Genomic DNA, 144,179 nt, shown 5'->3' on the forward strand with positions numbered 1-144,179 from the left:
GGATAATGACTCTTTTACAGGACAGAAAGAAGGGGGACATGATCAGGGAAGAGTACACCAAGGACTTCAACTGTATTGGTAATATTCCATTTCTTACGGTGTGTTGTAGGTACAGCATTCTGGATTATCTTTCATTTGCCTCCTCTGGATCCATTTTCCACCCTTCTCTACCTGCTCCCCTTCTCTGGGAGAATGACTTGTATGGTCTATTGTAGATCAATTTGTGCCTTTTCCTTCCTACTTGTAGAAGATTGGAAGGATGGAAGAAAATGTGGTCCCAGATTCCTGATTTTAGAGTGGCCTTGGACTGGGTAGGTTTCTTAACCAAAGGTCGCAACTCCAATTAGGTAGCTCTCTCCACCTAGCTTGCTTTGGGTTTTGGTATTTGTCTGGTCTCACTTTTCCTTCAGGCCTAGGAATGGAAATATTGCCCCATTGTTAACTCTCAGTTGTTGCATTATTCCTTTGTTTTACCAAGATACTGCCCATGCCTTAGTATATAGTCCCTTTATTAAACTCTTCACTCTTCTCAAATTACCCTGCTTGAGTCATCTGCTTCTTGCTGGGTTCTGACTGATAGAATGTCAATGTCTCTCTCTCTCTTTCTCTCTCTCTCTTTCTCTCTCTCTCTCTCCATGCACACACATTTTTTTGTATGTTTGAGATAATTCATATTTACAAAAAACTTAAGAAGAAAAATGCTTTATTGAGCATTTATTATATGTCAAGCATTGTGATAAGGATAAAAGTTGTGAATATAGAGAAAAATGAGACATAAACCTTCTTGTCACAAGGAAGTCACAGCCCAGTAGGAAATAAATTAAAGGCATTAAGAACAGTGGTAAAGCGGCAGGCGGAAAACTTGGAAAGAAAAGAGCAGTGATCCCTTCCACCGAGAAGGTACTTTTTTCCAAGGGACCGCAGTTGTGTGGGTGCGGGTAGACATTTTACATGAGGACGAGTTCTTCCAGCATTTTTACCTGCATGTTCCGAGACAGTCAGGTGCATCGGTCCTTTCAGCAGAACCTGCCTTAGGCACTTAACCTTTCGTGGCTCAGGCACCCCAAGACAAAAAAAAATGGCCCAGATGAAAGAACAGATCAAAGCTCCAGAAAAAATATAACTAAGCAACAAAGAGATAGCCAACCTATCAGATGCACAGTTCAAAACACTGGTAATCAGGATACTCACAGAATTGGTTGAATTTGGTTGCAAATTAGATGAAAAAATGAAGACTATGCTGAGTGAAATAAAGGAAAATGTACAGGAAACCAACAGTGACGGGAAGGAAACTGGGACTTAAATCAAGGGTGTGGACCAGAAAGAAGAAAGAAACATTCAACCAGAAAAGAATTCAAGCAAGAAACAAGAATTAATTAGGGAAGAAACAAGAATTCAAAAAAATGAGAAGAGGCTTAGGAACCTCCAGGAAATCTTTAAACATTCCAGCATCCTAATCATAGGGGTACCAGAAGGAGAAAAGGAAGAGCAACAAATTGAAAACGTATTTGAACAAATAACGAAGGAGAACTTTCCCAATCTGGCAAAGGAAATAGACTTCCAGGAAGTCCAGGAAGCTCAGAGAGTCCCAGAAGCTGGACCCAAGGAGGAACACACCAAGGCACATCATAATTACATTATCCAAGATGAAACAGAAGGAGAGAATCTTAGAAGCAGCAAGAGAAAAGAAGACAGTTACCTACAAAAGAGTTCCCATAAGACTGTCAGCTGCTTTCTCAAAAGAGACCTTGCAGGCAAGAAGTGGCTGGAAAGAAGCATTCCAAGTCATGAAAGGCAAGGAGCTGCATCCAAGATTGCTTATCCAGCAAAGCTATCATTCAGAATGGAAGGGCACATAAAGTGCTTTCCAGATAAGGTCAAGTTAAAGGAGTTCATCATCACCAAGCCCTTATTATATGAAATGTTGAAGGGATTTATCTAAGAAAAAGATGATCAAAAATATGAACAATAAAAATGACAGCAAACTCACAGTTATTAACAACCACACCTAAAACAAAAACAAAAGCAAACTAAGCAAACAACTAGAACAGGAAAGAATCACAGAAATGGAGATCACATGGAGGGTTATCAACAGGGGAGTGGGAGGGAGAGAGTGGGGGAAAGGTACAGAGAATAAGTAGCATAAATGGTAGGTAGAAAATAGACAGGGGGAGGGTAAGAATGGTATAGGAAATGTAGAAGCCAAAGAACTTATCTGTATGACCCATGGACATGAACTAAAGGGGGGAATGTGGGTGGGTGGCGGTGTGCAGGGCAGAGGGGAATAGAGGGGGGGAAACGGGACAACTAATAGCATAATCAATAAAATATATTTTTAAAAAAAGAACAGTGGTAAAGAGCATGGGTTTTGTAGTCAGACATGCTTGAGCTCAAGCACAGGCTCAGCCACCTACTGGTTATGTGAACATGGGCTAGAGAGATAAAGAATGGTATTAGTACTAGTACCTTCCTAATATAACTCTTGTGAGGATTAAAAGTAAACCCACTAGCATCTATATGTACTTATACATTAGCATATGGTAAGTCCTTAATAAATGTTCCCTAAAATTATTAACTGCAAAAAATTGCACTTTGTAGCTGGTTTAGAGGTAGCACAGAGGAGGCACTGGTTAGCTGGAGCTGAGGAAGTCAGCAAAAGTTTAATGGGTGACGTGATCCTGAGCTGGATTTTGAAGAGTGATTTAATCAAGGGGTCAAATGAGACAGGTAGGCCAGGTGAAAAGAACAACATGTATAAAAACATGCAAAAATGAAATAGTATTATGTTTCAGGGAACCATGAGCAGTTTGCTATTGCTGGCAAATCTAGGCCAAAGCATGAAGAATAGTGAGAGATAAGGCTAATGAGTTAAGCAAGGCATACATGTAGACAAAGCCTGGTTTGGACTTGATCCTGCAGGTAATGAGCACATAGGAAAGGTTTCTAAAACCTTTTACTTTGGAAAAATGTCTAACTTACAGAAATGTTGCAAGAATTGTAAAAAGAACCCTCCTCTACCCAGGTTTCCCAATTATTAACATTCTACTACACTTGTCTCATAATTTATTTTCTCTCTCATATATTTTGAACCAATGATATACATACAGTATAACTGCCACAATCAGGTAATTCGTAAGGATATAATACAACCTAATTTCCTTTAGAGAAAAAAATACTTTTTTCTTTTGGTGCAAAGTCCAACCCAGGATCAAGTGTTGCTTTAGTTGTCATACCTCTTCAATCTCTTTTGATCTAGGAGAGTTATATTATATATTATATAGGGCAATTATATTGTAGATTATCTTCAGTTTGGATTTGCCTGGTATTTCCTCAGGATTAGAATCAGTAATGCATTTCTGGCAGGAGCACCATGGATATACTGTGTTCTCAGTGTTTCCTATCAGGAGGTACACAAAGTTGATTTGTACCACTACTGGTGACTTTAACTTTGATAACATATTAAGAGAGTCCCTGCAAGGTTTCTCCACTGTGAAGTTACTATTGATATTTTGCCTTTTTAATGATAAATATTTTACAGGGAGTTACACTGAAACTACGTAAATGCCCTGTTTCTTAACAAATTTTTACCCAATTGTTTTAGCAACCATTGATTCTTGCCTGAATAAATTACTGTAACAGTTGTCAAATGGTAATTTTCTAACTCAATCATTCCTTTATTAGTTGATATTCTATTGTAAGAAGAGCTTACTTTTGTCACTCTTTTGTTTATTTACATAATTTTATTAGTATAGGCTCATAAATTACTATGTATTTCAATGGGTTATAATTTGCTATTATTTATTTTGATGTGCAAATTCTCTCCTGTTTGGTCATTGGGAGTCCCTTTTTTGGTTGTTGTTAAATATTTTATTGTTTTTGCTATTAGTTACCCCAATTTTTCCCCTCTGGCCCCCTTCACCCAGCCCGTCCCACTCCATAGTCAATCCCCACACCGTTGTCCATGTCCATAGATCAAATATATATGTTCTTTGGCTAATTCCTTCACCTTCTATCAATGAGTTCCCACCTACATTCCCCCCTCTTACAGCTGTCAGTCTACTCCATGTTTCTGTGTCTCTGGTTCTATTTTGCTCATTAGTTTATTTTTTCATTAGTTTCCACTTGTAAGTGAGATCATTTTTTCTTGCTTTTGCTTAGCATTATAGTCTCCAGTTTCATCCATGCTGTCACAAAAGGTAAGAATTCCTTCTTTTTTACTGGTATGTACTGTTCCATTGTGTAAATGTCCCATATTTGTTTTATCCACTCATCTACTGATGGACACTTGGGCTGCTTCCATATCTTGGCAATGGTATACTAAATATGCTGCAATGAAATTAGGCGTGCTGATGTTCTTTCAAATTAGTATTTTCAGTTCCTTCAGATATATTCCCAGAAGTGGGATGATTAGGTCAAAAGACAGATCCATTTTTAACTTTTTGAGGTAACTCACACTACTTTCCACAGTGGCTGCACCTGTCTGCATTCCCACCAGCAGTGCAGATGGGTTCCCCTTTCTCCACATCCTTGCCAGTACTTGTTGTTTGTTGATTTATTGATGATAGCCATTATGACAGGTGTGAGATGATATCATTGTGGGTTAATTTGCATTTGTATGATGATTAGTGATGTTGAACATCTTTTTGTATGTCGTTGGCCATACATATACCCTCTTTGGAGAAGTGTCTCTTCAGGTCCTTTGATCATTTTTTAAATTGGGGGATTTTTGGTGATGAGTTGAAGTACTTTATACATTTTGGATATTAAACCCTTTACCAGATGTATCAGTGAATATGTTCTCCCATTGTGGGGGCGGTTTTCTTATTTTGTTGCTGTTTTCCTTTGCTGTGCAAAAACTTTTTAGTTTGATGTAGTCCCATTTGTTTATTCTTTCTTTTGCTTCCCTTGACTGGGGAGATATATCTGATAAAATATTGCTACAAGCAATGTCTGAGATTTTGCTGTCTATATTTTCTTCTAGAATTTTTATGGTTTCAGGTCAACCATTTAAGTCTTTAATCCATTTGGAAATTATTCTCATGTACAGTGTAAGAAAGTGGTCTTGTTTCATTTTCTGCACATATCTGTCCAACTTCCCCAACACCATTTATTGAATAAACTATCTTTAGCCCATTGTATAGGCTTGCTTCCTCTGTCAAATATTACTTGATTATAAAGGTGTGAGTTTGTTTCTGGGCTCTCTATTCTGTTTCATTGATCTATGTGTCTGTTTTTATGCCAGTACCACGCTGTTTTGATTACCCTGGCCTTATAATATAGTTTGATATTAGGTAGTGTGTTTCCTCCAACTTTGTTCTTCTTTTTCATGATCATTGTTGCTAAGTGGAGTCTTTTGTGGTTCCATATAAATTTTTGAAATATTTGTTCTAGTTCTGTGAATACATCATTTGAACCTTGTTATTAATTGTGTAGAATCTATAGATTGCTTTGGGTAGTATGGACATTTACATGATGTTAATTCTTCCTATCTATGAACACAGTATGTGCTTCAACTTATTTGTATCTTATTCAATTTCTGTTTTCAGTGTCTTATAATTTTCCCAGTACAGGTCTTTTATATCCATGGTAGATTTATTCCTAGGTATTTTATTCTTTTTGAAGGAATTGTGAATGGGATTGTAGTCTTAATTTCCCTTTCTGTTAGTTTATTACTGGCACATAAAAATGCATCTGATTTCTCAATATTCATTTTGCATCTTCCTCCTGTCCTGAATTCACTTATCAATTCTAGTAGATTTTTGGTGGAATCTTTGGGGTTCTGAATGTCCAATATCATGTCATCTGCAAATAAAATCAGTTTCACTTCTTCCTTTACAACTTGAATGCCTTTTATTTCTTCTTCCTGTCTGATTGCTCTGGCTAGGACTTCTAGTACTTTGTTGAATAAGAGAGGTGAAAGCAGCCATCCCAGTCTTCTTCTTGATCTTAAGGTGAATGCTTTTAGATTTTGCCCATTGAGTATGATGCTGGCAGTGGATTTGTTATATATGGTCTTTATTATGGTTAGGTATGTTCCCTCTAATCCAGCTTTGCTGAGAGTTTTTGTCATAAATAGTCACTGGATTTTATCAAATGCTTTTTCTCTGCATCTATTGATATGGTCATGTGGTTTTTTATTCTTCATTGTTTCTGCGTTGTACCACACTCATTGATTTGCAAATGTTGTACCAACCTTGCATTTCTGGAATAAATCCCACTTGATCATGGTGTATGATCTTTTAGATGCATTGCTGTATTTGGTTTGCTAATACTTTGTTGAGGATTATGTTCATCAGGGATATTGGCCTATAATTTTCTTTTTTTGTAGTGCCTTTATCTGGTTTTAGAAATACAATAATGCTGGCCTCATAAAATGAGCTTGGGTGCCTTCCATTCTCTTGAAATTTTTGAAATAACTTTAGAAGGAGAGGTATTAGTTCTTGGAATGTTTGGCAAAATTAACCTGTGAAGCCATTCAGTCAAGGGCTTTTATTTGTTAGGAGCTTTTAATTTACTGCTTCAATTTCACTAGGTATAATATGTCTATTCAGATTCTGAGATTCTCCCAGATTTAATTTTGGAAGATTGTATGTTTCTAGGAATGTATCCATTTCATCCAGTTTGTTGGCATATAGTTATTCACCTTTTCTTATAATCCTTTGTATTTCTTTGGTGCCAGTTGTTGTTTCTCATTTCATTTCTGATTTTAGTTATTGGGTCCTCACTCTTTTTTTCTTGATGAGTCTGGTTAAAATTTTTTCAATTTTGTGTATTTTTTCCAAAGAACCAGCTCTTAGATTCATTGATTTTTTATCTTTTCTCAGAATCTATTTCATTTATTTTGTTCTGATCTTTATTATTTCCTTCCTTATACTTACTTTGGGTTTTGTTTGTTGTTCTTTTTCAGTTCATTTAAGTGTCAAGTTAGATTTTTTTATGCAGGGTTTTCTGTTTTGTTTCTTTTGTGTGTGTGTGTGTGAGAGAGAGTGAGAGAGAGAGAGAGAGAGAGAGGCCTGTAAATCTATAAATCTCACTACTAGGATTGCTTTCCCTGTGTTCTACAGATTTAGATTCTTGGGTTCTCATTTTTATTTTTCTCAAGGTATCTTTTGACTTTTTTTCTTGATCTTGTTGTTGATCCATTCATTGTTTAATAATATGTTATTTAGCTTCCAAGTCTGTGTGTGTTTTTCAGTATTCTTCTTGTGATTCATTTCTAGTTTCATAGCATTGTGGTCAGAGAAGATGCCTGATATGATTTCAATCTTTTTAAATTTACTGAGACTTGTTTTGTGTCCTAACATGTGCTTTATCCTAGAAGTCATTCCATGTGCACTTGAAAAGTATGTATATTCTGCTGCTTTGGGGTGAAATGCTCTGAGGATATCAATTAAATCCATTTGATCCAGTGTGTCATTTAAGGCCACTGCCTCCTTGTTGCTTTTCTCTCTGGAAGATCTATCCATTGAAGTCAATGGCATGTTAAAATCTCCAAATGTGACTGTATTTCTAACTCCCCCTTTATGTCCATCAAGATATGCTTCACATATTTAGGTGCTCCTTTTTGGGTGTGTAAATGTTTACTAGGGTTATATCCTCTTATTGGATTGTTCCCTTTATCATTATGTAGGCTCCTTTGTCTCTTACTATAGCCTTGGTTTTAAAGTCTATTTTGTCATATATAAGTACTGTTACCCCAGCTTTTTTTCCCTTTCCATTTGCCTGAAATATCTTTTTCCATCCCCTTACTTTTAGTCTGTGTGTGTAGCTTCCACTTACTCCTCTGCCATCTTGGGTCTCTCTAATTTTCTTTCTTTGTTGTGTCTTTACCAGGTTTGGGAATTAGGATAATACTGGTGTTGTAAAAAGAGTTTGGAAGTCTTTCTTCTTCTTGTTTTTTTTGGAATAGTTTGAGAAGGGTATGTGTTAGTTCTTCTTTGAATGACAGGTAAAATTCTCCTGGGAAGCCATTTGGTCCAAGATTTTTGTTTGATGGGACTTTTTGATTACTGCTTCAATTTCACTAGTTGTTATCAGTCTATTCACATTTTCTGCTTCTTCCTGGCTCAGTTTTGGGAGACTGTATGTTTCTAGAAATTTATCCATTTCACCCATGTTGCCCTATTTCTTGGCACATAGTTGTTCATTGTAATTTCTTACAATTCTTTGCATTTCTGTGGTATCAGTTGTTACCTCTCCTCTTTCATTTCTGATTTTATTTATTTGGGTCCTGTCGCTTTTTTGTTTTGGTGAGTCTCATTAAAGATTCATTAATTTTATTTTCAATGAACCAGCTCCTGGAGTTATTGATGTTTTGACTTTATATTTTAGTGTCTGTGTCATTTAATTCTGTTGTGATGTTATTTCCTTCCTTCCACTCACTTTTGGACTTATTTTACTAGTTCTTTTAGGTGTAGGGTTAGGTTGTTTATTTGAGATTTTTCTGCCTTCTTTAGGTAGGCCTGTAATGCTATGAACTTCCATCTCAGGACTTCTTTGCTGTGTTCCATAGGTTTTGGGTTGTTGTGTGTTCATTTTCATTTGTTTCCAGGCACTTTTTGATTTCTTCCTTGACCTCATTGTTAACCCATTCATTATTTAATAACATGTTATTTAGCCTCCATGCATTTCAATGCTTTTAAGGGTTCTTTTTTCTTCTTTTTTTTCTTGAGGTTGATTTCTAGTTTCAAGTTATTGTGATCTGAGAAAATACTTGATATGATTTTAATTTTCTTGAATTTGTTAAGACTTATTTAGTCTCCTACCATGTGGTCTATCTTTGAGTATGACCCATGTACACTTGAGAAGAATGTGTATTCTGTTGTTTTGGGATGAAACATTCTGTAATGTCCATTAAATTCATTTGATTTAGTGTGTCTTTACAGGCAGCTGTTTCCTTTTTGATTTTTTTGTGGAAGATCTGTACATTGGCAACAGTGTTAAAATCCCCTACAGTGACTGTATTGCTGTTGATTTCTTCCTTATATTCCTCCAAGATTTTCTTTATATATGTAGGTGCATATATATTGGGTGCATATATGTTTACAAGGGTAATATCCTCTTGTTAGATTGATCCCTTAATACCATGTAGTGATCTTATTTGTCCCTTTTTATGGCCCTTTTTGAAGTCTATTTTAGAAGTATTCCTACCCCAGCTTTTTTTCTTCTCCATTTATATGGACTATTTTTTTCCCAACCCTTCACTTTCAGTCTGTGTAAGTCTTTTGTTCTGAGGTGGGTCTATTATAGACAACATATATACAGTTATGTTTTCTTATCCATTCAGCTACTCTGTCTTTTGATTGGAGTATTTAATCCATATACATTGAAGGTTATTATTGACAGGTACTATTCATTGCCATTTTTTCCTTTGTACCTGTGTTTCTTGCTCTCCCTATTTCTTCTTTTAAAGCATTCCCTTTAGCATCTCTTAGAGTGCTGGTTTTGTGGAAATGTATTCCATTAACCTTTTTTTTATGGTCTGGGAAGCCCTTTATTTCACCTTCCATTTTAAATGAAAGGCATATTGGATAGAGTAGTCTTATTTGCAGATCCTTGCTTTACATTGCTTGAAATACTTTATGCCAATCCCTTCTGGCCTATAGTGTTTCTGTTGAGAAATCTGCTGACAGCCTTATTGTAGCTCCCTTGTAGGCATATAACTGTTTCTGTCTTGCTGCCTTTAAGATTCTGTCTCTGTCTTTGAGTTTTGCCATTTTAATTGTGATATGTCTTGGTGTGGGTCTCCTTGGGTTCTTCTTGATTGTGACTCTCTGCGCCTCTTGAACTTATGTGACTTTTTTCCTATACTGGGTTAGGGAAGTTTTCTGTTCTTATTTCTTTGAACAGGTTTTCCATCCCTTGCTCCCTTTCTTTTCCTTCTGGTATCTCTACAATGAAATGTTGTTTCATGTTGTCCCAAAGCTCCCTTAAACTACCCTCATTCTTTTTCAGTCTTTTTTCATGTTGTTGCTCTGTGTGTTTTTTTTTCATATCTTGACTTCCAAATCACTGATTCAATCTTTTGCTTCATCTAGCGTGTTTTTAATTCTATTATTATTCATTTCAGATATTGCATTCTTTATTTCCACCTAGTTCTTATTCACATTTTTATGTTCTTTTTCATGCTCATGTAGTTCTCATTAAGTTCCTTGAGCATCCTTATAACTATTACTTTGAACTCTATGTCTGATAGAGTTCAAATTTCATTTAGCTCTTTTTCTGGGGATTCCTCCTTTATTTTGTCTGTCTCACCATTTTAGCTGACTCTTTTTGTTTGTTTCTATGTGTTAGATAGATCTGCTTTGATTCCCTGTCTTTGTGGGGTTGCCTTATGTGGTAGGAGTCCTGTGGGACCCCACTGGTGCAGTCTCCTTGATCTCCTGAGCTGGATGCTCTAGGAATGTCCTTTGTGTCTTTGTGTGGGTTATCTGGACTCTCTGTTATATTTGGGTCCTGATAGCTGTTGGCCTGTTTGTCAGTGGGACCTCCCCTCCAGTTGGCTGACTAAGAGGCTCAATCCCCCACTATGTCTTGTGTGCTGTTGTACAAGGTGCTGACAGCACAAATCAAAACAACACAAAAAGAAAACCAAGACAAGCAAAAAAAACCTCCCAACAACAACAGCAAAATCAATGACCAAAGAAAAAGAAAAATGGAATAGGAGAGATGGGGGAAAAAGAAAAGAAAAGGAAAAAGAATAAGAGAAAACCAAAGGAAAGAAAAGTTATTATGAGAGGAGAAAAGAGAGAAATAATAGAGTAATGAATAGAAAGAGGAAAATGAGAAAAACAAAGAGAAAAAAATAACAAAAGAAAAGGAAAGAAGGGAACAATGGAGTAATCAAAGATAAGAGTAAAATAAGGGATATGAAAGAAAAAATAGAGCATCAAAAATAAAAAATTAATAAAAAGTCTATGAAAAAGAAAAAAATAACAAAAAATGAAAAAGAACAAAGTGGAATTCCTTTCGGCAGAGTTTATTGCTTATCTTCTGAGTTTTCCCTTTGGATATGGCTCTGATGCTGTCTGAGGCTAGTGTAAGCCAATGTCAGGTGCTGTCCACATGTAGCCCTCAGCAGCCTGTTTGAAGCTACAAGTGATCCACAGTTTGTAGCTGATTTCTCTATCCTTGGCTGTGCCCAGGATGGGCCAAGCTGCTCTGGAAAGCTGGCTTTTATCTGCACTGGGTCCAGAGGTGGGTCAGCAAACATCCCAAGGCACCTCTTCCTGTCTCTGCCTGCCGGCCTGCTGTCAGTCTTAGACTGGTTGCAGACCTGACTGTTTCTAAGAGGGCTTCTGGTGGAATTGCGGGGGATAGGACTCCTGGATCTCCAGGGGAAGTGCCTTTAAGACTTCAGGGAAGATGTGGGTGTGCTCCCCTGCCCTTGAGCTGCCAGTCTGAATCTGTCTTGGATTATTTCCCTGAATTTGACAGGGTAGGGTCCCTAGTAGACTAGTGGGTGGGGACTTTAGAACCTAGATTTTGGGTCTATGGGAAGCCAGGATGGTGTTTCTTTGGCTTTCTCTTAAGGGGAAAGCACCAGTCTGGTTCCTGGGAAAGTGCATGGAATGGCTGCATATTGCAGCCAGTCTCTGACACCCCGTGAGTCTCCATGTATTGCTGTCTCCTCAGCAGGGTAAGTTAAGATGCAGGATGGGAGAAAAGGAAGAAGAAAAAAAAATCCAACAAACAAAACAAACAAACAACGACAAAAATATGTAGGGTGGGACAGGTGAGATTCCAGAGGTGGGGTGAGCAGTATCCCACAGGGTAAGGTAATTGCTTTTCCCCTGGGAGGAGTTTGCTCTTCTCAAGGAAGATGGATGCTGCAGTGTCCAGGTATCCCAGCTCTGGAATCCCCACAGTCACTCCCCCACATCTTGCCCCAGTGCCTCCCAATCCATACTCTTCTGTGCAACTCCAGTCCATGCTGCCTTCCCTTCTCTGGAGCCTAAGGTGAGTGGCTACAAACACAAAACCTGTGCTTTGGCCCCTTTAAGAAAAAAGGAAAATAAATAGGGGCTTTGTCTCCAGAGTTCAGTCTTTCTCCAGCAGACAAAAAATCCTGGGCCTTTCACTGCTGGATTCTACGTGGTCAGCTGATCCCAGAACTGGCCCTCTGTGCTTGAGAGTCCTGTCTGTGCACCTGGCTTCTCTTCTCTCAGGGGTAAGCTCCCACAGCCGTGCTGCAGCCTCAGCCCACTGCCTGTATGAATGGGGCTGGCCCTTTTCACATCCCTGCCCTTCCTACTGGTCTCCAGGTGGTTTTTGCCCATCCTTGGTTAAAAGTCTCTTTTTCAGGTAGTCAGTTAATTTTGGACAATTGCTCTCCTCTTTAATTTCCAGTTTGGTTCTGGGAAGAGGTGCATGAAATATTCTCCTACTCTGCCACCATCTTGCAACTCTCATTCTACTGTGTCCTTTCTATGGTCTCCATCATTTTTGAGCTGTATCTTATGCTCTGGTACAGTGAAATTCTCCAGACATATCTTGCACTTTTCCTTCTAAGGCAGTGGAATGAGTCAATCCTCCAAGGAGCTCTGATTCTTTTTAGTGGAGAATGGTATTTAGAAACCAAGATCTGGAGATTAGGTGTGCTCATTGCCATTAGGCCCTCTTAGTAGTCAGAGCTTTACACACACACACACACACACCTCTATACTACCTATTTATCTACCTAAACTTTGAGTTCACATCAATACTTCAAATTCCAATAAAATTCTACATAATTAATTCCAGCCTTCATCCTTTCCATACTTGTAACTTCCTTCTCATAAAGAGAAAAACTTGGTTTTCATTATTCTTAATATAGGTACTTATTTGTTCATTTCCCCTTTATGTACCATGCCTATGATCTTTTTAACTTTTTCTTTAGTTTTGGCCCTATAGTCTCACAGATCCTCTTAACCCTGACTAATAACTTAAGTCTGATTGTTTACTTTTTTCCAACTGCTAGGCTCTGGCCATCTCTTTGTTCCTGACTCCATCTATGCAGGCCCCACATTAGTGAAGGGTTTTAAGCAGGGAAAGTCATGATCAGATTTGTCTCTTAGAAAATCAGCTTGATGTCAGAGTAGATTCAATGGATTAGAAGCAGTTAAGTGGCTACAGTAATAGTCCAAGCAAGGCTTAAAATGGCCTAAACTAAAGCTGCAGCCATATGAAAAGAAAGAACACATAAAAAATATTTAGAAGATCAGATCTATAGGACTGATCAATTTGCTGGGGGGCAATAAGGAAGAGGTAAGAGATTAATTTTTAACTAGGGAAACAAGAGTAGACAGCAGGTGTCACTAAGAAAGACAGGAAATTCAGGAGAAAAAGCAGATTTAAAGGGGGTGGAAAAAGTTAGTGAATACAAGATTATTGTTTCTTTTTGGTCATTTTGAATTTGAACTAGTCAATGGGCAGTAGCAGTATAGTAGGTAGTTGTATAGATAGCTCTGGGTATGTGCTTACACACTATCTCCAAAGTGTTTTTCCTTATGAAAAAAGTCCAGGGAGACAAGTACCTTCAGGTCAAAGGTCTCTTTAGAAACTCCAAATTCTCATCTGAGACATTGAAGTCCATTCTTCCTCCTGGAAGTGGGTTGGCTGAACTTTGCCCACAGGAGTGAAAATAGTGACTAGATGTCCACTGGGGATTTTGACTTAAAATCTCAGGAGAATAAAACAGGAACTATTATCTAATTTATAAAAATCCCTTATGTTCTGTCACTTTCTTATGCTTAGACAAAAAAGATCTGGGTGATTATCTTAACAGCCAAAAAGGTAGTTTTAGGAAGTTTATCTTACTCATCAGTGTGTGGTGTGGGAGTGAAGAGGACAAAGGAAGGAGGAACTGATGGCAAGGCTAACTAATAATATCACTTACTGAGTATTAAGCACTACACAAATTCTATCCAATTTAAGTACAACAAAACTCTATGAGGTAGGTACTCTAATCTGTATTTTTCAGATAAGGAAAATGAGGTTAAAGAATTTGCCCATGGAAACATGACTAAGGGAGCAGGGCTGAAAGCAGAGAGGTTTGCCTATTTTCATGCAACACCTGTGCTCTTAACTGCCCCAGAGCACCACTTTCCTAAAGATGTGAGGAAGAGCAGCCCCAAGAGGCAGATTGCCAGTAGGGGCAGGACCATCTCCAGTCTCCTTGTGCCCAAGAAGAACCCTTAGGGTCTTTTGGTCCAGAGTTTTTGACATGGATTGCAAGGGATCTAAATGTGCTAGCCCTGGCCGGTGTGGCTCAGTTGACTGGAATGTCATCCAGTACAACAAAAGGTCGCATTCTGTCAGGCCACATACCTAGATTGTGGGTTTGGTCTTTAGTTGGGGTGCACATGGGAGGCAACCAATTGATATTTCTTTCTCACATTGATGTTTTTATTTCCTCTCTCTCTAAAAGTCAGTAAGTTTTTAAAAATCATAAAACATGCTATATAATACAAGTGGATGTGGTAAGAACTGACACATCATAAGGTATGATAGTTAAATCTCAAATACATAAAGAGCTACCGTATAGAAAAGGAATAGGATTTATTACTTCTAAATCTAAGAATAATCCATGGTATAATGTTATATGAATATATACAATAAAAATTTTGATCAATAACTACAAAAATGTAAACATTGAATATGCCTGTGGTCAAGGACTAAAAGTAACAAGGGTGAATGAAATGCTGATGTATTTAGTTGATGGAACTGTGGCCAATTTGTCTTAGCTTTTATTTTTTTATAGTATTTTTCTGCAAAAAAAGAAATTTTAATAAATAAAAGCAAACACATAAAAGAAGAAATACAGCCTTGGCCAGTGTGGCTCAGTTAGTTGGATCACTACCATGTAACCAAATGGTTGTGGGTTCAATTCCCAGTCAAGGCACATACCTAGGCTGCAGTTAGATCCCTTGGTCAGGTGTGGATGGGAGGCTTCTCTCTCTCCCTTCCTCTCTAAGAGCAACGAAAAAAATGTCCTCAGGTAAGGATTAAAAAAAATACAAATGCTAATAATAAAAGAAAAATGTAGTTTTGTTATAATTTAATAAAAAAACAAAACACCATTTTCATTAATCAGAATTACGAACATTAAAAATAGTAACTGGCACTAGTATTCTCAGGAAATAAGATCTCTAGTGCAGTTCTGACCAGAGTGTAACTATGAACACACTTTCTGAAGAAAATTTTGACAACCTGTATAAAAAAAATAAACAGTGACAGCCCTTTGATACATCAATTCCACTCTCAATATATCTCAATAATATATCCTAAGTAAATAAGGATGTATGCAGCTCTCTTTGGTCTTGGTCACAGAAGCCAGATGGCAATGGAACATCTTTGGCAAGTGCTGCAACATGATGTACGTGCTGAGCCCAACACTCTGAGCTATGCTGTTGCTCCAGGGCCTGCCACCTTCAGAAGTCCACCTGCAGAAAGTGTGGCTACCTGGCCAAGCACAATTGGAAGTGTAACTGGGGGAGTGCCAAGGCTAAACGATAAAACATCACCAAAACGTCACTGGGACTGGTCTCATGAGGCACCTAAAAGTTGTATACTGTGGATTCAGGCATGGATTCTGTGAAGGAACAATACCTAAACCCCAGAGGGCAGCTGTTACAGCATCCAGTTCATCTTAAGGATTTCAATGGTTAATCACGCAATAAATATTCTGGTTTTAAAATAAATAAGTAAATACATAAGTAAATAAGGATGTACGCAAAGTTCTAGCTGAAAGGGTATCCACTGAAGCTTTATTTGTAATATATAACAATTAAAAATAACCTAAATGTCTATTAGTGAGTTTGGTTCAGTCAATTATTATTGTAATAGAATGTTATGTACACAGCAAAATCATGTGGTGAAAGTATATTTAATGACAAGAAAAGAAGTTCACAATATTAACTGAAGAAAGTAGTTTACTAAATACTCTGCATGGTATGTTTTCCTGTTTTTGTTAAAAAATATTTTGTGGAGGGGGGAACCAAGATGGCGGTGTAGGTAGACACACTGCGCCTCCTCGTACAACCAGAACTGACAGAGAATCGAACAGCAAGAGGGACTGACACCAAGGAAATATAAAATAATCATTCATCCAGACTGGTAGGAGGGGTGGAGAGGACTCACGAGGCTGTGGCGGGACTGAGACTGGCGGAGTGTTGGACAAATGGTGCAGGCAGTCCGAGCACTAGCAGACACTGTGGCCCCACATTTGCACAGATAAACCCAGAAGGCAGGACTCAGAGTGGCGGAGAGTGGGGCAGGCAGAGTGGCGGATAGCACATTGCGGCACCACATTCGCCCACAGATAAACCGGACGAACGGCGGGCAGAGAAGCAGACCGCTGCGCAACCCAGGGCTCCAGCTCGGGGAAATAAAGCCTCAAACCTCTGATTGAAAGCGCCCCTGGGGGTTGGGGCGGCAGGAGAGACTCCCAGCCTCACAGGGGAGGTTGTTGGAGAGACCCACAGGGGCCTAGAGTGTGCACAGGCCCACTTACTCGGGAACCAGCACCAGAGTGGCCCAGTTTGATTGTGGGTATCGGAGTGAAAGATTGAAATCCGGAGGAGAGTGAGGCGGTCGCCATTGCTCCCACTCGGCCCCTCCCCCACGTACAGCATCACAGCGCAGCGACCAGCATTACCCCGCCCAGGTGAACACCTAAGGCTCCGCCCCTTAAAGTAACAGACGCACCAAGACAAACAAACAAACAAACAGAAAATGGCCCAAATGACAGAACACTTCAAAGCTCCAGAAAAAATACAACTAAGCGACGAAGAGATAGCCAACCTATCGGATGCACAATTCAAAGCACTGGTTATCAATATGCTCACAGACTTGGTTGAATCTGTTCGAAAAACAGATGAAAAAATGAAGCCTATGCTAAGAGAAACAAAGGAAAATGTACAGGGAACCAATAGTGATGAGAAGGAAACTGGGACTCAAATCAATGGTATGGACCAGAAGGAAGAAAGGAACATCCAACCAGAAAAGAATGAAGAAACAAGAACTTGGAAAAATGAGGAGAGGCTTAGCAACCTCCAGGACACCTTGAAACGTTCCAACATCCGAATTATAGGGGTGCCAGAAGGAGAAGAGGAAGAACAAAAAATATTGAAAACTTATTTGAACAAATAATGGAGAACTTCCCTAATCTGGCAAAGGAAATAGATTTCTGGGAAGTCCAGGAAGCTCAGAGAGTCCCAAAGAAGCTGGACCCAAGGAGGAACACACCAAGGCACATCATAATTACATTACCCAAGATTAAATGCAAGGACCTACATCCAAGATTACTGTATCCAGCAAAGCTATCATTTAGAATGGAAGGGAAGATAAAGTGCTTCTCAGATAAGGTCAAGTTAAAGAAGCTCATCATCACCAAGCCCTTATTATATGAAATGTTAAAGGGAGTTACCTAAGAAAAAGAAGATCAAAAATAGGAACAGTAAAAATGACAGCAGAAAAAAAAAACCAACAGTAAAAATGACAGCAAACTCACAGTTATTAACGACCACACATAAAACAAAAACGAGAGCAAACTAGGCAAACAACTAGAACATGAGGGTTGTCAATAAGGGAGTGGGAGGGGGAGAGGGGGGAAAGGTACAGAGAATAAGTAGCATAGATGATAGGTGGAAAATAGACAGGGGGAGGGTAAAAATAGTGTAGGAAATGTAGAAGCCAAAGAACTTATAAGTATGACCCATGGACATGAACTATGGGGGGGGAATGTGGGAGGGAGGGGGGTGGGCAGGATGGAGTGGAGTGGGGGGGGAAATGGGACAACTGTAATAGCATAATCAATAAATATATTTTAAAAAATATATTTTGTGGACATATATTCACATGTAAATTACATATATATAAAACACATATTTGGTGGTTGATGTCCTTTTGCTTATGTGTATAACATTTAAAATTTTATTACATTATTTGTATTGCCTATATTGCATAACAAAGTTATTTAAGATAAAAGTCAGGTGAGTTGTTAATATGAATTTTTAAAAAATGGGTTAGATAACACCAAGTTCACAGTACTTAGTTGACCAATAAATTTTAGTTCCTCTCTCTTCCCTAGTAACAAGAGGTATTCAAGCACACGTCAGAAGTAAATGGCAGATCTGGTATATAGCTGAAAGGATTTAGGCAACAGATTTGCATCAGATGACCTCTAATGCTCCTTCCAACTCTATTTCATGATGAATACAATTCTTCCCTATTCACGTCTTAAATTACCCGGGATAATACAAAAATATTATATATAGAATATAACTAAACTTTGTTCTTAATATTTAGTAGCTGCTATCTTACTACTACTAGCACTGTAGATTGTGAATGGAGGGGGTTGGTGTGGAAAAACATCAGGCGCGAAGGAGGGCGGATGCAAATCCCAGCCCACCTCTTCATAGACAATGGTCTGGCTTGCTTTTTTGTGTGTGTGTGAATGAGCGATGGTTGTTCGCTCTCAGAGAAGTCTGCAAGAAACAGAACTTTAAGAAAGTGCATTATTTTCCTCTTCTAAGGAGCTACCGGATGGGCTATCGCATAGGAGTGGAGCGCGCTTTCCAACCGCCTGGGAGCGTGGGGGACATTCAGGACCTTGGGATTCAGTCCATAAGGGACGAGTGGGAATGTGTCTGGCCAAGTAGAGAGCGCGAGACACGTGGGCCTATTCTCTTGGGGCTCACCTGGCCTCCGCTCCAAGGCGCTAGGAGGTCACGCTCCCAGAGGGCGGACAGCGGGGTTGTCCCCTCGGCCGAGGAAGGTTTCAGCCGCTGTCTTCGGCGTCTCCCACGTGCGCGCCGGCGGCCCAGGGGGCGGGGCGAAGGCGGTGGGCCGGCCGCCAGCTGCGCGCGCGGGGAAGGGGTGGGGCGCGCAGCGTTGTCGGGGCCGACCCGGCGCTCGTCTTCCTTCCGTCCCAAGGCCCAGCGGGCCCAGCTCCGCCTCTGGCTCGGCCTCTCTCTCCTCCCCGGCCCTCCCTCCGCCCAGCCGTCCCTCCCTCCCTCCTCCTTCTTTTCCTCGGTGAGGCGCTCTTCCAGCAGCCAGGCAGCATGGCGGCCGTGGAGACACGGGTGTGCGAGACGGACGGCTGCAGCAGTGAGGCCAAGCTCCAATGTCCCACCTGCATCAAGCTCGGCATCCAGGGCTCGTACTTCTGCTCGCAGGTAGATGCGGGCTCCACCGCAGGGCCCCTGGCGGCGGCGGACCCTCTCCCCTTCCCTCTTTGCCAGCCCTTGCGGCGGGTCAGGACGCGCTCCTCCTCTTCCCCGGGCGGGCGCGCTTGCGGCTCTTCCTCCTCCCCCCGTTTCGCAGCGCCGGCTCCCACTCCGGTCGCCCGCGATCGTGGGCCCTGCGGGACTGGGGGCTCATGCCCGGGCGGGGGCGCGGTCAGTCGCGGCCATGTGGGGTGGAAGCGGAAGCGGACTTGCCCCGGGTCGCCGGGCCGCCCTGGGGACCTGCGTTTAGGGATCGGTTTCTGCCACGCGTATTCTGCCGGGGCAGGGGCTCCCAGGTGTGCGGGCTACCAGACAGGTGGGGACGCTTCGGGAAGGGGTCAGCCCTAGCCGAGCGAGTTCCCGCTGCCGCAGCTCCGGGCAGGACTCCTGTGTTGGGTCGCCTGGGGCTCCGGGGCCGGTAGTCACTCTGGTCACGGCGGGATAGGGGTCGGAATAGACCCGCTGGGCTCTGGGAGTGGGTTGCCCGAGGATGGTGGCAGTTGCCGGGAGGAGGACTGCTGGCTCCAGCCCCCCTCCGTCCTCGTGTTTAACTATCTCGCTTTGACACTTAAGCAACTTTGGGGGTGATGATGGAGAGAGGTCTGTGTAATTCATTATTTTCCTTTGGCATCCTAAGTTATTAATTTAGAAAACCATAAGTTAACTGTATGAGTCACCTTTGCATTCATTGAACTTCCCACTGAAAAATACAGTGCTGTTAAGGGTTATACTTTAAGGCTGTAGTGTATTTTAATAAGTTTTGTGCAGTGGAGCAAACCCAGAATTGAATAGGGTCCTGACTAAAACGTGTGCTCGTGTTTATGTTTACTGAAAAGTACTAGTGTTCCGGCTGCATTTCGGCACTCGGGATTTTGGCAGAGCCGCAGTGGCGTGGCTTTTAGTTATAGTCCAGGTTTGTTGAAGAGAGACACATGAATATTCAAGTATTAAATTGGTAGTGTCCTGGGGAGAGAAGAGCATGAACGGAGAGTCTGAAGACCAGGTCAGGACCCTGTCCTTGCCAATTACTGTGTGATCTTGAACTAGTCCAGTTACCTAACCTTTTAGAGCTCCAATTTCACCATTGTACAGATGGGAAAATATTTTACTTACATATTTGATAAGGTAGTTCTGAGCCCCAAATTATCCAGTGAATATGAAATGCTGGTAAAATCTAAGGCATATTTTTAAAGGTTGTTAGAATGACTACCATATGCAAAAATATCAGTGAATGGAATGAAAACAAATACTTAAGAACAATAAATACAAATAGTATAAATATTTTAAATATATGTGCATAAAGATGCGTGCAAAATAAACATATAAGTAAAATTCATAAGTCAAAACACTTGTAGGTAAGCCGTCGTAGGAGACCCTAGCTATCTGTGTTGTATAGGTCATGTTTTTAGATAGGATATGATCCTTGACCTTGTTAGTTATCGTTTAGAAAAAGTTGAGAAGTGTTGTTCATTCTAAAAATAGCAGTGGGACTACTCAACATACTAAACCTGGTATGAGTCCTTTTGTTTCTTTAAAATAATTTTCAAATTCTCTTTTGTTGAGGCCTATATGGGACCTGGATTTAAAACAAGAAAACCCCAGTTTCCTTTTGAAAATTGTGTACCACTTGAATAGAATGATGTGGTTTATGTTATGTCTGAATAGAATAATGTGGTGGGAATTGTAATGCTAAATGAAATAATATGTACAGACATTACCTGTTGATTTTAATAAGATACTATGAAACCATATTCATCAAGCACAGGTGATATTCTCTTAGGCATGGTAGTATTCAGTACAAAGAACACTGGCTCATGGGGGGTTGTTGAAAAATTCCAGTCATTTGTGAAAACCATGCAGGGTTTGTTTATTCAGTATTGTAGGATTGGAGTTATGTTGGATTCTGCAGGTATATTTCTGGTACCATTGCTACACCTGTAGTCAAACATATCCCAAGTTGCTGTTATACTGTCTCTCTTTCTTCTTATTACCTCCTAGGGTCAGTTTTTAAAATTTTTCACCAAGTCAGTTGTAGTGGTCTCTTAATGTGTTTCCCTACTCTAGTTCCCCACTGTGCAGACGCACAACCACCAAACCAAACCTTTTCTACAGGAGTTACTTTTCCCTAGCATATCGCAGTCTGATTATGCTTACCATTCACCCTTAAAGATAGTGCTTACCATTGGTTGTAGGATGGTAGCCCCATAATCAGGGCACCTCTTCTGAGTCCAGCTTTATTCTCTTGCTGGACTTAATGTTCTTTCCTTCACCCCAACGGTAACCTGTGTTCTGAAATCATAGCTATTCTTTCATGCCCAGCTTGAGACCTTGGTCAAATCACAAACTTTTTCTAAGCCAGTTTCCACAACAGTGATGAAACTAGGGCTTCTCCTTGCCACTTTTCTGATCATCTTCGCTAGGAGTGGTCTGTCTTCCCTCTACTCCTTGATCCTTTGGTCCCCAGCCTGGCTGCCTAGCCAGCTGGTTTTTGGGAACAAACCGGGAACAAAACTGCAAAACACCATCATGGAAGAGAGCCTTTCCCAGTTCCTCTGTCACACCTCCTTGTTTATTTCCTTTAGAATTTATACAATCTAATTATCTTATTTGTTTTCTTCTCTGTTTTTCAACTTCTGACTGAGGTGAGCTTCATGAATAAAGTTTTCTTGTTCACTGCCCTATTTTCATTTTTCAACACAATGTTTTGTATGCAGTAGGTAGTCAGTAAATTTTTTCAGTGTGTGTTAATAGGTACATCTGTTGAAAACAACTGAAGACTATGTATCAAAAACATTATCAATGTCACCATTTTGACTTAGGAATTTAAATTCCAGCAAAATAAAGAAAATCTCAGAGGTGAGCAGACTCACTGCCATAAGACTGATACACCTTCTGTAGAATGCCTGACAAGTTGACAGGTTGATCTTTTCATGATGTCACGAAGTGACACAGCGTAACTGAGTCTGGAAATGCTGGCTGAAGGCCAGTTCACATTACTGCTGACATGGGATCTTTCCTTAGTTTCTTTTCTTTTTCTTTAAAAGAAACCACGATAGTGAAATTTGTATTTTGGTAAAAATTTTGAAAGCTGATTTTTCTTTAAGGTAAACGAAGTTTTTTTTCTGCTGTGTAGTATTCCATTGTGTAAATCTACAATAGTTTTTTTTAAAATTCTTATTGTTATTGAATTACAGTTGTATGCCTTTTCTCCCCATCCCTCCACCCCACCCCAGAGGAACCCCCCTCCCTCCCCCACCTCCACCCTCCCCCTTGATTTTGTCCATGTGTCCTTTATAGTAGTTCCTGTAATCCCCTTTCCCCATGTCCCCTCGCCACTCCCCCCTGGCTATTGTTAGATTGTTCTTAACTTCAATATCTCTGGTTATATTCTGTTTGCTTTTTTCTTCTGTTGATTATGTTCCAGTTAAAGACGAGATCATATGGTATTTGTCCCTCATGCCTGGCTTATTTCACTTAGCATAATGCTCTCCAATTCCATCCATGCTGTTGCAAAGGGTATAAGCTCCTTCTTTCTCTCTGCTGCATAGAATTCCATTCTGTAAACATACCATAGTTTTTGGATCCACTCATTTGCTGATGGGCACTTAGGTTGCTTCCAGTACTTGGCTGTTGTAAATTGTGCTGCTATGAACATTGGGGTGCATAGGTTCTTTTGGATTGTTGTTTCAGGGTTCTTAGGGTATAATCCCAGCAGCGGAATTGCTGGGTCAAAGGGTAATTCCACTTTTAGTTTTCTGAGGAAATTCATACTGTTTTCCACAGTGGCCTCACCAGTCTGCCTTCCCACCAACAGTGCACTAGGGTTCCCTTTTCTCCGCATCCTCTCCAACATTTGTTTGTGGATTTGTTTATGTTGGCTACTCTGACTGGTGAGAGATGGTACCTCATTGTGGTTTTAATTTGCATCTCTCTGATGGCTAGTGATGCTGAGCATCCTTTCATATGTCTCTGGGCCCTCTGTATGTCTTTCTTGGAGAAGTGTCTGTTCAAGTCCTTTGCCCATTTTTTAATTGGGTTGTTTGTCTTCCTGGAGTGGAGTCATGTGAGTTCTTTATATATTTTGGAGATCAGGCCCTTGTCTGAGGTATCATTGGCAAATATGTTTTCCCATACTGTTGGTTCTCTTTTTATTTTAATGCTGTTTTCTTTAGCCATGCAGAAGCTTTTTATTTTGATGAGGTCCCATTTGTTTATTCTTTCCTTTATGTCCCTTGCTTTAGGGAATGTGTCTGTGAGGATGTTACTGCATGGAATGTCTGAGATTTTCCTGCCAATGTTTTCCTCAAGGACTTTTATGGTGTTACGGCTTATATTTAAGTCTTTTATCCATCTTGAATTTATTTTTGTGTATGGAGTAAGTTGGTGATCGAGTTTCATTTTTTTGCATGTAGCTGTCCAGATCTCCCAACACCATTTGTTGAAGAGGCTGTTTTTGCTCCATTTTATGCTCCTGTCCCCTTTGTCAAATATTAATTGACCGTAAAGACTTGGGTTTATTTCTGGGCTCTCTGTTCTGTTCCACTGGTCTATGTTCCTGTTTTTATGCCAGTACTAAGCTGTTTCGATTACAGTGGCCTTGTAATACAGTTTGATATCAGGTATTGTGATCCCTCCTGCTTTGTTCTTCTTTCTCAAAATTGCTGCAGCTATTCGGGGTCGTTTGTGGTTCCATATGAATTTCTGAAATAAGGTAAACAAATTTTTAATTAATAGTTTTAGTATTTGGTTTACAGTAAAACTGAGAGGAAGCTACAGAAATTTCTCATATTCTTTGCCCCCAAATGTGCATAACCTCTTCCATTATTAATATCACTTACCACATTGGTACACTTTTTACCAAGGATGAACCTACATTGATACATCATAATCACTCCAAATCTCTAGTATGCCAGAGTTTATTCCTTTTTTTTTTTAATTTTTATTTATTGACTGGAGTGAGAGACAGAGGAAGGGAGAGAGGAACATTGAGTTGTTGCCCCACTTATTACATGTATTCATTGGTTGATTCTTGTATGTGCCCTGACTGGGGATCAAACCCACAACCTTAGTGTATTAGGACAATGTTCCAACCAATGAATCACCTGGCCAGGGTTAGGGTTCATTTTTTTTCTTTCTTTGTTTGTTTGTTTTTTAATAAAGATTGGATTTATTTTTAGACGGAAGGGAAGGGAGGGAGAGAGGGAGAGAAACATCAATATGTGGTAGCCTACTAGGGACCTGGCCCACAATCCACACATGTGTCCTGACTGGGAATCGAACCAGTGACCCTTTGGTTTGCAGGCAGGCACTCAATCCACTGAGCCACACCAACCAGGGCTAGTGTTCATTCTTAATACTATATAATATGAAGGCTTGGACACATGAATAATGACATATATCCATTATTATAATACCATACATAGTATTTCCAGTGCCCTAAAAATCCTCTGGGCTCTGCTGGTTCACTCTTTAACTCTCCCATCCCTACCAACCCCTGGCAACTACTGATTTTTTTATAGTCTCTATAGTTTTGATTTTCCAGAATGTCTTATAGTTGGAATTACAGAGTATATAGCCTCCTTAGATTGCTTTTATTCACTTAGCAATATGCATTTAAGATTCCTCCATGACTTTTCATGGCTTGATAGCTCATTTCTTTTAAGAGCTAAATAATATTCCACTGTCTGGATATATCACAGTTTATTTATCCATTCACCTACTGTAGGACATCTTAGTTGCTACCAAGTTTTGGGAATTATGATAAAGCTGCTATAAACATCCATGTGCTGCTTTTTGTGTGAACATACAGTTTTCAACTCCTTTGGGTAAATACCAAGTAGCACGAATGCTGAATTGTATTATAAGAGTATATTTGGTTCTATAAGAAAACACACTGTAACATTTTATATTCCCATGGCAACGAATGGGAGTATCAGTTGCTCCACATCCTTACCTGAATTTGGTCTTATTAGTGTTCCAGATTTTGGCCATTGTTTCAGGTGTGTAGGGGTATCTCATTGTTTTAATTTGCATTTCCCTGCTGACGAATGACATGGGGCATCTTTTCTATGCTTATTTGCCATCCATATATCTTGTTTGGTGAGATCTTTATTAAGTTCCTTGACACATTTTTTTAAAAATTGAGAATAAGTGCTTGGATGAATGAATAAATGTATCAAAATAGAGAAGTAGACTGCTACATTTGAGTCATGACTCCATCATTTAATACCTTGTGGGCAAATAAATTAACCTCTCTGTTTTCCATTACATGTGATTAAAATGGGGCCATTAATAGTACTTACCTCTGGGTTTTGGTGAAGACTAAATATTAAGTATATGTAAAACACTTAGTACATCAGTAAATTTAATCAATATTAGCCCTTTTTATTGTTTTACTGTGTTTTATGTTTAAGAGTAGAAATATTTCTAAGATGCTTAATCTTAAGAAAAGTTTGGTCCTTTAAATGAGTAAAACCCATTTTACTTGAAAGTTTAGCTTTTTAGGGGTTTCTGAATATTTCATGATTTTTTTTAATGGAAGTGTTTATCCTTATTTAATAGTAGTTTACTAGTTTTAATAGTAGTTTAGGAGTTTACTCCTAGTCTCTAGGAGTTTATAATAATTTTTTGAGGTTGGAGGCTGTGCTTTACTTATTTTTGTATTTCTCTAAGTGCCTTGCACACACCAGACAAGGCGCTTGTTCATGAAATGAAAGAAAAGAAGTCGATGAGCCTGAGAAGGAAATGCTGGAGCATTAATACAGAATAAAACCTTTAGTTTACAGCCCAGGGCAGATGCTATGGTGTATTGAGTTAAAGGATCAGCTGGGAAGAACCTGAGTAATAAGGCCTGAGAACTTAAAGGGTATTAGTATAGTGTGAGAAGGAGACTGGGTTTGGAGTCCGACCTGAGTTTAAATCTTTGCTTCCATGTCCATGGGTAATTCGTGTCCTAATTTTGTGAGAGAGGGCTAATGGTGCACTCTCTTCATGGAGTTGAGAGGAAAGTGAGTAAGAGAGAGCTTGCAAAGTACCTAGCACAGAGTTCAGTAAATGGTTTTTAATGCATATGGCTTCATGTCTGATGCTATTACAGTTAGTTATAAGGAAGGTTTAAAGGTGTTTAAGAAGTTTCGTTTATTATGAACATTTTGAACAAATTCTTGCAATAGGCTCTCTCAAAGAAGCAGTGGCATGGTAAGATGATTAATTAGGTGTGCAGGAAGAAAGTGAATGGCTGGGCATCTTGTAGGAGGAATTGCCCTTCTAATATGTAGCATCTTTGAAATGCAACCCAACCTGTGAAACTTTAAAAAAAATATTTTTATTTTTATTTTTAATTTAATTTTAGAGAGAGAGGAAGAAAGAGAGGTAGAGAAACATTGATGTGAGAGAGAAGCATTGATCAGTTGCCTTTTGCATGCACCGCAGCCAGGGACCAAACCTACAACTCAGGCATGTGCCCTGACTGGGAATTGAACAGGTGACCTTTTGGTTTGTGGGACAATGCCCAACCAACTGAGCCACACCGGTCAGGGCTGAAACTCTTTTTTTCCTTCAGTAACAAAGTTTCTGACAATGAAGAGTGTTTCTGAAACTCATCTTTATCATCCTTGGAGATATTAACCATGTTATGCTTTTTTATTATGGGGACTTTCTTTAAATTTCTCACATTATGCACCATCCTTAGATATTGCTGTAAGTTAAATAATTGGGTACAACTGTTGTAGCTTCTTTAAGCAAAAGGTAGAATGAAGGTATAGAAGTGATTTTTAAACAAAAATAACTCTACTATGTTTATTGTAGAAAAATTAGAAAATACAGGTGAAAAGTTACTCAGTGATAATTTCTGTGAAATTTTTGAAGTACATTTTTACAAACATTTATATATTTTATATACATTGATGTGCATATACTTGTATATATTTTAACAAAAATGGCACCATAAAGTACATAATCCTAGGGTATTTGCTCACCCGTGTCTTAACCAACATATTAAGAGTGTCTGTTATAGCTACATTTACATTATTCTTTGTAATTGCTGAATGGTAAACTGTGCTATATATGTAATCCTTTATTTAATTACCTGTGGATGAATTTAGTTTATTTTCACTTTTTTCCCTGCTCTTTAACTGCTCTTCAATAAGTGTGTAAAGTTTAAAGCATTTTGATTTACTCAGGGACAGAATAATGGTAGGACTGGTACATGAACCCGGGATTGAACCATCCCAAGCTGCTAGTAGTTCTCACAGTGTAGTCATTGGATTTTTGTTGGTTTGAGGACCTCTGGTGGTCAATGGAGAGCTCCTTTTATTGACATGCTTATAATGTAAATACTTACAGTGGGGTTTTCTGAATGAAATATACTTACATTGCACTTGAACTTGTAAAAAGCAAGAAGCCTCTTTTGGTTGGCAGGTAATTAAAAGTTGAACAAGTCTTTAACTGAGTTACTTTTTTAGACATTGAAGGGCCATTGGAAGTAGTTACGATCTGATGTGGTTCATAAACTTTGTGGATAGAAGTTTTAGTCCCCCCTTTTTTTGGTAAGCTCTTTTCAGGTTTGGCATACTTGCAGAAATTTTAGTTTTATCTTGGTAAATTTGGTGGGGGTGACACATGTGACGCAGGTAGATTTAGGAAGGAGAAGCAGTAGCATGGTTAACTCCTGTGTTAATGAGGAATTGTCTTTGGTATTAATAGGAAACTTATTTAGTAGATATATATAGGGTGGTACTTTACACGGCAACCATTGGTATTCTCTCCATATTAAATTTTTAATGAAATAAAAATATAATTATATTCTTTCTCCCTACCTCACAATTTTAACATGATGCACTTGCTTATTCATGTTTGGGCAGGTAGTGCTTCCAGTTCAACAGTTATGTGTCTTTTTATTTTGATTTCTTTGATGGTATCAGTCTGGTGTCTGGCTTTGAATAAAGAACAGTTCAACACAACCCTGCCAGTTGGGCCTGCTTTATTCAACATGTGTGTGGGCAGCTGTAGTTGAACCCAGGAGAAGGACTTTGGGAAACTTTCCCCAAATTACACATTGCAAGTAAGTTCTCTCCTCACCCCACTGTTCACAGTATCTGAGTTTTGGAAACAACCTAAGTGCCTGTGGACAGTTGAATGGATAAACTAAATGTGGTATAAAGTTCCAATAATACTACTCAGCCTTTAAAAAGGAAATTCTGCAGTATAACACAACATGGATGAAACTTGAGGACATTATCCTAGTGAAACAAGCTAGTCACAGAAAACAAATACTTCATGATTCCAGTACATAAAGTATCTAAAATGGTCAAATTTATAGACCAGAGAGGGGAATGGTGGTTGCCTGGTGCTGAGGAAGGGGAACTGGGGAGTTACTGATCAATAGCATGAGGTTTCAGTCATGCGAGGTGAATAATCTCTAGATGTCTGCTGTTCAGTATTGTACCAAGAACAATGGAAATTGTATTGACACTTAAATTTGTTAAGAAGTTACATCTCATGTTGAAGTGTTCTTTTCATTAAGAAAAGGTCTCAAGACGGAGGTGTAGACAAATACGGCTCACCTCCTTACATAACCACACCAAAATTAAAACTAAACTATAGAACAGCCATCACTCAGAACCATCAGAAATCAAGGTGATTGGAAGTCTGACAACTACGGAATTGAAGAAACCACATCCATTCAGGCTGGTAGGAAGAGAGGAAACATGGAGACGCAGAACAGGCTGATTCCACACCCATGTGTGGTGGATAAAAATTTGGGAGGGACATCGCAGGAGTGAGGAATACCGGGCCACCCAGCTGGGGGTTCCAGTGCCAGAAAGATAAATCCCCATAACTTCTGTCTGCAAAAAACCAGCAGGGATTGAGTCAGTGGAAGAAACTTCAGTAGACCCAAGCAGTTCCTTTTCAAGAACCCACACATGGACTTACTCAGTCTCACTCCCTCTGAGCTCCAGCACTGGGGTAGCTGCCTGAAAGGCACCAGCAGCATACGGGGAGGAACTGAAGTGTCTGGCATCAAGGCAAGAGCTAGGGGAAAGATTTCTCCCAGACAGAAAGATGGGCAGAGGCCATGGTTCCTTTTCTGAACTGTGCCCCAACAGAGCCACAGAGCCAGCAGGCAGGTGCTATATCTGAGACTTTATCAACCTGGCTAACACTGTTTGCCCCACCCTGGAGATCCCCTGAAGCTCTTCCCCACCCAACTTACAAGCCCACTCAGGCTGTTGACAGTGGCTTTTCCATATGAAGGGCTGGTCGTTCTTGGCTCATGCTTCACAATGTCCTAAATTCTCTCAAACAGCAGGCCTCAGCCAGTCTCCAGCCCCCATACCACTTGCTAAGTGGCCCAGGCCGGGCACTAGCAGCAGCCAGCCTAGGTTCACAACTTAGCTTCACCTGGGAACTTCCAAGCCCAGTATAAGTAGCAGCCATCAGCAGATTGCTTTGTAGCTCAAGCAGGCTGGCCCTGGGCAGAACACAGGTTGGGGCTAACCTTGGCCTGCACAAACCAGGAAACCCCAGAGCCTGCACACCCCCAGTAGGCAGCTATAGACCACTTTGGAGCACCACCGCCCTGTCCCCCACAGCTGATCCTCCATGGAGGGTAGAGCTTGGTGGTCAGTGTTCACAACCAGTCCCTGCAGCTGATTGGCCTGCTTGTGACCTGGGTAAATCCCTCCCACTGATCTGCCAACAGCAATCAAGGCTCAACTACAAGAGGAGCCTGGACTCAGTCCACAAGGAGGGAGTACCTTGAATACCAAGCTTGGGCAAAGGGGAGGCTGTGCCACTGGACCCTACAGGGCACCTAGTACGTTAGGCCACAAAGACAGAGTCATAGCAGTTCTACCTAATACATAGAAACACACACAGGCAGGCTGCCAAAATGAGGAGACAAAGAAACATGGCCCAAATGAAAAGGATCAAAACTCCAGGAAAAGAACTAAACAGATGGAGATAAGCAATCTATCAGGTGCAGTTCAAAATGCTGGTTATAAGGATGTCAAGGAACTTAGTGAGGACCTCAACAGCATAAAAAAGATCCAGTCAGAAATGAAGGGTACACTAATTGAAAAAAAGAACAATTTATAGGAAAACAACAGTAGAGTGGATGAAGCTGAGAAACAAATCAGCATTTGGAATATAAGGAAACAAAAAACAACCAATCAGAGCAACCAGTCATTTTTTACACTATCCAAAAAATGAGGATAGTGTAAGCAGCCTCGGGACAACTTCAATTGTTCCAACATTCACCTCATAGGGGTTCCAGAAGAAGATAAAGAGAAAGAAATTGGAAACATATTTGAAAAAATAATGAAAGAAAACTGCCCTAATTTAGTGAAAGAAATATACATGCAAGTCCAGGAAGCACAGAGTCCCAAACAAGATGGATGAAAAGAGGACCACACAAGATAATTAAAATGCCAATGGTTAAAGAGAGAATCTTAAAAGCAACAGGAGAAAAGCAGTTAGTTACCTACAGGGGATTTCCTATAAGATTGTCAGCTGATTTCTCAAAAGAAACTGCTGGCTAGAAGGGATTGGCAAGACTTACTCAAAGTCATGAAAAGCAGGGACCTACAGCTAAGATTGCTCTCCCTAGCAAAGCTATCATTTAGAATCAGAGGGCAGGTAAAGAGCTTTCCAGACAAGAAAAAGCTAAAGGAGTTCATTATCACCAAACCATTATTATATGGAATGTGACAGGGACTTATTTAAGAAAAAGAAAATCAAAACTATGAATAATAAAATGGTAATAAATACATATTTATCAACAATTGAATGTAAAAAAAACAAACTAAGCAAACAAGAACAGAGACAGAATCATGGATACAGAGAGCGTTTTGATGGTTGCCTAATGGGAGGGGTGTGGGGGGGGAATGTTGAAGAGGTGAGATTAAGAAGTACAAATAGGTAGTTACAGAATAGCAATGAGGATGTAAAATACAGTATAGGAAGTGGAGTAGCCAGAGAACTTAAACACATAACCCATGGACATGAATGATGGTGGGGGGATTGCTGGAGGGAGCTGGGGTTGCTAGGTGGAGGTGGCAATGGAGGAAAAATTGGGGCAACTGTAATAGTATAATCAATAAAATATAGTTTTAAACAAAGTTCTCTCCCCTTTTTGTCTCCAGAAATGTATTCTTTTGTTGCAAAGTTCAGTAGGGACTTCTCCAAAATATACCAGAGCTGTGCCAATCCTGTTGGATAGCATTTCTAAGAACCCTGTCAGGTGGGGTGTGCTAGTGTGTGGCATTTTCCTGGGTCATAAGCTCATGTTTTTGAAGAGTGGGTAGGGTATAGATGATAAGTGAAATTACAACTTTAGCAGTTTCCTTATCATCTAAAGTGGGAGGCAACAGATTTCTCCATATTGTGAAACTGAATTTAATACTGACAGAATCATTAAATTGGAGAAATTTTCACCTTTGATAAAGGTGCAAAAGGGCAACCCTTTGCATCAGATTTTGAAGATTAAGCCTATCTTATTCATCAAGTTATGAGCACAAATCATTCAGTAAAATAGATAAATACAAGGTTTTCAACATGGCAGAGTTTTTTTTTTCCATTGAATATTGTGTGACTTTTTTTCCACATGGAATGTATCTTATTCCTGATTATTTCACTAATTGATGTTACTGATGGGTTTGACTGTTTCAATACTGAATTGAGGTGTTAAGTACCTTAAAGTCAGGATTTATATGTAATTTTTTTACTAAATTGTTTTTATTAAATATTAATAAAAAACTAGTAATATATCACCCATAATGATACAGTAGACACATAATACAGTAAATGTCTGTACTTACCGCTCAACTTATTAAAAATAATATGACTAGCAAAACAGTAAAACCAGAAGGCCCCATGTGTCCCTCACCCTGAGGTACTCCCTTATTGTGAATTTTGTGTTTGTCATACATTTGTTTTTCCATAGGTTTAGTTTCCTAGATAGTACATGGTTTAGTCTTGATGTTTCTGAAATATTTATACATGAAATCACTGGAAGTATTCTTCAGCAACTTTTCTTTGTTTAACTTTATATTCTTGAGATTCATCCACATTACACATAGCTCTAGTTTATTCATTTTCATTGCCGTATGGTATTCCAATGAATTTATCCATCCCTTTGTTACTGTAAATTTGGGTTGTTTCAGGCTTTTGCTATTATAAACAATGCTGCCCTCAATGTTATCATGCCTAACTCCTGGTGTGTCTGCGTGCAAGTGTTTCTCTTGGGTATACTCCTAGGAGAAAAATTTTAGTTCATAGGATATATACGTATCCAGCTTTATTTTGGTGATGCCACATTGTTTTCCAGTGTGATTATACTTATACTCCCATCATCAGAAACTTTTTATTCTTCCATATCCCAAATTAGCAGAAATACTGATTTTGACAACCTGGTCTTCTGTGTTACTTTTGAATAACATTCATTGGACTATTTTCCTATCTGTGAACTTACAAAAATGTAACTGTTCTCAAGGGGCTTATGGTTAATTGTACTGACAGGAAGTATTTTAAAAAGATAAATGACAAGGAGATGATAAGTTAAAGTTATAGACAAGGCGGTTTTCCCTTTGATTATTTTACAACTTTATTGAGTTTCCCTAGATGTTTATTGTGAAAATTTTTAAACAGAAAAGTTTAAAGAAGACTATTACACCTAATCACAGTATACCCATTACCTAAATTAACATTGCTCCATTTGGTTTATTTATATGTGCTTGTGTATATTGCATTTGTGTATGTATTTATTGAAACATTTGAGAATAAGTCACAGTCAGCATGATAACCACAGCTCTTAAATATTCAGCATGCACCTTTTAATGAAAAAGACATTCTTCTTAACTACATATAATACCATGATTACATTTAAGAAAATCTAATGGCCCTATTCAACTTTTATCTTTTTTAAATATATTTTATTGATTATGCTATTACAGTTGTCCCATTTCCCCCACTTCACTCCACTCCATCCTGCACACCCCCTCCCTCCCACATTCCCCCCCCTATAATTCATGCCCATGGGTCATACATATAAGTTCTTTGACTTCTTCATTTCCTATATTATTTCCTCCCCCTCTACATTTCCTCCCCCTGTTTATTTTCTACCTACCATTTATGCTACTTACTCTCTGTACCTTTCCCCCCTCTCTCCCTCTCCCACTCCCCTGTTGATAACCCCCCATGTGATCTCCATTTCTGTGGTTCTGTTCCTGTTCTAGTTGTTTGCTTAGTATGCTTTTATTTTTGTTTTAGGTGTGGTTGTTAATAACTGAGTTTGCTGTCATTTTTACTGTTCATAATTTTTATCTTCTTAGATGAATCCCTTTAAAATTTCATATGACACGGGCTTGGTGATGATGAACTCCTTTAACATGACCTGATACGAGAAGCACTTTATCTTCCCTTCCATTCTAAATGATAGTTTTGCTGGTTAGAGCAATCTTGGATGTAGGTTCTTGCCTTTCATGCCTTGGAATACTTCTTGCCAGCCCCTTCTTGCCTATAAGGTCTCTTTTGAGAAATCAGCTGACAGTCTTATGGGAAGTCCTTTTTGTAGGTAACTGTCTCCTTTTCTCTTGTTGCTTCTCAGATTCTCTCCTTCTGTTTAATCTTGGCTAATGGAATTATGATGTGCTTTGGTGTGTTCCTCCTTGGGTCCAGCTTCTTTGGGACTCTCTGAGCTTCCTGGACTTCTAGAAGTCTATTTCTTTTGCCAGATTAGGGAAGTTCTCCTTCATTATGTGTTCAAATAAGTTTTCGATTTTTTGCTCATCCTCTTCTTCTTCTTGCACCCCTATAATTCGGATGTTGGAACATTTAAAGATGTCCTGGAGGTTCCTAAGCCTCTCCTCATTTTTTTTTTTTGAATTCATGTTTCTTAATTCCTTTCCAGTTGGATGTTTCTTCCTTCCGTCTGCTCCAAACCCTTGATTTGAGTTCTGGTGTCCTTCCTGTAACTGTTGGTTCCCTGAATATTTTGCTTTATTTCATTTTGGGTATATTTTATTTGTTTTTTCATTTTTTGACCAAGCTCAGTCAGATCTGTGAGCATTTTGATTACCAGGGCTTTAAATTCTCCATCAGATAGGTTGGCTATCTCCTCATCGCTTAGTTCTCTTTCTGAGGTTTTGCCCTCTTCATTCATTTGGGCCATATTTCTTTGTCTTGGCGCTCCTGATAAGTTGTAAGGGAGTGGGGCCTTAGGTATTCACCCAGGCAGGGCAACCCTCCTTGCTGGGCTGTGGTGCTGCCTGTGGGGGTAGCACCGGAGAGAAAAAAGTGCAACTTGCCTGCTGGTCTCTAGCACACTTTCCAACAGACTGTCCTCTGAAACCTGGAGTTTCTTCCACTGTGGCATCCGCCCTAGTTCACAGTCAGCTCTGAGTCTCAGTTTCTCCTTATGTCAGCCCCACCTGCCAGGTCCACCACCTTATCGGTTTGATTGTTCTGGTTGGTTTTTCTTTGATTCCGTGGTTGTCAGAGTTCCGTGCAGTTTGAGTTTCTGGCACTTCTGGTTGTTTGTTGATTTTAGATTGGTCGTTATCCTCCTTTTGGTTGTGTGAGGGAGTGAAGGGTTTCTGCCTATGCCTCCATCTTTGCCAGAACCCTGTAACTTATATTTTTTTTAAAAGGTATGTATATTTTCGTATTGTTGTAAAAAAAACACTTGTAAACTTTACTATCTTAACTAATTTTAAGTGTATACCTCAACAGTGTTTGTTGTGGAATAGTTCTCCAGGACTTTTTCATCCTGCAGAACTGGAACTCTGTACTCATTAAACAACACTCATTTGCTCCTTCCTGCCAGCCCTGCAGACTGTCGTCACTATTCCACTTTGTGTATCTACGAATTTGACTATTGGAGATATGTCACAGAAGTGGAATCACAGTAGTTCTTTTGTGACTGACTTATTTCACTTAATGTCCTCAAGGTTCATCCATGTTGTAGTGTTTGACCGGATTTCCTTCATTTTTAGGGCTGAAGATTATTCCATAGTATATATATACCACATTTTATTTTATCTGCTCATCCTTTGATTTACTCTTGACTTGCTTCCACCTCTTGGCTACTTGGCTATTGTGAACAAGGCTGCTGTGAACATGCCTGTGCCAATATCTCTTTGCCCTTGCTTTTACTTTTGGATAAATATCCAGAAGTGGAATTGCTGGGCCATTTAGTAGTTATATTTTTAATTTTTTGAGGAACCATTATACTGTTTTTTTATGGCATTGCTCCAGTCAGTATGGTTTACATGATGGTTTACAATCCCACCAACAGTGCACAAGGGTTACAGCTTCTCCCAATCCCCGCCAATACTTGTTATTCTCAGAGTAGTTTTTTGTAGTAGACATCTTAGTGGGTGTGATATGATATCTCATTGTGGTTTTGATTTGTATTTCTCTGATGATTAGTGTTGAGTACCTTTCATACGCTTGTTGGCCATTTGTATGTCGTTTTGGAGAAATGTCTGTTCAATTCCTTTGCCCGTATTTTAATCAGGTTATTTGATTTTTTTTTTCTCAATCAGTTATAGGAGCCTTTGTATGTGCTGGATATTGATCCCTTGTCAGATATATGATTTGCAAATTTTTTTCCATTCCATAGGTTGCTACTTCCCTGTTGATTGTGTCCTTTGATAAACAAAAGTCTTAAAGTTTGATGTGGTACCACCTACCTACTTATGCATTTGTTCCCTGTTCATTTGGTGTCATATGCTAGAAATCATTGCCATATCCAATGTCATGAAGCTTTTCCCCTATGTTTTCTTCTAGGAGTTACATACTTTTGGGCCTGACATTTAGGTCTTTAATTCATTTTGAGTTAATTTTTTTAATATATTTATTGATTATGCTATTACAGTTGTCCCATTCCTCCCCCCACTCCACTCCATCCTGCCCACCCCCTCCCTCCCACATTCCCCCCCCCTATAGTTCATGTCCATGAGTCATACTTATAAGTTCTTTGGCTTCTACATTTCCTACACTATTCTTACCCTCCCCCTGTCTATTTTCCACCTATCATCTATGCTACTTATTCTCTGTACCTTTCCCCCCCTCTCCCCCTCCCACTCCCCTATTGACAACCCTCCATGTGATCTCCATCTCTATGGTTCTGTTCCTGTTCTAGTTGTTTGCCTAGTTTGCTCTTGTTTTTGTTTTAGGTGTGGTTGTTAATAACTGTGAGTTTGCTGTCATTTTTACTGTTCCTATTTTTGATCTTCTTTTTCTTAGGTAACTCCCTTTAACATTTCATATAATAAGGGCTTGGTGATGATGAACTTCTTTAACTTGACCTGATCTGAGAAGCACTTTATCTTCCCTTCCATTCTCAATGAAACTTTGCTGGATAGAGGAATCTTGAAATGTAGGTCCTTGCCTTTCATGACTTGGAATACTTCTTGCCAGCCCCTTCTTGCCTGTAAGGTCTCTTTTGAGAAATCAGCTGACAGTCTTATGGGAACTCCTTTGTAGGTAACTGTCTCCTTTTCTCTTGCTGCTTTTAAGATTCTCTCCTTCTGTTTAATCTTGGCTAATGGAATTATGATGTGCCTTGGTGTGTTCCTCCTTGGGTCCAGCTTCTTTGGGACTCTCTGAGCTTCCTGGAGTTCCTGGAAGTCTATTTCCTTTGCCAGATGAGGGAAGTTCTCCTTCATTATTTGTTCAAATAAGTTTTCAATTTTTTGTTTTTCCTCTTTTGAGTTAATTTTTTTGTAAGATAAGGGTCTAATGTTGTTTTTTCACTGTGGATATTAGTTTTTGGAGCACTGTTTGTTGAAGACACTGTCCTTTCCTCATTGAGTAGTCTTGACACCCTTATCAAAGATCATTTGAATATACATGAGGGTTTATGTCTGGACTCCATTCTATTCCATTATTCTATATATATCTTTATGGCAGCACCACACTGTTTTGATTATTGTAGTTTTGTGATATGTTTTGAAATCAAGAAGTGTCAGTCTTCCCACTTTGTTATTTTTCAAAATTGTTTTGGTGGTTTGGAGTCCCTTAAGATTCCATATGATTTTTTTTTCAATGTCTGCAAAAAAAATGTCTTTAGGATTTTGTTAGGGATTGTGTTGAGTCTGTAGGTTGCTTTAAGTAGTATTGACAGCTTCATAATTAGTCTTTCAATCCATAAACATGGGACATCTTTCCATTTATTTATGCCTTTAATTTCTTTGAGGAATGTTTTGTAATTTTAAGTGTACAAGTCTCACCTCCTTTGTTAGATTTATTTCTAGATATTTTATTCTTGATTCTATTGTTAATAGAATTGTTTTCTTAATTTCCTTTTCCATTGTTTATGTACAGAAAAAACAATCCATTTTTGTGTGTTGATTTTGTGTCCTGTAACTTTACTGATTTTGTTGATTCTAACAGATTTTTACTTTAGAATCTTTAGAAGTTTTCTACATATAAAAGATCATGTCATCTGTGAACCAGGATAATTTTACTTTTCCTTTTATTTATTTTTTCTTGCCTAATTGCTCTGGCTAAGACTTCCGATGACATGTTGACTAGAAGTGATGAGAGCAGGCATGCTTTCCTAGTTCCTGGTCTTAAAAGGGAAAGCTTTCACTCTTTTAGCATTGACTGTAGTGTTAGCTGTCAGCTTTCCATATGTGGCTTTTATTATATTGAGGTAGTTTCTTCTATTTCAACTTTGCTCAGTGTTATCATCACTAAAGAGTGCTAGTTTTAGATTTAGTTTTTTATTTTTCTATGTCCTTGAGGTATAACGTTAGGTTTTTAATTTGAGATCTTTTTTAATGTAGGTGTTTATAGCTATAAACTTCCCTCTAGCGTTCTTTTTGCTGCATTCCATTAATTTTGGTATTTGTGTAGTATGTTTCGTATTTTGTTTTCATTTGTCTCTATGTCTTCTCTAATTTCCATTGTGTCTTTGTCTTTGACCCCATTGGCTATGTTTTAGAGTGCGTTAATTTCTGTTATTTAGATTTTTCAGTTTTCCTCTTAATTTGCTTTTCTAAAACCTAAACCATTGTAGGTTTTGTAGGTCCATATGTAAGGTTAATTCCATTACTTTTAATGGCTATAAAATTCACCTACGTGGTTGAATCATAATTTATCTAACCCATTTTATATTGATGGATATCTAAATTCTCTTTAATTTTTCACAATTCTAAGTACTGCAGTGAGCATTAAATTTGCATACATCTTTGTTCATTTGTCAGATTATTCCTTTGGTTAAATTTCTGGAAGTGGAGTTACTGGGTCAAAGTATGTTTTTGAGTGAGTATACAGGGTAGGGCAAGAGGTTTACAGTTGTGAGTATGCAAAACACAGTTTACTCTTGTATTAATATTAATTAATTATTGTATTATTCATGAACAACTGTAAACCTACTTTTGTCACACCTGGTATATGTTTTTATGTATTAAGTATTTACATGCATGCTATTTTTGATAACCTGTAACCTTTTCAGTACCAGTTGACCATTCAGCATACTCACTAACATTGTATGTTGTGCCCATTTCCTCATACCCTCATCGACATAAATTTGTTTTAGTTTTGAGGTGGTGGAAAAGGGAAAATAATAGGTTCTTAAGGGGATAGAAGTGGGTAGGTGGTCACATTATGAAAACCATTTAATGTTAATTCTAGTAACTACTTGTAGGATGGTTGGAATAAGAAAAGATTAGGGAGAGAAGAGGATGGAGGTAAGGAAACCCGTTGGGAAGCTGTGTTGGTAGTTGGGCAAGTCAGTAGGGCCTAAAACAGAGTGGGAAATGACTTGTTCTGGTGGTGAAATGAAAATACAGATCGCTTAACTCTGGAGATACTTTTTCACTCTCCAGTAATTCACAGTCCTGAAAATAAATAAGAATCACCTACATAGCTTATCCTCAAAAATTTGAACTTAATTTGAGGAAGGAATCGCATGTGTATTTTTAAAGAAAAGCTTTCCAGGTGATTCTAATACGTCGCCAAGACTGAGAAGTACACTGCCCCATATCAGCTCCTAAAATTGGTAGATGCCTGTTGTTGGCTGTAAAGTGTGTTCTCTTGGGGTGAAAATGAAAGTTTTACCTACTATTTATAAAGGGTAATCAATAGGCAGTGCTTTGGACCTATTAAATAGGTGGAGAATAAGGCAGGTAGACAAAGTGCTCTCAAGGAGTACCAAATAAATACATGTGACCTGTTAGGCTTGGGTTCAAGTTGTGTGTGGTGTGGGCACTTTATGGAGAAGGCAGCATTTGAAATAGACCTGAAGGGGCAGGTAAAGCTTCTGAGGATACAGATGGAAAGCAGAGTGTGAGGAGCAGATAGACCAGTTTGTGCAAAGGAAAGTGTGGTGTTTGTCTGGGGAACTCTAAATCTAGTTTAGTTAGGTTGGTACTTTTTTTGTTTGTTTGTTTTCCCCTGAGATAAGGAGGGAAGGATTGCCCAGTTAAGGAGTCAGAGTTTATTCCTCTGGGAATGGATAGTCACTCAGGGTTTTGAGTCATTCTAGTCTTACAGTGAATAGGTAAAGAAAAAGAGTGAGACTGTGGTTTAGGGAAGGAACAGTGTTGTCTTCAAGACTTACTAGATTTGGGAATCTTCTTTATGTTGTCAGTGATTTTGAAGACCTAGAACTGGTTGCTTCATGGCCTCAGCAAATAAAAGGAAGGTGGATATCCTTATGCAGGTGAGAATTTTGGTTTACTCACTTAATTGAATCCTCTTATACCTTGAAATATAAGCCATTAGCTAACTAAGCCGTTTTGTGAGACAGTTCCCTAGTTGCTTTAATGAGAACAATCCTATTAATCCTCTTATTAAAAAGCTGGGATTTGATGTAAGTTTCCTGAATCCAGTATAAGCATCATGAAATCCTCTAAGGAAAACAAGGCTATTTGGAGAGTTACTTCAGTGAGTGTGCGGAATTTCAGAATGTTAGTTGATGATGACTACATTGAAAATACAGTTGGGAGAAGAATTGACGTTGGACAGAGTAATACCAAGTAGTCTGAAAAACGTAAAGCATATTCTTTTTCAGGACTGTGTTCTTAATCTTATTGAAAGTGTTCTTTGCTAAAGTAGAATCAAGATCAAGGATGATTATTTTTAAATTTGGTAATTGGTCCACAGCTTACGACTTCTCAGAATAGATATGAAAATAATTTTCCATGACTGCTTAGGGTGTGTCCTAAATGCTGGTCTTTACGCATTATTCTGGGTTTTTACTCTGCCCACCAAGAAGTGAGAATGGAGAAGGGTTTTGAAATACAGTGCCTTTAAAAAACTTACCCTGCTTTTAGTTTGTTGAACGCTTAACTGAGAAAATCAAATCAACAGTAGAGATTACAATGGAATAGATTATTAACTGAAGTGTAGAGGCAGTGACACTAAAGGGTCATTTTTCCCTGGGGGACAGGAGGTAACGGAGAAGATGGTATTTAAAATCAGTTATTGTTATCTTCTGTACTCTTGAAGGAAGGTAAGGTGTGAATGGAGAAGGACATCTAGTTATTTAAGTGTATCCGGTTTCAATTATGCATTTGGATGTGTGCAAGTGACAATGGCATCAGCTCTCTGCTCCTGTCTCAGAACAGCTCTTTTTTTCTTTTTTAAATACTGCAGATTGCTTTAGATTTCTTTTTACCGGAGTTCTGTGATCAAGAAGGGTAAAAAGAAAAGTGTTTGGAACCTACTCTGATATACTCCAGATGGCACACATTTGCAATTAGAAAAGTCTTTGTTTATTTAAAATTGAGAAACATTTGATGATTGGGTTCTGGCTGTTGCCATGCTGTAAGTGACATTACCTTCTGAGTGGAGAAACTAGGAACAATATTGGTGAATGTGTAGGCACACCCGCTGTAAGGGGTGGGCCACTGAAGACAGCAGTGTTGGCAGGGTAATGCGATTGACCGGAAAGAAAGGAGTAGTCTGATTGTCTCTCTGGATGTCTGTCTGTCAAGCCTAGTATACCAGAAGGCTCTTGTTGCCCAGGGAAGAGGTTGAAAGAGGTGGGCTGTGTGTTTTGGCCACATGGGGATTACTTAATGAGCAGGGAACTGTAAACAGCACATCCATTACCTTACTGCTATATTAATTGGGATAGTATTTGCTTCAATGACAAGATGCCTTAAGTTGGAATAAGAAACAATTTTTTTAGATGGAATCTTCATGTAGCCAGAAAATGGCAGTAGGAAATGAACCTTAATATATATTTTCTGTACATTTATTTTAGAGAGTATACTAATAGTAATTTTTTAAATATGGTTTTGATTCTTGAAAAGACATGCACATGAATTAAGTGTCAAATATTCTATAATCCTCACACCCCTATACCAGGTCATCTCTTTTGACATTCCCCCCCCAGTTTTATTGAGAAATAATTGACATATAACATTGTATAAATTAAAGGTATACAGTATGCATAATGATTTGATATGGGAGTATGTATATATATTGTGAAATGATTACCACAGTAAGTTTACTTAATATCCAACACCTCACATAGTTACATTTTTTTCCCTTGTGATGAGAACTTTTTGAAGGTTTATTCTCTTAGCAACTTTTAAATATAAGACAGTGTATTAATTGTAGCCATCATGGTGTACATTATGTTCCTAGAGCTTATCTTTGTTTTAACATTTAACAGAGTATTTTGGCATTTAATTCTATATTTCTAAATAACATGATTACAATTGCCATGCCATGATAATTTAGTTTTAGGGCTTCTCTCTAGACTACTTTTAAAAAATATATATATTTTATTGATTATGCTATTACAGTTGTTCCATTTCCCTCCTTTATTCCCCTCCATCCTGCATACCCTCTCCCCCCCGAATTCCCCCACTTTAGTTCATGTCCATGGGTCATACATATAAGTTCTTCAGCTTCTCCATTTCCTATACTATTCTTAACCTCCCCCTGTCTTTTCCACCTATCATTTATGCTATTTATTCTCTGTACCTTTCCCCCCTCTCTCCCTTTCCCACTCCCCTGTTGATAACCCTCCATTGTGATCTCCATTTCTGTGGTTCTGTTCCTGTTCTAGTTGTTTGCTTAGTTTGTTTTTGTTTTTATTTTAAGTTTGGTTGTTAATAGTTGTGAGTTTGTTGTCATTTTAATGTTCATATCTTTGATCTTCTTTTTCTTAGATAAGTCTCTTTAACATTTCATATAATATGGTGATGATGAACTTCTTTAACATGACCTGATCTGAGAAGCACTTTATCTGCCCTTGCATTCTAAATGAATCTTTGCCGGATAGAGGAATCTTGAAATGTAGGTCCTTGCCTTTCATGACTTGGAATACTTCTTGCCAGCCCCTTCTTGCCTGTAAGGTCTCTTTTGAGAAATCAGCTGACAGTCTTATGGGAACTCCTTTGTAGGTAACTGTCTCCTTTTCTCTTGCTGCTTTTAAGATTCTCTCCTTCTGTTTAATCTTGGCTAATGGAATTATGATGTGCCTTGGTGTGTTCCTCCTTGGGTCCAGCTTCTTTGGGACTCTCTGAGCTTCCTGGACTCCCTGGAAGTCTATTTCCATTGCCAGATGAGGGAAGTTCTCCTTCATTATTTGTTCAAATAAGTCTTCAATTTGTTGCTCTTCCTCTTCTCCTTCTTGCACCCCTGTGATTCGGATGTTGGAACATTGAAAGATGTCCTGGAGGTTTCTAAGCCTCTCCTCATTCTTTTGAATTCTTGTTTCTTCATTCTGTTCTGGTTGAATGTTTCTTTCTTCCTTCTGCTCCAAACCCTGGATTTGAGTCCTGGTTTCCTTCTTGTCACTGTTGATTCCCTGTAGATTTTTCTTTATTTCACATAATGCAACGTTCATTGCTGCCTGGGTCTATTTTATGCTGTTGAAGTACCCAGTGAGTTCCTAGAGCATCCTGATTACCAGTGTTTTGAACTGTGCATCTGATAGGTTGGCTATCTCTTCATCGCTTAGTTGTATTTTTTCTGGAGCTTTGATCTGTTCTTTCATTTGGGCCTTTTTTTTTTTTTTTTGTCTTTGCACACCTGTTACATATAGGGGGCGGAGCCTTAGGTGTTCACCAGGGCGGGGCAACCCACATCTCTGAGTTGTGACATTTTATGTGCCGGAGGGGTCCCAGAGGGAACAGTGCTGCTTGCTGTGCTCTCTGCCAGCTTTCAGTCACTTCCCCCACTACCCACAAGCAAACTGGGCCCTTCTGGTGCTGATTTCTGGGTGGGTGGGTTTGTGTATGTTCTAGGACCCTGTGGGTCTCTGCAATGAACTCTCCTGGGAGGCTGGGAGTTTCTCCTGAGGAGTTTCCGCCTCAACCCCCACAGGTGTTTTCAGTCAGAGGTTTGAGGCTTCATTTCCCTGCTGGAACCCAGTTGTTCCTCCTGGTTTATGTGCACATGGATATGGGATTGCCAGCTCTGCCAGCTGCTGCCTTGCAGAAAGTCCACTGGGCCTGGCTGCCCATCTCAGACCCTCCTACCTGTCTGGATGAGTGTTTTTTCTTTATCTCCTTGGTTGTCGGACTTCCATACAGTTTGATTTTCTCTCAGTTCTGGTTGTTTTTTGTTTTTAAATTTGTTGTTGTCTTTTTGGTTGTGTGAGGAGGCACAGTGTGTCTACCTGTGCCTCCATCTTGACCGAAAGCCCCTCTCTAGACTTCTTGAATGGAAAGATGAGGATTCAGTTATTTTACTTAACTGCCATATGCCTGTCTTCTGACTTGTAAATGGTTTTGACAAAGGAGTCATGTAGTCTATTTACCAGTAACAGCTGTGTGATATTTACCAGTAACAGCTGTGTGACCTTGGGCAAGTCATTTAACATCTGTTCGTCTAAGTTTTCTCATCTATAAAATGGGTATATAAATAGTACTTACTTCATAGGGTGAAGAGTTAATATACATAACGAATTATAATAGTGGCCAGCCTATGGTAGGCACTGTATAAATATAAGTGTTATCTGTTAAGTACATTGTGACTACTTTTCCTTTCCTGTGCAACTCCTTTACTTAGCTTTCTACATTCTTATCTTTAATTTACCCCAGCCCTTCCTTTGGTTTTGTAAATCTCTTCCTGGTATGTTTAAACATACTCAGTATTCTATTACTTCATTTCGTGTTCTTGAAGGAGTCTCTGACCTCTCCAGCCTGGACTAGGCGAGTTCTAGCTCTTCTGTACAGAGTTTTATTTTTTTTGTAAGGGTAAGGGATCATCTCACATCCTTGGGGGTTTTCCTTTACCTTCTCTTATATAGTATCCCCTGATTCCTGCATTTTGCTAAACTATGGAAAATTGCTTTGAAAAATAGCATTTTAAGAAAGAATTTTTTCCCTGGGATTATAAAGCATTTGTTTCTAATTTGAAACCACATATGGGTGGCAGTTTTATACTTTATGCCCTTTAGTTAGAAATAACTTTGGTATTACTTTAGAGTTACATATATCAATAATGGTAAAAGATACTAAATAGGAATTTTATATGGAATACCTTAGTTTGGACCCAAAATAGGTACTTTTAAATGTAGTAAACTGTCATTCAGGAATGCTTTTTACATATTGAGAACTTATTTAATATTGATTGCTTTTGGCAACTGTTAAGCCTTCAGTAATTTGATAATTTTAAAATAGAAACAACCAAGTCTTACAGTTATGAAACCACACTAATTGTTAGTTGTAGTATCTTTAGAGCTTAAAAAAATGTGCCTGTATCCTCTTAAAAGGACATTTCCTTGAAAATAAATGTCACCGTATTCCATCCTCTTTCTTCTGTGTAGTAGGTCTTCTAAAATAACTTGTTTTAATATTTTTTTATTAAAAAAGGTAATACATATTAGTTGCCAAGAACTTAAAGCAAGGGGTGCACTTGCCTCCCCTACCCCCACAATTTATCTCTAATTTCTCAGGAGTGATCACTGTGTAGCCCCAGGAGTTTCTAAGGTACAAGGTACATCTCTTAATCAGCATATTCAGCAGAATTTAATAAGAAACATACTGTTCTCCTGAGTTTGATAACATGGGTTACTACAGTATCTAATAAAGAAATAATTACTGTTAAGAGAATATACAATAATATAAGCTCTGTGAATGAAAACATTAATCTTTTTATCGCCTTTGAAAGAGAAGAGATTTCAGAACATCAGTGAGATTCAGGAGAAAACATTAATCTTTTGTAAATTGTTTGTTTATTAAATGGTAAATATGATTCTGCTTGAGACCAGCCTCTTTTTTTCTCCCCCTTTGACTTTATCCTGTCTTGTTTGTTTTTTGAGAGAGGGAGAGCATGAGAGGGAGGGAGAGAGAAACATCAATTTGTTGTTCCACTTATTGATGCATCCATTGGTTGCTTCTTATATGTGCCCTGACTGGAGACCCACAACTTTGGCGTATTGAGACCACGTTCTAACCAACTGAGCTACCTGGCCAGGGCTGACTTTATTCTTTTTTCAGTTCTTAAGTGTTTATATATTTTTCATATTTATATTTTTTTAAATTTAAGTTAAAAATTTTAATTTATTCTTTTTCTTAAATCTGTCTCATTTTACTTTGATCTCATCGCTTTTTCATCTCTCCCCTCTCTGCTGCTAGGTTGTTTTTGTTTTTTATTTTTACTGGTTTATTATAAAGGCTACAACTAAGCGACAGCCAAATGGAAGAGATGCATAGGGCAAGGTATTGGGGGTGGGAGCAGTGCAGATCTGTATCTTATCCCCTTTACTGAGCTGTTGCTTTTTCAGAGCACTGCCCAGTGAGCCTTGTAGCTGTCTGGAGAAAGTGTGAACTTTGGATCCAAAGAACCTTATATTCCAGCTCTGCCACCTAATAGCTGTGTGAGCTGTCAAATTATTTAACCCTTCCTTGCTTTAGTTATTGGTAAAGTGGGAGTATAATATCCAGTTCCTAGGATTAGTGTGAAGTCTGAATGATACAATACACACAGAAGGTGTTTGACATAAAAAGGCTCTGAACCAGTGGTAGTTCCCACTAACAGATGTTGAGTGGTGGCACGACAGGCTGTTATCCGTAATGGAAGGTGACAATCCTGCTAACCCAGGCTGATGGGAATGTTTCTCTACAGATACTCGCCATCTGGTGCTTTTACTCATTAAGAAGATGACAGGACTATTTTTATTTTTGAAACAAGACTCTGAAACGGAAGTAATGGCTTCTTCCCAATTTTATATTGGAAGGGTTAGATAAGGGTTGGTAATAACACTTAATAATAAGGGTTGATAGTAATAGTGAAACTCAGGTAGAAAGGAAAGGGAAGAAAGGTCAGCAAGAAAACTCTGATTTAAAATATCTAGCAATACATATTTAGACATATAAAGACCACAGCTTGGTAAAACAAATATCACTAAGTTGCATTATGCAGTATATATATATAAAAGAATAATCAACCTCTGGCAGCTAGTTTATTTCAGAAAACTATTAATATAATACATCAGATACAAAAAAATGTAATTGCTTTTGTAGATGATTAAAATAATTTGATAAGATTCAACACTAGTCCCTAGTAACATTATTTAAGAGTAGAAATAGAAAAAAATATTTCTTTAATATAAGAAAAAGTATAAGATTCCTCCAATTTCATTTTTTCAAAATTGTTTTAGCTCATCTTGGTTGTTTGCCTTTTCTTTTCTTCTTCTTCTTTTTTTTTAAATTATTGTTCAATTACAGTTGTCTGCATTTTCTCCCCACCCCTCCAGGTTGTTTGTCTTTTCATATAAATTTTAGAATCATTCTTTTCTAAATCTAAAAAAGTCCTCTAATTATTTTGATTGATTTACTTATAACTTACAAATGAACTTGGGGAGAACTGACATTTTTTTCTATGTTTTAGTCTTCCATTGCATGAAGACAGGATATCTCTATTTGTTTAGGTTTATTTGATTTCTTAAATCATTGCTTTTTAATTTTTAGCATACAGCTCCTGTACATGCTTTTAAAAATTCATATTTATTTATTTAATATATTTAATTTCTAAAATGTATTTAATTTTGGGAGGAGTGATTGTAAATGGCATTGTTTTGTGTAATTGTTCAATTATACAGTGCCAGTATAGAAAAATAAAGTATATTTTTGTGTGTTGATCATGTATTTGTGACCTTGCTAAACTGATATGTTAGATTGGGAAGCTTTTATTTCCCTTAGTATTTTTATATAGATAATTATGTCATCTTTGAATGGAGAAAGTTTTATTCCTTTCCAGTCTATGTCTTTTTAACTTACATTCTTGCCTGGTTGTATTGTAAGATTTACGGTGTAATGTTGAAACAGGAATGTTAAGAGTGGAAATCCTTGTCTGGTTCCTTAGGGAGAAAGCATTGTGTTTTTCACATTAAATGTGATTGCAACCTGTAGAGTTTTTGGAGCTTGTCTTTATCAAGTTTAGGAAATTCTCATCTAGTTCCCTGAATTTTTATCATGAATGGATGTTGATTTTTGTTGCCAACAATATTTTGTGGATTTTTCTCTTTCCCCTTCCACTTCTGTCACTTAAAAAAAAAAAAAAAAAAGATGTTACTGGTTTATTTTTAGAGCAAGGGGAAGGGAGGGAGAAAGAGAGGGAGAGAAACATCAATGTATGGTTGCCTCTCATGCGCCCCCTACTGGGAACCTGGCAAACAACCCAGGCATGCGTCCTAGACTGGAACCCTTTACCCTTTAGTTCTCAGGCTGGCACTCAGTCCACTGAGCCACACCAGCCAAGGGCTATGTAGTTTTTAATTTTATCTATTGTATTTTTCAATTAAAATTTTTTTATTTGGTTTATCTTCTTTGCCAATATTTTCTCTTTTTCCATTGGTTTTAAGAATATTCCTTATTGTTTATTGGGCCATTTTAATAATAGCTGTTTTATAGTTTTTTTAGCTAATGCCGACATTGTGAATGCCAGCATCAGTGTCTGTTGACTCACCTCCCTTGTAAGTTGAAATTTTCTTGGTTGTTTATATGCTGAATAATTTTAGGCTGTATCCTGGATATTTTGAATATTATGAGATCTTGAGTCTTGTTTAAATCCTGTGCAGAATGTTGATATTTTTATTTTAGCAGGCTATTAATCTGGTTAGATTCAGGCTGCAAGTTCTAACCTGCCTTCTTAGGGCTGTGGATTCAATGTCAATTGAGTTTTCAAAGCCTTTGCAGTGTAATTCAGATCTGCCCCAGTGCTTGGTTTGAGACCTGGATGATATCTGCATCTATTAGTTCTCTTCTCACAAACATCTGTATTTTGTATTATTCAGCTTTATGGGGTTACTTTCTGGAGCTGCTTCCTTGGTACCGTATGGTTCATTGGGAATCGTCATCTTTGGTCCTCGGGCCAGAAAGCTGGGGTTTAGTTACTTGCTCTGCTGCACACTTCCATGATTGCCTGTCTGGGGCTAAATGACAGGAGGGCACAGAGAAAGAAGCAGTGGGGCTGGCCCCACCCTCTCTGGACCACAGCTTCACCCATAAGAGAAAAAAATGCCTCTTTTTAAAGAATTTTGGCTCCTACAAGCTCATGGATCTACAAGCTTGGGGTCTAGAGTGTGGATAGAGAAGAGAAAAGAACGTGGATATATGTACCCTATCAGCACTGGAGTTCCCTTTCCTGTTTCATGAGCCAGCATTAGAGGGTTTCTCCTGGAGTGCTCTTGAGTTTATGCCCTGGTGGTTGGTCACTTTTGTGTTGACCTTGGTGATTGGGTGGTGGAGGGTAGGAATACTACATCAGATTTTTGGTCTTCCCTAACCTGCCTGCTCTTGTTCACTTTCCAGAGTCCTCAAATAGCTGCTCCCTGCATTCTGTTCACATTTTATAGTTTTTAGTTTTTATAGCCAGATCTGTAAATCTGACTTTTGTTCCTATGCAGTGTGGATACTGATGTCTGTTCTCATTTTACATTTATGTAATTTTTTTCTTTTTAAGAAAAAGCGTGGTTTTCTAGGGGTTGCCCTTGTGTCTGCATAACTTATTATTCTGTCAAAGATTGGTCACAGGTTGTGCCGAAATACACCATGAGCCTCTTTTGTTCTCTGTGAAATGACCTCCCCAGCCAACTTACAGACCATCACAGAGAACAAAAGAGGTTCATGGTGTCATTTGAACCTCAGGTTCTTCTGGGCTCTTGCATCTCCCTCCCCAATGTGAGGCTTCTGTGGGCAGTGTGATGCTAGCAGGGTACAATGCCCACAGTAATCACTAGCTGCCTAATTGTCTTAAGTTTTCATAAGCCAAGAATTTGGGCCTGGATTTACACACATGTTAAAGATAAATATTAATAATTTAAAATGCTTAAAATAATGAAGTTGATGATAATTAGAATTGAGCACTTTAATGTCGGCCACACGTTTTACACAGTAGTTTTTTCTAATTACAGTTGAAGAAAGCAGAACTTAGAGATAGGAAGATTTTTTTCCCCCAGTGTCTTACAGTTAATGTGACCAAGCTAGAGTACAAGCCTGTCTGACCTCAAAGTCCGTGATTTTAGCCACTGCCCTCAATTCAGTTTTGAAATGGAATGTTTTAAAAAATAATGTGGGTTGTGAGTTGTTTCTACTTATAAATTTTTTATGAATTATAAGTTATTCTTAGCAATAAGTGGGCAATGCAATTTCTGTAGTGTTACAATTAGACGAAGATACTCATTGTTTATAATAACTTTTAAAAAAAATTTTAAAGATTTTATTTATTTTTAGACAGAGGGGAAGGTAGGGAGAAGAGGGGGAGAGAAACATCCATGTGTGATTGCCTCTCGAGTGCCCTCCACCAGGGAGGGACCTGGCCTGCAACCCAGGCATGTGCCCTGACTGGGAATTGAACCAGTGACCCTTTGGTTTGTAGGCTGGAGCTCAGTCTACAGACCCACACTAGCCAGGGCTGTTTGTAACATTTTAAATGCTTCTGCTGCCTTTCTTCTCTGATAGTTCCTTCTCCTTCCTTTCTTGATTAAAATTGGTATGTAAACTTCTGTGTTCTCTAAATGAATCAATTAAGATATATATGTTATTTTTTAAGGAAATATGTGTCAGCTTTTGTGAGGGTAAAAAAAGGTGCTAGGTGATGCAAAAAAGCATTTTGTTCACGTAACATATTTAGAAAAGTTTTGTAAATGGGTTGTGTCGGGTTGCCAACTACATAAAGGCAGATCTTATTTTGCAGTTTTGATATGCATGAATTTAGTTACCACAGTTCAGTTAAACAAAACCAGTTTCTCAACCACATGTAGTAATTACATAAAGTACAAGCTTTTATTAACAGCTCTTTAGTCCTTGCACCGCTGTGGAAAGTCACAGGTGTGCATCTTGATTAGTGACCGCATCATTCCACTTCTTGGTCACTCTGATCTGTCAGTCAGTTCTCATGCAGACAGGAAAGGCTGTACTTGTGTTACTTTCTTGCTACCCAGTGATAAACATAGGTGACATTTTACAAAAATTGATAAATGAAAGAAGGAATTGGCCAACAAAGATGACTGCAGCAAACGAATGGTAACTGATAATGCTGGAATAAAATCTAAGTCGAACATAAATGGAATTGGAGAAGAATTAGCTGACCATGGGAATATTGCTATTGCCCACCATGCACATCTGGACATGCAGCCAGGGGAACTCTGTGAGGCAAACTTTTGACACAAATGGGGAAAATGGTTGTGATGACAAGGATGACAGTGTCTCAGGGGAAGTGTCAGCAACAAAAAATTTTACATTAAAGGAATTCTAGTATGTATTGAAAGTGTAAAATTTGGAAGTTGTTCCAAATAAATAAAATAAATAAAATTTAGACAGGAGTATGACAATTCACTAAGCATAAAAAAGATGCTCATTCAGTTTCCTGTTATATGGTGTGAAGAAGGCAAACATTGTTCAAACTAGTCTTGATAAATTTTTAAAGAAATAAAACACTCTAATTCTAGATATTGTAATACTTTAAATTACAATGTACTAAACAAATATTAGTTTTACCTTTTTTCACTTCCTGGTATATTTGTAATTGACAGTAAGGGAGTTTTTAATGTTTTGATAAAAAAAACTTTTTAAAGGTCATGCACCAATTATAATTTTAAAAGTTTTATTTTTCAGTTATAGTTGACTTTCAGTATTTTATATTTGTAATTTTTTATATTGATTGTGAAGATTGCTTTCTATGGTTATAGCTTGCTTGGTCATTTTTAATAGTTCTCACTACTATGTAAAGCAAGGAATGCTTGTATTAAAAACCAGTTTTATGGAGTTCTTCAAGTCCATTCTGTGTATTATTTAGAAAAAGAAGCTTTAATATTGGATTATGGATGGAGGGCAGGGATGCCATGAACTCAAGTCTTTATCAGGTTGTTCTTTGGTTTAAAATACTTTTAACGGCTTTCGGTTTTTATTAGAATAGACCAGAATCATTAACATGATCTGACCGCTGCCTGTATTGGTAGCTCTTGTCTTTACCCTCTCCTGATAGCACTGCATATTTTTTTGTTTTTAGCCCTCGTGACTTACAAACTATGTAGTTAATTGTGTAATTAGCCATGTGGTATTTGTCTAGAATGGGTCCGTATTGTTCACTGCTGAATGCTCTGCACCTAGCACGGGGTACTGTGGTCGTGCCGCGTACTCTGTGTTTGAATGAGTAAATGAATAAATAGAATTGTAAGAACATGTTTATTTGTAAATGTATTTTTTGGAAGGGAACTGTTTCTTTCCCAATATTATAAAAAGATTCAGTGATCTAATAAAGTTAAGTATCACACTACAGAAATTGGTACAGTGAAATGGATACTCAACCTAGATGGTAGCATTACACATTAAAGATGTTCACTTTCCAGTCTCAAATTTCATTGAAATATCTGGACATATATAGTATTACCTAAGGTCATGAGCAAGCTTTTAGCATTTATATAGTCTGTAGAATATAAAATTCATTTTAACAATCATCTGTGTTGTTAATAAAATAGCATTTTTAAAAATCTGTGTCGATTATTACATAACATGCATGACAGCGGAATAGAGTTGCTGTTGAGTGGGAAATTGGCTACTTGGCAAATTTTGTCTTCTTTTGCGGGGAATTTTTTTTTCTCTTACAGTTGTCCCAGTTTTTCCCCCGTTGGCCTCCTCTGGCCATCATACTCCCCACTCCCACAGACAGTTCCCACACTGTTGTCCATGCCCATGTGTCACTCATACATGCTCTTTAACTTGCCCCTTCCCCTTCTTTCCACCACTACCCCCTCCCCTCTCCCCTCTGGTCACTGTTTGTCTGTTCCATGTTTCCATGCCTGTGGTTCTAGTATGTTTGTTAGTTTATTTTGTTCATTAGGTTCCTCTTACAGGTGAGATCATGTGGTATTTGTCTTTTGCCGACTGGCTTATTGCAATTAGCATAACATTCTCCAGTTCTATCAGTGCTGTGGCAAAGGGTAGGAGTTCTTTCCTTTCCTTTCCTCTCTCCTCTCTCCTCTTTTCTCTTTTCTCTTATTTCTTCTGCATAGTAGTCCATTGTGCAGATGTTTCAAAGTTTTTTGATCCACTCATTTACTGATGGGCACTTGGGCTGTTTCCAGCACTTGACAATTGTAAATAGCACCACTATAAATATAGGGGTGCATAAATTCCTTTGAATTGGTGATTTGGGATTCTTAGAGCATATCCCCAGCAATGGAATTGCTGGGTCAAAAGACAGTTCCATTTTTAGTTTTTTGAGGAAATTCCATACTGATTACTGATGGCTCATTTCATTGGTGGGTTCTCCACTCCAGCTGGCTGACTGAGAGTCACAATTCCCGCCACATCTTGTATGCTGCTGCGCAGGTGCTGGTTAACAAAGCACTACTACCCAGACAATGAAACCCACACCAGCGGAAATATCCCCCTACCACATTAGCAATTTCAACAGCAAATGAGCAAAGACTTATAAAGGTGGAAAGAGATTAAGAATGTTATAAGATAAGGAAAAAGAATGAGATGACTAAAGGAAAGAAAAATGATTTTGAGAGGGAAGATGGAGGAGAAATAATAAGAGTAGGGAGTAGAAACAAGGTAAAGAAAGGGATAAAATAAAATTTAAAACGTATGTAAAAAAAGGGAGGTGATGGAAAATGGAGTAAGAAAAGGGAAGAGGTTTGAAATAAATAAGAATAATATGAGGTTGGAAATAAAATTAAAAAAATAGTGAACCAGTGGGAACAAAGTTGAAGAAAAATCACCTGTGAAGAAGGCCAATTACAATGACAGATGAGCAAAGATTAATAAAGGCAGGAAGAGAATATTATAAGAAAGAGAAAAGAGAATTTGAGATGTCTACAGTAAAGGAAAAGGATTTTGAGAGGAGAGGGAGGAGCCATAATAAGAGTAAGAAATAGAGTCCAGGCTAAGAAAGGGAAGAAATAAAATTCCAAACTCAAATAAACAAGGGCTGGAGGAACACAAAATGGAGTAAGACAAGGGAAGAGTACTATGTAAGTAATATTTGAAATAAAAATAAAATATGTAAAAATATATAAAGCCTAAATGAAACGAATGAAAAATAAGAGACAAAAAATAGTGATTTAGTTACAACTAGAGGGCATAGCCCTTTAACATTTCTACGATAAAGGGCTGTGCGAGACAAAAAATAACGCAAATTCTGAAGAAGAATGAGGTAGAATTCTCAGCAGTTTGGTGTTTACCTTTTGTCTTCTTCTGCATCAGTGTCTGGCTTTTTATCAGCTCAAGATCTGGAGGTGGGTCATCCAACTTCTAGCAGCACCACATATATCACCTTCACCTGCCACTAGAGGGGGCTTCTATTGTGCTTATGTGGGTGGGACCCCTGGGTCTCCCCTGGGTCTCCCCTGGCACCGTTCAGTCTTCTGGGAAGATACTAGGTTGTGTTGTCCTGCCCCTGCACCACCCGTGTGGTCTGTCCCAGCTTATTCCCAGTAATGTATAGCTTCTGGTGAACTAACTGTCTGTTGCAAAGGAGGGGCTAACCTGTGTAAGAGGGTCATCTCTTTCTTGTTTGGTATTGTTGGCAGCTCTGTGTGAGAGCCAAGCTGGGCGGGGTCCTGATTACCCCTTGTCGCACCAATGTCTGATCTTCCTGCCTTACTGACCTCAGTGGAATAGGACCCTAGGAACCAGTGTATTTTGTCTCCCTGAGAGAAGTTCAAAATGAGTTCTTTTCAGACATTCTTTTCCTGCTTTTCTCCTCTGGATATGCATTCTGCATGGGGTTCTTGAGCCTCTCCTGCCTGTACTGCCAATCCTTAAGCAGGTGGGGCTGGGTAGTCCTTCCCTTCCCAGAAGTTTGATTTCTGTTGGAGAAAGGGGTTCTGCCTGGCTGTAAATAATCTCAAGTGCTCAACTCTTACCCGTCTAATACCCAGCCCACTGTCCTCATAGGAGACACAGTTTTGATCTCTCCATTTTGCGTAGACCCCAGCTTGCTAGTCATGTTGGTCTTGGACAGAAATCCCTTTGCTGTGCAATTTTCTGACCTCCCTGCCCAGCTGAATTCAGTGAGAGCAAACCGCACTTTTAATTAGCCTTCTCCCTTTGTTGGCAAGACAGCTGCTCACAGGGTGTCTGTGCAGCATGCTTCAGCTCCCCTTTTAAAAAGTCCTTCTGTGGCACACCTGCTGCAGCACCAAGTCCCTGTCTGGTTTTCTGCCCACCACCTCTCCAAAAAGCCAGAAGTTTCTCCTGGGTGCAGCTGGTCGCAGCCTGACCCAGGCACAGATAGAGCCCCCCTCTCTCTCTGACAGTCTCCTGGTTGGCATTTGGCGCTGTAGCTATGGATGATGAGCTGCTCACAGTGTTCATGTCTGGGTCTCCCCAACCTCGCACGTCATCCCAAGTCACTCCTGGCCTGGGTCTGTGGACTCCCTGCTTGGGACTGGGGCTCCTCTGCCCTAAGACTGGAATTAGAGGGAGCCACAGAGCTGTGATTTCTTAGCAGTCTCCACAGCTACAGGCACCACCACTCATGGGGGATTTCCCCTTCATAGTATAAAATCTTAACACCCAATGTGAAGTGTCTTCTGTACTCCTTGGCTCAAAACTTCATAGCAGCTAAGATTCCATTAGTTGTTAAGGTTATTTGTCGTAAGATCAGCTGAGAACCTGAGTTGGGGACTAGAGCAAGTGGACTCAGCCTCCACCTACTTAGCCGCCATCTTCTCCCTCCCCATATTATCTATAAAAATGTAAATTTCTTCTAGTTTTAAAATTCTGTGTTTTCCTTTTAATATTACTTAATTGATTTTTTTTTAGATAATTCATTCATACTATAAACTTTTTAAAAGGGGATTATTTAGCAGTGGGCATATATACGAGGTCTATCCAGAAAAATTCCAGCCATTGTTAATATAACGAGAAAGGTTTGTGTGAATTGATGTAACCTGGCAGCCAAGGAGAGTGGTCTGAAATGTGCATGTGTGAACAATGACGACTTCACTGTACTTGTCAGTGGGGGTTGTAGACACCACTGAGTGGGCATGTGCACTGTGTTGCCATTGCAATCAAAATGACGGAGTTAGTAGAGCAACGAATCTATATCACATTTTGCGTTAATCTTGAACATTCCTCCGTGGAAACTGTCCGGATGATTAAGAAGGCTGCAGCTACGGGCAACTGGTGATTGGCAGCTTCATAATGATAATGTGCCCACTCAAGCATCATGTCTTATGCAGAGGTTTTTGGTGAAACATCTAATCACCCGGCTGACTCAGCTCCCGTACGGACCAGTTTGGGCACCCTGTGACTTCTGGCTTTTCCCAAAACTAAAATCACCTTTGAAAGGGAAGAGATTTCAGACCATCAGTGAGATTCAAGAAAATACGATGGGGCAGCTGATGGCAATTGGGAGAACTGTGTGAAGTCCCAAGGTGCCTAATTTGAAGAGGACTGAGGCGTCATTGTCCTATGTACAGTGTTTCTTATATCTGTATCTTCTTCAATAAATGTCTCTCTTTTCCTTATTGTGCAGCTGGGTACTTTATGGACAGACCTCTTGTTTAAAAAAATATTTTATATTATATTGAATCTTAATTTGCAGTTAGGTAATTTAAATGCTTCTTGATTGCATTGATGTTTACTGTCTCAATGTCACAGAGGCAAAATGTCCATAATTAAAATGATTTTTTTAACTTTTTAGTTGATCAAATTATTTCACATACCTAGTTAAATGCTTCTAATTTATTAATTCCCTCCTCGCTTTCCTATTTCCCATTTTTTTAACAGTTTCCTTTGGTTACTTACTGATTCATCCCCAAACTCTTCCACAGATGTATAGAACTCCTCTCAGTACTTTTAAAACACATTTGACATTTAATCAGTTTTATCTTGGAAATGTCTATTGGAACCATCTGACTTCCTCCAGCCAGAACTTGCTGCCTGGGCTTGCTGCATAGTAATCATCGTTACATCTGTTTTCAAGCATCATCCCAGAGATACCCTTTACTTCTCTGTTGTATTGTCTATATCATATCTTCCCCTTTCTGGGTTTCTTCTTCTTTTTTCTAAAGATTTTATTTATTTATTTTTAGATAGAGGGGAAGGAGGGAGAAAGAGAGGGAGAGAAACATCAATGTATGGTTGCCTCTCACATGGCCTTCCCTGGGGACCTGGCCCACAACCCAGGTATGTGCCCTGACTGGGAATCGAACTGGCGACCCTTTCGTTCACAGCCTATGCTCAATCCACTGAGCTACACCAGCCAGGGCCTCTTTCTGGGTTTATTCTTGTGTTTAATGTAATATCTTCTCTAGTAGCTTCTTGAGAAAGATTGTGTGGGAGGTAAATATTTGAGATTCTTTATATCTGAAAATGTTTTGCTATGCCCTGACACTGAATTTCAGTTTGACTGCATATAGAATTCTAGTTTGCAAGTGGTTTTCTCAGAGTTTTTATGTTATGGAAGTCTGATGCCACTGAGAATCAGTCTTTTGCATATTATTCCTTACCTTTTCTCTGTAGGCTTATTGGGTCTTCTCTTGTTCATGGTATTATGAATTTTCATACTGTGTGTCTTGGGCAAGTTGGTTTTCATCCTTAGGTGGTCTTTTCCATCTGGAAACTCCTGTCTTTCAGTTATGGAAAACTTTTACATTATTTCTAATCTCTCCATTTTCTTTCTGAAATGTGGTTATTCATATGTTAGACTTGTTGGTTTAATCCTTTGTTTTCAAAATACCATCTCTTTATTTTTAACTTTTTGTAATTCTGCTCACCATTTGGGGGAGATTTTCCTAATTTTATTTTGAGATATTCATTCCTACTGTAATTAAAAAATTTCTAAGAACTTGTAATCTCTTCCATAATTACTTGTAAAATGGAATTATAGGCTTTGCGGAGCTGAAAAGTGTCTAAAAATTCATCTACATTAACTGTGCTCTGTCCAGATGTTACTTCTGTATTGTTCTTAACGGTTTTTTTATTCATTTTTTGTGCTCTTCTGCTTCTTTTTATTCTAATTTCAGTGATGGCAGGAAAAGGGATTGCCAGGCTAAGGGTACACACTTTGCTAGTGCGTACCTAACAGTTCAAATAGTTTAGGTAAGGGAGTTTATGTGCTTGGCCAAGAATCAGTCCTTGATTTTTTCAAGGAAGACTGACTGTTCATAGTGGTGCTACAGTGTTAACTATCAGTGCCTAAGATGTGCAAACCACTTAACCTTATATATTTCTTAGCAGGCAGACATTCAGTTGGTTTGTCTAAGCTGACATAATGAAAATTGATTGGAAATTGTACCAGATGTAGTTGGTATGCAGATAGTGTGGTGTTAAGGAAACATTAGAGTCAAGGCCTTGAAGTGGAGTGGAGCACCTAACATTCTGCTGTCATGGGATTTTGCCTGGCCTGGCAGACTCTTAAACTGGGGTTCTAGGACCTACTTTGAACTTTTCTCTTACTTCTTTTCTTCCCCATCTCTGATCTCTCCTTTGCTGATAGTCTTACTGCCATAAACATCTTTGCCACAGGCTAGCCTGGAAGAAGGAAAACAGGGTGAAATTCCAGTGTGCCAAAACCTTTTTGTCAGTCGTATCTGATGAGGAATCGCTGGGAAAGGAGAGGAAGAGAAGTTGAAATTGCTGGCTGAAGTTAGGTTTCTTAAAGTAAGTTATCCACCTTTGCTTGCCCCGTTTGTAAGTTACCATGAATAATTGGGAGTTGACTCCATAAATAAGTACATGTAAGTGAGAAAAGCTTCAGAAAGACTGTAATTAGCCCTTCACCCTGTTTTAGTGTAGTCATTAATTGGATTCATTCTTCCAGTGTGCCCTGATGTCTGGTCAGTTACTGTATTGGTTTTCTATGGCTGCTGTAACAAATCACTACAAACTGAGTGGCTTAACATAACAGATTTATGCTGTCACAGTTCTGAAAGCCGGAAGTCCAAAATCAATTTCATTGAATGTAAATCAAGGTGGGGGCAGGGCTGTGCTCCCTCCAGAGGCTCTACTGTATCACTCCAGTCTCTGCCCAAAGTCATTCAGGACCCAGGCCTCTTGGGATGTGCTAGTTGCTTTGTCAGGCTGCATCTCCCTGTTTGAAGCCAGGGAAAGGGCAAAGAGTAGAAAATAGTGCTGTTTTCTAAGACGCTTTCCAGAAGCCATACCCAACAACTAGACTTACATTTCGTTGTCCAGACTAGATCACATGGCCACCCATACGATTAAGGAGATTGGGAATGTTTTTAGCAGGGTGCATTACAACTCCATTGGCAGAATTCTGTTGGTGTTAAGGAAAAGGGAGAATGGCTATGGAGTAGTCAGTCTGCAGTCTGTTCTAGTCGGTAATGAACACAGTTTACATTTCCACCTACAATTAGAAGGCTTTTGTGCATGTGATCGCATTAATCTTCGTTCATTCTCCAACATATATTGAGAACACCTTTTCAGTTCCAGGCATAGTGATAAGCGGTGGGATGTCAAGGGCTCCCATATATTGATACTTGCTGTGTGCTAGACACTTTGTCAACTACTTTCATGTAGGTTATTTACACTGTTTCTTGTAATCTATATTATCTTCTCCTGGAGCTATTAACCCCACTTTATCAGTGAAGCAACTAGGGATCCATGAGAATGGTTAATAATAACCAATTTCTAGATTTAAAGATAGTATTTCAGTGCTTACAATGGTATAGCTAATACGTGGTAGAGCTTATTCACACCCATGTTTTCTGGTTCTAAGTTTAGTGTTAAATTGATGCTTTGAATTGCATACACGCGCCCACTCATACTCACCCATCCACACACTGTAAAGCAATTAGAAAGCATCACTTCTAGTGTGGTAATGTGGGTTTGAGTCTTAGTTCTGCCAGGTATGGTTCTGTTGTGTGATTGTCACGCTTGTTTCTGCTTCAGTGTTATCATTTGTAAAATGGGGATAATGTCCTCTGCCTTGCAGAATTTTTGTGGGGATGAAATGAAATATTGGTGTATAGTGCACCTATTCAGTAAATGGTAGCATATGGTTATCTTCATATTATAGACCAACATTGACTTTTCCTTTCTTATTCTGTAGTAGATGTGGTAATACTGAAGAAATCACTTATTTTTAGTTCTTGGGACTTTTCAATTAATCATAATAGCTCTCTCTTATGGCATAAATATTTGTTTTTCTACCAATTTCCTATAATTCTGGGATGGAGAGAAACCAGTTGTGAGTGATTTTGCAATTTGACAACAAATAGGGATAACTGTTTTCCTTCCTGTAGCTGCTATAACAAATTACCACTCACTTGATGTCTTAAAGCAGCAGATTTATTATCTTACAGTTCTGTAGCTCAGAAGTCTGACACAGATCTCAGGGCTAAACTCAGGTGTTGGCAGGTCAGCATTCCTTTCTGGAGGCTCTAGAAAGCCTCCAGGGCAAATCTGTTACTTGCCCTTTTCAGTTTCCAGAGGCTGCCTGTATTCCTTGCCTCATGGTCCCCTTCCTCCATCTTCAAAGCCAGTAATGTAATTCTCTCTCTGACCCAGCTCTCATCATTACATGTTTCTCTGACTCCTACCTCCCCCTTTTTAAAGTTCCTTTTTAAAGATACTTGTGATTACACGGGGCTCATTTACATAAAACAATATAATCTCCCCATCTCAAGGTCAGCTGATTAGCAACTCTAATTCCCCTTCACTGTCTAGTAACCTGACCTAGTCACAGGTTTTGAGGATTAGGACATGGACATCTTTGGGTCCCTGTTATCCTGCCCACCACCCTTACATCCTCCCCAAAAGACTGAACTCAGTTATAGCTTCAGGAACGAAAAAAAAATTAGCATGTCTTTTTATACACTTGGATTCTATTAACATCATAGTAGGAGGAAATAAATATGACCTGGGTTTTCTTGACTTCACTGCTGCAGGAGATGAGGACATAATAACAGGTGGGCAGTGTATAAAATGTAGATATGCTGGACAAAGGAGTGATTCATGTCCTGGGCAGGACTGTACAAGATCTCATCATGCTACTCACACTGAAGCACAATTTAAAACTTAGAAATTGTATATTTCTGGAATTTTTCTTTTAACGTTTTTGGACTGCCATTGCCCATAGGTAACGGAAACTTCAGAAAATGAAACTGGAATAAGGGGAACTACTGTTCTTACGAGTAATTTTAAATTCTTTGACAGAGAAACTCTAAAAATCAAAGCATAAATAATATTTATTACTTGAATTTATTTTAATTCAATTTATTACTTGGACTTATTTTTCTATTTTAGTACTTCTTGCTGGTGTCTTGAGTACGTTACATGAGCATACTTTCCTCAATGAAAAGCTTACTCTTTCTAGTCACTCATCCATTTGATTAATCAGCAAGTATTCACAGAAGCTTTACCATGTGCCAGGCCCTCCGCCTGGCTCTGCGGCATGTTGGTACACTTGGCGCGGTCACTTCCTTCCTGGAGCGCCGCCTAGGAGGGCTTTGGGCACGTAGTGAACGAAGTGGGTGTGACTGAGAATCAAACTGCTATAGTGATGGAAGAGGCTGCACCATTTTCCTTGTCTTTTTTTAAAAACAATTAATTGGCTCATGATTTAAAAAAAAATATTTCAAAATAATTTGGTGACGTAAAATTGAAATGTCAACTGTGACTGCTATTTACAGTATAGGCTAATGTTTCTTGCTTATTTGAAGTAATGTGAAGTTTAGGTTGCTTTTTGAAATGAATTTTTAAGCAGGTGTCATTTCTTGAACTTTTCTCAGCATTTAGTGAAGTCAGAGATTTGTTTTTTGCAAATGAAATTCTTAATAACCATTTCTTACATACATCATTCCTTAAGATGTTCCTAATTAAGGAAGGTCTGACACTAATTTTCATGTTTGCTCTTTTAGGAATGTTTTAAAGGAAGTTGGGCTACTCACAAGTTACTACATAAGAAAGCAAGTAAGTGAAATCACACACCTCTATACCGTATGTCTTAGAAGTGGCTTTTGTGCAAAAGACAAGAATTCTTTCAGTTCTGAAAGTGTATGTTTGAATATTCAGAAAATGCATATTTGAATATTCTGAGAGTGTAATCCAGAAGCTAGAATTTGAACAGATTTTTTATTTGTGGTGTGTAGTCATGTAAATAAAATATGGCTGAGTAGTATCTTTGCTCATCTTCATGACATTTGACATGAAAACACAAAATGGCTGCTGGAATAGATGGATCTGGCTTGGGCAATACCTGACAAGTAACGTCTTGGTACCCTCTTTCCTTTGCTAGAAATGCTTGCACACTGTAGGCTTCGTTTAGTCTGATCTCTTGTTTTTGTTTAGTTTGAATTTCAATGGCTTTTCAACTCAAAAAGCATATTTTTTTTGGGGGGGGGAGGTTTAGGTCATTTAATGTTATTACCTGCAGTCTAATGTTTAATTTGTTCTTTTTTTACTTTTTAAAAAGATTTTATTTATTTATTTTTAGAGAGAGGGGAAGAGAGGGAGAAAAACATTGATGAGAGAGAGAAACATTGATCAGATGCCTCTCATACACACCCCAGTTGGGGACCAAACCTGCAACCCAAGCCTGTGCCCTGATGGGGTATTGAACTGGTGACCTTTCGCTTTGTGGGATGTTGCCCAGCCGACTGAGCCACACCAGTCAGGGCTAATTGGTTCTTCTGAAGTTCCTTTGTGATCCAAAGTGAAGTGAAACTACTGGCTGCTGCTTAGCTATTGCTGTCACCCACAGGGGATATATCTTCGATTGAAATGGCCTTTTCTGTTCTGGCCATTCATCTTGTAAATTCATGTCATTAGTGTGCCTGGCTTATGGCAGACCACCCATCACAGTTACCTGAGAATTGACAAGGAGGTCTCTGTTCTTTTGGCATTGCCATCCTGATGGATGAAGGCTTGGCAAACAACATGGTCCTTGGTATAAGAGTTCTGTTTCAGGTGACTAATCCTGGTTTTTAAAAATTATTTATCTATCTGTCTGTGTGTGCGTGTGTATTATTATTTATTTATTTTTTTTTACAGATTTTATTTAGTTATTTTTAGAGGAAGGGGAAGAGAGGGAGAGAAACACCAATGTGTGGTTGCTTCTCTTGTGCCCCCAACCGGGGACCTGGCCCACAACCCAGGCATGTGCCCTGACTGGGAATTGAACTGGTGACCCTTTGGTTCAAAGGCCAGCGCTCAATCCACTGAGCCACACCAACCAGAGCTACTTGTATATTTTTTAAAGGAATTTGCTGATTTAATAAAGTTTGGTAGATTGTTTTATATCACCAGATTAAAAAAGATGTTTTCTGTGGTGATGTAAGGCAAAGTCTGCACTTAAAAGAAATGCTAGGCTGTTGTTGGAAGAAATGTGGTTAGAAATGAGGAAAAATGAGAAGATAGAATTTGTTACCTCAAAACAAATATAAAGATTGGTGTAAGTAATGCAATTTAATTTTGTTCACACATACATTAAATACTGTATTCCTCACGTGTCTGATATTTTTGGAGCTCTTTGAGCCAATTATTAACATTTTACAATTGGGTAGTTAAAGCACTGTGTGAGTGAAGGGCTGATGTGAAACGGTTCAGAAAAGAGCTTAGAATGCGTCTGTCCCAAGCATTTGCTAACTCACCGAAGTGTGCCTGCTTCTGCAATGTAGGATTGCTAAGGGTAGGGTTATTTCATTAAAAACTGTACTATAGGAGAATTAAACATGATATTACCCAAGTAAAAAGAACGTAATTATTACGGCATTAAACTGAGGCTGTTTGGGTTTTACTTGTACTATAGTATTTAGTATGGTGCCCTTTTGGATCTTTTGGGATAATTTTCTTCAGGGGGTGAGCCTAATATTCTTGATTCCTTTGGGCTGTGCTGAATAGAGACAACCCTCAGCTGGCCAGCCCTGTATGTTTGCTACCATAATAAGTTGATCCTGACTGCATCCTTGAAGATGACAGTCCTGGAGGAGGGAATGTGTGGGGAAGGGTGATCTCCAGAACTAAGAAGAGAATTGGGAAAGGGATGGGGGGAAAGAATGTTGGGAAAGAATGAAGGAACAGGGCATCATATAAAATATCACCTTATTCCAACAAACAGTAGTAAGATGACATATCAAGCAGTTTACATAATTAAGATGATATGCTTAGGCATTTTCTTCTTTTAACCTGTAATGTGTACTGATCTCTAATTAAGGAGGACTATTTTTATATCTTTGTTCCTATGGCATATTGGTCTGTAATTTGCTTTTAATATCTTTTACTGGTTTTGTCATTAGAGTAATTTTATTTTTAGTAAAATGGGAAATGTTTCCTCCTTGTCTGTTTTCTGGAAGATACTATACAGAATTGGTATTGTTTCTTCCTTAAATGTTCGGTAGAATTCACCACTGAAGCCATATGAACCTGGAATGTCCTTGAATGAAAAAGCTAATCAATTAGGAAGATTTCAAGTGTGTGTTAAATAAATGATTCAAAGGCAGGATTTATTTTTTGTTGTCATAGTAGATACCAGTTAAATTATAAAGCCCTTAAAGACATATAATACTGATGCCTTTGTGCATATTTGCCGGGGGGTGGTTAAAAATAGTAATTGTAATTAAATAAATTTTGGTGTCCCTCTTCCATTTTTATAAATGCTCTAGATCAGGAGTGTCAAACTCATTTTCACTGGGGGCCGCATCAGCCTCATGGTTGCCTTCAAAGGGCCGAATGTAATTTTAGGACTGTATAAATGTAACTACTCCTTAACAGTTAAGTGAGAGCTTGGTGCTGCTGCCGGGTAGAAACAAGGTGGAGGGCGGATTTGGGCCATGGCCCTATGTTCACCACCTGTGCTCCAGACACTCAGGCAGAGAGTGTCAGGTGCAGAGTATATTCAGAATTAATAAACAAAGCAGAACAGCTTCCAGGAATAAGGAAAAGGGACCCAGTGCTTCCTGGCATTTTCTCTGTCTGTGACCACCATCCTGATTGCCATGTTACCCCAGTTCACAAACAGTACAGAGCTGTGGGATTGAACTGGCTGGAGTTCAGCAAACTGCACAACAGCCTTGGCTTTGGCTCTGGACCAAGGAGACATGCTCCTAGACACCAGTGAGAAAGGCTTCACTGAATACACGAGCCACATTCATATATTAGCTGCAATGTACAGTTTACAAAGACCTGGTGCTTCCAGAACAGGAGGGATGTAGGCCAACTTGAGGCACCGTGTGTTGAAATGTCCCCTTCTTTGCCAACGACTGCCTGGACCAGGGCCTGCTTGTTCTGCATCCTCTGGGTGGACTCCAGCTTGTTCCTCAATTTGAGTTGCATCCCCTCATGCAGGTAGTGCCTGGGGTCCTGCTGCACCATGCTGCACGATGGTCTCAAGCTGCTGCTTGAATTTGCCCAGGTAGAGCATTGTTGTGGGTCACAGAATTTGTTGAGTTAAACCTTAAAATTTCTGTGAAGAATATGCGGGCTTCTGGAAAGTTATACTGACTGAGGTGAAAGAAATTTCTGTTCATTAAAACTATTATCTTCCCCTACAGTCCATCCAACTTTCTTCACGTTTTGAGAATATTTTTCAGTTCGTTTTTTATTTTTTTATTTATATTTTATTGATTAAGCTATTACAGTTGTCCCAATTTTCCCCGCTTTGACCTCCTCTACCCAGTCACCCCACTCACTCCGGCAGTCTCCACCCCATATTCCATGTCCATGGGTCATGCATATAAGTTCTTTGGCTTCTCCATTTCCTATACTGGACTTTACATCCCCATGATTATTCTGTAACTACCTATTTGTACTTCTTAATCCTTTCACCTTTTTCACCTGACACCCCCACCTTCCTCCCCATCTGGCAACCTTCAGAATGTTCTCTGTATCTATGACTCTGTTTCCATTATGCTTGTTTGATTATTTTGGGTTTTTCTTAGATTTAATTGTTGATAGATATTTATTCATTGCCATTTTATTGTTCATATTTTTAATTTTATTCTTAAAGAAGACCCTTTAACATTTCATATAATGCTGGTTTGATGGTGATGTCTTCCTTTAATTATTACTTGCCTGGGAAGCTCTTTATCTGTCCTTTGATTTTAAGTTATAGCCTTTCTGGGTAGAATAATCTTGGTTGTAGGGCCTTGCTTTTCATCACTTTGAGTATTTCTTGCCACTACCTTCTAGTCTGCAAACTTTCTTTGGAAAAATCAGCTGATGGTTTTCTGGGAGCTTCCTTGTAGGTAACTAATTTTTCTCTTGCTTCTTTTAAGATTCTCTCTTTGTCTTTAACCCTTGGCATTTTAATTATCATGTGTTTTGATATGGGCCTTTTTGAGGTCATTTTATTGTGGTACTCTCTGCACTTCCTGAACTTGTATGTCTGTCGTCTGTTTCCTTCAAGTTGGGGCAACTTTCTTTCATAATTTTTTTTAAAGATTTTATTTATTTATTTTAGAAAGAGGGAAAGGGAGGGAGAAAGAGAGGGAGAGAAACATCAATGTGTGGTTGCCTCTTGCAAGCCCCCAGCCGGGGACCTGGCTCACAACCCAGGCATATACCCTGACTGGGAATCGAACCAGTGACCCTTTGTTCACAGGCCGGCACTCAATCCACTGAGCCACAGCAGCCAGGGCTCTTTCATTATTTTTTAAAATAGGTTTCCAATTTCTTGCTGTCTCTCTTCTTCCCCCAACACCCTCATGATGCAAATGTTGGTATACTCGGAGTTGTTCCAGAACCTCCTTACACTATCCTCTTTTTTTCTGTGTTCTTTTTTCTTATTGCAGTTCTGGTTGGTTGTTTTTTGCTTCCTTATACTCCAAATGCTGATTTGATTCTCCGCTTCATCCACTCTACTGTTGATCCTCTGGCAATTGTTCTTCATTTCAGTTAGTGTGTCTTTCATTTCTAACTGGTCCTTTTATATGTTGAAGTTTTATCTGAGTTCATCTGATCTTTCTCTAAGTTCATTGAGCATTCTTATAACCAATGTTTTCAACTTTGCATCTAGTAGCTTGCTTGTCTCCATTTTATTTTGTTCTTTCTCTGGAGTTTTGCCAACAACTGTCTGGAGCAGGGCCTTGTTTCATTTGGGCCATGTTTCCTTGTCTCCTCATTTTGGCGGCCTGCCTGTGTTTGTTTCCATGTATTTGGTAGAGCTGCTACATCTCCCAAGCTTGATAGAATGGCTTAATGTAGTAGTTGTCTTGTAGGGCCTAGTGGCACAGCCTCCCCTATTACCCAAGCTGGGTACACAAGGTGTGCCCACTATGTGCATTGTGTACGCCCCTTTATAGTTGAGCCTTGATGGCTCTTGGCACATCCAAGGTCAGCGACCATCCAAGTTAAAATAACCTGAGTTAAAGTCTGGGGTCACACAGCATAAGCTACAAAGCTATCTACAAATGGCTGCTACTTATTCTGGGCTTCTACCCAGGCCAGACCAAGTTGTGAAGCAAGGCCGGCTGCTGATAGTGCTGGGCCTGGGGCAACTTAGTGAGAGATACTGGGCTCTCTGAAGCCGGATTCTGCTTGTTTGAAAGAATTTAGGAAAATCTGAAGCGAGAGCCAAGACAAGCCATTCGTGTGGAAAAGCCACCGGAAACAACTTGGGTTGGCATGCAACTCGAGTGATGCAGGGCCTCAGGAAATCAGATGGATGGGGTACAGTGTGATCCGGGTTGCTGGAGTCTCTGAAATGGAGCCCACCTGCCGGCTCTGTTGCTCTGTGAGGGGAGGGCTTAGAAAAGGAAGAGTGACCTCTGCCAGTCCTTCTGTCTGAGAGAAAGCTGCCATCCAGCTCTCAGCCTGATGCCTGGCATTCGTTTCCTCCCTGTATGTCTCTGGTGCCTTTCACTTTGCTGCCCCTGTGCTGGACGTCAGAGCAAGTATATCTGAGTAAGTCCTTGTGTGGGTCCTTTAGAAGGAACTTCCAAGGACTCCCTCAGTTTCTGTCATCCAAAGCCTCAATCCTCGCTGGTTTTTACAAGCAGAAGTTACTAGGATTCATCTTCCCGGCACTACAACCCTGGGCTGGGGGCCTGTTGTGGGGCTTGACCCTTCACTCCTAAGATATCCCTGCCTCCCCACACGTGGGTGTGGGACCAGCCTATTCTGCATCTCTGCCCCTCCTGCCAGTCACGGTGTAGTTTGTTCTTTAATTCGTAATTGTAGGACTTGGTGTTCAGCTCCAGATCTCACAGTCTGAATGATGGTTGTTCTATAATTTAGTTGTGATTTTGATGTGATTATGTGAGGAGGCGAGCTGTGTTTACCTGTGCTGCCATCTTTCAGCTGTTTTTGTTTCTAGGGGGGTGCGTATTTCTTACTTCATATTTCCTGTCAGACTGTACATAGTATCATTTGCTTTTAGTCTGATCTGTAAAAGTTGTAGCACTTTCACATCTTAGTGCTCTGTTATTCTGCACTCTTGTCATGCATCACTGACACAGGGTCCAGTAGAAGTAATACCTGCTTGAATGGGGTTGGTAGGGTAATAATATGGGTGTAATAGTTTATAGTTTTAATTTGAACATTTCACCCAAAATGTCATATGGTATGTTTGAGTGTGATATTGTTATGTTACAGAAGTAGATGCTTGTGATTTTGTAATAAAAAAGGGGGTGTGATTTGTTCCAGACCGCGCACGCGCGCATGTGTATGTGTGTAAAATAGTCTGTCCAGAAAAAAATCCAGCCATTGTTACTATAAGAACAGTTTGTGTGACCTGATGGAGAATAGACTGGCAGCCAAGAAGAGTGGACTGGAATGCACATGTTCGTGTGAACAGTGACACCACCACTGTACTATCAGTGGGGACGGTAGGCACCATTGAGTGTACTGTGTGGCCATCACTTTCAAAATGAATGAGCAAGTAGAGCAACACATCTACATCAAAGTTTGCATTAAGCTTGAACATCCCTCTGGAAGCTATTCAGATGATTCAGAAGGCTTCAGCTATGGGCAACTGGTGATTGGCAGCTTCGTTACAATAATGTGCCTGCTCATGCATCACATCTCATGCATAGTTTTTTGGCAAAAACATCAAATCACCCAGGCCACTCAACCCCGCTACAGCCCAGATTTGGCGCCCAGCAACTTCTGGCTTTTCCCAAAACTAAAATCACCTTTGAAAGGGAAGAGATTTCAGACCATCGATGAGAATCGAGAGAATGTGACGGGGCAGCTGGTGGCTACTGGAGGAACTGTGTGAGGTCTGAAGGTGCCTGCTTTGAAGGGGACTGAGGCGTCATTGCTCTATATACAATGTTTCTTGTATCTTCTTCAATAAATGTCTCTATTTTTCATAGTACATGGATGGATACTTTCTGGACAGACCTCATATAGTGTGTTTCTGTCTCCTATTTCCTAAATTCAAAGGTGGAAGCATTTGACAGATGTTTTTTGAGTAGCCAAAAATACGCTGTAAAAACTTCTTAAAAAAAAAAACACCAAAACTAAATAATGCTTTATTCCACTTCTCTACCCTCCAAACAAGTGTGCTTGATTTTTGGATTGCGTAGTAAGGTTTTATGTAATGTTTCAGGTCTGGTTCCACCGACCTTTGCAAGCAGGCATCACTTTGAGTTTGACCTCCAAACTGCAGAAATTTTAAGTCTTTTCTGAGAATTAAATGAACAAATCCATGGAAAGAGCTTAGATATGTACAGAGTTATAATAGGTGCTCCCAAACTACTTACTAGTCATCTCTGGAAGAACTGAGTCAGAACTGTGATCAGATGATCCTGTCCTAGGCAAAACTTGATATATGCAGTTATTTTTTGTCAGCTACTGGAAGAGGCACCCTCTGTGGATTCTTTTAAAGGCCAAAGCCTGTGTGTGATGTACTTTGAGCCAGATATGGACGTAGCAGGTACTCTCTGACACTGCCTCTAGCTTACCTGGCCCCGTTTCATAGAAATGTTTGAGAGACAGCTTGCAGGGTTTTATTGACACTGCCCTGTGTTTTCACAGCTTTCTGAAAAAGATCACTCAATTTGGAATTTTGTTACCAATCCCTAGTCCAATTCAGATTAATTACATGTCCATTATGTGTCTAGCATTTAGGGCTCAGATCAAATTGATCCTAAAATGTAAATGAACTGACTTTTGAAATGTAAATTTCCCTATGAAAATTATTCTAAAAGAACTTGCCATATTTCAGTCTCTCCTAGGTAGCTTTTTGGTTATTTATTTGTTGGAGGTCTTTCAATTCTCTTTTGCAAATAGATTGTGGAAGGCTTGTAATGCAGATCAGCAGGAAGGTTTGAAAAATTTTACTTCTTGCTCCTCCCTAGGAGTATGTTAAAGCAAAAAGCCTGCATCTTGATTGTTATTCTCTCCTAGGTTTCAGGTGAAAATTTTTCTTGAGGTTCATGTTCCGGACAAAAGCACTTGATGCAATACATAACTGAAGCAGTCCTCAACGAGCCTCATTTCTGACTTTTCTATAATGTCTGACCCTGTGGCAGTGAAAGTAGTCCATTTTTGTCCTGGAACCAGAAACAGTCTCCTATTGACGTTAATACTCACAGTGGCTTTCTTGAACTCCAGAGTGGGGGGAAAGATACTTAAAATTTCAGTAGCACAGTAGAGTTTTTCTTTTGTTTTTTCTATTCTTGTTTTTTTCTATTCCTTTACTTTATATGTAATGTTATAATTGTATTCTCTTCTAGAGTAATGTGAATGGATTGGTTGTAATTTTGCATTCCCACATCTCTCTGCCCTGGTGAACCTCCTTAACTCAGTTTCGTCATCTGTAAAATGAGGAAATTTGACTAGATTGTCTTTGTTGTTTTTGTTGACTTTAGTCACCATGCTGTACATTACATCTCCAGAACTTGTTTGTTATAACTGGAATGTTGTACCTTTTGACCATCTTCACCCATTTCACCATTCCTCACCAGCTTGCTTCATTTAGTGTGATTTCATCTCTTCTCCTTAATTTTGTATTTTAAATAGATTGTTTTAAAGGGGAGTTGTATTTTTCCTCTTACACTTCTAAAATTATTTGAAGCCTGACTTTTAAAACTTGTAATAACATGGCAGTAATCAGGAAAAGGTGAATGTACTTGGGAGATACACGGCTCGATACTTAGTCAAGGAGGGATTTTAACTCCTGCTACTTAAGGTTCTATTTAGTTGTTTTATTTTACATTGTAGTTAGAGGTATAGTCAGTTTGCTGATACCATGAGAGTCTATTCTGTGTGAAGAGGGTCTTAGGTGCATTTCAGTAAATACAACATTATGTATTAATGACTAGCCTGAAAATGGGGGCGAGGTGTTGTGATTCTTAAAATTTTCTACCGAGTTTTCAATAACTTTGCTACTGATTGTTCTATCCCCTTATTTTTACCTTTTCCTCCCTCCTATTACTCCTGTCCTGGAAAAAGGCAAATGATGCTCATAACATTTTAAAACAATTTCAAATATTGACTTGAGATATTCATCAACTAAGTGGGAAATTTTAATTTTTTCTTTTACTTTAAATTTGCTTTGGAGTTACTTAGAATCTGTCCTTTTAGTAAGAGCACAGAATTCATTTGTAATACATGATCTCAGAAATTTTGCCTAGGCTCAGACTTTGTGTTTCAAAATGGGCTTCCTATAAATTGATATTGTAGAGAGAATACATTTAGCATTTACTCGAGAAAAGGAGTTCTACTATGAGCTGTTCCCAGATGATATTGTATAAAAACTTACAATATGGTAAGCTTGGGCTCTTTCTCACAAGGTATTTGTGAGAAGTATTTGAGATATTTCATAGATATTTAGATACTTGAGGTATTTGATATTTGATGTATCATGGGGTTGTGAACATAGCAAGAAAGCAGTAGCTTTGGTGATAGAGGTTGAGAGCTGGCTAAATTTTTGTGCCTGGGCTCTTTGGTGTGGTGTTCAAACAAGAGGTAAAGTACGCTGTTGCTCAGTAGCTTGACCACGGAGGCATTTCTTTATCTCTCTCCTTTTCTCTCATCCGTCCATCATGCAGAAGATGAAAAGGCAAAGCGAGAAGTGTCTTCCTGGACTCTAGAAGGTGATATTAACACTGACCCGTGGGCAGGTTATCGATACACTGGTAAACTCCGACCACATTATCCACTGGTGAGTAAATAAGGTAATACAAATTACACATTTCTTTTAAACCAGTTTTCATTTTCCTAAAAATGATACCTGTAATTTGTATTCAAATTATGAATTGTATAATCAGGATCGTTTACAGTTTAGCACTTTTTATGGTACATTATTTGGAAGTTAATAGGGATAATTGGCAATCATAAAAAAGGAGAAAAAATTTTAGATGAGAGGATGCAAACTTCTAATCTCAAAAAAAGAAAGTGGTAGAATAGTTGTTTTCTGGCTGGCATGATGGTGGTGTATATCACTACTTTTCTAAGATTTTTTAACATGGTGTATTTCAACCTTACTTTTGATATGATTTTCCTACCACTCCCACCTCTTTCTGTGTCAGATGATTTTCAGAGGGTTAACAAAGGAATCCATTTAAGTTAAAACTTGTCACCCGTAACTATTTAATTTTTTTACTGATTTTCTTTTTAAAATAAAAGAAATGCATCTTTAATTTTAATATTTGGACAAATATCAACAATATAAGAATGCTTTTTAATCCTACCTCCCAGAGATAATGATCAGGGATGTAATGGTATATATTTACTTAGAGACATTATTTTATTGTTGTTGGTTTGCCAGTTTCTTGGGAACAACGTGAGACCTGGATATCCGCATGTGATGTTAAATCCTTAATGGCTTTGGCCACTCTCCCCCTTATGATTTTAAGTGGTATTAGCACTAGGAAAATGAAGGTTAATCTTCGTGAAATAGGTATATTGTGATAATTAAGATGTCGTTTAAAACTTTTTTCATTTAAATGAAGTAACTTGTTAGTGTTTTTCTCCCACTTTTTTTCCCTTTGTTAGTAAATTTTAATTATGAAAGGTGTTTTCATATTTGAATTGGTTTTAACTAACATACATCTTTGATATTTTTAGATGCCTACAAGGCCAGTGCCAAGTTATATTCAAAGACCAGATTATGCTGATCACCCTTTAGGTGAGTTCTGCTATGCTGATTCCTTAGTTTTCAGTTTGTAAGCCTGATGACAACTGTAAAAGAAAGGAGTAATTTTTTTTTTTTGGAGAAATTTTTCAATGTTGGATTTGTTTTTTGTTTTTGTTTTAGTGCTGGATTTCTAATAAATGTAAATATGGCTTTTACATTTGAGAAGATTAAAGATTCTTTTCTTCCAAGAAATCTAACCCATTATGAAAACAATGTTTACATGTTAAAGACTACATTCAACATAATATTATGTGTTATATCAAATTCTAGGTTTAAAAAAATTTCGATTTTAACATATCCTCTTACTTTATTAAATAAATAAACACAGATTGTGGAGGCCTAAAATGCATGCCTACTAAAGACTGGACTGTAGCCCTGGCTGGTGTGGCTCAGTGGTTGAGTGCGAGCTTGCGAACCAAAGGGTCACCAGTTTGACACCTAGTCAGGACACATGCCTGGGTTGTGAGCTAGGTCCCCAGTAGTGGGAGTGCAAGAGGCAACTGTACATTGATGTTTCTCTCCCTTCCTTTCTCACTTCCTTCTCCTCTCTCTAAAACTAAATAAATACAGTCTTAAAAAAAAAAAAAAAAAAAGACTGAACTGTAGCAGTAATAGAACCAGAAGTAGTGGTAATAATTATAGTAGTAGTAGTGATGATGATTCTATAAGTGATATTTATTTTTTCATAACTATGTGTCAGGCACTGTGCAAAGTTCTCACATATGTTGCTCCTGGGGTGGGTTCTGTTGTCCTTTTCATTTTATCGATGATGATAGTGAGGCACCCAGAGAAGGTAGATAATTGGCAGTAGAAGTGGAGCAATCTCTGACCTTAGGGCCTGTAGACATAATTTAAATGGGATTATGTGAAATTACTGCTTTTGCCTGCCAAAAAGGGTTGAATATCAGTATTTTCATGTAGTTAAATCTGTTAAGCTAAGCTACTCTTGCTTTGTTCTCTAAGAAGTGGGGAACCAATTACATTTTATGAGTATAACTTAAAAATGTAGTTAAACTTTACTATTTCAGATATTGGGTTGGCCAAAAAGTTCATTTGTTTTTTTCCATACAATGGCCATAGTAGTGCTTAGTTGTCTTTAACTTCACTTGAAACAATTTTGTTAGATTGCATTGTGACAGCTGTCATATCTGTGTGCATTTAAAAAAAAATCAAAGTCGGTGAATTATTGTGTAGCCATTTTAATATTGAAGATGGAAGAGAATATGCAGCATTTCAGCACATTATGTTTTATTATTTCAAAAAGGTAAAAAGGAAGCTGAAACACAAAAAAAGATTTGTGCAGTGTATGGAGAAGGTACTGTGACTGATTGAACATGTCAAAAGTGGTTTGTGAAGTTTTGTGCTGGAGATTTCTCACTGGACAATGCTCCATAGTTGGGTAGACCAGTTGAAGTTGATAGTGATCAAATTGAGACATCAATTAAGAACAATGAACATTATACCACACGTGAGATAGCTGACATATTCAAAATATCCAAATCAATAAAGTTATTGGTGAAAATAAAAAATGTGTCTTTTATTTTATATAAAAAACTAAACAGACTTTTTGGCCAACCCAATTCTTTGAAGGAAAAGATAGTCTGAATGATAGATAGCTCTTCAGGATGAATAATTTCCTTATTCTGTATTTAATATTTTAAATATAGTTTTTAAAAATACATAGACATGGTAAATTCTAATAGGATAAAATATTACACAGGGAAAAGAAAGTCCTACTCCCTAAAGGTGTAAGAACTATTAACAACAGTTGCAGAACTTTCCAGAGATATTTTATGTGTGTACACATATCAGCCCCTCTCCCCAGTTATACCCAATAGGAACAAACTGTATATACCTTTCACCTTGTTACGTTCTCTTAGTACATCTTGTAAAGAGGCCCATGTGAGCCCATAAAACTACATCTTTCTTTTTAATGATAAATATTTCATTGTGTGGATATATGATAATTTATTAAACCAGGCTCCTCCTACTATATGTTTAGATTATTTCCAGATTTTTTACTTCTTTGACTGCAGTACCTGTTCTTTCAAGTTATGTGTTCAGATGCATGTGAGAGTATTTCTGTAGATGAATTGCCTCAAATAAAAAAGCTGGATCAAAGAGTACATGCATTTTTTATTTTGAGGGATAAAACAAATTTTAGGGATTTTGCCAGTTGTTACTTCTATTAAAAACGTATAGGGGCCTCTTTTTTCCCTTATCTTCCCCAGCAGTAGTGTGTTATCAAACTTTATCATCTGTGCTAAACTGAAAGATGAAAGATGGTATTTTGCTGTTATTTTAATGCATAGTTTTATATTATGAATAAGGTTGAACATCTTCTTATATGCTAAAAGTCATTGTATTTTCTTTTCTTTTGAACTATTCATCCTTAGCCTTTTTTTTCAATTATGTTTCTAGTTTTCCATCCTGATTTATAAACGCTCTTTCTATACTAAGGAAAATAATCCTTTGATGTTATATTTACATTTTGTCTCTGTTTATAGCATTACATTTACGACATTTTCAGCATTTTTCTGTAATAAAATTTATCCATGTTATCTTTTAAGGTGTCTATAGCTTAATGACCTAGGAAGACCCTTTTGGTTCAGAGATTATAAAAATACTTTTCCATTTTTTTCTCCCACTGTTTTTATGGTTTCAGTCTTTTTATGTGTGACAATTTTTATTTAGTATTAAGAATTAAATAATGGATGTAACTCCCCCACCAAAGAATATCTGGTTTTCAGATTAGTAGTTATTTAAAATATCTGTCTTTTTCCTGTTGATTTAAAATTTCATATAATATCATTATATTAAATTCTCACAGGTCTGTGAGTCTGTTTTTGGATTATATTCTGTTTCATTAACCCATTTGTCTAATCATGTGCCATTGCCAAACTCTTCATTATAATACCTATGTAATGTTTTAATATTTGGTAGGCCTTGTCGCCCTTACCTTTCCTCTTTTTCAGAATTTTCCTGGCTATTCTTGCATGTTTGTTTTTCCATGTGAAATTTGGAATCAGTTTGTCTGGTTCCTCAAAATATCCTGTTGCCATTTTTTATTGGGATAGTATTAAATTTATAGACTAATTTTGGAAGAATTGACACCTTTACAATATTGAGGCTTCCTATCCAAGAACAGGGTATGTTTTTCTGTTTTATTTAAGTCTCCTTTTATGTCTTTCAGCGGTATTTTAAAATTTTTCTTCATTAGGTCTTTCATTAAGTTTATTCCTTGATACTTTATCTTTTTTAGTTATTCTTAAATACTATCTTCTATATCTTCTAGCTCATTTCATTTGTATATGGGAAAGTTACTGATTTTGACATATTTATCTTAAAATCTGCCAACTTGCCAGGGATTCTATTCTAGGGATATATAGTCATACCTGAAATGGATAAATGTTCTGTTCTTTTCTTTCTAATTTGTATGTCTTATTTCTTTCTCTTGTTTAAATACGTGCTGGTACTGTGAGAACAATGTTAAATAGTGGTGCAGATAGTGGGCATTCCATGATGTAGGCTCTTGCTTGAGATTTATGATTATCGTGCTGGCCATGTTATCAGAATTAAGTTTCTAGATGATTATTGATTTATTTTTCCTTCCTTAATCTGTGGTGAATTATTAGATTTGTTATATTTAACTGTCTTTGCCTTTGCAAAATGAATCTCACTTCAGTCATGGTGTATTATGTGTATCTTAGATTCTGTCTAATAATATTTTAATTGGGATTTTTATATCAGCATTTATAAAATATTAATATGTTATATTCTTTGTCAGATTTTGAAATAATTAGTATACTGGCTCTAATATTTTTAAATATATATGGATAATATGAGTTAAGGTAATTTTATTAATGAAGATTTTTAGGGAAATATTTTAAAAATATTTTTTACTGTAATCCAGAGTGAGAAATATATTTTATAATATGATCTGTGTATATGTGTATGCATGTGTGTGTAAATCAACAAACATTTCACAATAGCACCTGCCCCTACTCTCTGTATGATAGAATCTAGCATTTTCTATTTTACTTACTTACTTTAAAAAATATTAGTCATAGCACACACTAATAGGTCACCAGCAGAGCTTGAAAACACTGACTTAGGTTCCTGTTTGGAAAAGACGTGTGTGACTGATTCTTCAGTTGCCGGTGCACAGCTTCACTGCGAGGTGCTGATCGTGAGAGCAGTTCGTAAACTCTGTGGTTCTGTTTAAGTGGGAGTCACTCGCCGACCGTATTAGCGCACTGCCTGTCGTTTAATAAGTAATCCATGTAGACGGAATTCTAATAGATCTGTACATCTGTTGTTTAGAATTCTTCCTTCAGTTTACTTAGCAAATTTCCTTTTTATGTTGAAAATATTTTTTCAAAAAATCTGGCCTGGACCCTCCAAAATACAAAATACCCTCATGTGAAATAGTGAAACTTACTATGTCACTGGGGAAATAATTATGCCTAATAACCACATCTTCCCTTCCGTTCATTTGTTTTTCCTTACTGATTTTCCTTTCCAGGAATGTCTGAATCGGAACAGGCTCTTAAAGGTACCTCTCAAATTAAATTACTCTCATCTGAAGATATAGAAGGGATGCGACTCGTATGTAGGGTAAGCATTTTTTTTCCTCATGTTGTAGGACACTTTTAAGCAGTTGTTAGACATGAAGTCAGTGGCTTGCTGATTTACAAAGGGCAGGCAAGTTATGTTTGTAAGGCCATGACTAGCCATACTTATGGGTTGGCCAAAAAATTGGTTTAGTTTTTTTCCATAAAATAAGACACATTTTTCATTTTCACCAGTAACTTTATTGATTTGGATATTTTGAGTATGTTGGCTATCTCCTGCTATTGGCTTCTCATGGGTAGAGACCATGGGTGCTGCTAAATATATTCCAATGCTTAAGACAGCCCCACAGCAAAAATTGTTTGGCCAAAATAATCAGTACTACCAAGAAACTTCGCAAAACACTTTTAACATGTTTGATCGGTCACAGCACCTTCTGCACACACTGAACAAATCTTTTTTTGCGTTTCAATTGCATTTTTACCTTTCTTGAAATAATAAAGCATAACACGCTGAAAATGCTGCATATTTTCTTCTGTCTTCAATATTAAAATGGCTGCACAAAAATACACCAATTTTGATAAGATTTTAAAAATGCACACCGATGACAACTGTCACAATACAATCTAACAAAGTTGTTTCCAATGAAGTTAAAACAACTAACTAAACACTGCTAGAGCTATCATACAGAAAAAACTAAATGAACTTCCTGGCCAACCCAGCACTTTTTTAAAACTTTTGTTAGTATATAATTCTGTGCAACAGTTGTTTTACACTTAACTATCCTATTTGAAAATTATTATGGCAGAAAATACATATTTAGTTGAGAATCTATTTTGTTACCCCTTGTATTATTTTTTTTAAAGAACCAGGTTTTTATGATATTTTGTCATTTTATTTCCCAGGTCATTATAACGTAGGGCAGAGTTTAAGGTTTATATAAAGTTAAGCTAAAACTCCTGTTGTGAATACCTGTACAGTGTGGTATTAGTGGCTAAGTGAAGTCAGTCACGTGTCCACATTTTTCTTCAGAAAAAATTGAAAAATTGATAGTATTTATTTATAAATGATCCTTAAAGTTTTTATTCAGTGCTTTAAAGTGATTTGATACTTTCTTTGATAATATGGAGAAATTTATATTTCTATCACCTATGTACTATGATTCTTTGAGGAAAATCATTCCTGTATTCTTTTACTTCCCTTCTTTTCCCCATTATGAGAACATATGACAAGACTGAACTCCACCAGCTGATCATTGTTCAGACTACTTATGATGTACATTTTTACATAGAAGTCAATCAAATATATTGAACTATTTACTAATTAGTCCAATTAAGTTATGTATTTACACATGTTTATTGATGAGCATTAGAAATACAACTGGTTTTTATAATGGAGATTCAGGATTGTAATATTCAAAGTGAGATGCACTTTATGAACCTCTCACAGAATCTGTTACAGTGCAGAGGGTACAAGTTTCCACTTTTATTTCCTTTCTTTTTTAATGGACTAAGTATTAAGGGTCTTTCTCCTTTACAGCTTGCTAGAGAAGTACTGGATATTGCCGCTGGGATGATAAAACCAGGTGTAACTACTGAAGAAATAGATCATGCTGTACACTTAGTAAGGATTTCACTTTTATGCTTTGAAATTTTTTCACATTATTAAATGTTTTAGAGCTGTAAAAATTAAATAAACTTAAGTTCTGAATGTCTAAGTTAACTTGGCTAAGCTAATTTGAAAGCAAATTTTTACTTTGTTTTAAATATAAAAAATATTCAACAGCCATTATTCCCATCTTTAAGTGTCTGTGAAATACTTTGTTTCTGAACCTCATATTTCATAATATTTTACTTTAGCTTTTATAAATGATTAGTTTTATTAATGCTTGAAATAAATCATGTCACTACATACATCAGATATTCTGAAATAAAAAGAATACAAGTTCTGAAACTGGATTAGTGTAAAAAAGATGTTGCCTTCCATATCCATGGTAATAAGGCAGTAAATAGATCAGATGCAGAGTGGGGCAAAAGTAGGTTTACAGTTGTGATTGCATAAAACAGTTCATTCTTCCATTAAATTTATTATTGTATTGTTTTCCATACAAACAACTGTAAACCTACTTTTTGCCACATTCAGTAAATATGATATAGGGATATATATTTTTTAAGTATATTTTATTGATTATGCTATTACAGTTGTACCATTTTTTCCTCCCATTTATCCACCTCCACCCAGCACCCCTCCTCCCACCAGCATTCCCTCCCACTTAGTTCGTGTCCATGGGTCATACATGTAAGTTCTTCGGCTTCTCCACACTATTCTTAACCTCCCTCTGTCTATTTTGTACCTACCATTTATGCTTCTTACTCCCTGTACCTTTCCCCATTCTTCCCCCTCCCCACCCCTCTAATAACCCTCCATGTGATGTCCATTTCTGTGATTCTGTTCCTGTTCCAGTTGTTTGCTTAGTTTGTTTTTGTTTTTTAGGTTCAGTTGTTGATAGTTGTGAGTTTATTGTTATTTTACTGTTCATAGTTTTGATTTTCTTAAATAAGTCCCTTTAACATTTCATATAATAAGGACTTGGTGATGATGAACCCCTTTAATGTGACCTTATCTGGGAAACACTTTACCTATCATTTTATTCCAAATGATAGCTTTGCTGGATAGAGTAATCTTGGAATCTAGTTCCTTGCCTTTCATGACTTGGAACGCTTCTTTCCAGCCCCTTCTTGCCTGGAAGGTTTCTTTGGAGAAAGCAGCTGATAGTTTTATGGGAACTCCTTTGCAGATAACTGTCTCCTTTTCTCTTGCTGCTTTTAAGATTCTCTCCTTATCCTTAATCTTGGGTAATTTAATTAGGATGTGTCTTGGTGTGTGCTTCCTTGGGTCCAACTTCTTTGGGACTCTGAGCTTCCTGGACTTCCTGAAAGTCTATTTCCTTGGCCAGATTGGGAAAGTTTTCCTTCATTATTTTTTCAAATAAGTTTTCGATTTCCTTCTCCTGTTCTTCTCCTTTTGGCACGCCTATAATTCAGATGTTGGAATGTTTAAAGTTATCCCGGAGGTTCCTAAGCCTCTCCTCGTTTTTTTTAATTCTTGTTTCTTCATTCTGTTCCAGTTGACTGTTTATTTCTTCCTTCTACTCCAAACTGTTGATTTGAGTCCTGGTTTCCTTCCTGTCACTGTTGGTTCCCTGTGTATTTTCCTTTATTTCATTTTGCATAGCCTTCACTTCTTCCTCTATTTTTCATCTGTACTCAACCATTTCTGTGAGCATCCTGATTACCAGTGTTTTGAACTCTGAATATGATAGGTTGGCCATCTCCTTGTCACATAGTTCTTTTTCTGGAGTTTTGATCAGTTCTTTTTGGGCCATATTTCTTTGTCTCAGCATGTCTGTTATGTAGTAAGGGGCAGAGCCTTAGGTGTTGGCCAGGGTAGACAGCCCACTTCACTGCGTTGTGGCACTGTCTGTGGAGGAGGAGGTCAGGGAGGTAACAACGCCGCTTGCTGAGCTTTTGCCCCACTTTCAGTCACTTCCTCTGCTGGCTGCCAGAAAATTGGGCCCTTCTGGTTTTGATTTCACAGATGGGTGTGTTTGTGTACGTTCTAGGACCCTGAGGGTCTCTCCGACAAACTCTCCTGTGAGGCTGGGAGTTTCTCCCACTGTGCCAGCCCCAACAGGTTTTTACATTCTGAGGCTTTGAGTGTTTATATCCCCATGCTGGAACCCTGGGTTGCTCAGTCATCACACTCCCCAATTGTTCCTCTGGGTTTATCCACATGCAAATGTGGGACTGCCCAGTCTTCCAGTCGCCACCTTGCTGTGAGTCTTCTCCTCCCCAGCTGCCAGTCTGGATGAATGTTTCTTCTTTAACTCATTGATTGTCAGATTTCCATACAGTTAAATTTTCTGGCAGTTTTTGTTTTTAAATTTGTTCTTCTTTTGGTTGTGCAAGGAAGCAAAGTGTATCTATGTATGCCCATGCCTCCATTCTGGCTGGAAGTTGGGGGTTTGTTTGTTTTTTTGTAAGATTGCCTGCCCTTCAAGGAGAGACCTTTATCTCTATAGTAGCAGAGTGCACGCATTATATGAATAATTATTTACAAAGAAGAGCAATAACTAGTTAATAAATCACATGGAAAACTAATTAAATGTGCTCTGAACATTAAACATGCAAATCATAGATTTACTAAATTAGCGCTGGCTGGTGTGGCTCAGTGGATTGAGCACTGGCCTGTGAACCAAAGTATCACTGTTTTGATTCCCAGTCAGGGCACATCGAAGGTGCAGGCCAGGCCCCCAGTAGGGGGTGCATGATAGGCAACCAACATTGATATCTATCTATCTATCTCTCTCTCTCTCTCTCTCTCTCTCCCCCCTTCTCTCTTTCTTTCTCTTCCTCCCTTCCCCTCTCTCTAAAAATAAAAAAGTAAAAATAAAAATATATATATTAAATATATTTTAAAAATATACAGAGGGATGATCTACTAAATTAGTAAATGTTTTTGAAAATGTTTATAGCCGCTGTCTATATGGGGATGATGAAATGTGGTGGTATTATAAATTGTGACAACCCTTTTGAAAGGAAATTTGGCAGTGTGTCTTGAGCATAAATATGTTTTTAAACACTTTATATTCAGAATGTTATAAACCATGATTTTTTGGTTATTGTTCCATGTGTTATAAACATGAAGTATGCGGGAATAGCACTTTGAGTATGTCCTGTGGGCCAGGTGCTCTTTTACTAACTCGTTTACTATCCTAACAGCTCCATGAGGTAGTTACTACCAGCACCTGCATTTTGTAGGTAAGGAAACCAAGACAGAGAGAGGTTAGTTGCCTAAGGCTGGTACACAGCTAGTGATGGAGTTGGCATTGTTAGTCAGCACAGTCTGCTTTAAGAAATATAGAAGTAAATTGTTAAGCAAGGGAGAAGTGTTATTTATGTGGTTATTGGCAAGGAGTGATGATTTTTGCAATTGAGGAACTTAATTTAAATTTCCTAAATATTTCATATTCCACAAATTGTGTTACATGAAACTTTAAAAATTATTAATCTGAAAACTGTATGGTAGTATGGCAAAAAATTATATATACTATAACTGCCACTTTATAAAAACTATCTTATAGTAAAATAGGACTTTTTATGGAAAACCAGACCATTGTCTTAGGAGTTTCTTTGTTGTTCTACATGGTTGTAGTGACTTTACCATATCTTCATTATATTAGTATTCTTTTTTTGCTTATAAGGCTTTAGGGTTGTTTTTATATAAGAAATTATAATTACATTAAAAGTGTATGTTAATATTTATTTTTTATTTGAAATAATATATTTTCCTTAAGTAGTTAATTCTAAACTACAATCTTCATATTTGCATGTATAATATGTAAATTTGCTTTTCCTTTGCTATTATCAGTAAACTGGTTTGCCTACAGCCTGTGTGACACAAACCCTGTTAGCTACTGTGTAAGATAAAAATATGGCCATTTCTAAAATAAAATAAGCAAATTCTTTATTAATAGCATCTGTACCACAAAATTTTCAGTTTTCAAATTTTTAAATCTGGTTAACTGCATAAGATTATTTTTTTCTTTTATACATTCCAAATTATTTTCTTTGTATTTTAATTTATTGTAGGCATGCATTGCAAGAAATTGCTATCCTTCTCCCTTGAATTACTATAATTTCCCAAAGTCTTGTTGTACTTCAGTGAATGAAGTGATCTGTCATGGGATTCCAGACAGACGGCCCTTGCAAGAAGGTGATATTGTTAACGGTAAGAAGTATGTCCAGGAGCAAAGAAACAGTAAGGTCTAGGGAGTTCGATAGTGACTTGATTTTCTTTACTTCCTGTCTTTAACATCCTTTTTCATATTTAAAATTTTAAATCTTAAATCTGTGGAATGCTTTTGTTATGGTTAAAGATACTTCTAATATGATGTATTTGTTAAAGCATGTATTTCTTTAATGCACATTATCTCATGTAATTGATAAATATGTCAGTGAAATGTGGGAGTAATGTTGATTCAAGTGGGATTTTTTTTCTTTTTCTTTTAGTCCACTAATTGTTTTGAATGAGTTCAGGGCAGGTTTTCTTGAAGAGAAAGACAAATCTTTAGTAATACATGAAGACCTTAAGGAAAAAAAGCTAAAAATCTTGCAGAAGTGCCTTCCTTCATGTAAGACGTTAAGCTGTCTTGGAAAGCTGCAAATGCAGAGGAAGAAGCTGCCCAGACATTTTCCACTGTGATTTAAAAAAAAATGATGAAAACGGCTTCCCTAGATGGTATTGAATTGGCCAAAAAATCCATTTAGTTTTTTCTGTAAGATAAAAGACACATTCTTTATTTTCAGCAGTAACTTTATTGATTTGCATATTTTGAGTATGTCAGCTATCTCCCATATGGTATAATGTTGATTGTTCTCAATGTCTCAATTTGATCCCTACCAACTTCAACTGGTCTACCCAACCGTGGAGCATTGCCCAGCGAGAAATCTGCAGAAACTTTGCAAAGCACTTCTGACATGTTCGATCAGTCACAGGACCTTCTCCATGCAGTGCACAGATCTTTTTTTGCATTTCAGTTGCAATTTTAACCTTTTTTTGAAATAATAAAGCATAATATGCTGGAAATACTGTGTATTTTCTTCCATCTTCAATATAAAAATGGCTATACAAAAATTCATCAGTTTTGACTTTTTTTTAAATGCACGCTGATATGACAGCTGTCACAATGCAATCTAACAAAATTGTTTCTAATGAAGTTGAAGACAAGCGCTACTAGAGCCATCTTACAGGAAAAAAACAAGTGAACTTTTTGGCCAACCCAGTATTTTTAATGTTGATGATCTTGGTCTCTTTAGTAATCTGGCATCTTCAAGGACCTACATATCAAACGAGGAGGCGTGAACCCAAGTGTTAAAAACTGCTGTGATGCTGGCGGTGAATGATAGTGGAGACACTGTTTTATTTGGATTGTTACTGCTTTAGTTAGAGTATCTGTTTATGAACTTCATAGGTTTTGAGGGATTTGCCCAACCCTGTTTTTCACATAAATCCTGTTATTTATGATGTGCATAATATGTGAGGTTTTTTAGAGATATGTGTATTGTGCTAGAGCCAACCCACCTGTACTCTGATGTTGTAGGTTGATTGAAAATTCAGGGTTTAAAAATACTCATTTAATGTATTTTCTAGTATACATTCAATGTATTAATCCTGTGTAGCAGTCATCTGTATTCTTAAACATGGGGACACAGAAGGATGAATACTTACAAATAAGTGAAAGGCAAATGAGTTTTTGAAAAATAAGTAAAGAATAGTGTATGATTACCCAGGAGGAGGGAAAAAATGGTTGCAGATAATAAATTAAAGCAGTATTTTTCTGTCAAATGTGGCAGGGTTTTCCATTTAATGTCACTAATTCAGATGACTGATCTGGCATGAATTTATCCTGGATGCATTTTTCTTGTGCCATAAATGATCTGATTACTGCTTTATAAGAGTATATAAAATCCTACCATCTGGCTTTGCGCTGCATGACCATGCCTCTGTCTTCCACAGTGAGCTTAGTTGCATTGTAGATAGTGATTGTATCTCCCCTGGGATCTAATTTGAGAATGCAGACATTATCTTTTTCATTAAGCTGCTTGATGCTGTCATGTTGGAGAACTGACTTCAATTGTGAAATAAAAACAAATGTGGTCTTTATATTTGCACATTCTTTTGCAGTGGACATCACTCTTTACCGCAATGGTTATCACGGAGACCTGAATGAGACGTTTTTTGTTGGAGATGTGGATGAGGGAGCACGGAAGCTGGTTCAGACTACATATGAGTGCCTGATGCAAGCCATCGACGCAGGTCAGCCAAACTGGGCACCCGCTGGAACTGCTATGCGTTGATGGGTCTTTAATGACTCATCACTGCACTGGGCATTCCTCTCCCTGCCAGGCTTTGCCTCCTCGTCACCTGAATGATCTTTGGGTTTTCGTAGTAATTGTGGAGGAAGATTTGGGATCCCTTGATGAGGATGGACTGAATAATTACTATCATCCTTTGTCTCATGTGATTTATCTTTCTTTGGCTGATTGATGTGGAGGAATGTATGGATAGTTCTTGAGTGTAAACTTTTTCCTACTTTTTTATTCTTTCATAAATATATTCTCATAAAAACTAAAACAAGAAGCTAGATTATGAGGGAAAAATGAACAAGTCTCCTTTATACTTGCCTCTTTTCTTTCCTTTTTATACTCTTTTCTCTAGAGTTACAAACTTCCAACAGGTTTTTCCTCCTCTATACATTAACACACACATACACACATGCATAATATACTTCTGTGTATATGTTTAGTAAGGATAAACGGAACCATGATATTTGTAGTATTCTGTAATTGGGTTTTTTTAGCTAATGCCTAGGGATCTTTCCAAATTAGCATATATATGTACATGCATTCTCTTATGTTTTTTTAAAGATTTTATTTTTATTTTTAGAGGGGAAGGGAAGGAGAAAGAGGGGGAGAGAAACATCAGTCAGTTGCTTCTCGCATTCCCCTATGCAGAGACCTGGCCCATAACCCAGGTGTGTGCCCTGACCTGGAATCAAACTGGTAGCCTTTTGGTTCCCAGGACGATGCCCAACCCACTGAGCCACACTAGTCAGGGTGCATTCTTTAAAAAAAATTTTTTTTTAATCTTCACCCAAGGATGTGTTTATTGAGCATCAATTGGTTGCCTTTTGTACATGCCCTGGCTGGAGTTCGAACCCACAACCTTTTGGTGTGTGGGACAATGTTCCATCCAAGTGAACCACCTGGCCAAGGCTACCATATTCTTTTAATGGCTATCTATTCCATACAATAAAAATTTCTACAACTATTCCCCTGTTGGATTTTGGTGTTTTCTAGATGTCTTGCTATTGTAATGAATAATATCTTTGGGTAGAGATGTTTTTCCGTAGGATTTTTCTCAGTCTCTCTTGGTCCGTACAAACAGTTCATCCACATTTTTTGTTTATGCTTTAGCTTGTGAGGAGAGAGAAGGAAAGTTTTGTTGCAAATGCTAACAGTCCCATTACCAAATCAGGATAGTTGGAGGGCAAACAACTTCCAGGTGAAATCCGCAGCATTTCAGCTTTATTGTTGAGTGTTTTGTCTGCATCCCTCCACAGCCACTCCGCCACCAAACAAAAATAAAATAACCATGATCTGTCATCAACAAGATTCTTCGTTTAAACATATAGTTATCTTTAATAACAGATCCCTTGTCTTTATTGTCTTTAGTTCATTTAACATGCATGGGAGGTAATGACATTTTTACTAATTTAATGAAGTTGGAGGAATGAAAAATGAAAGTGTCTGATATTTTTGTGTATCATTGTATGTGAGACTTCTTTTTATGTATTCACTGTTATTAAAATAGTTTAATATTACTGGTGGTATTGTGAGGTGAGAACCTTAGTGTTTAGTTTCTCATTTGTGGAAACTTTAGTTTTAAATAATCGTTAGGGTTTGTGCCAGATAATGTGTTCAAAGTTTATATCCTTTTTTGCTTTTCTCAGAGTTGATTGAAATAACCACACAGTTGAAATGTTTTACAGAGACATAGGGATGAAACTTACCAAGAAACTACCAGAAACCAAAGTCATTTTAACATAGCCAGAAAAGAACAAAAGTTGCTTAATCTCTGGAAGGCACTAAATACCTTTGTATGAATCATTCCTACCCTGTTTTCCACTCATTTGGTTGCTGCTCACCAAGGTGCAGAGCATTGGAGAACTTGACGAGGTGTTGAAATTGGTGCAACATGGGTTAAAATTTTGCTTTTCTTCCCATTGTCTGGGGCTGGTAGAAAGGCTTGGATTGGAATGCAAGAAAATACTTACAAAAGTCAGCATAGTTCCTCAAAGTCATTAACCTCCCTTCCCCTCAAAAATGTCAACATGGGACATCTGGTTAAGAGCAAGTGAATTAAAACGAATTCTTGAGCTATTTGCCCAGAAATTTGATTGGCTGGAGAAGATAATGTTGTACCTGAACCTCAGGTTGGAAATGAGGCAGAGTGGGAGACTAGGGAGTCCGAGGACCCCCAGAACCATGGCTACATTTCCCAGGGGTCTCGGTGCTAGGAGAGCTGCAATAGCAACAAGAACCACTTCTTTTGTTTTGGTTTTTATTGAAACAGAAGTAAGTCATAAAAATTAAACGAAGTAGGAAGTGTGTGCTAGTGAGAAGTAACTTTCTCTACCCTACCCCTAGAGGCAACTATGAGTACCATATTTTTTGCACTACAAGACGCACCCCCCCACTTTGGGAAGGAAATGGGGGTGCATCTTATAATCCGAATGTAGCTTACCTGGCTCGCGGGGAGTGGGGGTGGAGTGCGGTTTTTTTCCCCCCATTTTCCTCCTCTAAAACCTAGGTATGTCTCATGGTCCAGTGTGTCTTACAGTCCAAAAAATACAGTAATTTGAGAACCATTTTTATGGGGAGAAAGAAGCCCTGAGGACATAATTCTTTGAGGAGTTGATGAGAAGAGACAAACTCAGGACAAGTGAAGTTACTTTATGGACATTCCTTTCTCCTGATGCTCTTTCCTCTCTCAATCTCTTCTGCTCTCTTCAATAGAATAGCACACTTGACCTTAGGGAAGGAGAGGAAGAGAAGTGTTTTTTCCATTCTCTTGTTTATTTGAAAAGCAAAAGATGCCCCCCCGCCCTTTACTATATGTATGTGGTCCTTTCACGCATCAAGGGAGGAAGTAGAGGTGCTACTGTCTGAATTGCAGCGTTGCCATGTACTGCCAGAGTAGCCTCTCCATGCCTGGGTTTCCTCATCAGAAGGGTTCCAGGCACATGGATAAGTAATTGTATTGTACCTGCTAGTTATTGTTACTGTTTCATAAGTCTTCTCTTTCCCTTTTAGTGAAACCTGGTGTTCGATACAGAGAATTGGGAAACATTATTCAGAAACATGCCCAAGCAAATGGCTTTTCAGTTGTTCGAAGCTACTGTGGGCATGGAATCCATAAACTTTTTCATACGGCCCCCAACGTACCCCACTATGCCAGTAAGTACTGTCCAAAGGTCTGGTATTTGCTAACAAATGTTTAGCAGACTTTTAGCAAATGTTAAACATTCAACAAATGTTTTCAAATACTCGACAGGGCCTGTATATTTGCTCTAACACGGTAGGTGTTCATACGTTCATCTTGTTCCCGTAACAGTTCAAAGCATGTGTGTTTGGTCACTGTGGGGCTAGGCCAGTTATTCTGTGACTTATGCTCTGTCATTTTCAACCTGTAGCTTTCAAGATCACTTTGGGAGTTGCCCTCCTAATCTATAGACACTGGGGAGGAAGGGGAGAAGCATGGAGGGGTCTTGGGAGGTTTTAATGAGTCAGCCTGGAATTGGGATAATCACTTACATTTACTTTTCGTTGGCAGAAATTTAGTCACATGGCTATACTAACTGCAAGGGAGGTTAGGAATATTAGCTGAGTACTCTGGAAGAATAGCCCACAGTATCTGCTATATACTTATTCTGATTCCTTAAGTGAAATTGGTTCATGTTGGTTTGACTTGAGTTTTTAGTGTATGTCACATACTGTATTATTTGTTGGTGGTATAAATAGAGCACAATACACAGAGTGCCTTTCCTCAAGTTGAGTGCTGTCTCATAGAGCAACAAAGAAGTGTAGGACAGTTAGTGTCTTCCAGAAGCCTTTTTTCTTGGAGATATAAGACCTGCAAGAATAAGTCGCTATTTAGTGCTAGAAATGGAAGCTGTTCGCAGTAAGTGACCTGAGAAGGAATTTAACAATTATATTTGTGAGCCACCGCTATGTAGACACGTTCATATATCTCCTTGTACTTAAGTTTTCTTGTCTGTACGGTGGTAGGGAATGACTGGCACCTACCCTAGAACTGTTAATTAGGATTAAGTCAGATATTTTAACCTGGAAAGCACTTAATAATAACTTAGAGAATGGTGATGATGATGATACACATTATCAGCAATTTTCAACTGGTGTGTTTCAAGAATTTTAAAACATGCACAACCTGACTATTTAGTCAGGGACACTGACCTCTTTTCCCTTAGATTGTCAAATAAAAAAAATGTCAACAGTCAATACAATAGCTGTCTGGCATGAGTGCCCTGTCTTGAACCATAAGTATGTAGGTCACATAACTGAGTTACATCTTACTGGTCACGTGCATGATAAGGTTCTGTCTGATTGCCTAATTCTTAGAGCCAGAAATCCTTACACGCAAGTATAGGCACCCAGTTTTTTAAAAAGTCTCTTTGGAGCAAAAAGGGTAGGTAATTACTATTATTTTTTTCTTGTAAATGAATCAAAATTATACCTATTTTGGGGGGAGATCAGCAAAAAAAATGTATTTTTTGTGTGACACCAAGTTTTAGTAATGAGTTTGTGTGTGCCATGAGATGCAGAAGGTTGAGAATTGCTGCCTTGTTTGATCTGATCATCGCAACTCTCTCCCTGGTCTTTTAGCCCTGTTTTAAAAAGCATATTCTATGCTTAGAGAAGTAATTTATTTACTCACTTCACACAAACTAGTAAATACGTGCCAGAGCTAGGATTTGTACCTGGCTTCTGCCTGGCTTTCTAGAATCACTCTTCTCCTGTACTTCGTGCTGCCTAGCAAAGACTGCAGCATTCCGTGCTGGGTCCTTTGGGAGAGAGAAAGAATGACTGAGATTTGGTTTGGTGGAGAAGATGAGCAAGCGCATTCCAGGTGGAGGGGAAGCATGTTGAGACTGAACAAAGACAATATAAGCTTGGCTCAGTATTCTGTGTATTAAGAACTAGGAATAGACACTGCCAGCCTGAGGATGTTTGACTTTATTTGTAAGGGTTTTCAGAAACGTTTTTGGGCAGAGGAATGACAAGGTGAAGATGCTGCTGTTTTGGACTGACAGATTTGGCAGTGGTATCTAGAATGTATTGGAGTTGGGGACCGATGTCACTAGTCAGCCCATGCATGGTGAAGAGAGTTGCTAAAGTCCTAGACATTGATAAATTTGAAGAGGAAGGGAAATGAGTGAGAAAAGACTTAATAGGAGGAGCTGAAGAAATTGTTTAGAGTGCAGCATTTGATATAGATCATTAAGCATTTATTAGCAGACCTTGTAGTTTTTTTTGTTTGTTTGTTTATTTTTAATTAAAGCTGTGAATTGTGCTTGAAACAAGGCTAGTAACAGAAAATTAGCTGACTTCATTCCTTCCTGGTAAGCCTTGTAAGTCAGCTGATGTTCATTCTCTTAGACAGAACGGAAGTAGACATTCTGATGCTTGTGATTATAGTAGCATTCCTTGCCTGTGCGGCAATAAAAAGAGTGTGTGTGTGGGGGGGGGGTGGATGAAAAAAGTGCCTTTACTTGCAGAAGTGACAGGCTCAGGTTTAGGTATGGATTATATAAAGAGAGAACGAAAAAGATGTAATTTGTGAGAGAAGTGGATGTGTCAGAGATGTTGGGGTCAGCAAAATAGGGTGCCACTGGTGTACAAGAGATGCCATTTGTTGTTTTTTTAAAACCCTTTAATTAGAATTTTTTTTTTCTAAAAGAAGCCAACGGTGAGTTAGTTTTCCTTCATTTCATACATTTGGTATGTTTATGTAAAGTCACGTGGTTTATATAAATCAGAATATGTTGTGATCACTTTAGGAATGTATTAGAGGAAACTTAGGGGAGAATCTTTGTGGAGCAGAGGCCTTTTGAAATGTAAATGATCTCTGCTTTGGTTTGTGGCTCCATATTCCTAATCAGCTGGGGGTGGAACCAGGAACTTGTGTAACTTCTTCCACCTCATTCCATGTCAGAGAAGTCCTTATTAGATGAGAGTTTGTTTGCTTCTGTATTTAAGTTATTAATGGTTGGGAAGTAAGGAGGATAATACCCTACATTTAGGATGCATATTATAATAATTCTGTGAGGTAGATGATAGAGCAGCTATAAAGTTTTCAAGGAGTACTTACACAGTGTCTGCAATAGTGTAGTTACTGAGATAATGTGTATTGGTTAGTGAGATACGTTGAGAAACTGAAACCATGAGTCAAGGTGAGTGGGAGTTCGGACATTCCTAGAGTAGTGAACCAGTGGCGGAAATAGGAGTGGGTCCCAGGTTCTCTGTATCAGTGCTGACCAATAGGATTGATGAGGCACGCATGTAATTTAGAAATTTCCAGTGGTTATATTCAAAGAGTAAAAAGAAATAGGTGAAATTAATAGTGTATTTTATTTAATCTATCACATTCAAAATACTACCATTTCAACATTTTATGAATGTAAAAGTTATTGATATATATTGTATGCTTTTTTTGTCTTCGAAATTGGCATGAGTTTACACTTACAGCATATCTCACTCTGACCAGTCAGGTTTCAAGTGTTCAGTAGCTGCACGCAGCCAGTGCTGCGATAGCTGACAGCTCAGCTCTTTCTGTGACACCGTACTGCCACATAGACTCAAGGGAATACTACCAGTTATGTGCATGTTGTAATTAACTGCATGTCATTAGAAGAGAAAGTTGATAAGATTAGAAATAAAATGTTGAAATTATGTTTGCTCCTCAGATTTTGGCAATATCTAAGGTAGTAGAAAGCAGCATAATATCTATTCACAAAGAAAGATGTGGGTGAGGCTAGACCACACTAGAAAGTGTGGTGTTTAGTAAATTCAGCCACAGTGGACATGTGTCACTGATTACCATACTCTCCACCATGAAGACCAACAACCAGACCAAAAAACCCTGAAAGCCATGCTTTGCCACCTGCTGGTCAGGACAAGCAAATGCAGGCATTCATTTATTGGGGGTGTTACCTGTTTTTTTGTTTTGGGGTTTTTTTTTTCCAGTTTTTATTTTTTTATTTTTTTGCCAAGTGAAAACAATGTTTTCTGATTATCATTTTTAATGTATTTTTAATTTATTTTTAAATATATTTTATTGATTATGCTATTAGAGTTGTACCATTTTTTTTCTCCTCTTTATTCCCCACCACCCACCATCATTCCCACACCTTAGTTCATGTCCATGGGTCATACATATAAGTTCTTTGGCTTCTACATTTCCTGTACTATTCTTAACCTCCTCCTGTCCGTTTTGTACCTACCACTTAGGCTTATTCCCTGTACCTTTCCCCCATTCTTCCCCCTCCCCCACCCCACTGATATCCCTCCATGTGATCTCTATTTCTGTGAATTTCCTCCTGTTCAGTTGTTTGCTTAGTTTGTTTTTGTTTTTGTTTTTTTAGGTTTGATTGTGGAGAGTTGTGAGTTTTTTGCCATTTTACTGTTTGTATTTTTGATCTTCTTTTTCTTAGATAAGTCCCTTTAACATTTCATATAATAAGGACTTGGTGATGATGAACTTCTTTAATTTGACCTGATCTGGGAAGCACTTTACCTGCCCTTCCGTTCTAAATGATAGCTTTGCTGGAGAGAGTAATATTGGATCTAGGTCCTTGCCTTTCATGACTTTGAATACTTCTTTCCAGCCCCTTCTTGCCTGTAAGGTTTCTTTTGAGAAATCAGCTGATAGTCTTATGGGAACTCCTTTGCAAGTAACTCTTCTTTTCTTTTGCTGCTTTTAAGATTCTCTCCTTATCTTTCATCTTAGGTAATGTAATTATGATGTGCCTTGGTGTGTGCTTCCTTGGGTCCAATTTCTTTGGGACTCTAAGCTTCCTGGACTTCCTGGGAGTCCATTTCCTTGGCCAGATTGGGGAAGTTCTCCTTCATTATTTGTTCAAATAAGTTTTCAATTTCTTGCTCTTCCTCTTCTCCTTCTAGAACCCCTATAATTCGGATGTTGGAACGTTTAAAGTTGTTCTGGAGGTTCTTAAGCCTCTCCTCATGTTTTTCAATTCTTGTTTCTTCATTCTGTTCCAGTTGACTGTTTATTTCTTCCTTCTACTCCAAACTGTTGATTTGAGTCCTGGTTTCCTTCCTGTCACTGTTGGTTCCCTTAATTTCACTTTTCATAGCCTTCACTTTCTCTTGTATTTTGTGATCATACTTAGCCATTTCTGTGAGCATCCTGATTACCACTGTTTGGAACTCTGCATTTGAGAGGTTGGCTATCTCTTCATCACTTAATTATATTTTTTCTGGAGCTTTGATCTCTTCTTTCCTTTGGACTGTATTTCTTTGTCCTGGCACACCTGTTGCTGAGTAAGGGGCAGAGCCTTAGGTATTTGCCAGGGAAGGGCAACCCACACAGATGCATTGTGTCGCTGTATGTGGGGAGGGGTCCGATAGGGAACAATGCTGCTTGTTCAGCTCTCGGCAGGCTTTTGGTCACTTCCTGCGCTACCCACAAGCAAATTGGGCCCTTCTGGTGCTGATTCCCGGGTGGGTGGGTTCGTGTACATTCTAGCACCCTGTGGGTCTCTCCAACAAACTCTCTTGTGAGGCTGGGAGTTTCTTTTGCTGCCTCAAGCCCCACAGATTTTTTTAGTCAGAAGTTTTGAGGCTTTATTTCCCTGCGCTGGAGCCCTGGGTGGCAAGGTCTGTCTTGGTCCCCAGTTGTTTCTCCCGGTTTATCCGCATGTGAATGTGGGACTGCCCAGTCTACCAGTCCTCTCCGCCCGGCTGCCCATCTCTGCCCTTCCTACCGGTCTGGATGGACATTTCTTCTTTAATTCTTTGGTTGTGGGACTTCCATACAGTTTGATTTTCTGGCGGTTGTGGTTATTTTTGTTTTTAAATTTATTGTTGTCCCTCTTTTGGTAGTGAGAGGAGGCACAGTGTATCTGCCTATGCCTCCATCTTTGCTGGATGTCCCTGAGTTGTTTTTTTAACTTGAATAAAAAATAGGTTATTCCTTTTTGTCTGAGATTATCTAAAAAGGCCTATCCCTATTTTTAAATTTTGGCCTTTTGTTGGGGGGCAGGTGGCAGATCTAGACACTTTAACTCAGTTGTATTTCTCATGGTGGTCCTGAAAAGTACCCTTATTAGCAAACTTGGACAAAAAGCTAAAACAGTATTTGGAAGGCAGAAATGGAATTTCTGATTTCAAATAAAAAGGAATAGTCACGTCAACATTCAACATAGATAGGTTAGTGTGCAGAGACTTTGTTCCCCTTTAAAGATATGAGAAAGACAACAACTTACAAAACTTTGCAAACTCACGCAGTTGTTTCTGTGGGCTGTGCTCCGACTCCCACCGCACACCCACACACACCCTTAAACAGTCACACCTGAATGAGTGAGTAATGGAACTTTGGTTCTATGATTGCGATTGTAACCCTACTGTAACATAAGTTTGTGAAATTTTCCTTTTATAAAAGTGATAATCACATCAAAAATCCAGCCTACAGATATCTGTGTATTTTCGTAGAGGAAACGTAAGCAGAGTGAACTACACCTAGGACAGTGTCTGTTCCAAAGTAGGTGGCTATCATTTGTCGAATGATCTACCTTATAAAAAGGTGGATCAGGAGAGGAGAAGGTAATTAAGAGTAACTGAGGGGAATATAGTTGTATATTCTTTCCAGTGAGCTTTTCAAAACTACACTATATTTTGAGATTTCTTTTTATTTCTTCAATTTCAGAAAATAAAGCAGTCGGTGTGATGAAGGCGGGCCACGTATTTACAATTGAGCCAATGATTTGTGAAGGTGAGAAAAAAGGATACTATGTGTTCTTCAGTTGAATTTGTATTCACCTTTGGTTACTAATGCACAAATTAGTGGTCTGCTCTATTTCCTTTTTGCTTCACTTCCACTCCCTGTCCTGCCGTAAACTGGATTTAGTGCCACGTGGAGAACTAGTCATTGTGTGGGTTGACAGGGAAACACTGCGCTCTCCTGCTGTCAGTAGATGCCAGAGTACTTCAATCCTGGTCCCTTTTCCTAAAGATCCTGGCAAGGGGTGCATTGCCATACTTAATTTTTAATTTTTTAAATGGATTGACTTGAGAGAGAGGGAAAGAAATATCAGTTCGTTGTTCAACTTACCTGTGTACTCATGGATTGCTCCTTGTGTGCACCCTGACCAGGGATCAAACTGGTGCCCTTAGCATATCAGGATGACTCTAACCAACTGAGCTACCCAGCCAGGACCTGCATTGTAATCATTAGACATCTCCGTCAAGCCTGTGGAGAAATTCTTGCTTGACATGTGGGATAGGTTAGGGGGTGGAGAGGAGGAGGAAAGTAGACCCACTCACTTTGAGGCAGACAAAGTTAAATGCTTTAATTCCCTACAAGTTAGGAGGTAGGTGCTGTCCCCGTTATACAGAGGAGCAAACTGACTCTTTAATAAGAGGTTAAGAAATTTGCCTATAGTCATTTTTAGCTGGTTACATGGCAGATTTTGTCGGACTCCAACGTCCTGAGCTGTGTTCTGCCTCTTCAGGGTCTGCACTCATGTCATCGGGAGGTGTCATGCGGCTCCTGGGGGGAAAGCACAGCACACACATGCTTAGCGCTGGCAGTTTTATGTCCTCACTGTTGCTTTTCCTGTGATAGGCATGTAGCACTGATGACACACCCAGAGTCGTGATCAGTGCTCCCCACTGAGATGCCAGAGTGATAAGTTGGGTCTGCTTCATGAAGCCTTCACCTTTCTTCTCCGCCAGTGCTTTGTTGGAACTAGGGGGTACAGAGTGGGGCAGTTGTAGCAGGTAGTGTGTCCAGGGCCGTGTAGGAAAGGATATAGCTCTCTTTGGATCCTTCTAGTCTTTTTTTATAACTTAATCTTGGGAGAAACATCCTATTGCTTCTAGCAGATTCTCTTCCTCAGAAGTCAGTCTCTAAATCCAGCCCATACTCATGGAGGAAGGGAGCAATGGAGGTCATTTGAGAGGCTGCCTTCTTCTCTGTAAAAGGGAAATTACAGTTTGTATCCTGCCAACTCCCCAGGGCTGCGGTACGCATTAAGTGAGATACTCTTTATTAATACTGGTTGTAGTTCAGTCAGATGCCAGAGTTACACCGGGAAGAAGCTAAATTCATTCAGTCATTTTTTTTTCTTGTACGTCTGCGATGAGTTGGTATTAATATACTTTCTAAAATCAAACCCAAACCCAGTGCCTTTATTTTAGAAATATCATCTTGCTTTGCTATTTGGGAAGTATGAAACATGTCAAGTTAAAACACACCTGTGGTAAATTTAAGTATCATCAAAGTCTTTAGCTAAATCTTAGTTGAAGTATAAACGGAAATCTTAATAGTGAATTTTCTAATTGATTTTCTGTGATATCTAGTGACATAGGATAACAGATACACTTACCTAGAGCTTATTTAGAAAACGGAGTGATGGAATTAAGAAATTGTTTCTGTTTGCTCAAGGTGGATGGCAGGATGAAACCTGGCCAGATGGTTGGACCGCGGTGACGAGAGACGGGAAGCGGTCTGCTCAGTTTGAGCACACCCTGCTGGTCACGGACACTGGCTGTGACATCCTAACCCGGCGGCTGGACAGCGAGCGGCCTCACTTCATGTCCCAGTTTTAATTTCTCCCAAGCCGGCACATCTCAGTAATACCTTCTGGCTGTACTGTGCTTTTTATTGAGAGTACAGAATGGAAGAGGAATTTTTTATTGTTTTGTTTTGACTATAGATAAGGAAGTACTGCAGCATTTGACCTGTGTCCTCAAGAACTTGTCTTGGGTCTGGCAAAGCCAAGAAGAATAAAGGAAACATTTTTCAACTCCTTTCAGTGTGCCCCTGTCCGCCCTCCCCAAACCTCTGCACCCTGTGTTCTCATTTGCCCTTTGCGCACTTTTGCTTACACCTGCTTCTTGTTGCTTTTATCACTGCCACGGCTGGGCCATCGGGAGCCGCTGCTTTCCAGATAGATGAATGTGGAAGGTGAGAATCCTTGAAACTTAGCAACATATGTTGCTTCAGATTTTTTTACTATATAGGAAATATATATGTATACATTTTAAATTCCACATACGTAATTACTGAACACTATATGACCTGGGGTTTGTGTTGATTCTGCTCCACCAGGGTCATAAGCTGTCATAGATGGACCCACAGTGTGCAGTGATTTAATTCTTACCTGGGAATTGGCCTCTCTCCTCCCCCATGCTGATTATTTACCCATGTAGTTTTGTGGAAGGAAGCACTCAGACTCTGTGTCATGAATGGATGTGGCAGAATTCACTCTGTAAAAAGGTTATTGGGTTTTTTGAAATCTAGTTTATGGCAAAAATAGCCATGCTCCAAATGGTAGTGGCTGTTGGAGAGCATGAAGAGTTTGTAATATATTGCTATTTCAGACCTCTGTTTGGTCAATATGGGGGGAACAAAGTTCCCTTTCTTCCACTGTCTATTTTGTTTCAAGGGCACACCTTGGAGACATTCAGAGAAGGGTGGAGGTTGCACTGTGGAAGTTGATCGGGAAAGCCAGTTCTGAAATTTCTCCAGCAGTGAGCAGAGTAAGTCAGGTGAGATGTTAGATTCTAACATTTAGTAAACCTGATTGTGATGAGAAAGATAACTCTTCGAAGATGGGACTGTTTCCTTGCAGTAGGGATGCAGCTGTCCTTGGAGTGCTGAAAACACTTCATCTTTACATCGCTGGGAACCTCATGAGAAATGACCTCAGCTGCCCAGTATCTATGTTCCTTTCAGTAGTTCAGTCCAAATGCGACTGTATCCTGCGAAGGTGTATCAGATCGGAGTCATTGTCCTTAGAGTGTACTTGATTACTGGGATTCAGGTGACTTTATTGTAAGATAACTTGATACCACTGACATGTTATACTTGTACGAAAACATCTTTCCCAGAGTGCCTCAGACCTTACTGCTTTAAAAGAATTATGATAATGTTTTCATTTTATTATTTTAATGTTTAGTCAAGTGACCGAATCTGGTATAGATTTTCGGGGATATATGTGTGAAGTTTTTTATCAAACTGTAATATTTGTGAATGGATTGCCTTGCGATATGAATATTAATATAATGTGTAAAGGGAGATTAAAAAGTTTGAGTGATTATCCTGCCATGTGGTCATTAACTTTGCTGCATTTGTTTGGCATTTCAGAGGGAAATGGTGGGAATGGGGTGGCTGATTTCATAATCTAAAACTCACGGCCATTTGAATAAAAATACTTTTTCAAGTTTACTGGCCATATAAAAATTCCAGTACTGTGTGTGGTTCAGCAGAGTCTACCGGCAGCATTTGAGATGGAACCATGTTTTTTTGTTTTGTTTTGTTTTTTAAGAGCTATTAAGACAGAGAATGCTGAAATTTAGGAGAGCATTTTATGTGCTGATAGTGGAATTAAATGTGGGCTGATTCACTGTCTATCATTACACAAGAAGCTCCAGGCCCTGGCTGGTGTGGCTCAATGTATTCAGAGCTGGGCTGCGAACCAAAACGTCGCTGGTTTGATTGCCAGTCCAAGGCACACGGCTGTGTTGCGGGCCAGGTCCCCAGTTGGGGGTGTGCAAGACACAACTGATCGATGTACCTATAGCACATTGACATTTCCGTCTCTTTGGCCCTTCCTTCCCTTCTCTCTGAAAAAATAAATAAATAAAATCTTTTCTAAAAAGAAGAAGCGCCAGGAGAAAAGTCTTGGTGGTATAGTTTTTTGTTGTTGTTATTACAACACCTTACTGGTGATGATGCTTTTCTCGGTTTGGGAGATTTAAAGCAATATGGGCTCTGTTCTAATTGTATATGTAACTCTAGATGTTTATTAGATTCAGATAAGAAAACATCTAGTTTCTTCATTCTGCCAACTTCTCAAAATGAGCCAATGTGTAAACTTTTTATTTATTATTGGATTAACTTTTCAAACATGCTTTTTCCTGCCAGTCCTCCATGCCCCTTTACAAGGGAAACATTTTAGGCTTTTAATTCATTTTATATGTTTTTGTGATAAAATGGATTAAGGTTTGTGAGAGCTCATTTACCAACACCTTTATACCACTTGCCATCTGCCTAAGTTGATAGGAAGAGGAGATTTAGGAATTTGTTTAACCATCTTAACTTGATTCTTTAGTTTGTTCTATAATCACTTCTGGTTTTTCTTTGGGTTTGGTTAAAATTGACAGCAGGTTGCTCCTCTTTGCTAACGCCCATACCCTCATGGTGTCACTAAGCTATTTTTTTCTTCCAATTTTTTATTTTGAAAATTTCAAGTTTACAGAAAAGTTGAAAGTATATTACCATGAAATAATTATATATCCTTCCCTTGTATTTATCAGTTGTTGTTCTGCCATAATCTCTCCTGTAAGCACACTTTTCACTTGAAAGAAGTGGCATCATGCTTTACCCATTGCTACATGTCTTTCTTAAAACACAAGGGCAGTCCTGCAGAATTACACTACAGTCACCACACCCAAGGAATTCAACATGGATACGGAACTGTCTAATACAGCGACTTTTCAACCTCTTTCATCTCATGGCACACATAAACTAATTCCTAAAATTCTGCAGCACACCAAAAAATAATATTTTTTGCTGATCTTACCAAAAAAAGTATGATTTTGTTTCATTTACACTGGACAGTTAGTTATTGTTGTGTTGGCTGTTGTCATTTTTTTTAATTTGGTGATCTAAGGGAAAAGAAGACAATGCCCATGACTAAATACTCAAGTACTGCATGTTTAAAAACACTGCTTGAAAATCGCTGGTCTAATGTATTGTATGTATTATAATGCACTATAACATCACTTGTTCTTTAAAAGCTTTTCTTTTTATTTATTTTTTTTAATCCAGGATCCAAACCTATAGCATACAGTTGCCATGTATCTGTAGTCTCCTTTACTCTATAGCAATTCTTTCACCTTTTTTTACTTTATATGAAATTTACACTTGAAAAAGCAAGCCAGTTAGCTTGTAGAATTCTGTTTTCTCTGATGGTGTCTCGCAAGTACCTTCAGATCACACATGTTGGCAGGAGACACCATAACAGCATGTGGTATGTCCCATTCTTTGCTTCACATCTGATCAGGAGGCACATAATGTCATTGTCACATTATTGCCAATATAAGTGTACTTGATTTCTGTCAGATCTTTCTATTTTAAAAAACAATCTGGGAGGAGATACCTGGAAACCAGTTGGCTATCCTGTTCACTCAGTGGTTTTAGTGTTGATTAGTCCTTGCCAGAGGCCATTATGTTACTACATTGGTTGCTGCAAATTGGTACTTTCTAAATCTAGCATTTCATCTACATTATTAGCTGACAGTCTTTACAAAGAAGCACATTTATTCCTCCCTCTACCCATCAATGTGGGTTCATCGATTGTTTTTAAACATTCTATTTAAATTACTGTAATTGTTCCAAATTTGGTCAGCAAGAATACCTTTAAGCTTATTCATGAATTATTTTGACCTGTGCCTATCAGTCTTTGAACACATTCTTGCTTTTTGCTGTAGCAAGATATTCTACATTTATCATACACTTTGCCTGCCCCAGGCTGGTAATTGGCTATTTTCTTCAAGGAAAAACCTACTTTCTTTTTGGGGGCAATGGTATTTGGAAATCAAGATCTGGGTGCTACTAGAGTGTCATTGTCTCCGGGCCATTTCAGGGAACAGAGCCAGAAAATGCATTGTTTACACATCATGAGTTCCTTCAGATACTTTCATTTCAAATCCAACACTCATCTGTCTTCCTCACCCTTCCCCTGTCCCCTCACTGTATCTTCCTTCTCTGATGGTGAGAACTTTGGTTTTGAACAACATCAATATTTAAAATTTGGTTGATTCTATAAGATGAAGTTATTTCAGAATTACTACATGAAAATCACTACCAACAATAAAGTTATTAAGTGTAAAACTTGTGATTCTTTTTTATTTGTTTTTTGTTCTTGGAATATATGTCACTGAAGGCGTGCAGAGCATTGGTTTAAAAATTATTTGGACGTCTGGTCAAGATGGTGGCGTAGGCAGACAGGGCTCATCTCTGCACAGCCACATCAAAATTACAACTAAAATATGGAACAGTCATCACTCAGAACTCTCAAAAATCAAGTTGAATGGAAGTCAGACACTACGGAAATAAACAACACCCAGCTAGACTGGTAGGAGGGGCACAGACACAGAACAGGCTGATCCCTCACCCACACGTGGTGGATAAAAATTCAGGAGGGCTATCTCGGGAGCGAGGAGTCCCAGCCCCACACCAGATTCCCCTGCCCGGGGTTCCAGTGCCAGAAAAATAAGTCCCCCACAACTTCTGGCTGCAAAAACCAGTGGGGATTGAGTCAGTGGAAGAAACTTCTGGAGCCTCAAGTACTTCCTCTTACAGAATCACCTACTCGGACTCGCTCCCTCTGGACTCCAGTGCCAGGGCGGTGGCTTGAGGGGCATGAGTGCCATATGGAGAGAACTGGAGGTGCCTGGCATCATGGCTAGCAAAGGCCATTGTCTCTTCTGGGCCCTACCCTCCCAGGGCCAGCATGCTGGCTGGTGCCCGTCTGAAAATCCATCAACCTGGCTAACACTCCTTGGAGATTACCAGAGACTCTGCCCCACCCAATTTACGGGCCCACTCACAGCTTTTCTGTATGAATGGCTCATCTTGGCTCATGCTTCACAACTTCCTAAATCCTCTCAAACAAGTAATAGGTGGCCTCAGTGAGCCCCAGGCCTGGCACTAGCAGCAGCTAGGACAAGTGGAATCAGGAAACTGTGATCATCAAACAAGCAGTTTGCAACCATCTAGTAAATCCTATCTTCCCTAAACTAGAGGGTAAATAGCTTAAATCACCCTGCTCTGGGAGGTAGCAGAAATCCAATTAGTGCCATTGCCATCACACCCAAGGAGAGATGAGGTTAAGAGAATAAATCTCATTTTGGCACATCACCATAAAGGTGATACTCTGTTGAGATGCTCCCTGAGACCTCCCCTAAACTCCCAGCCTTTAAAAGCCTGAAGACAAAGGACCCAGCCCAGGCTTTTCCCAGGAGCACCTTTCCATTCCCCCTCTTCCTCACAGGTGTGCATCTCCTAAACTCTCAGGGACCCCAGATACTTGCACTCAGGGAGCAATGGGTAGCAGCACCTCATTCTGGCCTAACCCCCTGACCCAAGGCCCCCTTTTCTCAGACTTAGCAAACTGAAGCAGCCCCGTCAAGGCTCGCTCCCCCACTATAACATTTCTAGAGAGCCGAGGCAGCCCCACTGAGGCTCTCCCTCTCCTGTTGCTTCCAGTATCTTAAGCCCTTCCTTGTTTGACTGTCCCCAGCTTTAATATATGTACTCTAAAATCAGAACTTGGGGTGCGAAATCTTTCCTGCATGAAGTCAAGAACCCACACACTACCAGCCAGCCCACGGCAGATGCACTCAGGGCCAGGTCCCCTTTCCGTAATGGGAGGACAAGTCACCATACCTGATCTTTTTGCGGGTGAAACCACAATTTAGCAAGTGTTTTTTTTTTCTATATATAGTGTGACTATACAGCAGATTTGCTTTATTTTAGTAGCGTCAGAGGTCAACAGAAAATTCAGGCTAGAATTTTTGAAACCTTACCAGTAAATATGAGCCCTAGGTGATTCTGAGGAGACACAATAGCCAAGGATAGACAGTATTAAAATGTTGATTCAAGAAAGATCAACAGATACTTTTAATACAAACTTCCACTGTTTTACCTTAACATAGTTTGATTATTTTTGGTACTTTGGTCCATATCCAAACTGGAGGTAGTTCTATGGTGGATTAGCACTTCTGTCTCGAAAGGAACATGTGCGTATTTACCTCATCTCAGAGAATTCTACTGTGGCATCCTGTTTGGTAAGTAACTATCAATCTGCTTAACATTCCCATCTCATCTGCCTTGTTTCCGTAAAGAAAAGTTCCACCAAAAGAAATTGGTACAGTGGAGGACTTTGTATATCCCTGTTCACTTTGTAGTCGTTTCTCTAAAGACACGATTTCCTTGGAACAGTTCTATGGATTTATTATCAAAATAACTTGAAATATACATAATAAAATGTTTTCCAAATGTGTTTGAGGTATCCTTTTTTCTAAAAGTATTTGCTGACAGAGAATCTGATCTTGCATGTTAATTGAAACAAAACTGTCCGAGTCCAAAGTTGGTCTTTTTCCCAGGTCAGGGCGATGACTGCAGGCCCAGTTACTTTTGGACTTTGCACATTGGCGGCCAAGCAGAAAGTGTTCTGAAGCATTCTGTGCGTGGAAAATATGCCCCCTATCCCCAATCCAAAAAAACATTTTGAGTCACATACAATTTACATCCGAAATGGATACATGAAAGCATGCATTATGTGTGTTTTTGTTTGGTGTGAGTTTTACATACATTAATTGGCTCTTCATGACAGTTTTGGACATAATGTAGTTTTCTTCCTCACCTCCATTCCACAAAACATCATCACGCTACACAGTCTACTTCCGAGATCAGACGAGATCCGGTGCGTTGAGGGTGCTTTGGCCACAGACTACACACTATATATGTTGTTAATTCCCTGTGCATGTAATAAAGAGCTTGCTCCAAATCACACATGCCTGTGTCTGGACAAGCTATCTTCAGTGAACATCACTAAGTGGGTTGAGTAGAAAGCCGAATAATCCAACGTGCTGAAAATGGAAATGCAGAAATTTGAAAAATGTTAGGTATGTGAAAATTTATCAATAAAAAATAAAAATGAAGCTGCTTAGAATTCTTAACATTGTAAAATTTTAGACCCTTAAAAAAATACATTTTACTAGCTTTCATGAAATATACAGAAGTTATATATGTGTTAAAATTATATGCCTTTGTCCAAGATAGCAGTTTAAAGATATTTTCAAAAAATTTCCAACAATACTTGTAAGGCAGTAGAACCCTAATTTTGGACAACAAGGAGAGACGTGCATCCAGTGAATGTTTTTCGTCCTGTGTTGTATATATACTTTCCTCCAAAAACTGGTTCAGCAATACACGTAACATTCTAGATGTCACTGAAGATAATGTATGAAAAGGCTCTTAACAAGGAATACTTTATACTATATTCCCATGATCCAAGCATCCTTATAGTAGAAAAAAAAAGAGGAAAAAACTTCTCAAAGGATTATTAGCTCTCCCCAATACTACCCTACATGCCCATTTTGTTACTGCATTTGCCCAAGGCAATAACACTGTTCCTGGAAGGCTGGGCTAATCCAAATGAGATTAAAAGCACATTTCCTGCTGCTGGGGTAGAAGGAATTTTAATTTCCCCTTTCTTCCAGTTCACCCAGGGTCAGAGTTCAGGGCCACTTGGGCCCATACTGTACCCAGTGCTCTAGGTTAAATAAGAGAAGGGAGGTTGCACTGCCTGACCCTTCGATGCACCAATGATTTAAAAAGGAGAACACTGGCCGTGCTTCCACTTTTCCTCTTTCCAACCAACTAAATTTGCTCTCTCAGAAACACACCCTTTTGAGAGCAATTAAGCCAAATCAATGAAAGTATTTTTTTAAAAAGTACCTGGTGTCAGTGTAACCGAAGGATACGTCTGCATGGCCTATCTGATGTGGTGGTACAAAAACAGTCAGATACTCTGTCAGGTGGACGAACCAAAGGGCACAGCACAGCATTAACACTGTTTCTCTGTGTAATTTTAAAGGATGTGTAGAAACGCTATTACATGCATAGAAGCTTCTGGGACTGCAGAATTAACAGTGGTCACCTGGTTTGGGGGGAGAAGGGACTGTAGCTTTTCTCATACGACCTCTAACATTTGAGTTTTCTAACTCTTAGATATATTGCTTTTGTGTGTTTATTTTTACGACATCGGATTATCTGGATGGCAAGAATAGGTCAATCATTTTTGTTTGCTTCTTTATACTGCTCAAGATAAAATAATAACCTTAAGTGTTACTTAACAGAACAAGGAAAAGACTGATAATTATAATAAAATAAAAATAAAATATATTAAAATATAAAACTGACAAAAGATTGGCAACTAAAATAAAGACTTCCTACAAATTACTCAAATAGAGACATAATCCAATAGAAAAAATGGGCAAAGGATGTGAACAGATAACAGAAAAGGAGATACAAATGGCCAATATAATGAAAGCCTTCAGTAATTAAGAGAAATGCAAACCAAAGTTACGATGAAATATATTGTCAATTTCTAGTAAATTTAAAATGCGCTTATCCTAAGCAACTAACACAATGAGCAGAATGTACAAGAATGTCTCGCCACAGTGTTGTTAGCGATACAGGCACAGGTGGAACAACTTTATGCCATCACCTGGAGAACAGATGAATTCTCATATAGCTGAATATTAGCTCATGTAACTGAATATTGCTGTATGGTATTAAAATTAATGAATGAGAGCTTCAAATACAACACAGATTAAGCACAAAATAACACAGATTACACATACAGTGACTGAAAAAAACTGCAGAATGAGACAGTATCAGGTTTAAACGATGCACAATACTGAAGACTAGAAGGTTTATGGGTATGTCCAGGCATACCCCAGATATTGTAGGTTCAGTTCCAGACCAATGCAATAAAGCAAATCACACACATATATATACATATAGAAGTTTATGTAATCTATTAAACTATAGATTAGATTAATAGACTACAGTATTATTATACTGTAGTCTATTAAATGCAATAGTATTATGTCTGAAAAAAGAATGTACAAATCTTAAAAATATTGCAAAAAGATGAGAACCATCATCTGAGCCTTCAGTGAGTTGTAATCATTTTGCAGGTGGAGGGTCGTGCCTTCATGTAGATGGCCGCTGCCAGATCAGGGTGGTGGTTGCTGAAGGTTGGGGTGGCTGTGGCAATTCCTTAACATAAGACGACAATGAAGTTGCCACATCAGTTGACTCTTCCTTTTATGAACAATTTCTCTGTAGCACTTGATGCTGTTTGATAATATTTTACCCACAGAACTTCTTTCAAAATTGAAGTCAGTCCTCTCAAACTCTGGTGCTGTCCTATTAGCTGGGTTTAGGTACCATATTTTTTCGGACTATAAGATGCACTGGACCATAAGATGCACCTAGGTTTTAGAGGAGAAAAATAGGAAACCCCGCTCCACCACCGCCCCCCCCCACCCCTGCAGAGAGCCAGGTAAGCTACATTCAGACTATAAGACGCACCCCCCCAAACTTGGGGGGGGGGTGCGTCTTATAGTCTGAAAAATACGGTAATACTCTGAATCCTTTGTGGACATTTCAACAATCTTCACAGCATCTTCACCAGGAGTAGATTGCATCTCAAGACCACTTTCTTCGCTCATTCCTAAGAAGTAACTCATCTGTTAGTTTTCTCGTGAGATTACAGCAATTTAGCCACATCTTCAGGCTCCTCTAATTCTAGTCTCTTGCTGTTTCCACATATGCAGTTACTTCCTCCACTGATGTCTGGACCCCTCAGTCATCCGTGAGGGTTGGAATCAACTTCCAAATTCCTGTTTGTTATTTTGACCTCTTCACAGGAGTCAGGAAGTTCTTAATGGCATCTAGAATGGCAAAACCTTTCTAGGTTTTCAGTTTACTTCGCCCAGGTCCATTAGAGGAATTGCTGTCTGAATATTGCGAGAATTACCCAAAGTGACAGACACAAAGTGAGCAAGTGCTGTTGGAAAATGATGCCGCTAAACTTGCTCACAACTTGCTCAACACAGGGTTGCCATACACCTTCAAATTTGTGAAACAAAAAACAAAACAAAACAACCACCCAGAATCTGGGAAGCACAAAAGTGAAGTGCACTAAAAACAAGGTAAAGCAGATCCTTGAATAACCTGGTTTTCTTTAACTTCATTTTGTTCTAACATTGATAAAGAAAAAAAAATCCCCCCTAGGGCCACTGTCTGGGTGGAGTTGGTACATTCTCTTCGCATCTGTGTGAGTTTTCTCCGGGGATTCTGGTTTCCTCCCACATCCCAAAGATGTGCACGAGGTAAATGGCTTGTCTATATTGTCCCAGTCTGAGTAGACATGCCTGGGAACGTGCCCTGGAGGCTTCCTGTCCAGAGTGGGGGTCCTGCCTCGTGCCCTGAGCTGCAGGGAAATGCTTTGGCCATCCATGACCCTGAACTGGAAAAAGTGGGTTGGAACATCATTACCTGACTTGTTTTTCTTCATCTTCCTTAAATGTATGTATGCTTATTTCAGTGTTTAGTCATAGAAGTGATTAGAGTCTTAGAAGTCTGGTGATGTTTCTGTGACTAGAAATATGCTGTAGGGATTTAGCTGTTGTTTTTATCAGTTCGCGTGTGGGAAAACTGGTTTTATTATGCATCCTTTTGCTTAAAGTTGCAGTTTCCAAGAGTCCATTGATGTTAAGTGAGGACTTACCGTATGATTGTGCAATGAAAGCGAAACAACGGCATGAGACTGACAAACACTGAGTTCTGAACGGAGACCACCTCTGAAAAGGCAATGTGATCTGCACGTGGTGAAATGTTAAAATTTGATAAAAGTGCTGGGAACTTGGATATTCAGTACATAAGTAACTGTGACTTTTATAATCTTGAAATAGTGCATAGAGCTAACAACACACATACACTTACGTATACAAGGTAGTTTCAACGATGAATGTTAGAGCTCACTGTGGGCTACATACCACACTAGGAACTGGGGGTGTGCAAGCTTGAACAAGTCATAGTACCTGCCCTCAAGGAGATCTCACAGAAGCTGACCTCCTGGGTTCTGATTACCTTTGCCACGGATGGCTTAAGGAAATCCATTCTTTAGTAAATGGGCCTGAGACTCTTAAGTCAAAGTTCCTGAGGAAAGCAGCAGATAAGGTTCATACACTCACTATTGCCCTGCTTCCTCCACCTTTCCTTTAAAGAATAAAGATAATGGGGAAAGAACCATGAGAATAAACTCAGCATGAGACAAACACGTATGCCGAAATTACTTTTATTATGTTAAAAAATTCCCTAATGAGCTAGCAATTATTCATGTGAAGGGAAGTCCAGAAAACCCATGTATGACGGTATTAGCCTTATCCGTGATTGGAGATATATTGATCATACAGAAAACATTACTCCCTAGAATACGTTACTGAAAGTCTAAGAGGCTGTGAACTCGGAAGAGCTTCTCCCTGCTTGTCTTGCTGCTCCAATAAGATCACATGACTCAGTTATAAGGATGGACATTTTCTTCTTTTGAATTTAAAACTTTACAACAGTTCGGATGCTGTAAGAGAAAGAAACAATACACATAGGTTTTGAACAGTATCTTTTAAGAACATTAAAATTATAGATATATTTTTAAAGTTTTCATCTAAGGATGTATTTATTGATTTTAGAGAGAGGAAGGGGGAGAGAGGAACATCAATGTGAGAGACACCGATTGGTTGCTCCCCGTAAGTGTTGCGACTGGGGATGGAACCCGGAACCTGGTGTGTGCCCTGAGGGTCAAAGCTGCAATCTTTTGTGTATGGGACAACTAAGCACCTGGCCAGGGCAAAATTGTATTTTTTTTTAACCCTCTTCCTCCATTTACCTCAAATCCTTCCTATATCCCATAATATATAACTAAATAGGAAGCTTACCTCTTTCCTGCATGCAACAGTTCAAAGGCTTTGTTAATTTGGTCAAAAGACAGATTGTGAGTCACAAATTCATCAACTTTTATCTTCTTGGACATGTATTCGGACACCAACTTTGGGACGCTTTCTACACTCTTCCATCCTGAAAGAAATTATAACATCTATTCATTAATTTTTTCAACAAGTATCTACAGTATGCTCATTACTTTGTGGGTTAAACAAAGACCTTGAGAATAAATTTTTTTCATTGCAGACAAATGAAAAACCTCAAAACTAGCATAGAGATGAGACAGAATTTAATGCACATCATTAGTTAAGAAAAAAGTAAATGTCTTTTTAGTATTTTCCTTTTTCTGTACTGATTTACTAAAATCTCATTAAGTCTCAATTGAGACCTCAGAACAAGCTTATTTATTAGGTCCACAACAAAGATTTGTGTAATAATGAAATTCAAGGAAAAAAATATTGATGTGACACATGACTATTTCTTTGGTTTTAAATTCAACAATGAATAGGGATAGCATCTCAGAATAGAAAAATGAAACTGAAAGCAGAGTAGAGTATCAGGTGCTTCAATTTTTCACTTGTTATTGAAAGAAGCAATAAATCAACAAAACAGCTTTCCTACTTTTTCTTTTTTTCTATTTATTTTTTTTAAAGATTTTATTTATTTTTAGAGAGGGGGGAAGGGAGAAAGAGAGGGAGGGAAACATCAATGTGTGGTTGCCTCTTGAGTGCCCTCTACTGGGGACCTGGCCTGCAACCCTGGCATGTGCCCTGACTGGGAATCAAACTGGCCACCTTTTGCTTCATATGCCAGAGCTCAACCCACTGAGCCACACCAGCCACGGCACCTTCCTACATTTTAAATCAGGGATGCTTTGGACCATATTTCAAACCTTTGAGCTTTTCCCAAATCTCCCTCCTTATATGTTCTACCAAGTTGTGGGCTTTTTCTTTCTCTTTTAAAACTCCTGTTAACTGCGACAACTACAACTATAGGCCAAAATTTCTATTTACATCTGTGGGTCATATTTTAACAACACCCCGGGGCCCCAATGTTCTAGCTTATTTCCCAAACAGCACTGTGTTAGGATGAGGCTTTGGTTAGGGGTTCCTACCACACCCCCCACCCCCCACCCCACCCCGGCTCAGTCACCCAGGCTTAGAAGCCCCTCAAAGTCAGCTGTGGACTCTGAGATGATGCCTCTGAGTTACACATGTGGCTTTAGAAGTAAGTCTTTTCTAAGACACTCAAGTTCAGCATACAGTCAAGGATTTGGAAAGGAGGGTTTAATCAGCTTGACATTTCTACAGCAAATTGTACAGTGCAGAGAAGGAAAACTTTGGCCAAACCCTTCATGTTAGCATACTACCATAATCTTTTCTTCTTTCAAAAACCTGGCATAATATAAGCAAGGGGATGTTAACAGATACTTGTTAAACACAGATCATTGAAAACTCCTGCTATGTGATCTTTTTCTTAAGAGGATAGTGAAAATATATTTTTTCAAAAACCTATCAAAACTTAGGCAACCCCAAACAACCATGTACTTTTTAGGATCACACCAGGGAGAAATCATCAGTCAGGCAGCTTTTCAATTTTGCTGCAAGATGTGTCTAATTTTAAGTCTTCAGTTTAAGATTTAGTACTGGGTACTGCTGAAATCAGCACTATTCAGACAGAGGTATCATTCCATCCAGTGATCACTGCACTCTCCAGAAAAATGAGTGAAACACACCCATACGTCCACAAAATGACACGGTATGGATGACACCGTAGTTTGCTTACCCTGCAACCGACCTCTCATGCCTGACCTACCCCCAACTAGAGCCTCGTTAAAATAATATTGACTTTTTTTTAAGTGTGTAAAATGTTGCCTTGAGCCTCAGGAGAAGCTGAGCACCTCGCCAGCTCCAGGGAAAAATACTGATTGAGTGTGAAACTCTCCTATTAAAATAGTGTTGTATGCAACAACTCAGGATGAGAAAGTAACCCATAAAAATTACTGTTAAAACAAGAAAACTGGCCTGGAATTAAAACACTGCCAATGGAAATAAGAGAGAAAATGTACTCATCCCATCCAACAAATTACCTCCAAAGGCGGTGCCTTTCCACGTGCGGCCGGTTACCAGCTGGAATGGACGAGTGGCGATCTCCTCACCTGAAGCGGCTACGCCCACCACCACGCTGACGCCCCAGCCTTTGTGGCAGGCCTCCAGCGCTGCTCTCTGCAGGCACAGATGGGACCAAACACAGAAGTCAGTGCATTCTGCCGAGAACATCAGCTTCCCCAGAAACTTCTGTGGGGAAAGGGTGGTTTCATAAAGCTTTCTAAAAAAATGGCAACAAAATGATCAAATGGAATGTTCAGCATATTAACAGGTATTTAAAAGTTTGCTAACTTGGCTAAACAGTACCACAAATTGAAGAAATTTACAGCTTTTACTTGCTGTCCATTTTTAAAAGTAAATACTACCTCAAAGTTCCAAAGACTTTAATAAAACAAGCAGGCAGAGAATACTAGTATTTTTGCTGAATGTCTGCTTTGTGTCAAGTAGGCGAAGTTACTGTCCGTATTTCACACACGAGGAAACTCAGGTTTAGAGAAGTCAGGTCGTTGCCCACGACCACTGACCTAGTGTGTGGATGCGTATCTAGTCTCAAAGCTCATGCTCCCCACGATGGCATCGTTTTGCCCTCTGTTTAAGCAGACATCCTCTAAGATTCAACATACACTGAAAGGCACAGAAACGTCCTCTTAATCCTTCCCCGAGCCATTCTTGTGTCATTTCCTACTTGTAGTTCAAATCATTATTTTTCCTTTCCTCTATTAGAATAACTCTTACAAGAGACTTTTCCTTTCCAAAAACAAAACAATTTTAAATCTCAATTAAGAAAATTCCATTAAAAAAGCAGTTATACACAAACACACATGCAACGGAGAAGAGAAAGGAATGAAGCCGAGTGTACTCACCATGACCTTCACATTGCCAATGCACTCAAAGGAATAGTCCACTCCCCCGTCAGTCATCTCGATGATCACTTCCTGGATGGGCTTACTGAAGTCCTGGGGGCTGATACATTCAGATGCTCCAAACTCCTTGGCCCTTGCGAATTTATCTTTATTGATGTCCACACCAATGATCCGGGATGCGCCAGCCACCTTACAGCCCATGACAACCGCCAATCCAACTCCTCCGAGGCCAAAGACGGCGCAAGTAGAGCCAGGCTCCACCTGTTAGAAGACATTCTATGAGGTACTCCTTAAACAGGAGACAAGAAAACCACTAGTTTTCTTTCTTTCTTTTCTTTCATTTCTTCCTTCCTTCCCCTCTCCCTCCCTTTTCTTTCTTTCTTTTTTTTAAAGATTGTATTTAACTTTCTTTAGAAAGAGGGGAAGGGAGGGAAAAAGAGAGGGAAAGAAACATCTGTTGGTTGATCCGCTGCCTCTCGCAAGCCCCGACTGGGAGCCTGGCTCACAATGCAGGCATGTGCCCCGACCAGGGATCAAACTGGCGACTGTTCTATTTGCAGAACGATGCCCAACCCACTGAGCCACACCAGTCAGAGCAAATCACTGGGTTTCTTTCAGATTGGGACGATTTCATTATTCCAACAAAGTTTTGTTGTATCAAATTAGAAGGCGGAGCTAAAAGCCAGGCCAACACTTACCTTGGCAGTGTTCACAGCAGCTCCGTAACCAGTTGAAATGCCACAACCCAGGAGGCAGACTTTATCCAAAGGTGCCAAAGGATCAATTTTAGCAACAGAGATATCAGCCACCACTGTGTATTCAGAGAACGTGCTGGTTCCCATGTAATGTAAAAGTGTCTTTCCTTTGCAAGTAAATCTGCTAGTGCCATCTGGCATTAACCCTTTTCCTTGAGTGACTCTAAAGAAAATAAGAAAGGAAAAAGGCAGGGTAGAATTAGGTTTCCTAAAAGCTGTAAGAAAAAGAAATTAGTTTTAAAAATAATGACTAATAAACAGAAGAGTATACTAAGACCAAAAATTCAATTTTTTAATGTATGCATTAATAATTTAGTATCTTTCAGCAATGCCTTATTAGGGAAACTTATGAGATTTAAACCTTACATATCTTTTCCAACATTCAATATCCTTCTGGATCTTATTATCAGAGTACTAAAATAATTTTTAACAAGTACAACTTATGGATCAGATTAAATTATTTAAAAATTCCATCCTAGAACTCTGTGAGCAAATGCACCTTCACGAAGCGTAACGCCAAACCCAGCGCCCACACAGGCAGCAACCACGTGCAGCGGTCCACGCGGCCAAGGGAAACAGACGGGCAAACGGGGCAGCTTAGGTCTTTCAGGAGGACTTCTTCAAAAGCACAGCAGTCCTCAAGGGTTCAAGTGCTTGTTTTCTCACTTAGTTTTTTGCTTGTGTAGTTGGTTATAGCAATGAAGACGGGGGTGGGAGAACAAATTCACAAAGGCAACCAATGTGATTTATGGTAACAAAATTTATTTTTGATATTATAAATATATAGGTGATATAATGTCTTGCTTAGGAGAATGAGCCTTAAAGTCAGACACACTTGGGTTCAAATCCTGAGTGATCTTGGACAAGTTAATTAACCTCAGTGCCTCAGTTTCCTCACTAGAAATGCAGATTGCTAACAAACCAAATGAGATGTTACATAAAGCATTGGCATTGTGCCTGGCACATGGTGCTGAATATGTGTTATTTATAATAAAAATAAACAATAATTTGATGCATACTCATGGACAAATCCTTTGGAATATAAAAGAATAAACAAATACAAAGGAAGAGAAATGGATTGCCTCTGGATTCAAGAGGAAATACATGTCCTTTGAAAGAAAAACAAAAATATGACCAGAAACACAGAACAAATAGGTGACAAAGGTCTACAGTAAGTAACTGACGTTATCTGTATACGACAACTTGGTCAGCCCTCCCTAGTCAGTGAGGGCTCTTCTTCCTGGAGATCACAAGCAAAGGTGACATAAGACACATTTTAAGCTGTGAAAAGACTTGTCCCTCTAAAAGGTTACAGACGGCTACAGAAAGCCCATCTCCATGAGGCAAACATTTTCAGGCTATTTGAAATTCTCTTTGAAAACAACTAGTTTTTGTTGTTATTCTAGCTTTGCTAAAAGTAATTGGATTTATGGTGTAAGACAAATGCAATCTTGTTTTCCAAAAACAAACTAATTTTGTCGATGGCATTAGAAACCGAATGCAAGAGCAAACGGACGTCCCATACACTGCTGGCAAGAGCGTACCCAGTGACTCAGCATTCCAGTGCTAGCGGGACTTGAATGGAGTTGACACAGCAACCTGCATACATCTCCCAGACGTTGTCAATGAAAGAAACCAGACGAGAGCACATAATGCATAACTCTCCCTATAAGAAGATCTACAGTGAAAGAAATCACAACATTGGTGACCTCTGAGGGGGGCAGGTGTTTACTTGGAAGGGACATGAAGGACTTTGTGGGGTGTTGGGAGGGCTTTCTCTCTTTTTCAATCCTCACCCAAGGGTCTTTTTCTCACTGCTTTAGAGACAGAAGAAGGGAGAGAGGAAGGAAGAGAAACATTAATGTGAGAGAAACATTGACTGGTTGCCTCCTGTAGGTACCCAGACAGGGGACTGGACCCTCAATCTAGGTACGTGCCCTGACTGAGAGTCCAACCCATCACCCTTTGGCTACAGAGAAGGCTGCAGGACGACGCTCCAACCAACTGAGCCACCTTGGCCAGGGTGAGGCTCTCTGTCTTGATCTGGGTGATGGTTACAAGCATTAGGTATGTATATACAGAAAAATTCATCGAGCTGCACACTTAAGATTTGTATACTTTAAGTACTTTACCATATGTTTGTTCGACCTCAATAAAAAAGAAAATATACAAGGAAACATAAACAAGAAAATGATAAACTGCCTCAAAGTAGTTCTTTAACAGGTGTTTTACCTTACCTCAATAAAGTAACTACCTTGTCTGTGTTAAGGGGTTATGTTACCTCTTGTAGTCTTCCCAGTTATCTTATAAAATAAGTTTTATTACTTTGGTTTCATGGACAATAAAATGGACATAAAAATGACCCCATTCAATTTCATAAGCATGTCCCTCCTTATTACACATGTTGGCACACTTAGCCTAGTGTATGGAAAGAGAATGAGCTCAGAAAATTCAGTTTTCCCTCTTAAAAGCTGACGTTACTTGGCAAACCACTTAATTTCTGCGCCTTAACTTTCTCACCTATGAAAACCGGGATACAATGGTGACACTGAAGTTGTCATAAAGAGGGAATGAAGTAATTCACGCAGAATGTGCTGTATAAATTGCCACACGTTATCATTAAGGTGACCTCGTTTTAAGAATAAAATGAAATGATACTAACCTTATCTTCTGGCAGAGGTTTGTTTTAGGATTTAGACAAAATTTGCATTCCCCACACTGCGGGATGTAAAGTGGGATGACAGTGTCACCTGGAAAACAAACGCCAAGGCTTTATGCTGCAGGGGTGGCATCAGTTTCTAAATGAGTGTACCAGCCCCTGCAAGTTCCTATTCCTGTCAACTCACTCGGCTTGGAAAGTCAGCAACTTCCAAGCTTAGAACTTCGCCTACCTAACATCATTCAGAGATACTGCCTGACCCTGCAGAAAATGCAAGGTTCAGAATTTTTGTTAAAGGAAACTTTTAAAACAGTATCTGGAGAACAAGGAGTCATGTGCCTGAAAATACTGACTCACTGATCCATTCTGAAAAATTCTTGTGTAATTGGGCAAAACTGGCTTTGGAAAGGTTTTTAACTGCTTCAGGTGAACAGCAGTCTGCAAATCAGAGGGGAAAAATCCATCCAGCAGTGTGGGCAAAAGGAGGTTCGCAGTGGTGAGTATGTGAGACAGTGTTTATATTCTTGTATTATTATTTGTGAATACTCAAAAGAGTTTACTCTTGTATTATTATCTATTAATTACTGTAGTATTTTCCACACAGACAACTGTCAACCTACTTTTGCCCACCCCTCTATTTGTGCTTCCTGGGTGAGAAATAAAACCAATCTCGACAACTTTCTTAGCTGATAACCTACTCATAAATAAACAATATATAGTTTATCAGAAATGTTAGTTTCCTATAGAGAAATAAGCCAAAATCGTAAAGTAAGTGGCTCCAATACCCTCTTACCTGCGTTCAGCTTCGTAACTCCTTCACCAACACTTTCCACAATTCCAGCACCTTCGTGCCCCAAGATCACTGGAAAACTCCCTTCCGGATCAGCCCCACTCAGGGTGTAGGCGTCAGTGTGACACACCGCAGTGGCAATGACCTACCGGGATATTCAAATCGAGAGTAAGTGTGTGTGTGCATGCAGCTCAGAGTGAGGCAGAGGTCAAAGGAAAGGCACTTTTCCTTAAATACCGTATTTCTTTGATTCTGAGATACATTTTTCATATTCTAACCTCCTTAAAACCGGTATATGCTTACAAGTAGATGGCATCTTAACAACTAGAATTGGAAGCTTTTTAAAAAAGTAGTACATAGGTAGTGCACTAGTTTATTTACATGCAATGAAAGACGGTACGCCTACTCTCCTTTCCAGTGCGTTTTAGCAAGACAAAGCAAGGAGACTGCACGGGCACTGTGCCCTCGGGTGTGAAGAGGAACGGCACCTGTGTGCAGAGCGTCTCGCTGCTGGCCTCTCGGGACTGCCGGGGCACGTGATTTCTAAAAAGGCCTGGACAATTTTTGAAACATGCCAGCCTGCTGGTGTGCGCCAAAACTCAGTTTTTAGTGGAACCAACTCCCTTTCAGCAGCCACACACACACAAATTCTGCTCCCATAAGCCCTTTATACCTCTCTCTCACTTTCAAGTATCCGATATCTTTCCAAACCACTAAAGAGCACAGAAAGGAAAAGCTTTAGTGTATTTATGCTTCTCTGCTTTCTACCTACGTCCCCACTTGCGATGCAACACCCTTTGCCGTGTGTTAGCAGTGCCCGGGGAAGCCGGCTGCACTCAGTGTGCTGCGTACAGGACGGTTTCTTTTCCAGTGGCAAAATCACAATCAGGTTAATTTCTGAATTTAACTATTTTGAGATTTCAGATTCCTGGGTCTGGGCTGCAAAGGACCTTAAAAAGTTACCTGACCCTGTGCTTCGTGGCCTAATACATGTTACCCTGGGAGCACGAGCCAGTTCGTGTACAGGTGCTGTGCACTCGGAGTGGGGTGGTGGATGTTTACTCTAATTTACAGCAAAAGGAGCTGATTTTTCTACAGTTAGTTTTATTCACTGATCACTAATTTAAACCATTACCTTTATATGAAAACAAATACAAAGTAGAATGTCAAAAACACCCAACTGGCTGCCTTGTGCAACATGCGTCTCTCCTGGGATAACTTGCTTTCTCTGCCACAGCAGAGACTGAGCAGCCTGGGAGCAATGATGCATCCCCTGAACTCCGGCCTGTCTGCAAGGGTATTTCAAGCTCTCTAATCAGGCTGACCTCCCTTCATTGTTATTCCAGTCGATCAGAAGCTTCTTCCCAAGTCTTATTTGAAGTCTCCTCTAACAAAACTGAAGACAATTTCTTTTGTTTCTGATGCGTCACCACACATTTTTAAGTTATGGGATCAGAAGAAAGGGGAATATCCTACAAAGTCACCTTAAACCTAGGCCACATAAATAAAATACAGTAACCCAGTGATCCCTGGGGAAGGCTCCTCAGCCCAACATCAAGGCTAAAAGGTGGAGGGGAGTGTGCAGAGGCGACAGGGATAGAGAAAGAGGAGGGTGCTGTGATTCTAAGGTTGGATGCCTTTCCATACCTTGTTCTCCACACCCTCCTTTGGGATCTATCCTCTGAAGAATTCAGAGTACTCATCTATCCAGAGACCTAATTTTAAGTCTCCTTTTCCATTGCCTCAGATGTAACATTACCTTAATTCGAACTTCGTGAGCCTTTGGGGGTGCCACCTCTACCTCCTCTATGGAGAGTGGCTTTCCAGCCTCCCAGGCAACTGCAGCCTTGCACTTGATCACCTGAATTGAGGCAGAGTGGGGAGGAAAACAGTTGTTTATTCACCTGAACTAATAATGAACTGCTTCTTAGTTAATTTAGGTACGGATGAATTTTAATCTTAGGAAGTATATCACAGATTCACAAAGAAACATGTATCTCTAAGCGATAGGGAGAATTGTTTTGCATGTTTTTAGATTTCATATAAATAATATTCATTAAAATATTTAATTTAGATGACTCCATGGACAGATGTAAAAAAACCTCTTTTGGTTGAATAGTTTTATTCTCTAACATTTAATGACCCTCTAGAATGCATAAGCAGGAACAGGTTGAGAATACAGGTTCCAAGAGAATCTGATTCAGTAGGTCTGGCTAGAACCCACGGAATCTGAAGGTTTAACGTGTGCCCTACACAACTCTTTTGCGCAGGCACAACTGCGGGATGGGAAGGAGTGGAAGGAGTATCAGAATGGGGGAACTTTAAAAAACTATACCTATCCTTTTAACTGTGCTGCCCAGTACAGTACCCACTTGCCACCTGCGGCTACTGAGCACTTGAAAAACGGCCAGTCTGAACTGGGTTAAGCTGTGAGTGCAAAGTACAATCAAATTTTGAAGACTTAGTACAAAAAAGGTATTTTTCAGTAATATTTTAAAAGTACTGATTACATGTTGATAGTATTTTGAATGTATTAAATTTTAATCCAATTTTAATGCCATTTTAATACGGCTAATAGAAATGTTAAAATTACATATGTGAGTTGCATTATATTTCTATAGTATAGTGGTGCCTTAGAGATTCTAGTCAGGACACCCCTCCACTGCCAGAGAATCGAGTATAATGAGGAAGGTTTTAAGCAGTTTACATAATGGTTATGAAACGAGTTGACAGAATAAAGGTTGAAAACCACTGGGTTTATAGGAGACTGGAAAGTCAATTATTACAAAAAGTGTGATTTAAAGGGAGAGGCACAAAGTGCTACAGAATGCGGAAAGTGGGGAAAGAGTGTAACTTTGGTTGGTGAGTTTGAGAAAGCATCACTTTTTAACTGGGATAACAAAGGAGAAGGAAGAGTTACAAATTACGACAAAACACCTACATACAAGGTGACTGAAGAGTGAATGAGAGTGACATGAAGCCCCTAACAGTCTTCCGCACAGAGTAGCTAAGCAAAAATAAACTAATAGTTACTAGCAGCAACACAACAAAGAGTGAAGGAAGAGTTGAATTATATAGAGCAGCGATTTTCAACCTTTTCCATCTCATGACACATAAACTAATTACTAAAATTCTGTAACACACCAAAAATATATATTTTTGCCCATCTGACAAAAAATAGGTATATTTTTAAAAAATTGATGTTAGAGAGGAAAGGGGGGCATGAAGGAGCAAGGGCGGAGCGTGGGGGGGGAGAGGGAGGGAGAGAGAGAGAGAGACAGACAGACAGACATCAATTTGATGTTCCACTTATTTATATGTTCATTGTTTGATTCTTTTATGTGCCCTAACCGGGGATCAAACCTGAAACCTTAGCATACTGGTTGGACACTCTAAGCAAATGAACTACCCAGTCAGAGCAAAAATAGGTATAATTCTGATTCATTCACATCGGATGGCTGTTGTATTGGTTGTCATCATTCTTTAACACAATTTAAAGGACACGAGGCCAGTGCCCCTGACTAAATAGTGAGGGATTACATATTTTAAAGTCTTGCAGCACATCAGCGATACAGACAGACCAGTGGCTTGTGTAAATCGGTGAAGCCAAAAATTTTGCTTTTAAAATTAAAATGTAGATGTTAAATCTGGCAGTACAAAAAATTCAGACACTGCATTGGAACCCTTTTTCACCTTAATGTACCATGAATTGCAAAAGCCGAATTCAGAATACTAACAATGAGGTTACATACACTAGAGATCTGAAGCAACAAGAATAAAGAGTTATCCATAAAGTAAGTTTTACTGCCCGTGCCCGACTTTTAAACAACATCTGAAAGGCCTTTAAACTCTTCCTTTCAACGACAATTCTTACCAAAAGAAAGCTCCACTCTAAATCACAGACAACTGCCCTACTTCAACATTTGAACTATAACAGGAATTACAATTTTTCACCTGCTCTGAACAAAGACACTTGGTAACAAAGAAAATCAAGTGCCAATCTGTTAAGTCTAAAAGACCTCTGGAGTTTACCATTTCTTTTCAACTCCAACATTTAAGGCCGTAAATGTTTCTAGAAAATTTCTAAAGTCTGCAAAGCAACTTTAGACTAATTATTCATGTTATTCGTATGTTCCTACCTTTACTGCCTAATGTGTGTTTCAGGCACTGGGAGGGCCTATTGCACTGCAACAGACCTGGATTGGAATCCGGACTCACTATTGTTAGTGTGACCACGAAGCACTACCAACCTCTAGGCCTCAGTTTTTGGCCGTAAACTAGGGATCAACCTGTGCGCGTTAAAGGAGGATAAAAAGCTCTGGTGCCTAAACACTCAAAGGTGTTACCAAAAGGGATCTAGGAGTCTTCCTAAAATACGTTCCTCGGTGGCATAATAATGGATCGATTTTGAATCTACCACGAAACACAAGCAACCTAGAGGTTAGGAGCACAGGCGTTGGTCACAGGTTAGCCACCCGCAAGTATGACCCTGGATAAGTTGCTGTTAAGTCCTGGATAGGTTCTGCGACTTTATGCAAAATGAGGAGTAAGAAAACCAATTATACCACAGGCTACTTAATATAAGCAAAAGTTACGTTCCTACGGCATCTCACCAACTTTATTCATTAAATAACCTTGAACAAAAGAACCTGCTGTTCTCATTTTTGCGTAGGGAAATTGGGGCCCCTCCTGAGCGATTTCCACCAGAACAGAACCGACCACTCCAGCCACTCTCCCTGGCCACTCTCCGGATCTCCCCGCCCGGTTCCGGTCGCCCAGAAGCAGCAAAACCCTCCCAAGTCCGGAGGTCAAACAAAGCTTCCTTCCCACTGAACCGCTGCTCCGAGGCTCTTTTCAGCTCTGGGGTCCAGCGGTCTGGTTCCCCCATGCTTCCTTTCCCTCCCAACCTCGGACTCCGGCCCACGGTTCGGCCACGATACCTGGTTCGCCATGCCCTCTGGTTCCGCTCCGCGAGGGGCGTCCATCCAGGGCGGGCCTCCGGGGCGGGCCACCGGGCTAGACCACTTGCCCTGCGCAGGGGGAGCGGCGTCGGTGGAGCGTGCGCCCGGCGCGCGTCGCCCCCTCCCGCACCGGGACCGGGAGTGGAGGCGGGGTTTGTGGAGGCGGGGTTTTCGGAGGCGGGGCTTGCGAGAGCGCGCATGGGCTGGGCGGTGCCGCGCGCTCCTGCGGTAGCAGCGGGTCTCAGCGGCGAGGCTGGAGGGGGTGTGGACCAGGGTGGACAGCGGCGGCTTGGTGGCTCTCCCGACATCTGCTGCACAAACCCGTCTGTGTCTGGAAAGGGTTTCCCCATGTAACTTTAGCCGAGGCAGCGTGGACAAGACTTACAAACGAGCGACGTGGAAGGTGTGGGACCAGGAATTTCGCTGAAAGCACCTGAGAAACTGCGAGGACTGCATAGTCTTCCTGCTCGTATACACTCTGTGTGCGCTGTGTCTTGAGGAGGCAAGATGAGTGAGATACAGCCTTCAAGATAACTCCGTGGAGCGGGGAAACTGAGCCGTGAGAATGAGAAAGGGGACACAAAGAAAGAGGGACCCATGCGAGAAACTTCCAAGGCTCCTATTCCAGCTGCTTCTGAAAAGCCAGGGGGATTTTTGATGATCGATAGGACAGGGGAGTGGAGTTCGCAAGTGGAAGTAAGGAGTGAAAAGTCTCAGGAATGTGGATGCGTTTTAAGAGTGGACTGGAGTTCAAAGAGAGAGAATGCAGTGTTGTCAGTTTACTGTTAAACTTTGGTTGTTGTGAATGCAGAATTTTATTAAAATAGCTCTACCAGACAGACCACTCTCTTCTCTGCTTCTCAGTCTTTTTCATGGCTTCTTTCCATCAGTACTACCTTCAGTGTTAGCTATTTCAAAATCTGCGTTCAAAGTCCTTCTCTTCATTTCCCCCTCTCATTCACACCGTGATTTTTAACCTCTGTTTATATAAGGGCAGACTCCGGAGTATGCATCAGGATGCCGCCAGGTAAACATCTGTCTCCATTAGGCTATCTCACAGTTGTCTCAAGATCAGTTTGTCCAAAACTCATCTTGTCATCTTTCTCCTTAACGGTACTCTTCCTTCTGTCTTTGTGTGGTACCACCATCCACCTACTTGTCCAAGCCAGAAACCTGGGAATCACAACTACTACAACACCTCCCTCCGCCCCTGCATTCAATCTGTCACCGAACCCTAAATACCACTCACATCTTGTGCCTCCTCTCTGTCCCCACAGCTGCTGCATTAGTTCAGACTCTCATAATTTCTCATAGGGTTTCTGCAGAAGCCTTCCATTTGGGTTTATTGTTGCCAGGCCCCTGAAGTTAATGCACTTCTAAACTAATATCCCCGTAGTGATCAATCCATGCCATTTCCATTCACCTTTAATAATTTTTCAATGATGTGGGTTATAAGTCCTCAAGGGATGGGAGAGGAATAAAACCCAAACTGTAGCTGGGTGAGGCAGGTCCTGCATATCCTGGTTCCTGCTTATGTCTCCGTTTTTATTTGCTGCTATTCTACCACACAAGTATTGCTTCAAACTTATGGATCATTTGTACTTCTTAAAAGAACTGTTTTCTTTCCTAATTCCAGGCCTTTGTATATGGTAGAACTTCTGCTTGGAATGCAGCAAGCATTTATCTAGTGCGGGGTGGGGGGGGAAGCTTTTCAGCAGAGTTAATTTTCTTTTCCCTATTGCAGATACAATGTCTATGTTCTGGAAAGCACCACTTGCATATTGCGGCTTACCACAATAATAGAAAGGACTGTTAGTTTCTGGTCTGGCATGTAAGGAATTTGGAAGTTGTCTCCACTCTAAAGAGTAAAAAGATGAGCAAACTGAGAAATCAGAAACTCTCCTTAAATCTGTCAGAGAAGTGAGATAGGGCAAACTGCTGGCCTGGAATTGGAGAGACAGCTAGATACAGAGAATCACTACTCATTGAGGAGAAACCACCACGGGGGGAACCAGTGTTGGGCTTGGATAATATGAAGTATAATTGATGAATTGCTGGAGGCTTAGTGTGGGTAAGTCTGAGAGTTAAAAATCAAAGAAGGACCTACTCTTGAGATTGGGGGAGGGGGGACGTGGGTGGGAGGGAAGCTTCATACTTTTATGACTTTTCCTGCTGGGAACTGTCCCAGGTTCTCATAGTGAAAATTAGAGAAGAATCCCCTTCTACTTCTGGCAGGGGAAGGGGAAAAGAAACCATTTTGAAATATGCCACAGCATTCTGTTCTTCTTAACCAGGCCTGCCCTCAAGAGAGACCATTTTATCAGAGCCTAAACTCCTGAGGTGTTATTAGAGTTTCACTGGCAGCAAGGAAGGGAAACACTCAACTCCGGTGCCCTCTAGAAATCCCGTACCATCTGAGGGAGTGGGAAAAAAACTAGAAGAAATTGTGAAGTTCACAATCCAGGAGGCATAGAATCACTAAAAGCCTGAGATCTAATCACAAGAAAGCTTCCCCTTCTTCCACACTTAACATACATTACTATAGGCTTATTAGCCACCTTTTTAACCCAGTAAGTATATCATGTCTGCCTTTCAACAAAAAGTTACAAGGCATAATAAAAGGCAAAAACACAGTTTGAAGAGACAAAGCAAGCATTAGAACCAGACAGATATGACAGGGATGTTGGCATTATTAAAAATTTAGCCATGACTGGTGTGGCTCAGTTGGTTGGAGTGGGTTGTCCCATACACCAACAGGTTGAAGGTTCAATTCACAGTCAGGGCTCATACCTAGTTTGCAAGTTCCATCCCTGGTTGGGGCACATGTGAGTGGCAACCAATCAATGTCCCTCTTGCACGTCAATGTTTCTCTCTCTCTCTGTCGTTTCCTTTTTCTTTAAAATCAATAAACATTTTTTTTAAAATTTGAGAATTTGAAACTGCAATTAATATGCTAAGCAATCTGAAGGAAAAAATAACAGAAGAAAGATGGATAATGTGAGCAGAGACGGACATTCTAAGAAAGAAACAAAAAGAAATGCTATAGATTAAAATCACTGCAATAGATGTACAGATGATGTGTTATGGAGTTGTGCGCCTGAAACCTGTATAATTTTGTTAACCAGTATCACCCCAATAAATTCAATAAAAAGGAAAAAAAGTACAAACTTCCAGTCTTAACATAAGTCAAGGGGATGTACTATAAAGCATAGGAAATAAAGTCAATAAGAATCATAATAACTATGTATGGGGACAAATGGTTACTAGACTTACTGTAGTGATCACTTTGTAAGGTATGTCAGCGTTGAATCACTCTGTTGTACTCCTGAAACCAATATGTATTGTATGTCAACTATAATGAAAAGTACTTTAAAAAATAAAGATGAATGATAGCTTTAGGCTAAAATAAGTGAATAAATAAAATCACTGTAATGGAAATGAAAAATGCCTTTGATGGTCTCATTAGTAGACTATACCCAGCTGAGGAAAGAATCTATGAGCTTGATATAGTAATTGAAATTTCCGAAACTGAAAAGCACAGAGAGAAAACACTGAAGTAAATGGAAAGAGTAACTAAGAACTGTGGGAAGGTATAAGAGACACATAGTGGGAATACCAGAAAAAGAAAGAGAAAGGAACAGAAGCTCTATTTGGGAAAATCATAACTGAGACTTTCGTCAAGTTAATGTCAGAGACAAAACCACAGGTCCAAGAAGCATCCCACAGAATGTTAAGGAGGTTAAATGCCAAACCAAACCAAACCAAACCAAACCAAACCCCTCCATCTAAGCATAACATATTCAATCTACAGAACACCAAAGACAAAGAAAAGAGTGGAAAGAGGCCCGAGGGAGAAAACACCTTACCTACAGAGGAGCAAAGATAAGAATTACATTCGATTTCTCTACAGGAACCATCCAGACAAAAAGATAGTGGAGTAAAATATTTAAAGTGTTCTGACAAAACATCCCACCAATCTAGAATTCTGTATCCTGTATCCTGTGACTTTACCCTTTGAAAGTGAATTAGAAATAAACTTTCCTAGATAGAACAAAATTGAGGAAATTTGTTGCCAGTAGACATGCCTTATAAGAAATCTTAAAGGAATTCCACTAAAGATAAAGGCACAGGTAAACACAGCTCATCCTGAACAAACACAGCAAAAATTGCAACTAGACTACAGAACAAATATCACCCAGGGTCATCATCAAATCAAGGTGCATGGAAGTTCCACAACCGAGGAATCAAAGAAGCCACATTCCTCCAGATGGGTAGAAGGGGCGCAGATGCAGAGAGATGCGGGGAGGCATGGAGAGGCATGGAGAGGCATGGAGTGGGTGATCCCATACCCATGTGTGGTAGATAAAAATCTGGATGGATACCTCGAGAGCAAGGGATCCCAGCCCCACCCCAGACCACCCAGCCTAGTTTTTCAGCACCAGGAAGATATGTCTGATAACTTCTGGCTGTAAAAACCAGTCGGGATTCGGGCAGTGGAAGAAACTGTGGGATTCTGAGGAGTCTCCTCTTAAAGGGCCCACAATAGACTTAGGACTTACACAGACTCACTCTCTCTGGACTTTAGCACTGGGACAACAGCTGGAAGGGCACCAATGTCATACAGGGAGAAATTGAAGTGACTGGCATCAGGGCCAGTGCCAGGAGACACCTTTATCCTGGACAAAATCCCAGAGGCCGGGAAGTAGCATTGTCTCCTCTCTGGGCCCTCTGCTACACAGAGGTGCAGAGCAGGGACTCAGGGTGCCCCACCCTGGGGCTCCACTCCATCCAACTTACCTGTGAGCTTTCCCACAATAGGCTATGCTACTAAGACAAGGAGACAAAGCAGCTCTATCTATTTTTTTTAATATATTTATTGATTATGCTATTACAGTTGTCCCATTCCCCCCCCCCAACTCCACTCCATCGGCCCACCCCCTCCCTCCGACATTCCCCCCCTATAGTTCATGTCCATGGGTCATACTTATAAGTTCTTTGGCTTCTACATTTCCTACACTATTCTTACCCTCCCCCTGTCTATTTTCTACCTACCATTTATGCTACTTATTCTCTGTACCTTTCCCCCCTCTCCCCCTCCCACTCCCCTATTGACAACCCTCCATGTGATCTCCATTTCTGTGGTTCTGTTTCTGTTCTAGTTGTTTGCTTAGTTTTCTTTTGTTTTGGTTTTAGGTGTGGTTGTTAATAACTGTGAGTTTGCTGTCATTTTTACTGTTCCTATTTTTTATCTTCTTTTTCTTAGGTAACTCCCTTTAACATTTCATATAATAAGGGCTTGGTGATGATGAACTTTAACTTGACCTTATCTGAGAAGCACTTGATCTTCCCTTCCATTCTAAATGATAGCTTTGCTGGATACAGTAATCTTGGATGTAGGTCCTTGCGTTTAATCTTGGGTAATGTAATTGTGATGAAAGCAGCTCTATCTAATACACAGAAACAAACACAGGAAGGCTGCCAAATGCAGTGACAAAGAAATATGGCCCAAATGAAAAACAGAACAAAACTCTAGATAAAGAACTACAGCAAATAAAGATATTTGCTGATAAATATAAGCAAATATCAGATGCAGAGTTCAAAACACTCATTATTAGGACACTCAAGGAACTCATTGTGTACTTCAACAGCATAAAAAAGACCCAAACAGAAATGTAGGTTACACTAGTGAAATAAAAATTTACGGGGAACCAACAGTGGAGTGGATGAAGCAGAGAATCAAATCAATGATTTGGAACAGAAGGAAGGAAAAAAAAATAATCAGAAGAGCAAGAAGAAAAAAGAATTAAAAAAAATAAAGAATAGGCTAAAAAGCCTCTGGAACACCTTCAAAAGTATCAACATTTGAATCATAAGTGTGCCAGAGAGGAAGAGACGGAGCAAGAAATTCAAAACTTATTTGAAAAAATAATGAAAGAAAACTTCCCTAATTTGGTGAAGGTAATAGACATACAAGTCCAGGAAGCACAAAGAGTCCCAAACAAGATGGATGCAAAGAAGACAATACCAAAACACATCATAATTAAAATGACAAAGATTAAAGATAAAGAGAGCATCTTAAAAGCAGCAAGAGAAAAGCAGATAGTTACCTACAGGAGAGTTCCCATAAAATCATCAGCTGATTTCTCAAAAGAAACTTGGCAAGTTAGAAGGGATTGGCAAGAAATCTTCCAAGTCGTAAAAAGCAGGGATCTACCCAGCAAAGATATCATTTAGAATCAAAGGGCATGGAGAACATTATGCTAAGTGAAATAAGCCAGACGGTGAGGGACAAATACCATATGATCTCACCTTTAACTGGAACATAATGAATAGAAGAAAAAAGCAAACAAAATATAACCAGAGACATTGAAGTTAAGAACAATCTAACAATGGGCAGGGGGGAGTGGGGAGGGGACAGTGAGAAGAGGGGATTACAGGAACTACTATAAAGGACACATGGACAAAATCAAGGGGGAGGGTGGAGGTGGGGGAGGGAGGTGGGTTCAGCTGGGGTGGGGTGGAGGGATGGGGAGAAAAGGCACACAACTGTAAACAATAAAAAAAATTTATTGTTGAATAACAGTAAAAAATTAAAATTAAAAAAAAAGAATCAAAGGGCAGAGAAAGAGCTTTCCAGGTAAGACAAAACTAAAGGAGTTCATCATCACAAACCATTATTATATGAAATGTTAAAGGTACTATTTTAAGAAAAGAAGATCAGAACTATGAACATTAAAATGGAAATTTACAACTACCAACAATTGAATCTAAAAAACAAACTAAGCAAATAAGCAGAACAGAAACAGAACAATAGATATGGAGGGTTATCAGTTGGGAGGGGGAAGGAGGAGAATGGGGGGAAAGGTGCAGGGATTATGAAGCACAAATTGGTAGGTACAAAATAGACAGGGAGATGTTAATAACAATGTAGGAAATGAAGAAGCCAAATAACTTATGTGCATGGCTCATGGACATGAACAAAGGGGGTGATTGCTGGAGGAAATGGGGGGTGAGGGTGGAGGGGGGCATAGGGGGAAATTGGGACAACTGTAATAGCATAATCAATAAAACATATTAAAAAAGAAATCTTAAAGTTCTTCAAAAAGAAGGAAAATGATACAGGTCAGAAACTCAGATCTATATAAAGAAAGGAAGAACACTGAAGAAAAATAAAAAAGTAAAACAATAGCTTTTATTCTTGTTCTTCATTAAGCTAACAGAGAACAGTTTATTTAAAATAATGCCAACAATATATTTGATGATTGATAGTTACGAGTGAGTAAAATAAATGACAGCAATACTATAAAGGATGGGAGGATGGAATTAGCATTATTTTATTATTGTAAGGTACAAGACCAACCAGTGTAGTGCTATTTGAAAGTTAACTTGGATCCATTGTAAATATATTTTTGCAAACTCTAGGGCAACCACTAAAACCTTTTTTTAAAGAACTATAGTGGTATGCTGTAATAGAGAAAATTGGATCACCAGAGAAGGCAGAAAGAGAGAGGGAAAAAATAGTAATGAAGAACAAGGACAATAAATAGAAAACAGAAATAAATATGATAAGTAGTAATCCAACTATATTGATAATCACATTAAATGTCAATAGTCTGAGTGCACCAAATAAAAGACAGAGATTATCAGTGTGAATCAAAAAACAACACCCTAATATATGTTGTCTACAAAAAAAAACCCCACTTTAAATATAAAGACACATATAGATTAAAAGTAAAGGGATGGGGCTTTTGGCTTTTGGCTCAGAGGGGACCTAGGTGCAACTTGCTTCTGTCACTCTGAATCTGGGTTCATTTGACACCAGCTGTCTCCACCATGCCTCTGAAGTCTGACCCCAGTGAGATCATATCTGCCCAGGCCCCCAAGATCAGCCCTCTGGGTCTGTCACCAAAAAAGGCTGATGGTGATATTGTCAAAACAACCAGTGATTGAAAAGGTCTGAGGGTTATGGTGAAACTGACCATTCATAACGGACAAGCCCAGACTGAGGTAGTACCTTCTGCCTCTGCCCTCATCGTCACAGTGCTCCAAGAAACCCTAAGAGACAGAAAGAAGCAAAACCACCCCCACCAACAAAAATATATTTTAAAAAAACGTTAAACTGATGGTTCCACAGTCAGTGGAAATATCACTTTTGATGAGGTTGTCAAAACTGCCTGGCAGATGTGGCAGTATCTTTAGCCAGAGAACTCTCTGGAACCATTAAAGGGATTCTACGGACTGCTCCTTCCATGGGCTGCAATGCTGGTGGCCGCCACACTCATGACATCTACAGTGGTGAGTGGGATGTCCCGCTAATTCAGAACTACAAAGGAAAATATTTCAATTAAAGGTCATTTGAGAACCCATGGGGAAAAAGTGAAGGGAGGGGGAAAGACATAACATGCTAACACTAATGAAGAGAAAGCTAGAGTGCTGTATTAAATTCAGACAGAGCAGACTTCAAAGCAAAACATGTTATGAGGTTTAAAGAGAGGCATTACATAATGATAAATGGGTCAGTTCTCCAAGAAGACATAACTATCTTCAATGTGTAAATGCCAAGCAACAGAGCTTCAAAATACGTGAGGCAAAAACAGCACTGCAGGGAGAAATAGATAAATCCATTATGGCAATTGGAGACTCACACACCCCTCTATCAGACACGAACAGATCCTGTAGGCAGAACATCAGTAAAGACATAGTTGAACCTCAGCACCACTAATCACCTGGAGATAATTAAAATCTCTGGATTAACGTTTCTCAAAGTAACAATACATTTGCTTCTCAAGCTCACATGGAACATCAACCAATACAGCCACCCTCTGGGCTATAAAACACACTTTAACAAATGTAAAAGAATAAAAATTATTCAACATAAGCTGACTGTAGTCTAATTAAACTAAATGTCAATAGCAGAAAGATAGCTGGAAAATATGAAAATACCACATGAGATTAAATCACACAGTTGTAAATAACACATAGGTTAAAAAAGGAAATCTCAAGAGGATTTAAAAAAATATTTGAATCTAATGAAAATATAAAATTTGTGGGATGTAATGAAAGCAGTTCTTAGAGGGAAATTTACAGCATTGAAGGTGTATATTGGAAAAGAAGATCCAAAATCAATCACCTAATCTTCCACGTTAGGGAAAAAGAAACAGAAGAGCACATTAAACCCAAAGTAAGCAGAACAAAAGAAATAACAAAATTAAAAAAAAATCAATGAAATTGAAAACAGGGAATTAGTCGAGAAAATCAACAAAACCAAAATCTGTTTCTTTGAAAAGCCTTTGATTGATAAGCCTTTACCTAGACTAATTAGGAAAAAAAGAGGAGCACATATTACTAACATCAGAAGTGAAAAAGGAACATCACTACAGATCCCATGAATATCCAAAGGATGATTAAGTAATACTATGAAGAACTCTGTGTCCACAAATCTGATAGTCTAGATCAAATGAACAAAAAATCACAATCTGTCCAAAATTCACATAAGAATAATTAGGACTGTATATATTAAAGAAATAGAATTAATAATTAGTAACCTTCCAAAACAGGAAGCACTAGGCTCAGTTGGGTTCACTGGCGAATTCTACCAACTAAGAAAGACATTACACCGGTTACATATGTTTTCCATAATATAAAAGCAGAGGAAGATAGATACTTAATAATTCATTCTATGAGTCCAGCATTGCACTAACAGCAAAACAAGACAAAGCCATTACAAGAAAATGACAGACCAATATCTCTCACGAACCTGGATTCAAAAATCCTCAACAAAGTATCAACAAATGGAGTCCAACAATTTATAAAAGAGTTATATGGTATGACCAAGTGGTATTTGTTCCAAGTATGCAAGGCTAGTTCATTTGAAAATTAATTAACGTAATTCATCACATCAATCTAAAGAAGCAAAATCACATGACCATATCAGTACATGCAGAAAAAGCATTTGACAAAAGCTCAACTCCCATCCATGGAAACTAGGACTAAAAGGGAGCTTCCTCAACTTGATAAACGACATCATCAGCTAACAACATACTTAGTGATGAGAAACCAGAAGCTTTCCTGCTAAAATCAGGCACAAGGCAAGGACGTCCTCTCTCACTACTCCTTTTCAATATGATACCAGAAGTCTTAGCTAATGCAGTAAGACAACAACAACAAAAAAAAACTAAATGAAAGGTATTCTGATTGACAAAGGAACAATGGAACAGCCTTTGTTCACAGATGACCCGACATTGTCTATATAGAAAATCTGAAAGAATCCACAGAAACCTCCCAGAACTAGTAAGTGATTATAGCAAGGTTGCAGGGTACAAGGTAATATACAAAAGTCAACTGCTTTCTTATATGAGGTGTGTCCAGAAAAAGTCCAGCCACTGTTAATATGAGAGAGGTTTGTGCGACATTGATGTAACCTGACAGCCAAGCAGAGTGGATTGGAATGTGCATGGGTGAACAATGATGACTTCACTGTACTAGTCAGTGGGGACAGTAGACGCTGAGTGAGCACAAGTGAGCCCAGTCAACCCAATGGAAGTCATATGGTTCTCCACGCTCAAAGAAAGCATGGCAAAGTTGCAGTAAGATAAAGACCATATTAAATGTGTGTTTTTTAATAAAGATTTTATTTATTTAATTTTATTTTTAGAGAGCAGAAGGGAGGGAGGAAGAGAGGGAGAGAAATATCAATGTATGCTTGCCTCTCATGCGCCCCCTACTTGAGATCTGGCCTGCAACCTGGGCATGTGCCCTGACTGGGAATTGGACTGGTGACCCTTTGATTCACAGGCTGGTGCTCAATCCAGTGAGCCACCCCAGCCAGAGCTAAATGTGGTTTTTGATTGGGAATGATCATCCACCAAGAGTACACCCTTCCACACCAAACAATTAATAAGCAGTACTACCTCAATGTTCTTTGTCAGTGGAGAGAGGCAGTATGATGAAAATGGCCGCAGCTATGGGCAACTGGTGATTGGAAGCTTCATCACAACAATGTGCCCATTCAAGCATCACATCTCACGCAGAGTTTTTTGGTGAAAGATCAAATCACCCAGGTGACTCGGGCCCTCTACAGCCCAGATTTGGCACTAGCAACTTCTGGCTTTTTTGAAAAATAAAATCACCTTTGAAAGGGAGGAGATTTCAGACTATTGATGAGATTCAGGAAAATATGATGGAGCACCTGATGGTGATTCTAACAAAGGATTTTGCAGAGTGTTTTGAACAGTGGAACTCAGGCATCATTGTCCTATGAATAACATTTCTTGTATCTTGTATTTTCTTCAATAAATGTCTCTATTTTTCATAGTACATGGCTGGATACTTTCTGGACAAAACTTTGTATACCAGCAATGAACAAGTGGAATTTGAAATTAAAAACATATAAGTCTTCTCATCAAGATGGAGGCACAGGTAAACATGGCTCACCTCCTTGCACAACCACATCAAATTTACAACTGAAATGTAGAACAACCATCATTTGGAACTATCACTAATCGGGTTGAATGGAAGTCTGACAACTACAAAATTAAAGAAATCACATTCATTCAGACTGGTAGAGGGGCAGAGTTGTGGAATGGAGTGGTCCTACATCCATGAGTGGTGGATAAAAATTCAGGAGGGATATCTTGGGAGCGAGGAGTCCCAGCCCCACACCAGCACCCCGAACCCAGGGTTCCAGTGCCAGGAAGATAAGTCCCCATAACATGTGGCTGCAAAACCCAGCAGGGATAGAGTTGGTGGAAGAACCTTTGGGAGTCTCAAGCAGTTTCCCTTAAAGAACCCATACACGGACTTACTCAGACTCACTTCCTCTGAGCTCCAGCACTGGGATGCTAGCTTAAAGGCACCAGTGGCATACGGGAGGGAAATGAAGTGTCTGGCATCAAGATGGGAAGTGGAGGACAGGTTTCTCCAAGACAGAGGTGAGCAGAGGCCATTGTCCCTTTTCTGAACCCTCCCCCCACAGAACCACAGAACAGGTAGACAGGTGCCATATCTGGCATTCCATCAACCTGGCTAACACTGTTTGACCTCCTGCAGATCCACTGAAACTTTGTCTCACCCAACTTATGGGCACACTGAAGTTGACAGTGACTTTTCCATATGAATGGTTGGTATTGGCTTATGCTTCACATTGTTCTAAATCCTATCGTATAAGCAACAGCCAGCCTCAGTGAGCCTGCTGCCCCATACCTCTTGTTAAATGGCCTCAGTCCTGGCACTAGCAGCAGCCAGCCTAGATTCACAGCTTAGCTTCACCTGGGAATCTCCAATCCTAGCACAAGTAGCAGCCATGTCAGCTTGCTTTCTAGCTCATGCAGGGTGGCCTCAATCAAAGCACAGGTGGATGCTGACCTTGGCCTGCACACCTGGAAAAACCCAGAGCCTGTACACTCAGCAGACAGCTACAGACCATATTGGAGCACCACCAGCCTGCTCCCACACAACAGATCCTTCATGCAGGGTGGAGGTTGGTGTCAATAGTTATAGCCAGTCATTGCATCTAACTGGTCTGGGTAAAACCCTCCCATTGATTTGCCAACAGCAACCAAGGTTCAACTACAAGAGGAGGGTGTACCCACATGAAGGGCACCCCTGCAGTACCCAGCTTGGGTGATAGGGGAGGCTGTGCCACTGGCCCCTACAGGACACCTACTACATTAGGCCACGCCTCCAAGAGAGGGAGTCACAGCAGTTCTACCTAATACATAGAAACTCACACAGGGAGGCTGCCAAAATGAGGAGACAAAGAAACATGGCCCAAATGAAAGAACAGATAAAAACTCCAGAAAGAACTGAACAGAATGGAGATAAGCAATGTATCAGATGCAGAGTTCAAAATACTGTTCATAAAGATGCTCAAGGAACTTAGTGAGGACGTCTACAGCGTGAAAAAGATGCAGTCAGAAACAAAGGATACACTAATTGAAATAAAGAACGATTTACAGGCAAACAGTAGAGTGGGTGAAGCTGAGAATCAAAGCAATGATTTGGAACATAAGGAAGACAAAAACAAGCAGTCAGAATAACAAGAAAAAAGAATCCCCCCAAAAGAAAATAGTGTAAGCAGCCTCTGGAACAACTTCAAGTGTTTCAATATTTGCATCGTAGGGGTGCCAGAAGAAGAAGAGAAAGAGCAAGAAATTGAAAACCTATTTGAAGAAATAGTGAAAGAAAACTTCCCTAACTTGGTGAAAGAACTAGACATACAAGTCCAGGAAGCAAAGAGAGCCCCAAACAAGATGAACACAAGGAAGACCACAATAAAACACATCATAATTAACATGCCAAAGGTTAAACAGAGAATCTTAAATTAGCAGGAGAAAAGCACTTAGAATGAATTCTTATTCTGGATGTAGAAATGTTTTCCCTTCCTATCATGCTTCCATTTGTACTATCATTCATGGATTTATTAATATAAATGGAACATAGATTAAGATTCTCAGATTTAAAAAAATAAATACAGCAAAGGCATAGACTTTTAATTATTCTGTTATTATGGAACAGTGAATAATTCCACATTGTGAATGTAGAGAAAAAGAAAGTGCTAATAATTCTCTTTTAATTTGTCAGAAAAATTAAAAGACTGCTTAGAAATACAGAGATGTTATTTACAATATTATTATGAGGTCAAAACTGTATCAATAAGGCCATAGACCTGCAGATTCCTCTAGGACATTATTTTCACAGGACAAGGCAACACTTCCTAAAGCCTTTCGAGTCTCAAAGACCTTTTGGTTTAAAAAAACATATTAACAGAGAATGGATTTCTTCTGAACAATAAACAAAAGAACTTCTAGTAACAGTTGTGACTATTCACATGTTTCCATATTGCTGAGGAGAACAAATGATATTCTTGGAGTATTCTTAATTTAATATCTTATCAAATCAGATTTTTAAAAGTAGCTTATGATACAGAATTTTATTTCTTTTTATAGCTGCAAGAAGGGACATCTCTTTTCTCCCTTTCCCAGACTCTTTCAGTTAATTATAAAGACTTCCATTTTCAAGGTTAGAGTCTACAATTTCATTATAGAAAGTATAAGCAGGCTTATAGAACAAAATTTTATTGGTAGAAATGGAGAAAAGGTAAAAGTGTTATTTAATGGCAATACAATAAGGGGGATATAGTTTTTCTTTTCTATTATTAAATGCCTTATTTTCAAATACCTGGAAACTTCACAGAAGACTAATAGTCTATCCTCGGGCAAAAGTGATAGAATAAGAGCATTGTGGCTTAAAGCATTCCACAGAGGAAATTCTTAGGTATTTTATACAGCTCAGTATTTGCCAACAATTCTTTGGCTAAAGAATATACAAATATAGCCTACATTTACTGGCATCTTATTTGGAACAGGTATATTATTCAGACTTCATATAGGATATTGAGTTTAAGTACACTTAGAAATATTTAATTGGGAATAAAGAAGATGTGGTAGGGGGGAGGGGGCATGCCAGCTGCCCTCAGCTGGCAGAGGGACTGAACTTACTCTGTGATGATTCAGAGAGCAGACCAGGGATGCAGACTTTAGTTTTAACCGTAGGGAAAAAATTGGCCTGTGAATATGTTTAACCTAAGATTGACTGATTACCCATCAAATATAAGAAGTGATTTATTTATTAAATTTGGGATTGGAAACCATCCATGTTTATTGACCTAAATTTTTATTTTAAAAAGTTTCAAAATTTCAAAATTTGAAAATCAGAACAATGAACACTTCTATGTCTTTAACCAAATGTACCAATTAATATTTTTTGTCACATTTACTTTCTCTCTCTTTCTCTCCCTCTCTCTCTCTCTCTCTCACACACACACACACACACGTACACTGTTTTGATGAGCTATATAAGAGGAAATTTCAAATTTCATCAAATTCATCCTTAACTTCTTCAGCAAGTATCTGCTAAGAACAAGGACATTTCCTAGAAAAAACAAATGGGATCTCATCAGAATAAAAAGCTTCTGCATGGCTAAAGAAAACAGCACCAAATTACAAAGAGAACCAACAGTATGGGAAAACATATTTGCTAATGATACCTCAGGCAAGGGCCTGATCTCCAAAATATATAAAGAACTCACATGACTCCACTTCAGGAAGACAAACAACCCAATTAAAAAATGAGCAAAGGACTTGAACATACACTTCTCCAAGGAAGACATACAGAGGGCCCAGAGACATATGAAGAGATGCTCAACATCACTAACCATCAGGGAGATGCAAATTAAAACCACAATGAGGTACCATCTCACACCGGTTAGAGTGGCCAACATAAACAAATCAACAAAGAAATGTTGGAGAGGATGTGGAGAAAAGGGAACCCTAGTACATTGTTGGTGGGAATGCAGACTGGTGAGGCCACTGTGGAAAACAGGATGGAATTTCCTCAGAAAACTAAAAATGGAACTGCCCTTTAACCCAGCAATTCCGCTGCTGGGATTATACCCTAAGAACCCTGAAACAACAATCCAAAAGAACCTGTGCACCCCAATGTTCATAGCAGCACAATTTATAATAGCCAAGTACTGGAAGCAACCTAAGTGCCCATCAGCAAACGAGTGGATCCAAAAACTATGGTATATTTACACAATGGAATTCTACACAGCAGAGAGAAAGAAGGAGCTCCTACCCTTTGCAAGCATGGATGGAACTGGAGAGCATCATGTTAAGTGAAATAAGCCAGACAGTGAGGGACAAATACCATATGATCTCACCTTTAACTGGAACATAATAAGTAGAAGAAAAAAGGAAACAAAATATAACCAGAGACATTGAAGTTAAGAACAATCTAACAATGGGCAGGGGGGAGTGGGGAGGGGACAGTGAGGAGAGGGGATTACGGGAACTACTATAAAGGACACATGGACAAAATCAAGGGGGAGGGTGGAGGTGGGGGAGGGAGGTGGGTTCAGCTGGGGTGGGGTGGAGGGATGGGGAGAAAAAGCACACAACTGTAATTGAACAACAATACAAAATTTAAAAAAAAGAAAAAGAACAAGGACATTTCCTAATTGTTACCATCCATCTTTAAGATAATAATGCTAGCATGAAGATCATAGAATACTTTGATTCTGTGAATCTTCAAGATTTTTCTGACTTGCTTATGAAAAAAACCCATACTGTCTATTTTCCCTGTAACACAAGATTCATTTGTTGAGGTTAGTAATTTTGGCCCTGCCTACCTCACTGGCTGCCTCGTTGGAAGGCCTTTGTGCAAGGCATTCAAAGGATATGAAAAATGGCCTTACCCTCAAGAAGCAAAGGTCAAATGAAAAATTTGGAGAATTAGACAAGATAATGTACACGAAAGTACTTTTTATTTTTTAAAATATTTATTTTTAATTTTAATTTATTTTTATTTATTTATTTTTTTTGAAAGTACTTTTTAAAAGGTCAGCTATGATGTAAATGAGAGTTGTTACTCCCTGAATTTTTTTCTCAAACATAATAGGATCTAGGAGATGGAAAAATGTTAAATAAAAAACACCAGAGGGCGCTGTAGTAGCATTTAGAAAACAAGGATAGGCAAAGATGTTTGAAGGGACAGTGAATACGTCTTTTTTTATTGTTATTCACTTACAGTTGTCTGCATTTTCTACCCACCCCTCCACCCCACCCCAGCCAAACCTCCCTCCCCCACCTCCACTCTCCCCCTTGGTTTTGTCCATGTGTCCTTTAGAGTAGTTCCTGAAAATCCCTCTCCCCACTTACCCCCTCCCTACTCCCCTCTGGCTATTGTTAGATTGTTCTTAACTGAGACAGTGAATATATCTTAACGCTGCATATTTTTTATTCTTAAAACAATACATTGTGATTGTGTTGCCTTCTAAAGTCAAGTATTGTTCACTGTATTACCTAGCATTTTTAAGGATGTATAATGAGTTCAGACCAAAGAAATCATTAAAAATAAAAAAAGAACTGTATATCTTACGTTAGAGACCCAAACATGTAAAATAACTGTTTTTATTTTTTGTTTTCCTTTGGAGGGGTCAAATTATGCTCCAGTTTTGTGAATGTGAATGCGTTAAAATTCCATAAAATTACTCAGAGCCAAAGGAGTGAAGGAAAACAGTTTCATAGCTGCCAAGATCTGAAATGGAGGTGGGTCTTAAGGTAGATCTAGGGAGGACTGAGGAAGCCAAGGAGAGAAGGGGAGGGGTTGAGGAGGAAAAACAAAACAGATGTAGGGGATAGCATGAGAAACACGAACCATCTTTGGGGTGGGTCCCATTCACCACATGCCAACAAAGGAAGCGTTTATAAATGGATTAGCTGGATTCCATTTCTAATGAAGGATCTGAAATGAGCAGGAATATAAATTTGTACTTTGAGATATTACTACTTGTTAAAGGTGAATGGCACCAGATGTTAGGCCTTGGATTTTGGCTAAGAAAGAATTCAGAGCCAATACTCAAATACAAGCAAAAGTTTATTTAGAAAGCCACAGAGATAGGAGTGAGCCATGGAGAAGGGAGCCAGCTGGGCTGTGTGGGCTCAGGAAACAAGTTACAGAGGCAAAAGAAGGGCCCTTGGAGCTTAGGAGAGAGAAAGCAAAGGTACATGCCTTGAGGGAAGACAGGAAGAAGAAAGGCATGGGTGAGAGAGAGAGAGAGAGAGAGAAAGAGATAGGGAGAGAGTGTGAGAGAGAGTAGAGTGTGAGTGTGAGAGAGAGAGAGAGTGTGAGAGAGAGAGAGAGTGTGTGAGAGAGAGAGTGAGAGTGTGAGAGCTGAGAGTGCGAGAATGCAAGAGGGGGGTGGTGAGAGAGGGAGAGGGGGGAAGAGAGAGAGAGAAAATGAGAGCACTGGGAAAAGAAGATGGGAGAAAGTCACAGGCATGCTCTGGACATAGACCCACACTGGGTCCTTCCTCTGAAGGGTTTTTATTTGTAGTCCTCAGGGGAGGATCCCAATAGAATAATCATCGGCTTTCCAGGTGTGTACCCAGGAAACAAGTTACAGAGGCAAAAGAAGGGCCCTTGGAGCTTAGGAGAGAGAAAGCAAAGGTACATGCCTTGAGGGAAGACAGGAAGAAGAAAGGCATGGGTGAGAGAGAGAGAGAGAGAGAAAGAGATAGGGAGAGAGTGTGAGAGAGAGTAGAGTGTGAGTGTGAGAGAGAGAGAGAGTGTGAGAGAGAGAGAGAGTGTGTGAGAGAGAGAGTGAGAGTGTGAGAGCTGAGAGTGCGAGAATGCAAGAGGGGGGGTGGTGAGAGAGGGAGAGGGGGGAAGAGAGAGAGAGAAAATGAGAGCACTGGGAAAAGAAGATGGGAGAAAGTCACAGGCATGCTCTGGACATAGACCCACACTGGGTCCTTCCTCTGAAGGGTTTTTATTTGTAGTCCTCAGGGGAGGATCCCAATAGAATAATCATCGGCTTTCCAGGTGTGTACCCAGGAAACAAGTTACAGAGGCAAAAGAAGGGCCCTTGGAGCTTAGGAGAGAGAAAGCAAAGGTACATGCCTTGAGGGAAGACAGGAAGAAGAAAGGCATGGGTGAGAGAGAGAGAGAGAGAGAAAGAGATAGGGAGAGAGTGTGAGAGAGAGTAGAGTGTGAGTGTGAGAGAGAGAGAGAGTGTGAGAGAGAGAGAGAGTGTGTGAGAGAGAGAGTGAGAGTGTGAGAGCTGAGAGTGCGAGAATGCAAGAGGGGGGGTGGTGAGAGAGGGAGAGGGGGGAAGAGAGAGAGAGAAAATGAGAGCACTGGGAAAAGAAGATGGGAGAAAGTCACAGGCATGCTCTGGACATAGACCCACACTGGGTCCTTCCTCTGAAGGGTTTTTATTTGTAGTCCTCAGGGGAGGATCCCAATAGAATAATCATCGGCTTTCCAGGTGTGTACCCTCAGGGTCTTGGTCTGCACTGATTGGTTGTTGTCTGGGCAGGGGGTCATTAGTCATTGCAGCTGGTCCTGATGTCAACCACGGCATTGCCCTGCCTGGCTTTGCCCCACCTGGTCATGCTGCTTTTCTGGCCATGGAGTTGAGACAAAACAGGCCTAGATATTGTCTCTAGTTTGATCAAAACTCTGTCTGTGCTCAACAGACCTGAGGCTTTCTTCCTAAGATTATTTGATATGCACCAGAATCTCATTGTCCTGAGTGCCTAATGCTTAAGAAAGTGGTTGTGCAAGGGCTTGTTGGGCCTATTCTCCCGACCCCTTATTCCTCCTCTGAGGGGCTCTGCCACATGCCCAGACATGTGCTAGGGGAGGAGAGGTCAGGGGAGGGCCTAAGTCATGTGACTGCTGATGTGAAATGTCAGGCAGGGGGTTTAACCAAATAACAAGTGATATGCTAGGGGAGGAAAAGTTACCCTGGGGGTGAGATCCCAGCCTGGTTTTGTCCCTTGCTAGGCACCTGGGGCTTTCCACTCGGGTGACCTCTGTACCTGGCCTACCCTCCCCCCTCTGCTCATGTCTGTCTAGCTGCCTACCATATCACTACCCTTCTCAGCCAAAGCTTCAGAGAAATTTATCTTCTCTCAGGGGTCAGTATGCAATAAACATTTTTTAAAAAACTGGCAGGTTTCAGAAATTATGCTAAGCTAAGGACTAGTCTTTGTTAATCTTATCCAAGTTATTTGTCTTATCCTTAAACTGTTCAGGTAACGTCTATGAGTGTAATAGTTTGAAACCTCTCACATTGTTTTTCATATAAATCTTACTGTCTGTTAAACCTTGTAGCTATAAATATTTTGCTTACATTACTTTGTTGTAAGTACACTTCTTTTTCTCACTTTTGGTCAACTCTAGAAAATAGATTACTTAGTGCAATTTACAGGCCATTATACTCTGTAAAGCTCTAAACATTATATGTTATAATAATTAATAAAGGGGAAAAGGGAAGTTATTTAATAAAGATGGAAATTTGAGAGTATAGATGTGTTTTTTATTTTTACAATTCTTCAGTTTCATATTATTTATTTATATAACTTCTGATATCCTACTATTTGTGATTATAGTTCACAGAGGCAAAGTGGGGTTAAGTGAAAAGAAATTAACAGATGTTAAAAAGGAAATTATTTAGCAACTTATTAAAGAAGAGTAGCTAGTAGCTTATTGGAACTCAGAAATTATATAACATTATATATGTGATATACATATCACATATATATGAGATGTTTTTCTAGGAAAATTTTTATTATGGAAAATTTTAAACATATACAAAAGTAGAACAGTATACTGAAGCCCCATATATTTACCACCCAACCCCCAAAACTGTGAGCATATAACCAATCTAGTTTTTTTTTATTACCCCTTCACGTCTCACTCCCACTTCTCCAGAACTACTTTTAAACAATTCCCAAACATCCTCATTCTTTTCATAAGCACATCAGTTATCATAATGATTTAACACAGGAAACATTAATATATTTTACTATAAATGCAGGAATCTTCGTAGCTACTTGATGTTGAGATGTTAGCTGTAAATATTTGTTTAAGGCCATGGCGACCCTTGGTTCATCATATCAGATTGTAAATTAACCAGACAGGCTCATAGTCAGTCAGGGAGTCTTCCAAACTGTTCCCGGCTTCTTCAGAAGGTCAGGATTGTTCGAATGCTGTTAATAATTATACATTAAAAATCAGTATAACTTTTATGATAAATTTAACCAAAACTCACAATTTTTGTTTTTTCATTTCAGGATTTGATTTGGTCTTTCTTTATAGACACAATTTGGTAAGCTTAATTTCTTTTATCTTGTCATCCCCTTCCATTTTTTGACATTAATAATACTTTCTATATGATGTCAATAAGCCAGGGGAAAATTGGGGACCCTGACTTGCCCCCAGTCGAGGACTCTGTTGCCTAGAGGCGCCGTGGAGAAGTAGAGCACAGTGTGGCAGTGAGGCATTCGCCTTGGGACAGACGCCGTTCTAGGCTCTCCTGTAGCTGAGGGCAAAATGGGCATAAAAGAGGAGGCGGTTGGTGAGCTGGAACACTGCTTTCTGAGAACCCAAATGTTCCTGCTCCTGAATAAGTCCTACAGGTCGTAGCGAAATGGGGGATAAGCCTCAGAAACAGAGAATTCCTTATCTCAGTTCTGATGGAGCTGTGGGTTGCTGTGCATAAGTGTTTTGTTCACTCAGGGACTAGAAGCTGGACCTGTCTGTGGAGGGAGAACCTCTGTGTCCCTTCCTCACCATGAGTCAGGGACACGGCACCTTCACTGGTCAGTTGGTTGTTGCGGCCCATCTCCTCTCCTCTGCTTCCTGGCTTCTATGCAGTTTGTATGGCAGAAGGGCCTGTCCTCACGTGTGTTTCCTGACTCCTATGGTAAGCACACCTGGGAAGGCCCATCCTCGGCCTTCTCTGCTGCTGCCTTTCCATCTGTGTGGGCAGTCAGGTGGTCTTCAGGGAGAGTAGGAGGCCTCATTCAGGTGTTCCCCCTAGGCCTCCTTTTCTACCAGTGATTACCGGGCCTATTTTAAGAGTATGGGAGACTTGACCCGTTATTAATAAAGCAATGCAACATTTCCCATTCGGCTGCCGCTTAGCATCCTTGTTGGGTACATTCTATGACTGAGAACTCTAGGGGAAATGAGGAGTGGTGGAGGAGCTATGAGCTCCAGGATCCAAGGCCCCAAACCCAACTCAACTCCTGGTTTGAGGAATATAGGGATTTTGAGATTGTGCAAGCTATTGTTGAGCTTATGCATTAAGTTACTTAGCATAGCTTTAAATGTAATGTTTATTTCTTTTCTTTGTATTGAATTTCTTTTTGATATGTTGTAGCTAACATGTTTCAAATTAGGGAGCTCATGTCAGTAGGGACATTTCCTCAGATCCTTCCCTGTCAAATAGCCTGGCTCCTCACACCATGGACCTATATTCTTCTTTTGTGACGTTGCTTCTCTGCTTCAGACTCCTGCCATTTAACTTTAGGAACCCCCACCCCCATTTTGTAACGTCTTCTCTTCTCTTTGCTCTTTTGTCCTGCACCTCCCCTGTGCAACATTGTTCCTGGTGTTTTGCCCTTTGCTTCCATTGATCAAGGCTTGATCACTTTAACCAAAATCATTGATCCTAGTCTTACCCACTCCCCAGTTGCTATGGATCCCCCATCTGAGACATTTCTGTAAATCAGTTCTCAGAGCCCATGCCAAGGAAACACAATAGAGCTTAAATTTGTAGATCAGATGTATCTTATAAAAGACCCATGACAAAGCAGGAGAATGAGAGAGTCCCTGGGACATCTTGTAAGTATCTGATGTCTGCCACTCTCTGCTCACCTCTCAATGGTTTGCACCTGAGTCTGATCAAAGACGTGTGCGCTCTTTGTCAAATTGCAGAACATAATGACTTCAGGGCCAGGACTATACTGTACTAGAGGGACCTGATGTTATAGTACAGAAACCTCTCTTTCTAGGGAGTGGCCCCAACTAAGTTAATGATTGTTTGTGAAAGGAAAAAAGTATGTATCAGTTTATACCACCACTCTATGTTGAAACAGTGTATATTATGGCAGTTTATATTATGGAATCAGAACAGGTAGGAAGTAGGTTTTTCCCCCAAATGGCCATTATTTAATCTTTTTTATAAAAAAAATGTTTGTTGATTTTAGAGAGGAAGGGAGAGAGAGAGAGAGAAACATCGATCAATTGCCTCCCAAAGGTGCCTTGACTGGGGATCTAACCCACAATCTAGGTATGTGCCCTGACCAGGAATTGAACCCCCAACTTTTGGTGTATGGGATGATGCTCCAACCACCTAGGCCACACTAGCCCGGAGCACTATTTAATCTTTTAAGCACCTCTATATGTCTGATAAACTGATTAGTTTTTATCATCAAACAGAATCATTGTAAGGTTTTTCAAGCCACTTACCCATCTGTTTGGTAATTTACTTTTTTCCTTGGTACATTAGGTCAAATACTTCATTGACTGTCAAAAGGCAGGGTATGTGTCACCAATACGTCCAGGTCGAATTTCTTATTCTTGTAATAAGTAACCAGCTTTGGGATAGAATCTCTACCTTTCCAACCTGTAATTTGGCCAAAAGTCCAAATAAAGAAATGATGCTTGACATGAACAGGCAGTTAAATCAGTGTTTGTTGAATGAATAAAACTATTTGGTCAGATTTGGCTTGCTCCAAATAGATTAAACCCCATTCCATTTTAATTTTCTATACTTGATTTAAAAAAAGTATAGAAAAAAGTAGATAATACTTAAAAATTTTTCTTCATAGGAAAAATTCAAGATTATTTCTCATTTCTAAGTAAGAAATTATCTCTGGTTCAAGTTTGCACTTTATTCCTCTGTGTTGGTTCATTTTAATGCAAATTGAACTTCAATTTGCAAATTGTAGTTATCGTTCTATACAAACTCTATTTACTTTCAAGTATTTAACAGAATAGCTTTTACATGTATTCTA

General features: G+C 39.2%; 2 protein-coding genes and 1 pseudogene across 4 annotated transcripts; 1 reads left to right on the forward strand and 2 right to left on the reverse strand.

Annotated features, from left to right (window-relative positions):
* The first annotated feature begins 18,954 nt into the window (after nt 1-18,954).
* Nucleotides 18,955-98,190, forward strand: METAP1 (methionyl aminopeptidase 1). 2 transcript variants are annotated; one of them, XM_024574871.4, is made up of 11 exons: nt 18,955-19,157; nt 61,465-61,516; nt 71,539-71,651; nt 72,557-72,617; nt 77,152-77,243; nt 78,738-78,821; nt 82,850-82,988; nt 84,945-85,076; nt 88,136-88,279; nt 94,788-94,853; nt 96,528-98,190. In XM_024574871.4, the coding sequence occupies exons 1-11, from the start codon at nt 19,044-19,046 to the stop codon at nt 96,689-96,691; spliced, it is 1,161 nt and encodes a 386-aa protein (XP_024430639.1). In that variant the 5' UTR covers nt 18,955-19,043; the 3' UTR covers nt 96,692-98,190. The 2 variants fall into 2 exon arrangements, with proteins under 2 accessions (XP_024430639.1, XP_053778839.1); XM_053922864.2 differs by lacking the exon at nt 61,465-61,516 and having other exon boundaries at nt 18,969-19,157.
* A 9,824-nt stretch (nt 98,191-108,014) lies between these two features.
* Nucleotides 108,015-120,942, reverse strand: LOC112317809 (alcohol dehydrogenase class-3). Of its 2 annotated transcripts, none has more exons than XM_024574903.3 (9): nt 120,787-120,942; nt 117,606-117,707; nt 115,850-115,991; nt 115,060-115,147; nt 112,341-112,560; nt 111,643-111,903; nt 110,761-110,896; nt 108,668-108,806; nt 108,015-108,309 (listed from the first exon to the last, which is right to left on the reverse strand). In XM_024574903.3, the coding sequence occupies exons 1-9, from the start codon at nt 120,829-120,831 to the stop codon at nt 108,285-108,287; spliced, it is 1,158 nt and encodes a 385-aa protein (XP_024430671.2). In that variant the 5' UTR covers nt 120,832-120,942; the 3' UTR covers nt 108,015-108,284. The 2 variants fall into 2 exon arrangements, with proteins under 2 accessions (XP_024430671.2, XP_071077364.1); XM_071221263.1 differs by having other exon boundaries at nt 110,761-110,968.
* A 20,398-nt stretch (nt 120,943-141,340) lies between these two features.
* The window catches only part of LOC112317699 (all-trans-retinol dehydrogenase [NAD(+)] ADH4-like), an 11,767-nt pseudogene continuing 8,928 nt past the window's right edge, over nt 141,341-144,179 (reverse strand).

The sequence above is a fragment of the Desmodus rotundus genome, chromosome 4 (assembly GCF_022682495.2).
Source record: "Desmodus rotundus isolate HL8 chromosome 4, HLdesRot8A.1, whole genome shotgun sequence".
Taxonomy (NCBI): domain Eukaryota; kingdom Metazoa; phylum Chordata; class Mammalia; order Chiroptera; family Phyllostomidae; genus Desmodus; species Desmodus rotundus.

Coding starts and splice junctions, on each gene's coding strand:
- METAP1 (XM_024574871.4), top strand. CDS start 19,044: ATGGCGGCCGTGGAGACACGGGTGTGCGAGACGGACGGCTGCAGCAGT. Junction 72,618..77,151: donor TTATGCTGATCACCCTTTAG/GTGAGTTCTGCT, acceptor TTTCCTTTCCAG/GAATGTCTGAATCGGAACAG. Junction 88,280..94,787: donor CAACGTACCCCACTATGCCA/GTAAGTACTGTC, acceptor CTTCAATTTCAG/AAAATAAAGCAGTCGGTGTG.
- LOC112317809 (XM_071221263.1), bottom strand. CDS start 120,831: ATGGACGCCCCTCGCGGAGCGGAACCAGAGGGCATGGCGAACCAG. Junction 108,807..110,760: donor GAAAGGCACCGCCTTTGGAG/GTAATTTGTTGG, acceptor AATTTCTTTCAG/GATGGAAGAGTGTAGAAAGC. Junction 108,310..108,667: donor CTGTTGCATGCAGGAAAGAG/GTAAGCTTCCTA, acceptor TTTCTCTTACAG/CATCCGAACTGTTGTAAAGT.